We start from the raw sequence: 123629 nt of genomic DNA, 5'->3' as shown, positions 1-123629 counted from the left end.
TAAGGGTATAAAAGGATCAGGGATTTGAGTTTTTAAAAAGCATTTGTAAGGAGAATGTCTTTGGGGGAGAGTTGAGCTGTTTACTCCAGTCTGTTCCTCTCAGGAGAGAGGTGGGGTTGCTTCCTTCTCACCCCGATCTCTTGACAGCTTGGCTTATGTCCCCTGGAATCTGTGGCCTTAGTGGCTGAAATACTGAAAGGCGACAAGGTGGCTCTCAGCAGACACCCGAGGAGGCTGTGGGTAGAGGACATAACTGCCCGCCTGTCAGTGTCTAGGGTGGGATCGGATGTGAGCCACGGGTGGGGTCATCTTGGATCCCGTCCACAGGGCCGCCTGCAGGGGTGGTGGGACTTCCACAGAGAAGGCTGGCGGTGGACTTCCCCATGCTCAGCGTCTGCAGGGGAAAGCAGATGCCTAACAGAACGCCTTCCCTACGTCAAGGGGGCTGAGGGTGAGAGACCATCCGTGACGTCGGGACTCCCCCAAAACCTCAGAGAGCTCCCTGAGAAGGGTCGGCTGAAACGCCTGCCCCGCCCAGAGTGGGAACCATCGTAGTCTGATAAGAATTTCCTTTCTCCCTTCCCACACCCCCGGGGGTTGGAAGGTCAGAAAAGATTTGGCAAGCTGGGGACGAGAAGGTGCGCTCTACTGTCCGCCACCAGGTGGCGCACCTGAGGCCGGCGGGTTCGCGGAGGGAAGGCTTACCTTTCCCTTGTTCCAAGTTTTGATGATCACCTTCCTTTTCACTCTTCATCTTTTGGGTGCTATGCACCCACTTTGGTCCTAAGCTGAAATAACGCATCCACATTCTCAGCTTGTGTGTTTACAAGCTCACCCCTCCATTCGGCTTCCCGAGAGCAGGAGGCCACAGAAACTACAGACGCCGCCCCCACGCCCTTCCTACAACCCGGCCCCCGGGTGGTGGGAGTGGGCCTCTGTGCCTCCCCTTTGTATTGAAACGTGTGGGAGAGCGTGGAGGAGACAAGTGGGCACAGCTGGGACCCTCTAACAGGAAGGCCCCCTTAACAAGGCTCCTCCTTCAGGAGGGAGCGGAGGTTTCCCAGGCCCTCCTTGGGTCTGGTCTCACCTGCTGGCCAAGGTGGGAAGGATCCAGGCTGCTGACGAAGGAGGCTGTCTCCTGAGGGGACCTGAGGCTGGGAGTGGGGAGGGGCAGCTGAGCATCCTGCCCCGGGGTGGAGGGAGTAGAGGGCAGGGGTGAAAAGGGGCAGTGAGCCGCAGGGACAGGAAGGGTCCTGGACTCAGGGCACATGCAGGCATGAGCCCCCTACCCGTACTTTCAGGGGAGGGGGCAACTTTGTATGGTTGGACTGCACCCCCAAGTAGTGTTATGTACTAAGATATGGGGCTGGTTTGATGACTGGAGAAATTTGCATATGGCCCGGGTGTTAGACAGTGATGGGGTCATGGTGGTTACACAGTGTCCTCATCAGAGCAGCAGACTGAAGTATTTCTATGGGAAGCGACTTGGTGGCTTGGACTTGGGCTTACTTTTAAGGTACTCCAGCCTCACTCCCCTTCCCCAAAGTAGGGGAGAGGTTTTCAGCATGTTGATAACTTTTGAAGCTGGGGGAGCTCTCTACTTTCGTGTATGCTTGAAATTTCTATTAAAAAAAATTGAGACTCAGTAGGAACAGTAGCCTGGAATCAGTTTCTACCTTGTACGAAGTACCTGCATGTCGTTTTCATCAAAAAGCTGCCTTCCCAGTTGTGTGTTAGACAGACCCCTTTTGAGGAAGTCAGGGGATCTCAAATATTACTCTGTCTATGCACTCTTCTGCCTCAAAGATCAAATGGTGGTAGCCTGTTCCCAAATCATAGGAAAAAAAGACTAATGAATACAATGAATCAACCTTTGGGCAGGGGAAGTAATCACTTAACTGGGGGGCTTGGGAAGGTGCCCAAGTGGGCTTTGCAGTGAACCATGGCCAGTCCCCCCGCCCCTCACTGCCGGGGCACATCACACATAGTGGGAACCACAGATGCAAATCAATGGATGCCAGAATCCCCCAAACTTCCCCAGATCCAGCTGGCCCTCGAAGCACCCCATCCCCTGCCCTCACCCTGACCTTGTGTCTCTCTTCCATCCCGACTCTCCCCACCATGCCCTGATCCTTCTCCTGCCCAGCATCACTTTGCACACAGGTGCTGGAAAGCCGTTTGCTCACTGAGTGAGGAGCCCAGTGGCTCTACAGCGAGCACATCAAGGCCTCCACAGCCCGCATGTGGGTGTCTCCTGCCCCAGCCCAGCCCTCTGCTGGCCCTTCCCCTTCCTCGCAGACGGCTCGTGGTCCTCCACCTGCCCCTGAAGTCCATCTGATTCCCCCTGGCTGGGTCGGGGCCCCTGGCTGGGCCAGCCACACCCTGGCTTCAGACGTCAGCCTCCTGTGGAGAGCCTCTCAGTGGCACCTCCAGCCCGATTTCTGTTCTGCACCTGCCAGCCCAACACCTGCTTCACGCTTGCACTGGGATGTCTCAGGGTCCCTGCACCTCACTCCAACCTGTCCCAGGCCAGACTTATTATCCTCTTTCAAATGTACAGTGCTCCCCATCTTAGCTGGCAGTGACATTTGCCCAGAGAACAACCAGGGACCAGGGCCTCACCCACCACCCACACCCCATCCAACACCAGGCCCTGCTGACGTCACCCCAGAAACCTCTCGGCCAATCCATTCACCTCTTCCCCATCTACCACTTGCACCTTGGCCCACGCCTCCATCACTTCACCGAGATTAGGGTAATAGCCCCTCACCTGTCACTCTCCACAGCCAGGCTGAGAGCTGATGTGGCCACAGGCCACCGGGAGGAGCAGGTCTGGTCCTGCTCCTGGGGTCTCTTGCTCCAGCAGAATCCTGGGGTTGCAGGCTCTGTGGGCCTCACAGGTGGTGAGCGCTGGTACGTGGCCACTGCTTGTTGTGTGAGTGAGTGAGTGAGCGGATGGTGAGTACCTGCAAGGCTAATACTGGGGGTTTCATTCAGAATGTAGGCAAGTGTGAAGGCAGCAACAGGGATTTATATTCATACCCCTTCTCCCATTATTGAGTGTGGAAAATAGTGCAAGTGTATAGAATAAAAGTAGACCTTACAACTTTTAAGTCAATAATGGGTTCCTTTCCCTTTCCTGGTCTGGTTATTCCCTCAATTATTAATTCTAAAAAGACTATTTTTGCTGGTATTTACATAACCAAGTCAGCTAACAACTGGGTATCATAATTAAGCTGAATTTCTTATAGTTACCTAATCTGATGAAGGCTTACGCACTATATGCAAACTATAGTTTTATTTGCAAATAACCCAGGTGAGAAAAAAAGATCTGTATGTGAAACAGAATATAGTGTGAATCAGATCTAATTTTAAATACTTTAATTTATACACTTTCACGATTATAGGTCAATAAGAAATCCACTTTCCAGATCTTATTTCATTATAGAATATATTTGATAAGGATACATACAAACAATCATCTTTAATACATGTTGTTTACTGGTGTCCGGCACTTCTGCAGCAGGCTGGAGATGTAATAAAAATGCTTCCCAGTGCTCGGCCTCGTTAGCCACTCCAAACAACCAGTGCTGTAGAGTTCAGACAGTTCAACTCATTTACTGGCCTGGAACAAGTGAAAAAAATCTTGATATTCGCCTTTAAGCCTGTTTAGTACTCTTCTGTTTTAAAATCTGAGATACATTCCCCAATGTAAACAATAAATTTCAATCTGTCACACAATTGAAATGGGTAAGGCCTTCTTGACAGTGCAGGCCACCTACGTTTTACTCATCAGAACGCAATCTTATTTCATAGTGTAACAAGCCGTCCGTGCACAAAAGACAGGAAAAGAAGCCGCCCTTCGTCCCTGGTGGAGCCTTCCGGACTTCTCCCCGCTGCAGGTGGATGGTACACTTAAGAGAGATCTTTTTGACTTGGTCTACTTGGTCTTAAAATACAAATATACAATGTCCATAAGCTAAATAGTAAAGCCAGCCTTACGTACTTATCATGAATTGCTAAAACCCTATACAAGGACGATACCATGTCATGCCAATTAATGTACAGAGGGCGGTGGCTCAGCATCTCCACCACGCATCAGGGCCCGGGAACGGGGCACAGAGGGGACTCGATTCCTGTAGGCGTTAAGTGGCTGCGGCACTGGGTCAGGCGGGCAGTCCGGCTGGAGCTCTGAAATGCCCGCGTACCCTGCGGCACTCGTGAACTTGATCTGGAGTAGAATCGGCTTAACACGAGGAGAATCTGACCCCTTTCTCACCAGCCTCCCAGAGGGAGAACTGAATGAAACCTTAGAACATGTAACCAAATAGTCTTCTTTGCACTTCCTGATTCAGTCGTGCAGATCAGTTATCCATTCTCTCCTCCACTGATTTCTCCTCTTAAAACCAATGAAGCAACTGATCAGGATTCAGTACCTCGTTGTCATTAACACCTGACTCGGAGCTCGACGGCGAGCCAGTAAAGCCCACGTACAATGTTTGCAAAGGCGTCCCGCAGCCGCTTCTCGACGGGTTCACGGAAGAGCTACGAAGGACACACCCGCCCCGTCTCGATGTCACCCTGATGTAAACCTTGGCATCCTTTCTTACATTAAGTGTGCTTTATACACTGAACAACAAAGGGGAGACCTGAACGGCTGATCTGCTGTGACGCTCACCGATCCACTAAGCTAAGGTAACCGTACAGGGCGTGGTTTTCCTGAGGTTTGTGAGAACTTGTCAAACGAAGCAGAAATCACGGTGACCGAGTGTGACGTGAGTCTGTGGCTCCGGCCGCTCCGCTCCCCTGGTTCTCGCTGGGACTAAATGACCCGCCACTGCATGATGCTCGTGTCTTTGCCGCCGGTGGAGATGAGGTGGCTGTCATCACAGAGGAAGTCGACGTTGGTGACGTGACTGCTGTGGCCACTGTACACGTGGCTGGGAGCCTGGGGAAGAAGGACGCGGGGGGAAGCTTCACGCAAAGCCAAGTAGGTGGCGTCCACATTCACGCTCCCGCTCCCCCGTTCTTCCCCACTCCTGCTCTCACTCCCGCCCGGACCAAACCACGCAGAGCCCCTGCATATCGACCACCTGGTCTGGTCGGGGGAGGGATGTGGGCAGGGAGAGGTTCAGCCCCAGAGGAGGGTGGACTGGATGCTGGGGTGGAGGGGTCCCCGGGAAGAAGGAGGGGGCATTCCAGGCACTGCCCTGGGCTCAGCTCAGCAGCTGGAGCGCAGGGAGCTGTGGGGGGGGGGAGCGAGTCCCACCAAGTGCAGAGGCAGACAAGGCAGAACCAGGTAAGGGCCGGGTGCCCCCTGGAGGGCAGCTGGGGGCCCCAAAGTGCTCCAGAGCAGCTGATGGTCACGTCCACATCCATGACTGGTGGCATTCACTCACAGCATCTTTCTATTCAAGTACCAACCAGCCAGGCCAGGTGGTGGGTGCACCCCAAGGGGGTAAGACCAGAGAGGAAGACGGTCCCTTACCCTGAACTGGGAGCAAGGGTAGGAGAAGAGGTGCACTTTGCCAAAGTCGTCACCAGTTGACAGCAGTTTTTTCTCATGGGCGCGACAGGCGGCATTGATGTCAGTTCCGTCCGAGCCTTCTGGCCACACTCCTAAATCAAAGACCACAGACAGAGCACTGGAAACACCAGGACACAACAGGGCCATACTGCGTGGGGAATGGACATCGAACTCTCACAAAAATAAAATGTCCTGGGCTTTAGAAACCAGGCCCAGACAAATACGTTGTCTCAGCTCCTGGTCTCCCTGTTTCTGTGATCATCTCTCTGCAAGCTGTTCTGGGAAACCCTCCACATGTAGCCCATTTTGCAGCAAGATTGTACCTCTTTTGGGCTACAGCAGAAAATAGGCCAGAAACCCTGGTTCCAAACACAATACCTCTCCTCTATCCCTGAAGCATCTGACGGGAAGTTGATTAGACCTAAGCCTTCAGGCTCCTAACTTTTCTTTTTTTGGGGTAACTCTTTACATATGAGTCTCTCACAAGGACTTTTTAAACTGTGGGACTGCATGTGGCTTTCAGGCTTGGTGTCAGCTCTTCATGGCAGCTGCCTGCCTGGTGGTGCTGGGCAGGTGTGGCGTCTGCCCGGGTGGACCTGGGGTGTGGTCTTGGGGGTGAGGTCTCCTCACCATTGGTCCAGGAAACCCTTTTGGTCCCAATAATTTTGGATGTGAAAGAGCTGCATGCACATCAGTTTCTCAACAGGCAATTCTGGAGTAAACCCAGGGCATCCTAGCATTTAATATGAGAAGATGGTAAAATGCCAGCTCTAAAGATATTTGTGAAATTCTCACCAACTTATTGACTTACGGTCATATGTAAAGAGATGATAAACACTTCCTTTCCTTTTTTATTCTGTTACATTATGGCAATTTATTTTAGACCATTTATGAATATATTCCTAATCTAAACTTTGAAGGAGGTGAAAAATTTAGTTTAAGGGCCAAAAAGATGTAATAACCCTAACAAGTGAAAATGAACTGATCGAACGCCATTTGGTGCCTTGGTCTAGGAAGTGTGGCACAACCTCCTATGAGAGGATTCTGGAGAATTATCTCAAGACCCATTTGGTACCAGAGAAAAGGATTAAGCCCCATCTCTCTGGTTCTTCTTGCCTGGCTACGGCCCTTCCCCAGGGCTGCAGCCAGAGTGTTCGTTGTCCTGTGGGTGTCACGTAGGCCGAGCAGTTTGAAGCTGACCACGAGATTTCAAAACTATTAGAGAAACATTGTAAAAGTAGACACATCTTATGTTTGAACCAAATGAAAGCTGCAGAAAACTTACCAAAGACATGGAATCCCAAAGTACAGGTGTACGTGGCCCATTCGATGTCTCTCGTAGTTTCCACACTTACGACTTGCTTACAAGCAGAGGGAATCCCTGGGAAAGGCAAACGCAGGTCTAGTGACAAAGAGCCAAAGCCCCCCCTCCTCTCCAGGCAAGGCTGGGCCTCTGGGGCCACGCCTCATAGGCTGCAGAGAGGGACACCGTGGGGACCACGCTCATGGCCAGAACTGAGCCCAAGCCCCGGGGCCTCGGTGCGGACACCTCCTCTTCTGTTTCCTCCCACCTCCTTCTCTGGGTCTGCTCCCCCCAGTCTGGCTTCTTTTCTTTGACCTCCTCTGGTTCCTAGGCCTCCGTCTGCTCTCTGTCCCCCTGGACACAACCTGCCTGCTGCTGTCAGGCTCCCTACACATGCTGGGGCACAGACAGACAGACACACACACACACACACACACACGCACATGCAATCCCTTCAGCTCCGGGTTAGGAATGGAAGCTTATGGAAACCAGTCACACCAAGTACCGGTGGCCTCCCAGGTGATTCGTTTGTTCCCCAACTGGGCTCTCACTAATGGAGTATGAGACCATGTCTGAGAACATTCTAGACGCATGGCCTGTCCCTGGAAACCATCCCCCTGCTTCTGCACCATGTCAGGCAGGGCCTTGGAGAGGGCAGTGAGGGGGACCCTGTGCCACCTGCCCCACCAGAGGGAGCTGATCTTCCTCCTCCTCCACTGCCAGCAGCCCTGCCCGGCACAGCTCTACAGGTCGGGGCCGCCTCCCCACCCACCAGCTCTGGATGCCCGTGGCCTGGTCCCTGAATCAAGATTTTCATGTCTGAAAAATGGGGCAAGCCAGAAGTGCTGTGGATCACCTGAGAGCATGTGGCGAGGCACACGGTACTTTCTAGGACCTTCTGGTAGGGCGGAGACAAGGCCCTCCTCTGCCTGTGACTCCTGTGCCCTGCACGTGGCAGGTGCTTAAAAATGTCAGAGGACCCAGCACCTGGTGGCAGGTAGCAAGTGCCAGCTGTCCCCTTTTTCCCCACCCAGCCTGGGCAAGACCTGGCCGGGAGGGGCTGGGGGAAGGGGAGAAGGGGCCCTAGGGGGCTGCTGTCCGCTTCATGGTCTCTGCCTGCTGGGGTGATGCCATCACGAGGGTCTCTCTCACCAGGACAGCTCTGACCCCACTCTCTTCTGCCTCCCCCTTGGGGCCCCGTTCAGCCTAACCCCAGGTCTCTCAGCGCCAGAAAGACCTTGAGAGGTTGTCCAGCCCAGCTCCTCTACTTTACAGAGGAGGAAGTGAGGCCCAGAGACGCCATCCCGCGCCCGAGTCCTGCGGGAAGTGGGTTTTTGCAGGAGGCCCCATTTGTTCTCAGAGTGAAGGTTCTATGTGACCTGCACCCAGCCCCTCCTGGGGAGCCACTCACAGTACAGGATTTCATAGTCTCCGGAGTTTGACACAAGGAACTGGGAGTTTACAGACCAGTCCAGGTGAGTGATGAAGCTGGAATGACCCTGGAGAGAAAATGCAGGGTGAGTTTCACTCCCTCACAGCTGCCCACCCGCACCGCCCCGAGGTGACAGAGGACCGCGCACAGCCCAGGAGGGGGGACCGCATGCTCACCGAGCACTTGCCCACCCGCGCGTACTTCCTCCCGTTGTCGCTGACTCCGTAAATGTAGATACAGTTGTCATGGGAGCCTATTGCTAAGAAATTTCCATCTGCGAAAACATGAGAGATTCCATTTCAGTCATTAAGAATAAACATTTTATCAGTTCCAAGGGATAATGTTAGTTGACATCACAGACTTAGAAAAAATAGCCATGAAGAGTTTCAAAGAGAAAAGCTTGCTTTTAAATAAATCCTATACCACTTTCAAAGCTATCTTTTGAAAATTCACATCTGCCTAGTTTCCTCTCCTTGTAAAAACCTTCCCTGGCCATCCCCACCAAGGAGGCGTCCTTAGTGCGACCCACAAAGCGCTCTGGGGGCACACACATCGCTCTTCACTGAACAGACCAGGTTCCCTCAGGCCTTTGACACTTTTCCTCCTGCCCCCTCACCCCAGCCTGGAAGGCCCTCCCCCATCACCTCTGCACACACTGTCCCCCCGCCTGGAAGGCCCTTCCTGCTGCTCTTCCCATGGGCCATCCGCGAGCGTCTCTGCCCCTGGGTCTCTGGCCTCAGGAAAGCTTAAGGGATCAGGCCGTGCTGCTTGTGCAGGAGGAGAAGCACAAGGGAAGGAGCTCAATGTGACATATGAGCAGAGCCGCCCGTACAGCTGACAGGTGACCGCGGCAGGTGTGAAGCCAAAAGGGGAAGTCCAGGATATAGTGGGAAGGAAACGGGGCCTCCAGATCTGTCCAGCGACAAAGCGCTAAGATGCCTGGCGCGCGTGTTAGGTGTGAGAACTGCCCCTACGACATTCCTATGTTTGACAAACCTACGGGGGCTGGCAGCCTACCGACAGTCAGAGCTGAGTGTGGCTTCAGTAAAAACTCACATAACTTCAGCTTCTTAGCATATGGCCATCTTACGGACAATAACTCATAAATGAAAAAATTTAATAAAATGTGACTGAAAGGGTTATTAGGTGGTCCACAGAAATACTCTAGGTTTGCAGTTCTCAGGCTGCTGAAGAACCTGCCCCCCCACCCACCCTGGGCGAGTCTAAGGCCCGCCTAGGCTCTGACTCACTGGCCCCGGGTGCGCACCTGTACCTGGGGTTACCTTTCTGAACCTCCCACTTCGACCAAACGCCAGATAGAGATTAGCAGCTGCAACCTGGCCCTCTCACTAGTGTCCACGGAACTGAGCCATTATCTGAGAGATGGGTTCTCAATCCACACAATTTAACTTGAGGAGGAAACTGCTTACCTCCCACACCCCCTGCTCACTTAACATCAGTCTCAAAGAGGATTTATGAAGCAGCCCCACTTCCCTGTGAAGCTCGTTCTGTGTAACCCGTCTGTGGCAGTGGGTGAGTGTCTGCTGACGGAAGAGATGTTCACATGCTGGGGTCTGGGGAAGTCACTCTGGCTTATACATAATTCAACTTGAATTTTACGCAAAAATTTTATGCTAAAATGAAACAGCCTGTTTGTGGCCTATCAAACATACATTGTACATCTGTTTTAATCATTACGGAAAAGGATGCATTGACCAGAAGTAAAGAATGGCCATGTTAAAAATGAGGACTAGACGCCTCCCTCCCTGGGGCCCCAGCGCTGGGCCCTCTTTGACGATTAGACCCCTGCCCGGGGGCCAAGGCCACACTGACTCGCTGTGCACCTGCTGATCCGATTATGATGTTTCTTTTTTTTAAAACCTTGAAGGAATGTACCCCTGGCTTGCTTGACGTTCTTCGTTCCGACAGGACATTAAACTGCTGAGAACCATGCCTCTCGGGGTCGGTTCCTCACAGTTATCTTGAGAAGTGTCTCCTGGGCTATAGTCCCCATTTTGGCTCAAATGAAGCTCTTTTCGACTCCTATCAGAGGCTGGTTTACTGACTGTTTCCATGGATACTGCCTACGTCACTGAGTGTGGAGGCAGCACTGGCCCCAGTCTGGCCTGGCAGCAGGAGTGCACCGGCCCTTCTCAGTATCCGGGGGCGCTGGCTCCACCCGTCAACTCAGGAACCATTTGCTTTTCCTCTGGCAGCTAACAAAACATCTAGAACTTGCATGAGTTGAGGCAATGAGAAAAAAGCCCTCGTGGTGTGATGTCTTCTCCTCTGAGCACACCACAGCTGATGGAGCTACTGGGAGATGGCGGCAAATCCAGGCTGGGATCGGGAGCAGGTTCCTAGAGCTCCGCATCAGTGGTAGCCTGTGCTTGGGCACCTAATTTGTGTGTGTGTGTGTGTGTGTGTGTGTGTGTGTATCTAAAATCTGTAAATACTTTTTTTTTTGGAGGCGAAGTAATTAGGTTTATTTATTTATTTATTTAATGGAGGTACTGGGGATTGAACCCAGCACCTTGTGCATGCTAAGCACTGTGCTCTACCACTGAGCTACACCCTCCTGCCCTGTAAAATCTGTAAATACCTGAATCCACGAAGGAGCCAGTAACCCACAGTGGTCCAGCGCATGTGCCTGAAACATCTTGTGTGCATCCCGGAAACTCACAGTGCTGACCACACTCTGCTTTGTAGCTGGTCAGCTGCACTGTGGTTCGCCTGTGCGCATTCATGCATCAACTAATACTTACCAAGCATTTTCTCTGTATTGCCTATTATTTTTACTCTATTGCATCTGCTCCCAGCTAGGTGCTGGGCATACCGGGATGAACGAAACATGGTCCCTATCATTCTGTGGGACTTGGAGCCCCAACCTAAGAATCTGGGGTCACCACTGCCACTGCTGCTGATGAAATCATAGCACCTGCGACATCTGCAATGACATCACATTACCGATGACATCATGTCACCCATAGCATCTGCTGACAGCGTCACTTTGCCCATGACACCTGCATAATGCTCTGCTCGCCAAAGAGCGCGTTCACAGCTCCTCCTTCAGCTGAGCTCCACATAACCTGCTGTCCGGTCTGACAAGGGACACCCGCTGCTGAAGACAGGGTGCTGGATCCACATGCAGGTTGCCCTGACTTGGCTCCGGGTCATCACCCTTGCCCCACACAGCCTCCAGGTAATGACTCTGGAACCTGAGAGGCAGAGTTACTGGTAGAGAGAGCTCTCTGGTCTCCAGGCAATGGTCATTAGTATAACTGATGAGAAACGGAAACAGACTTCCTGAAGGACCCTGCTATGTTAGCAGGAGCTGACAGACATCTGAGGGCCTTCTAGAAAAGCCCTCAGATGCAGACGAGGCCCTCCTGCATGTAGCAGAGGGTCAGAATAACTAAGAAAATGCCAAGACGCACATAAGAGGATGCAGAATATTGGCCAGGATTAACAGAATGAAATATAATCCTTAGAATGTCAAGAAAGGAGTCAGATCCTTCTCAACAGGGAGAAAAGGTTCCCAAGGTGGCTGTGCAGCTGTGTGTTTAGGGTGAAGAGTTGTAAACTTTTGGGTGCAAGCATCCCAAAGGGGTGTTCTTTCTGTAAGGTTACCTCTAGAGATCAAGAACACAGCCAGGCATGCGGTAGGGACGACTGTCCATTGGCTTATAAAATAGAAGATTCCTACAGAGTGGTAGCAATTCAGCCTTGGCCAAGTATTTCCAAGGAGCAAAACTGCTATGTCTAAGAATGTTCAAGTAGCTGAATGAGCCGATATCGCAGAGAAAGAGTGCTTCCTACATCACAAGCCCAGGAGGATGAGGCTTAGAAAACAGTGACCTGTAGCCATGAGTGTTTGGGGCACAGGTGTTGCCAAAAGGACTCAGGAGCTGACTTGAAGCAGCCAGTAATGGGTAAATGGTTCCACCTCCTACAACCATCACAGATTGAAACATATCAAGTATACTCAAATTTACAATGGCACTCAAACCACCATTACCACCAAGGGAGCAGAGAACAAGCTCTTTGTTTTGGAAACTGGTAGATAAAGTGAACGAAACCAAGCATTTGTCTTGGCTCTCCTGTTTGAACTCTACCATATGATGCGTGACAAAATAGTAGATGAAGGGAAGTTTCTGGGTCACAAAAAAGTAGATGAAGGGAAGTTTCTCTTTCTAGGATAATCTATCTAAGAAATGAAGAAGAAAGGCTAAAATGGGAAAGTCAATCATTTGCATCCCCTAATGGATTTACCTGTCGGACGTCAACAGCTGCTAAGGACAGAGAAAGTGAGACAAGCAGCCATCGGGTGTCTCCTGTAGGAAGAAGAGACCAGCACACACGGAGCCTGAATAGAATCTAGATCCAAAAATTACTTCACAGAAAAAACAGGGGACAGAGAGACATGCTAGATGACACCCCAGAGATGCACTCAGGAAAATCCAGAGTGTGGAGAATGCTCTGGGGGAAATGAGCCAGCTTCTTCAACAAACAACCTGCAAGTGGGTGGGGTGGGGGAGAGAGAGGGAGAGAGGATCTATGGCTTAAAAGAGACTTGTGAGTCCAAAATGGACAAATGATCAATGTTCCAAGCAGCATTATTCATAATAGCTGAAACACAGAAACAATCCAAATGTCCCTTATCTGAAGAATGGATAAACCAAAAGTGGTATGTCCACAAAATGGAATACTATCTAGCAATTAAAAAGAAATACACTATTGATACACACAATAACATGAATGAACTCAAAAATATTATTCTAAGTAAAAGAAGCCCAATGCAACAGGCTACATTTTGTATGATTCCATTGACATGAAATGTCCAGAAAAGGCAACTGATAGAGACAGAACAGCAGATCAGTGGTTGCCTCGAGCTGGAGGTGGGAGTGGAGATTAACTGCTAATGGGGAAGGAGGGAATTCTGGGGGTGATGGAACGGTTTTCTAAAACTGGACTGTGATGACTGTTGTACAACCCTACAAATTAACTCAGAATCACTGAATTGCACATTCGTCAAGGGTCAATTATTGTAGATCAATTATACCTTATTAAAGCTGTTAAAAGAGTCATCTTTTTTAGATCTATAGATAGTAACACCAACAGACGAAAGGGTAGGGTGTCTGGGAAGTGCTTCAGAAACAGCATGGTTGGCGGAGAGGTGGTTGGGATGAGGGTGTACCCCCCACTCCCTGCCAAAAAAACAACATGAGGGGGCACTGGATGAATGAAATGGCTGAGTCAATAACTGGAAGCTGGGTGATGGGTACGTGCGGGTTTATTATGCTGTTCAGTCTGATTTTGTCCATGTTTGAAACCTCCATCGTTAAAACTTAAAAAAAACACATAGGCATAGTGACCCAAAGGAGGGAGGCTGAGAACCCTCAAACGCCACAATTATGTGCAAATACAGTTTAAATTTCGCTCTGAGGGGGCTTGCGAATGTTCTTCTTTAAAGATACCCACACAGAACTTCATCGGTCTGTCCAAGTTATACAGCAAGTGTGTTCTCACCTGGTGAGTAACGCATCACAGAGAGCTGTTCGTTCCCATCCGTGTGAACGGTGACCAAGTCTTTTGTTTCTGTGTCAAACACAAACCACCTGTTGTAAACAAGGGGAAAAGTCCAGTGAGGAAAGGGAGTAAGACTACTGTGATCACGGCAAGGTACAGAAACTGTTACTCTAACAGCTTAATGAAAAGTCTGCATTTGCTTAACAAGAATGCTTGCTCCCAGCTTTTATTTAAAGAAAATTTCCTACATACGAGCATTTCCTAAAGAAAGGAGCAGCATCTGGCGACCATGGGAAATGATTCAGTTACCGATGCTTCACCTAAGCAGCACTGGGCCAGCGTCTGACCTGCCGTGAATGCTGGCAGGCGACCAGCTGGGTGAAAGAAAGGACCCAGAGAAGAGCAGGAGGGTGAGCAGGGGACTGGTCTTGGAATTTAACCTCTTTGGGCTCAGCTTCCTCAACTGTAAAATGGGGATAAAGGCCCAGACTGACTTTGCAGGCCCAGCGACGAATCGGTCAAATTGTAACAGACACAGAAGTGCTCTGCGTCCTCGAACAAGGACACGTGCTCAGTCAGTGTCTGTTTACTGATGGAAAGGCTGTACTCTCCTGCCTGTGTGTTCTCAAGGGGTGGCAGCTAGTGGAACACTGGTGTTTTCAGGGATGAAAAGCAACGTGGGCTCCCTGCTGCTGCCGTTTCAAACCTTGATGACACACATCCCCAGGCACGTCCGCTGAGACAACACCCCTGTGTTCTCAGCTTCTACTTGGGGCCCTAGTCATCACCACTCAGTGGGCTGGCTGACCTTGAAATCTGGGTTTGGCTTCTCAGCTTTACTTTCCTGCATCTTCAGCAACCATTCACCTTTAACGTGCTGTTTAACCCCAACAGAGGTCAGAATATAAGAAGCAGAGAAACTGGGCGGAATGGGCTCTGACTTTGAAATGTCATATTAAACTGCTCCGTTAAGGCACCGGGACCAGAGATTGGGGGGGGGGGCTGCCGACGGAGAGGCAGGATTAGGTTACATGCGGTCTCTCTTCCCCCCACAGGACACTGTCTGTGACTCTGAGCATCTGGCATCGCCCCACAGCCCGTCCTGCCCAGCCTGTAGCTGATGGCACTTGCTGGCTGTCAGCCGTTCATCAGAGCCTGCTGAGTTGGAAGCTTCAGCTGTCTCTAAGAGAGGTAAAAGGAGTGTGTGTGTGTGTGTGTGTGTGTGTGTGTGTGTGTGTGAGTGTGCAAACATTTTCATGAAGAATTCTGCTGGATACAAGGTCCCCAACTCTTCAGACGTTGCCACCTGTGACTTACATATGATTACTCTTCCTTTATACGTACTCTGCACTCCGAACACCACGATCTAAGTGGTCGGCTTTTTTAAAGCTGCAGTATAGTTTAATTGCTGTGCAATATTATATAAGTTACAGGTGTACAATGTAGTGATCCACATTTTTTAAGGTTATGCTCCATTTATAGTTATTATAAAGTACTGGCTGTGTTCCCCGTGTGGTACAATACATCCATGTACCTTACTTTATACCTAATGGTCAGTCCCTCTTACCCCTACCCCTGTATTGTCCCTCCTCCCTGGCCTCTCCATAAGTGGCAAGCTTTTTAGAGGAAGTCACCAAGAGTATATGAATTAAGCTATAAGAAGTGTATAGACTATGACCAACGACATAAAAGTACAACTGAAACTTGTAAAAGAATGATAATGACAACCACGGAAATCACCTGCCAGGCAAGCCCAGCAGGTGCTTCCTATCCCGAGTCCTTCAGTCATCAGTGCAACGGGGCTTCAAGGCAGACACACTGCCACCAGTGTGAGAAACAAACCCAGAGAGGTCACAGAACTGGCTCAAAGACGCACTATGGCTCAGTGGTGAAGCTGTGATTCAAACCCGGCAAATCGGGGGCGCTTGGCACGTAAGTACTGGCTGAGTCCACTAGGAGGCTCAGAATCAGGGCAGTTTCTAAAATTTTGGAAGGGAGGCAAGAAAAAGCACTCAAAAAGCTTCAGTGCTTTGAAAAGCTTTCTCACCCGATCCCAAAGCAGAGGCCCCTCTGCAGCCTCCTGGGGGGTGGGGGGCCCACAGTCCCCTGAATCTCAGGCAAACGTGTGTGTGTGGGGGGGGCCTCTGGTGGGAGAGGGGGCCACAGCTTCCCTCGGCTTTCCCCGAGGTCCACAATGGGAAGGAAGGACCCCAGCCTCAGGGTTTACTTTTGAGTTTTGGCTTCCTTCTTGCTAAGTCATTAGAAGCTGACAGGTGCAGCCGAGAGCGACGCTGGGCCTGTCGCGGGGGAAGCACGGACAACCAGCCTCTTTCCCATGGCCTGAGCGAGCACAAGCCAGGCTGGTGGGCACTTACCTCCCAGTCAGTGTTCCAACTGCAACCACAGACCCTGAAGGATGAAAACCAGAAGACTGAGCTGGATCCTAAAACATTGTAAAGGAAGTGTAAATTGATGGCCAGACACAGCGCTGCTGCACACAACACACACGAGCACAGCCCTAGTCTCGCAGGACCACACGGCCCCATTAAAAAAAACCCTCTCTTCTCTCCAGAGAGGAAAGTGTTTTCCTACTTCGATGAAGGTCATGCCTCAATAATGCTAAATTGTTATCCTTTTATAATTTATCTCTTCCTGCCTTATGTCCTTCCACAGCCACTGTAATCAGATGAATTAGAGGACAGGTCAACAAAGACATGCTGTTCCTCCAAGCCTTGGGAGCCCCGCTGGTGGGCCCCCATTCCGAAAGGCGAGCTTGTGCCCCGTCTGTCTGGAAGTACAACCACCGCACCCAATTCCATCAGGTCGGTACTGGATGAGCGCCCCCCACTGGGTGCAAGACACAATGGCAGCCCCAGGCGGATCTTGGGATGTGTAAGGCACGTTCCACGTTTGGGATGGACGTGCTCGCTACTAACTCCGATACAAGATGGACACGACTGATGGAAGGAGGTAAAACAAGCCGGAGAGGGACGGTTAGGTGCAGTCGGGTGGGGAGGCTGGTGCTGGGAACCTGTGACTCGGGCCTCCTGATGCAGGGAGAATCACCAGCGGTGAAGGTGGAAGTGGACACACCAGTATTTTGGGGGATCAGGTGTTAAGGGGACAATGGTTTGATCACGGAGGTAAATGCAGTCCGGGGCCTATTTGAGGAATGGCAGGTGGAGTCCGTGGGTTTACAAGGCGGAACGTGCCAGGTGGGGAACTGGGGATGGCGCTAGAAAAGGGCGCTGCGTCACCAAGTCCGGGATTGTGATCACTACAAGAAACACAGTGACACTGACTTCTTCCTTGCACTAAGAAGGGCGACATGACTGAGTGTGTTTTAGATACAAGATCACCTGGTAGGGAGCTTAGGATGAACTGAGTGAGAAGATTCATCACAGGAAGACCAAGAAAACAGCAGCATTGGCAACGGAAACAGGAGGGGGCACTGAGATACCACTGGGTGAGCTGACAAAGGAAGAGACGGGAGGGAAAGCCTTCTGAGACGCTGGTTACATCACTGCCATGCTTTTCCAAAGTGCGAGCTGTAATTAAGTGCAGGGACGCCACCGATGCACAGAGAGAAATCACGTGCACTTGAAGCTTTACTGTGTAATTCATCCGAGGCTCGTAACATTTCTGAGATGAAGATACTGAGGTATGAGGAGGGTAAGTGCTTCTGTCCAGTCATGTGGCCAGTGGGTAAAGGAGCTAGGACTTCACTGCAGATCCTTTTGGTGTCCGCTTTGGCGCTCCTGCCCTTGTGTTGGGCTGAGTGGGTTAATGGTCTGGTTATGGAGTAACTGGCTTTGCCTTCAGCCGGGCTGCTGTGTGGACCGAGGCTGCAGGGAAGGCTGCCCTCCTGGGTCAGCTCTGTGCCAACCCCTCACGTGTTCCCCACCCCATCTGTCCCTCTGAGCCCCAGCCAGGGGACAGGTGCAACGTAGGACATCACTTCCCGTAGCCCCGCCCTGCCACCTTGGGCCACTCGGTAATCTTTCCTCGGGCGTCACTGTCATCCCCAGGCCCTGTCATCTTAGCGCCCAGCTCCACCAGTGGCCGGCCAGCTCCAGTCTCTTGCATACCTTCTGCAAAAGCGAAGGGCAGGAGGCCTGAAACGTGGACCCAGCACATCGGGAAATGCTGGCAGCTCTGCGGGGGCTGAAAGGAGGACATGTGGGGTCTGCGGAGGGGCTACCCTCGGCCCAGGACTCTACATTTCAGCAAGGGTGCAGGCAACATGAGATGTGCTTTGGACTCACTACCAAAGACCCTGGGTGATGCACAGAAGACCCTGGGTTTGGGAGTCAGACTGAGCTGGGTGTAAACACTTGCTCCATCACGGACTCAGTGACCTTGGTGAACTATTTGACGTCTCTGAGCTTCAGTGCCCTAACTAATAAAAGCAGGGTAAAAACCTTCGACCTCAGGGGCTGCTGCAGGGATCAAGGATAACACGTGCATAGTGCTTGGAATGCAAACAACGCTCAGTAAATGCGCTGCTGCACGGTATGCAGGGAAAGGGTATTTCAGCACTTGATGTACAAACTGAGTTACTTTTGCAAAGGTCACTGAGTGAGATGCTGACTTTAAACTTCACCTTTACCATCAAACTCAAATTGCAAAGGTAAATTGTGGTATGCTTTAGAATAGCTTGTAAATTCTCACTTAAAAGGTACCCTATGAAGAGGATGAAGGCTTACAACCAGGCTTTAAGCCAGCGAAGAGACTGCACTCAGGAAACCCAGCAACCAGCCCCGAAAGACTAACTTAAAACACAATAGCAAACTTTAGAATTACACAGATGAGACCACTCAAGGCAATGTTTAAAGTGATGCAATTCGAAGGAGATAAATTAAGTGACATTCGCTTTGGGACAATTTTATATCACTATTAATTTCATGCAAAAAAAAATAAATCAATGTATTCCAGATGAATTTTTATAGAAAGAGGGAATATAACGTGATGTCTACCTCTATTATTTTGTCCCAGACGGGCCGGTGACCAACAGCGTCCCAGAGGGTGGCATGCCTGTCATGCCCGCAGGTCAGGAACTGAGGTTTTGAGGCATGGATGGCCAGTCCCCAGAGCTCGTCCGTGTGCCCCTACAAAGAAGCCAGACAAACGGGAGCTCTGAAATACTGCAGGAGGCGTTCGGGAGCCCTGCGGGACTAGAACCCAGGCTCCCTGCACACTCTGTAACTGCCCCCGTCCACCCTCTTCCTCCCCAACTTCACTTGTGATACCAAGTCAGACTCTGAAGCCCAGGAAGGTCAAGAGCCTACGACACAGGAGGGGCCCACTCTCTGTAATGCTTTGTTGTATTCTAACGCCCCACGAAATGAAAGTGCTTGGTGGGCGGGCTGAGTGGGCACGCACCTGAGTGATGGGGGTGAAGTCCCCTGACAGTGTGCCCTGCAGAACAAAGTTTCTGGTGGTGCCTATCAAGATCACATCGCCTTTGCCCTCGGCCACGGTCCGTATGGGACCAAACTGTTCTGGAATCTGCATCGAGAAGAAAATATTTAAAATGTCATCAACTCGGGAAGAGGGAGGGGATAGCTCAGTGGTAGAGCATGTGCTTGGCAAGCACGAGGTCCCAGGTTCAATTCCCAGTTCCTCCACTGAGATAAATAAATAAAAACCCAATCACTCCCCCCAGTAAAATAAAACGTCATTAATTTATTAGCTCCATTATTCAAATACTTGTTTAGATATCACAATGATTGCTCCCATCGTAGTCACACTTAAAAGAATCAGCCAGAGTAAGGTTGTCAAAAAAACAAAGAATAAAGCATTTTTTAAGACAAAATAAGAAAATAAGAAATACTACTGGGTAGTTTATTCTTTACTTGTTTTGATTTCTGATAGCAGAAGCAGGTAAAATTTGGAAAGAACATGTACCATGCTGTAATAAGAGTTTCTAAAAATTCACTGTAACTTAAAAAGATAAATCCTTTGGCAACTTTATTCTATTCAGTTTTGAAATCCATTGCGTATGTTGGTAAATATATGGAATTATCTAAGTGTTCATAAAAATAATTTCAAAATACACCAGCCGAGAACAATTTGCTGTGACAAAATAAACAGAGGTCCTTGCACATTATAAAAAGGACAAAAACTGCAGCGAGACCCTGGGGTTGCCTGCAGGCCCTGCGGCTGCTGGACGGTAAGGAGCATCCTGTTCTCATATAAACGCTCCACCTCCAGTGTGGTCTGTTAGCACAGATTTGAGAAAAGCTGATGACAACTGATGCTAATGAAGAGGAACTATATACATACTTAGAAACAGTGAGTATCTTCTATAAAACTAGATGAGGCTTCAGAGTATTTGTTACAGTTATAATTCAATACAGGTACATGTTCAGTCAAATGCTGGTCAAATCTTGATATAAAAAATGCAACCCCAATTAACATTTCCATGAAAGGAAAGCCATTTCCGAAGCTCTGATGAAGGCCTTCGTTTATTAAGAGCAGTGACAGACATAACCAGATTCTCATTCTGCCAAAACACAGGGCCAAGCTGCTCTCTGATGTAACTGTGTTGTGTGCTTCTGACTAAGAAGCTGGAAAAGTCCTAGAAGGTGTCCATGCTACCCTACAGATGAAGACCCTCAGCCTTCATTGATGCCGACCTTGAGATCTGTCTGCTCACAATTTCCTGGAGCCTGGGGGAGAAAACTCAGTGTGTGTGTAGAAGGAACATTGAATTTCTTGTCTCTGGCTCCCATTGGAGTCCAGGGCTGCTAACCAGGTACTAAGGAGGCGAAAGATATACCAAAAGGAGCCAGAGCTCTAGGGAAGGTGTCAGCCATGTACAAAGTAGACACTTAATAAATACTAGCTCAAAGTGATAATGTCTCCAAAGTAACATGCTGTAAATTAAAGTGAAAAGAGAAAAAATATTTTAAGGATTAATCAAAATGTGGATAACATTCCCTTGGAAAAGTGAGACTGGTTCTATGATAAAGATATTCTAGATGGCAATGTTGCAATGTCACATTTTATAAACCGAATTCCATTTTAGTGGTCATACTTAAACCGCCCCCACGATTTTAATAAAATATGACCCTACTTAGTAAAATTTTATCTAAACAATTTTCAAAACTGTAAGCTAAAGACTTCAAACTAACAAGGAAACTGGTCAGTTTAACAGGTTAAGTCTCAAAACGCATGCCAACAGCACGACCTGCTGTCTTACCTCAGTTTTATGGAGTTTCTGATAGTTTCCATTCCAAGAAATGAGCTTTCGGTCCTTCCCTCCTCCCGACACCAGCGTGCCGTCCCTTAACATACAAAGTGCAAAAATACCACCCTCGTGGGCCCCTTGAACTGCATAGCTTATTCGATTCGTACCTAAACACACCAAGAAAACCATGCTTAGGACATCATCAAAAGGCTCACCTCTGGCCACCCCATGTCACTTTTGTTTTAAGATGTGATGCTGTCAGTTAGAATATCACTGTAGTGCGAATCTAGAAAGGATCCAAATCCTAGAAGTTCCCAGAGCATCAGACAAGCATGGACTGGATTCCTCCAGAGTTAAGGAAAACACGCTCACACAAAGCGCAGTGTACCACCTGTAGCTGAGAATGGGCCCCTCGAGCTGATGTCCTCGCGAGCTGTGTGTCTCTGGACAAGTGACTTAACTGCTCTGTGTCAGCTTCCCCCTCTGCATTACAGGGCTCCTGTTCATCCCACTGGATTGTTGTAAGGGTGAAATGAAAGGATGCGCAGAGCACGAGGCACCCGCAGCAGTAGGGATACTGCAGAGGTCGCCGTGTTAGTCTGAAATTACACTGACGGGTCTGTTTCTGCCTTCACCCCCACCCAACCTCAAGATCCTTGAGGACAGGGACGGTGCATTTCCCCTTTTTTCCTGGCTCGTGGTTAGCACTCATAAATGCTCACTGAACTTGATGGAATGCATGTCTCTGAGTCACGAGTCCTCCTTACCACACTGTCTGCCCACTGACAGCGGGGGATTCAGACCTGCCTCATCTTACGCAGTGTCCAGCAGGCTGCCATTGATACAGTCAGAAATCAACCTCGTCTGCCAAGCGCTACGTGAACCAGAAAAGTGAAATACTCCAGAGCTAACTAAACCGTCACGGACAACTTCAGCATTACAGGCTGTTATCAGATCTCCTAACAAAGCTATTCATTCCTTTATAATGTCTTGGGCTTAAAATGCCTTTTAGAGTGACTGACATCAACAGCCAACTAGTCTTGTTTCCCTCTTGTCCCAGGTCACACACGCACACATGCATGTATGTACCCATGTAACCTGGAATCTAAAGTAGTGAGCCTGAGAATAACATTAACAGACAGTCCTTACGGAAGCCACATTTGGCTTCTTACTTACAGCATCACCAAAAATGTCTTTTTTGGGAGCAATCACTTGTTACCTTTTCCCCATACGAGGATGTTGCCACTTGAATCTCCAGTGATGGTGTCACCATTTTCAGAAAAGGTCACACAGAGGACAAACTTTGGCTTTTCTTGCTTCTGCAGAATGTTTAAATTAAGAATATACAAATGGTATATATATTATTAATACAAATAAAAGGATGTCTTGATTAAATGTGTTTAACATCCAGGATCGCAGTCACCCCAAGCGGGACAGGGTCATCTTCTGCCGCTGCACCGTGTACCTTCCATTCTCATCCACCGTTACATAACTTATGCCCTGAGATTGTATCTAAGACAAAGAGATTTCTGATACTTAAAAGGTTGCAGACAGTTTGAGCAGAGGAGGGTGTTGGAGGGGCTCAGGGGCTGTGTTGTCATGACTACGGTCTGAAGGTCCTGGCGCCAGGATAAAGCAGTCCTGACACTCAGCCTCTGGGCCGTGGCGGCAAAAGGCCCCACAGGGCAGCAGGTGTCACCCGCAGCTCTCACAAGGTCCCCAGATGGTGAGACTAAACAGCACAGAGAGTGTCCATCACTCCCTGCAAAGTCTCACTGTGGTCTCCTGGGCAACCAGCATGCCACCGCCATAGTGGCCCTGGCCAATGGGCATCCTCTCCTGGCACTTCTCCCTGTGTTGGTCCTTCCACCTCAGCATCACTAGTGTTATCTGCGAGACACAAGGGGCTCCCCAATCCCGCCAGGGATCTCCAGGAATAGTCTTTATCACTACACCCCCACGTTTGCAAATTAAAACAAATTCTAAGACTGGGAAGCCTCAAAGCTTCCTTAAAAGCTGGGCGATTACAAGTACCATCGGTGAAAAATAAAACAGCCAGTGCAATTTAACCATACCTCGAATAATCCCTGCTTCTTAATAAGGGAGCTTCCTTCTAGCGTCCAAAAATAGAGGTGCGATTTCCCACAGGTAACGATTATATTGGTGTCCGTGGGGTGGAAATCCGCAGCAAATACAGCTTCATTGGAACACTTTGAGCAAAAATAGGAGAACCAAATGTCTCAACTTTGTTAAGATACTTAAGAAAATAAACAGAATCTGAACCACAAATAAATAACTCATCAAGGTAAGCATGAGGCCTCTTGATATTTCCCCCCATGGATTCATGTTCTGTGAACACGAAGCTTGTGCCCACACTTCTCCCCCTCATCTGCCTCCCCTACCGCTCTGGGTCCTGAGGACAGGACCACGGAGCCTCCCTTTGGTGCGGGGCTCTCCCAGGACCTGGTGCAGGGCAGGCACGTGGGGTGCTCTGGCTTAAAGGAGCGGCTGGGGGCTTCAGAACCTCAGGCCTCACTATACATAAAAATAGGAAAACAACAAATTTCTTCTGTACAGCACAGGGAGTTGTATCCAATATCTTGTAATAACCTTTAATGAAAAAGAATATGAAAATGAACGTATGTATGTGCATGCATGACTGGGACATTATGCTGTACACCAGAAATGGACGAACTGTAGCTGACTGTACTTCAATTTAAAAAAAACAAAAACCTCAGGCCTCATCCCCATCTAGTGACTGACTGGAAGGGCCCTGGAGTCTGGATTTTATACAGCTCCATCACTCGGGCCAGCTTTGGCTGCCCTGCCTGCCCTGGGAGTCCCTCCTGGTTTTAATCCCCAAGACTCTGCCGGTGGTTCAGTGACCAAGACCGCGTCCAGCAGGGGCTGTGGTTCTCTGGGTTCACCACCCTCACCCTGTTCTCTTCACTTCCAGGACTTCACCCTGGGCTGATAAATCTGACTCTGCTTGCTCCTTCTGCTCGATGATTGCACCAGGAATAACTTGCTCTGATTACTTCCAATCTAGTGACACAGCAAGAACTTAGCGCCTGAGCAGAACATTAGAAGGCACAGCTACAGCACGAGTATAGGTGTCTTCGTGCCTGACTACAGCACAGGAACCCCCCCCCCCAGAAGACAGAAAGCTATGTAAGGCAGGTGCTGCAATGGTGGTCCCAATGCTGGGTCAGCAAGGTGATCTGATGGTCATCCCAGTGTTAGGACAATAAGGCGATCCAAGGTAAACAGAGGCCAGGATGAGAAATCTGAAGTCAATCCTACAAACGTAGCTCCGATCCTGGTTTTAGCAGGAGGAAAGCAGAAGGAAACTCAAGGGAGGTTCATCAACGTGTCGGCAAGTCCTTTCGAACTGGCATTTTTTCTGGATATAAGCCCACGAGTGGGGTTGCTGGGTCATAGGGTGAGTCTGTTTTTAGTCTTTTGAGGAATCTCCACACTGTCTTCCATAACGGCTGCACCAAACTGCATTCCCACCAGCCGTGTAGGAGGGTCCCCTTCTCCACACCCTCTCCAGCATTTATCGTTTGTGGACTTTTGAATGGTGGCCATTCTGACTGGTGTGAGGTGGTACCTCATTGTGGTTGATTCGTGTTTCTCTCATGATCAGTGCTATCGAGCATCTTCTCATGTGCCGATTGGCCTTCTGGATGTCCTCACTGGAGAATAGCCTGTTTAGGTCTTCTGCTCAGTTTTGATTGGGTTGTTTGTTTTTTCGTTGAGTTGTGTGAGCTGTTTGTGTATTCTGGAAGTTAAGCCCTTGTCAGTTGCACTGTTTGCAAATATTTTCTCCCATTCCGTAGGGTGTCGTTTTGTTGATGGTTTCCTTTGCTGTGCAAAAGCTCATAAGTTTAATTAGGTCCCATTTGTTTATTTTTGCTTTTACTTCTATTGCGTTGGTAGACTGACCTAAGAAAACATTGCTACGAATATATATATATATATATGTACATACATACACACATATATACACACGACTGAATCACTACGTTATACACCTGAAACTAACACAACGTTGTAAATTAACTACACTTCAATTAAAAAAAAACTGTTGGGAGTTCCTATGGGCACCACTGCAGGAAGAGCCCCACTGGGAGGACCGGGAACTTCCCAAGCCCACTCAGCCCGGGACGGCCCTGCGCTGACCTCTCCTGCCCCTCCCCCTCAGCCTGCTCCCTGCCCGGCCTTCCCACTGGGCAGCGGCCACATTTCACTCGTCTCCACACCTCCACTGCCTCCTCGGCAGTGCGGTGCACAGGGGACACTTGGCATTTGTGGATGACAGAAAGAAAGCAAACAAATGGACGATGGAATGAATTAAAAGGGCCGTGGAGGTGAAATGAGGAAGAAAACCTTAGAGACACTGAGACGAGAAGGAGGAATCCTGTAGGGACTTGGGAAGAGGGGAGGGGGTGGGGGCCTGGGGGCTTCTCCGTGATGGAGTCCTGCCTGAAAGCCAGGGTGGGAACAGAGCCCACCACCCGGGAGCCGGAGAAGGTTCCATGTGGGAAAGCGACAAGGCAGCCTGACATCAGGCTTGGAGAGAGACCTTGACGTCCGCCAGCCTCTCCTCCTTCTGCCAGTCCCACACGGACAGCACGTGGTCGTTGGAGTCATCCACAGCACAGAGGTTGCTGCCTCCATTCTGGAAAAAAAAAAAGTATTCACAGCAACACTGCATTTGAGAATAAAATAGGTGGAGCATGATTAAAAATGAACATCACTTTTAACATCGAGTCTGTGACATTTTCATTAAAGAATATTTACTCACTCCTTTTGAGACCTGCTTGGGCAGACAGACGGGGGAAGCAGGTGCACGTGGGGTGACGAAGGGACAGGGGAGGAGGGAAGGGTCGGGGGCTCTTCACCACTGGTTCCATTAAAACCAGCTTCCCCAGGACTGCAGAGCGCTTGCCCTGGAGGAGACACTGTGCCGCTCGCAGGGCACAGGTCTGCAGTGAGCGTGGACAGGGTTACGGAGAGGTCGTGCAAGGAGAGAAGGCAATGGGGTGAGGAGTGTGGAGTATTGATGTGAACAGGTGCATGTTCCTGAGCTAGCTGAAGAAGTGTTTAAAGGGTGGACCTGTGGAATGGGCACATCCTGGGGAGGCCTGGGAGACCATGGGGCTTAAGGACTGGCAGCGAGCCAGCCTGCCTGGGGGTGGCACAGACAGGCTGGAGCCACCTTGGGGTGGGGAGCAGGGGACACTCAAGGCCAGAGCAGGCAAGACTGCCTCCAGGAGCCTGAAGACAGTGTGGCTGCAGGGCCTCCTCTCATCACCATGGAAATGTCTGATTGAAGTGCGTGACACTGAGGGAATGTGTGTGACCTCTGAATGAGGGGACCTGGGAAGCAGGAAGGTTTCAGAGCCCAAATCTGCACACACCTGGGCAGGCATGGGCGTGCTAACTCTCTCCCTCTTCAGCCTTGAGCTGATTCTCTCCCGGCTACAGACAACCCTGCAACACCCCACACGGCTCCTACTTACACATTTTGAGAAAGCAATGCAGGTGACGGCTCGGTCAAAAAACCCGATTCCGATGACATGCAGTGTGTTCAACGTCACAGAATCCCAGATGCGCACATGTGGGGGCAATTGCTGCTTAGAAAAAAAACGTAGTCACCGATTGTGCCGGGGTACGAACTTACCTTTACCTTGAAGCTACGAGATTACTTCAATTTTGCTGAAAGAAGTTTTTTTCTCCCTTGCATTTGAAGACTCTGCCTTTTAACGTAAAGAAAACATTCCCACTGTCTTCAGGAGGTCATGGCCCCTGTGGCCAATTTAACTTTAGAAGAGGTTTACCAAGCTGTACATTTTGAATCGCCCATTCTTGACAACTGTTCGACAGGAACTGATTCTCTCATTTGTACATCTAATGCGTCTGAATCTTAGAAATGAAAAGTGACAAAGAAAATGGAATCTGATATGATTCTTTTAAAGTCTGCATTGTTATTAAGGTGGAAGCATGCTTAAATTCACCACGATGGTCACCACCAAGTGGTATTAAGAGCTTAACGTTCTTGGGCCCCATAGGAAACTGATTATACACAAATAAAAACTTAGAATTGTTATAAGTAGTTCAAACCCTCTCAGTTGTGTTCCTAGATTATTTATCCAATTTTTCTCTTCCTTAATAAAAGAAAGCACTACAGAACAACCAGCAGATTTATCAAGAAAATCCAGCACTGCACCCAGCGAACGGGTGAACAGGTTCTAGTCTGGACTTGCTTCTAAGGAACTGGGTGTCTGCAGACAGCCACTTGGCCTCTCTGGACTTCTCCACAAGTAACTGGAAAGGAACGGCTCAGAGAGCTGTAACATTTTCTCTGGCTCTGATGTTTGGATTCAGTTTTAAGGCCAGCGACTGAAATACATGATTAATCCACTAGAGGGAGGAACAAATGGTTTACTACTAATAGAATTTTTAAAGGTCATTTAACACTTAAAAATAGCTAAAGACCCAGCTCCACGTGCATTTACAGGATAGTGGTCTGATTTCCATTGTTCCTCGTACCTCTTCCCAAGCGTAGGATTTTAATGGAAAATAGCCTAAAACAGTTAAAATTTGATGTTATTAAAATATTTAAAAAAATTTTTTTAAATTTATTTTAAAATGGGGGGATTAAGTTTAATTATTTATTTATTTCAACGGAGAGACTGGGGACTGAACCCAGGACCTCGTGCGTGCAAAGTGTACACTCTATCACTGAGCTACACCCTCCCCCACATGAAAACATTTCTGAAAAAAAACAGTAGCACTCATGTTTTCTGGAAGAAACACGTGAATAAAAATGGAACTCCTTAATAATGGGTTTCAGGTCACCCACTGTGCAGTGATAAGCTGTATAAAAGCAGGTGTCAGAAGAGCTACAAGACGTCCCAGATAAGACACGACAATGACCGCAGAGTGTGGTGAGTAAGGGACTGGGAGCCAGGTCTGAACTGTGCTATTTGTCCAGTTCTACTAGCTTCTTCTCTGATTCCTTAAAATATAAAGTGAATTCTTGCTGAAGGGCTTCTAAAATGTGCACTTCTGGCAGCCCTGGTAGATTACACACAGACACAAACTCCACGGGCTGAAGTCATGATTACAGGGGAGACACAGCAGAGGGTGCCTGAGATTCACAGAGGATGCAAAATGCCTCATATTCAACTGACTATTTATGATTTTAACTTTACTTATGAAATGTACACTTAAGATTTTCATGTTTATCACGTCTACATAAGTATCTTAAGAATTAATAAGTTCTTAGGCAAGAACAATGCTATTTAAAAATGAGCTGAAATTAAGGTGACCTCAAGGGCTTTTACAGGTCACTGTAATAATTCTAATTTGCAATGAAAATTCAAACAAGAGGTTAAGAAGTGTTTAGACACCATATCGAAGCAGGCTTATTCATCAGCAAAATGTTTTAAGAAAATTATTCGGAGTTACGAGTTTGTTACAAAAATATGAAAAGATAACATAACTCACTTTTCCATCCTTAGATGTGCCTGCGACTTGTCCTGTGGCTATTGTGATCCTATCAGGATGAACTGCAAGGCTAAGAAAAAATATTGATAAAACATCTACTTAAAGGTAAGCTTTACTTTCCTCCTGATCAAATATAATCTGGTCAAAACTTTAAATGTAAGAAATATACAGTGCCTAACTTCTTACAGACTCATGACAAATTCTCTGAGCACCCCAATGACCTTGGGCATTAGCGCCTATTTCATTTTATCTTAATTCCTTTATCTTTGGAGAATTTTCAAATTCAAGGAAAAAGCATCCTCTGCTTGAGAAATGCCACTTCAATCTCAGAACCACTTAATCAGCATACAATCCTTATTAAGAAGTCATTTTGCATGTATCAGACAGCAAAGGCATTCTCTTTTCCCAACAGGAGTTTTGTAACTGACCAGGGACTGAGGACACATGAATCCACCTATTCATCCATCCATCTCTCCAAGATACATAAAATTGCTACCAAAAGTGTAAATGAACCACGAGGATAGCAGACCTGGCCACAAACATGAAAACGGAACACTTTTATTAAGAAATAACGACCCAAATTAGAAGCCATTAGCACAGGACGTACTAAGAACGTCTCCAGATTGGGGCCTGTTAGAGGTATCTGTGTAGGTAACATGGTTGGTTAGGATGATGTGTTATAAACACAGAAAACTTTCCATTGCCTTGGAGAACCAGGTAGCTCGCAGACAACCCAGAACACAGAGAAGAACTCCCAAAGGTCGGACTTTCTTCCATCCCTGTCCTCTTTAGTGGCATCCTGTTACTGAACTCTTTCTGCTAATGCTCTTTCCACACGTGGCACGGGAATCAGTTTTGAGGGCTTACCACTTCACGTCATCATTATGGCCGGCGTAATGCCTCTGCAGCTGTTCCTCCACGTTGTACAGCACGACCACCGACGCGATGAAATAGACCGTCTCGCCCGTCGGAAGCAAGTACAGGTTATTACGGCAGTCTCGACCCCTGTACCCGTAGCTTCGCGTATGTCAAGATAAAACCTTTTTTTTCTTTAAGAGTTAACAAAACATCAACTTTATACAACCGGCACAGGCAATCAAATTCTACAGGACTATTACCATCACGTCCACTAATTTAAAGACTAAACTGTAAAGGCTCAGTGCCAAATATATCCGACCCCCTAAAAGAGGCAGGCAGTGAAGTTGGAAACGGTCACTGATTTAATGTGAATACATATTTTTAACAATACAAAGGTGTGGTTTTATGTTTAGAAAGTATGTGTTATCTTATGAAAGCTGAATTTTTTGGTTAAAAACGGCCATCTGTGGTTTTATTTACTAACAGTAACTGGATCAGACATCTCTGAGCTGACCAGGAGGTGAATGAACTCTTTTCAGTTTACTCAGTCAATCATGGATCTGGGAATCAACAGCTAAGGGCCAAATTTCTCAGCTGAACTGTTGAAAGTTTACGTGGATGCCCGGTTCCCTACCTAGCCTGCCTTTAAGTATCTCCCCAGCCCGGTCTTGTGAAAGGCTGACGACCACAACACTCTGCTAAGCGGGCCTCTAGAATTAAAACCGCCTAAAGTTGTGCTTTGGCACTAGCTGCACAGGAATGCTGGGATATTCTGCTCAGCTTTTTTCTCTTTCCTATTTACTGTCTCTCTTGTGTACCATTTCTTTCTATTTTTTTCTTTTCTTTTTTCAGTGGAGGTACTGGGAATTGAACCCAAGACCTTCTGCGTGCTAAGCATGCGCCCTCCCACTGAGGCCTCCTCCACTCCGTGCCATTTCTTTCTGGCTATCACACTGGCGGCTGAGATCTCCTGAACTGCATACAGGTGGTGGTCGGTCTATCGTGTGTTCACACGCCCTCTTGAATCTCTGACCTTTCACAAGAGAGGGCTTGACTCTGGGGACTGGAATTAGACAGAGCAACAGGGCTTTACTGCCTGTCATCTTTCAGCCCCGAGACACGCCCTCACAATACAGGGCCTGGGGCTGCCATCACTGTACGGCTGCCCTCACAATACAGGGCCTGGGCTGCCATCACTGTACGGCTTAAGGAGAGAGACTCAGTCTGGTTCTAGAATCACGATCGGGAGATTAGCTGAATCCCTATTATAGCTGGTGGCTTTTGTAGCCTGTTTGGAAAACAAAATATATTTGACGACATTACATGACTATATTGTTTCAAATATTAAGCAGCCTAAGGTTATAAATCTCATTCTGAGAAAAAAACTTTGAGTCTTGATGTTCCTTATATTTTGAAGTATTTAAAAAGAAATGTAAAGATATTAATAATTGACTTTCATACATCTCAGTTATAAGTCAATTATGAGCTTGATTTATTGTAACCTTGGAGCTAAATCTTTTACTTAACATATTTTTCTACATTATAAAAATACTCATAAAAGATGCAAACTACATACACATGCACATATATATCAATAAAAGGTAAAAAAAAAATTAGGTTTTCCTTGCCCCAACCATTCCCAGCTCCTTGGGGATAATTACCTGTTAAGATTTTAGCATGTATACTTCCGAACTGTGAAAACTGTTTCAGAGCAAAACATCACTTGAATCTGGGTATGAAAAACAACCATTTATTTGGAGCAAATTCCACTGTTTACATCTTCTAAAATATGAGTAGGGGTAGGCTGAATAAGTGTGTTTTGAATAGTGTGTTCCAGATTTAATTAAACCAATTTAAACAATTATTAAAGAAATGAATCACTTCAATTACTTGTGTCAAAATAGATTCCAAAATGGATGCAGGTAAATGCTTATGACATCAGAATCTGAAAAAAAATTTTAAATGTATAAATTTGGGGGTAGAAATTTAGGTACAGAGATAATTCTAAAAAAACTTCCAAAGAATATGATTTCATAATTTCAAATAGTCATTCTTCAAACTGAAATGACAGCAGCTTCAATTTAAACCAACTTCTTATAATTTGTGCTCAGGACTCTGCATTAAACTGGCACTCAATAAATACTTGAGGGTGAAGAAAGGATTTTTGCTCTTTGTCTTAAAGTCCACATGGACTAGAAGGTGGCCTCTGCGGGCACCTAAAGTAAAATAAAACAGTAAAATAAAGTAAAAGTGAAAAACAAGTACCGTAAAATAAAACAAAAAACCAGCACTTAATTCACCCTCTTTCACAGGCTCTATTTTCTTGCCTTTCAATTTATTCTCCTCGGAAGCTCATTCACTTTCCCAAACCTCATGCCACAAAGGCTCCAGCAACCTTTTGTCAAAACTGCTAAAAAAAAAAAAAAAAAAAAAAAAAGAATGCTAGTCACAAGGTTGACTCCGATTTTTGTGGCCTTGATTTTGGGGGAGCTGCTTCTTTTTTGTTTTTTTAAAGCAGTAGTATGTCTACGCCGTATGTGCATTTAATTTAAGCCATTGTGTTCCTTTCACTCAGCACTGCGTTCATCCTCACGTCCCTCCTTCAGTGAGTGAGTGTTCATCCTGAAGTCAGGCTCCCCGGGTTGGCCAAGTCCCTGTGTGGGGGAGGGGGAAGCCTAGCCCTTCCTGCCAGGGCCTCCCTCTGTCTTCCTTTGGGTTTAAGAACGTTTTGCCAGCACGGCTGAGTTTTACGAACTTCAGCAAAGGCATTCATCGACTGACTGCTCGGTGTAAGACAATCCATGGATAAAGGATACACCCATTCCAGCTTAAGTCTCCTGGTTGGCAGTTCTACTTTTGCTTCCAAGTTGTAAGAGTCCACTTGCTCTTTGGGCATGTACATGGTAACCGGGCGTCCGCGAAGGAACATTTTTACGTATCCTTCTTCTATGAAAAGAACACAGACGTCAGTAAGACACCTCAGCGCCAGGGTACCTGGGAAAAAAGTTAGCCTCTAGCCTTTCAATACGAAAGTGAAAACTTTTGCCCTGTATAGCATTTCTGGTTAAAGTCCCAAGGAAAACTAACTAAAACACAAAGAACAGTTTGAAACAAAAATTCCATCTTGTTTGCTTTTGACATTCTGCTTATGTAAGTGCATGAAAAATGTAAGAAATAGTAAAAAGCAGGAAGAACTAGATTCCATCAATAATTTTCCAGGAGAGACTTTAGTGCTTACATTTTCTTTATCTTCAGGAGGGGGAAAAATGCCACCCCAAGAAATTACAGCTAACACAAAAAATCCACTTACATTTTTTATTGAGTTCACTGTATATACAATTTCAGTATCAAAATTCATAAAATATCTTTCAATATTTAAATTAGTTTGTTATACCACAATGTAAAATGTGTCTTTGTGTATCTTTTAAGTTGGACAATTTTTTTCAAGTGTAAAGAACACAAAATCAGCAGCAGTCCATGCTAGGATGCATGCAAAAGGGAAAATGCTCAAAGAAAAGCTAGAAACGGAAAACAAAAGAACAAAAGACCCATTAGAGAGAGAAACAGGGAAATAAACCTTTCGAGAACAAACATTTTTATAACAGAATAACTTCTGATGTTTTAGTAAATTATAGGGATAAAGGTTGAACCCAATAATATAGTGACCTGGGGCCACTCCTGGACTTTTAAAAATAAACAACTTAGGGCTTTCTGGCTACAGTTTTAGGATATAATAAGACCAAAGAAAATGTCTTCTGAGCTCTGATGAATTCTGCTCTGATTCAGAACTCACTGCATTTTGATGCTTCACTGCAGATCAAAGGACTGGGTCTTAATGGCATTTAAATTGGGCAGTTGGGACCAGGGATATCTGTACATAACTCAACAGAAAAATCATCCGTAGAGAGGAAATTGGTGAGGAAGTCATAAAATAATTACAGTACCATAAGCAGCACATTTTCAAATTAGTTTTCAAGACTCATTCCTAGGGATTTTCAAACAATGCCGCATGCAATGTTGTCTAAAAATTGAGAGGCCATCCCAGTTTTATGCTATTGTGTGCGTGCAAATCAAGTCCGAAATGCATGCACGTGATACACACTTCACTCTGCACGTTAAGTTTGACTTTTAAGTAAAAAGCAACACACACTCACTCCTGCACACAGTGTGACAGGCACTGTATTCTACGATCCCCCGTCAGAATGACTGTCACTGGGACCTGCCCCCAGCACTGAAGGTGTTCTTATTGCCCCACTAGGGCACCTCACACAGTGCTGCCAAACCCATCCTTCCTCCAGGCAGATCTTGCAGGATCCAAAGCTCTCACTGCCCTGCCCCACTTTCCCCCTGAGAGACCTTCACTGACCACTGGGAACATCCACCCACATGGCTCCTCCTCTCTCTCCGCCACCTACACAGCTACCCTGGCTCTGTGCCTCTCCCCATGCTCTTCTCCTCGCCTGACCTCTTCCTTCCTTAATCCTTCACCCAAGTCTCAGCTCATCAAATGCTGTGGCTAACCACAACTGAAACCCCTAAAAGCACCAGCAGACCAACAGAAGAGGGGCAGAGAGGGGCAGGGGTGACAGCTTGAAGTTACATGACAAGTGATTCCATGAATTCTCTTTGACTGAGGAATCACAGACGCAGATCCAGAAGAAAGAGGACATGACGCCATCCCACACCACACACAACAAGCCGAGTGCGGGTGTGTGTAACGAACGCCCGTGATCGCTCTGCTTGAGTACTGCTGTCACGTGCTGGTTAGGACGCCCTTGGGATTGAGGTTCACTGTGCGGTTCTAAAGCACAGGACTCGGCAAAAAACCAAAACCAAAACCCAAAAAACCCCAACAACAACAAAGGAACCCCAAAAGCTGGAATTAGTCTTGGCCCTATCTTGTCATTCTACATCTAAATTCTAAACTCAGCAAGGGAAAGCAACTAAAAAAAATTGTTTTTCCAGGCGTGTTAGGATAGCAGCACACAACCACCAAACCCCAAGGTGCTAGGGGGGGAGGCCAGCAGCAGTGCAGGGCGCACACAGTGGGGCATCCCGGGGCTGCCCTATAGCTCTCTTGAGGTTTATACAGATTTTAACAAGAGTTCCTGTAATCAGCCAATAAGCAATCAAGATCCAATTTACAGCTCCTTATTAAAACCCATCCAAGTAAATGCTAAGGGATGATTTTAACTTCAAATAAATCAAAGTGGGTTGCATCACATTTTCATACAAGGAGGGGATCCGCTAGCCTGTATGAAGAGTTTCTGCAGCCTGGGTCACCGCTTGGCTCAGAGAGCTATGAGGTTTCAGAAATGCCGCCTACCTTTGCAGTGTGTCACCCGGCGCTTCCCTTGAGATTTCGGAGACAGAGACAGAAGTGCTATAAAGAGATGGGGGGGTAGGCACTGCAAGAGTGACCGGCCTGCTTGCCCGGGAGCACTCATGAGCCTCCATCGGGGATGCTCCCCTGCCCCCTGGCAGAAAAACCTGGACACATTTCAGGGATTCTGATAAATGCACTCGAGACCTAGCTCTGCCGGCTAATGATGATCACATTTTCAGTAGGTACATTTCATGCTTCCTGAAAATGAAATGAATCCTCAAGTACACGCTGATCAATATGCAAGTCTGACTTTCATGTTTCAAGTCTGAATTTAAGGGGAAAAGCTTGCAAAATTAAATGGATTTATTTAGCCAATTACACACCTGTCACTGATTCTGCCTTCTACGTACGCTCTCAAATAAGGTTGCTACGCTAAAAATAGCATCCACCTGATTATAAAATGTGTTAGAAAAGATATATGGAAAGGTACCTATGAACTATTAGTGTGCAGTTTAGGAAACCAAAGGCAGAAAAAGAGAAAAAGCTACTTTTTAGACAAAGTTCTACTCTGATGCATCAGAAACTTCCCCTTTCAGAGAAAAGCAAATGTTCATAACCAGAGTCCCACCAGTAAGGAAGGAGGAACAAAGGCAAGGAGTCTTTCACCCTAGAAATTTCACTTCAGTGTAACGGCATTGCACTCTTCCTCTTTACTGATGTCGCTTAAATGGGTTCTAAAGGGGTAAGTAAAGGCTTTAGTCTCCATGACCACTTCATGGGCGGTCTCTGACGTGAGCCTCCAGACCCCCAGGCGCAGGCTGGCGGGGAGCTCTCAGCCCGCCGGCCCTGCACTGACACCCGTTCTCCCAGCCCAAGTGGCCCCTGAACAACTACTTCTTATTGTCTCTCAAGGTCGGAGGTGAGTGAAGGGCAGCAACACTCCATCAGCCTTACCTGCGCTGAAGACTGGCTCCTTGGGTTTGCTGTGGGGGCAAAACAAAAACAGTTTTTAAAAGGAGGCTGGGGGTGGGGGTTCATCTCTTTCCCAGAAGACCCCACGCCCACCAGCTGCAGTAGTTGGTCACACAGATGCCGCAGGAATGATATGTGCTAAAGAGAAAAACAAAACCACAGAACCACAAAAAGGAACAGCGTAAACAAAATATGTCCAAAACCAGGTGCCAGAGACTGCAGTCCCAGCTTTATCACCAAAGCTGGGCTTTTTTTTTTTTTTTTTAATGAGAGCAAATAAAGATTTGGAGAAAGAAAATATTTGGTTAATCAAGACGGGAGCAGCCCCGTCTAAATGTGTAAAAAAGATTTGTTTTTCTTTCCCAAGCTTTTTTGGCAGATTTTTTTTGAAGAACTTATTTGAAACTGGCAAACTCCTGTCACAGGGGCTTCTGGGTGAGAACTTCCAGAGCCCAGCTCCCAGCAGGAACGGCTACCTTGGGGATGTCGAGGGGGCGGGAGGAAGGAGGAAGGAATAAGGGCTATTGGGGTGTGGTCATATCCTGGGACGTGGTGGGGACCCCACTGTGGGCCTCAGCCAGGCTGAGTCCCTGCCTGACTGCCCCTGGGAAACCAGACCCCCACAGCACTCAAGGTCACACCACGGAGGGATGGAGGTCACCCCGGGGGCAAGCTCCCCATGTGCCTGAACGGGGTGTCCCACGTGGAGGCAAGCACAGCCCTCCCTGTGACAACCTGACAACCAACTGCCAGTGGGAAGGTTGTCACCTCTGTGCCAGGCAAGGGGAGGGACGCTCAGGCAGGGCAGGAAGTGTGTTCAAACACAGAGCCCGTGATTGAACCCTTAGACGTCCACACCATCTTCCACTGTACCCCCACTGTCCAGAACACCTCCAGCTCAAAGATACAGAACACGACACACTGAGTAAATGAAACCCACCCCAAAGAGGGCTGGGAGGGCGTCAGCCCGCAGAGGCGCCTACATTTTCGTGCGTGCATATTTAAAAATACATACCTGCAGATATCACCCTAATGTTACTTTTCGCCTTCATTTTTTTAACTTGAAATACATTAAGAAACTCTACCAGTAAAAGCTACCCTTAATCCCACGATGTAATAAATGATATTACTTATTAACGTCCTTGATTTTTGGATGATCTTATGCAGTCCGTGGCTGGAAGCTCTTTCCTGATGCTTGAAAAGTGTTTTCCCATGTTTCACAAAGGTGGGTCTGCTACGGGCTTAGACGGCTGACTGCTCACCACTGGTCACGGAAAGCAGTGCTCTAGGGGCGGGTGCAGCTCCGTGTGGAGCACATGCCCGGCAGGCATGAGGTCCTGGGCTCAGTCCCCAGTGCGCCCATCAAAATAACTAACCAAATAAATACACCTGATTACCCCCGCCAAACACAACCCCAAAAAACCAACCCAAACAAAATAAATACAATATTTTTTAAAAAGAAAAGGAAAGCAGTGCTCTCTAATCCCAGCACGCCTTCTAGCATAAACACCTGTCTTACATGGGCCCCAACGGCCCTAACCCACGTCCACGGACCTGGCTGTTTCTCTGACTTCATCTCCCTCTCTCTACCCTCAAGTTGCGGAGTTCCGGCCAGTCTGTCCCTGCGGTCCCTTGACCAGGCCGGTGGCCCGAGTCAGGCATGGGCCTTGAGGATGGCACACAGCTGGGTCTGGGCTCAGAGCCGCCCTGGGAGGCCTTCTCCGACGCTCCACTCTGCCGGCTCCCCGGGCCCTGGTCCCCATGCCCCACCTGGCTTACCTTCCTCTTTCGTTCTCTCTCTCCCCATTAGGAGGGCAGATCTTTGTTCATGGCCTGGAAGCTGGTAAGGTCTGGCACCCTTCCTGCCTCTGGCTTGGGCAGGCCCTGTGGATCTGCCTGGGCAGGTGGGCTGAGGGCCGTCTCTGCAGCCCTGCCTCCCTCTGCGGTTGATGCGGCTGCCAAGTGCTTGGGGTCTCCTCCTGTTCTCCTGGCCAGTCCTCAGCTTTTGCTGAGCATCCCAGGGCCTCTCTCAGCTTCCCAGTCCCTCCTTGGTACCCAAGCAAGGCCCGGTGTGGAGAACTCCTCCCAGTCCTTCTGCTGGGCCCTCAGCAAGTGCTGTGCTTGGGCTGCAGAGAGGTGGCTTCAGGACTCCCATCTTGCTCCCAGTCTTCGCGGAAAAAAAGGTGTGCGTGTGAAGGTTCCTGTGTGCCTGGGGCTCCCAAGAGCTCTAGACCACTGTGCCAGCCCACACGCGGCCTCTCAGGATTCCATGAGCTTCCAGCTACTTTCTTCTTCTTATTCCCACTCCTCCTCTCCCTGCAGCTCTGCCAAAGATGACAGCAGCCTCTCCTGAGGGGCTTGTCACGTTGGGGGTCTTGGTTCATCATGTTACTTGGTGACCTTGGCTTCACGGTGGGCATACCTGACTTGTTCTCACTGTTGGGGGAGTGACACTTGTGGGTTTTTTTTTTTTTTGAGAGCGGAGGCACAAGTCTTAACTCCAAATTTTGTCTCCTTATTAGATTCACAGGCAGGTCAAGGACACAAGAGGAAAGAGCTGAAATAGAAGACTACGGAGCAAATCCACCAGTTAGGGAAGCCAGGCAGGAAATTAACTAGAGGACAGGAAAGCTACTTTTTCCATCACGACTTTGATCACAAAAAGCAGAAAGATGCCAAATCCATGAGCACAGAAATAAGCAATCCAGAACCTTCCCTGGAGACAGAAAAGGCCAATTATGGATCGTGTTCCTCTTAGAAAGAGGACACCCGCACGGGAATGTGAACTCCAAATACAGGGAGGCCAGTGGAATTTCGGTGCTAAAGTACCACCGGAGGACAGACGACGATTTCTGTTAAAAGATCAGAGAGCGGCAGTCTGAGTGTCAGCAGCCGAAGGTCACTGAGCGGTACCCGGTACTGAAGCACTCATCGTTCCTTAAACCTTGCTCTGAACTATGCGTTACTTTTTGAGTATATTGTAATTAGAAAACATACTCCCCCTATGTTTCATTATTTTAGACAGTTACATTTTTATAGAAAAATATACTGTGTTTACTTTAGAATCCATGATCCCAGCCAAAGCACCGCCATCCTGAAAGGTGAGAGGCGTGCCTGGAAAGGATATTATTCCAGGCACACGAGCATGTGTCATAAATACAAACCTATAAAATGGTAATGAACCTTCCCAACTACTGATAGGAGGAGAAACCCACAGAACATGTGATGACAATGATCCGACGGTAAAGACGCTGCAGCCCCAGGTCAGAACCAGTTAACGGGAGCAACACGCCAGTCACCTGTCTGTTCTTGAACTCACCTGTCAACAGGGCTACGAGTGGGTCCTTCAGACCCAGCACATGGGAACCATGCTCTGGCTGTGGAGTCACTTGGAATGAGACATGATAGCCTCTCAAGGTATTGTGTAATTTGTCTGTGATCATCCATTCCTTCATGTGAGCTAAATGGAAAACTTAAGCGGGTGACTTCACACTGTCTCCACCGCCAGGGTGTGGAGGAAGGGAGGTGGGGGTGGATAAACACTGGAACTAGAACGGGGCTTCATTCACCCCTATCCGAGGATGGAGTCAGTGCAAATGTCCCCCACCATCCCCTAAAGCCCAGGACGGAAGTCAGGCCAGAGGACAGAAAGGATTTCCCTTCTGGCAAGCAAACCCTCACCTCTTGGCTATTCCGACACCAGGCTGCTGTGGCCAACATCTCCGAAAGGAACAGTGCTGCAATCCGGTGTGGTTTTTTACTGCTCTGTTTTGGCAGAAAGGAGATTTGCTGAAAGAGCTTGGTTGCACATGCCCTTGAGCTGGGTGGTTCGGGAGACTATGCGAAGGGCTCTGACTATGAGCAGTGCCTGGGGGCTCACGGAGGAGGCAAGGCAGCCTGGAGCCTTCACCAGACTGGCAGCTGGATCTGGAGGCCGTGGGAGAAAACCCGGCAGTTGGCCCAGGGAAGATCCCCCACCCGGCGCTGTGAGCTCACACCCACAAAGCAGCTATAATCGCCCAAGTCGCGTGCTAGCAAATCCTCGAAAATGTTCACTGTGCACTTTGGGTGTGGGGGCTGTCACAAGTGGCTGTTTCCATTCCTCTGATATAACTCGTGGTGGCTGCACTGCAAACGGTGTTTATAAGCAGGAGAGTCCAGCCAAGACCTCATTCAGACTTGGATGCAACGAGTAATCACTGCCCGCCTCTGTGGTGGGGTCCTCGCCTAGAACAATCGTATCTGTTACTAAATGACCCCGAGGTCCTGAAAGCAGGTCTCTGACACGTGGGTGACCCATGTAACAGGGAGCTGGGAGAGACAAGGATGAAGGCAGACTGATGGGGCCAAAGGCTTCTGAGCAGAGATGCTTGCTTTGGAAAATGATGAATAAAACTGGAGCAAGGAGGAGGCTGTTTCAAACACATATTTTCCCCCTGCAACTTACTCATCTATAAAATCCACGCCCCTCGGCACACATACCATGACTCTTCCGAAAATGACATCACTTCATGAAATATAATCCCTGCTGGAAGCCAAAATACTCTGCTATGTAAATAATGATTCTTTTTATAAATTGTCCTTAAGTAAGCAGCTTTTAACTAGAAGTAGGGTCATTTAAAATCCATCCATTTAAAATGTTTAGAAGTCACTGGAGACTACTGGGGACAAAAACTACTGTTTCATAGACATTTCCAGCTGACACTTGCAGCTTAACACAGCAGAAGGAGCACAGGTTTTGAAGTCAGCCGGATCTGCATTCCTGTGGAGCAAATCACTTCACCTCCATGAACCTCAGTTTTCTTCATCTACAAAATGGGAATAACACTGCTGAGGCACAGGGTACCGGCAGGATTAAATATAATGTGTAACAAAGTGCCCAAGACATGGTTATTAATTAAAGTGATTTCCCTCTTGCTCCTAATTTCACTGACAAAAACCTACATACATTTCTAGGCTCCTCACCTAACAGCCTCAAAACTAAAACAACACAAAGACTATCAGCACTTATTATTTTAACATTTGTTAAAAACTAAATGACCCCTTGGCTTAAAGAGTGAAACAATCTTTTAGTTAAAAAAAAAAAAAACTTAATTTAAGTCACTTAATTTCCACTGCAAATGTTTCAGAATCTAAAATGCAGTGTTAAAACCATCTACCAATAGGTGGTGCTATTTGCACAGTTCTTCAATGACTATGGTTTTTTTTTTTTTAATTAAGTATATACGTAATATCATTGTCATCCACTCAACGGATATTTATTGAGCAGTTACTGTGTGCCAGGCCAGTGCAAAGTTCTAGGAATGCAAAGAAGGAAAACTGACACAGCTCCGTCCTCCCAAAGCTTAAGTGGGGTGGGGTGGGGGGTGCGATGAGTGGGCCCCCAGAGGGTGGGGAGGGAGTTGCAGTTCCAGATAAAGTTAATGGGTGTGTACAAAGCAATCTGAAAAGCAGCTAACTCAGACCAGGGGGCTAGGGCAGGCTTCCCAGAGAAAGGGGCATCCCAGGCTGAGTCTTGAAGGATGAGCTGGAGCTCTCCTCCTGCTGCCAAGTTTCCAGACACATACACATGTCACTTAGGACCAGGGAAAACCCTCCACTTCCTAGGTGCTAGAAGGCGTAATTCATCAGCTGTATGTTTGTTTGTTTGTTTGGGGTATCTGTTTCATGTTGTAATATAATAAAAAGATTTTTCTACATATGCTGTCTTCTTTCTTAGATTTGTGTTTCTTTAATGGAGACTGAGTTTGCACATCTTTTTCTTAGTTGTGTTTCTCTCCCCGTGAACTGCCTCTGCTCAAGCCGTTCACGAACTTTCTGATTGAGCTGGCTCTTTTCCCTCACAGGTGGGTTGTGTTCTTAGGAAATGAAAGACACTGGCCCTTTTCAGTTGTATGTGTCACTCGTGTTTGTTGAGAGAATGAGTCTTTGTGGGCTGCTCCTTTCCACGTCCCACCATGCCTTATGCCGTGTCCTGCACAGAGTAGGTGCTCAGTGAGTCACACCGTGCTGGGAAAGTGAATGAGTAAGGAGACAGAAATGTCTAGAATTTCTGATTCCTCCCTATTCAAGTTGGGGTGAGGTCAGAAACAGGGGTTGGGGAGCTCTGAAATGTCCCGAAGAAGAAGGGCACTCAAGATTGGGGGGTGGGGTGAGCAAAGGTGCGCAAACACCCCCACGTCAGCTCCAGCGCCAGGACAGCGTAGGCATGACTGTAGGAGCTACCATTTACAGAGCCTGATACAGGCGAGCTCAATGAGAAGGGGTCTCTGGATACGATCTCATTTAATCCTCACAAGGACCCTGGGCGGTGGGTACTAATTTTTACTGGTGTTGAGGAAAACCCCAAAGAGATTAAGTAATTGCTTCAGAGTCATACAAAAAAAGTGGCAGAGCTGGGATTAGAACTTGGCTACGGCTATAATGCCCCATCGGTCCAACCTCTTTTTGTTATATTGACTGGGGTAAAAAGATTCATTCAATAAATGTTTATTTATTTTTATTTTTTTGCAGGGGGCAGTAATTAGGTTTACTTATTTATTTAATTTTTAAATGGAGGCACTGGGGATTGAACCTGGGACCTCGTGCATGCTGAGCATGCACTCTAGTACTGAGCTATACTCTCCCTCTGATAACAAATGTTCATTGAGTCTACTGCATGCTGGGCATTGTTCTAGATGTTGGACTGGTCTAATTGGACTAGAAAAGTCTTGCTGGTACCTGAACAGCCAACTAAAGCACATTTGCCTAGATAAATGATAACTCACATCTGAGGTAACGTTGTAAGAGTTTATTTCCTGACACAAAGACATGCTCAAATAGCAAGTGAAAAAGAAGGTTACAAAACACACAGAGAAAATATGATTTATGTGAAAATTATACACTACACACACAACACTCTAGAAATAAAGTCTGGATGGAAATACAATAAAATGTTAGCTGTGAGTTCTCTGAGTGCTGAGATTATAGGGGATTTTCATTTCCTCCTTTTTTGTACATTTGGAGATCCTAAAACATATATTACTTGTGTAATAAATAAATTACTTCAGAAAAGAGAAGAAATCGTGCTGGGGGAAAGCGAGAGCCAGTGTTGGAAGGTGTGGGTATCAGGGTACAGGAGAGTGTGAGGAGGAACCCACAGATGACGAAGGACCTGGCGCCCCAGGCTGACTGGATTCTGCCATCAGTGACGCTAAAGGAAAAGCAAAGCAAAGCTGAGGCTTGAGGACCTGGAGGTATTATTCCCAAGACCATCCCACTGAAAGCTAGAGCTTTAAGGAGGATGGAGTGAGGGTCCTGCTCGGGGCTCTGGACCTTACAGCCTCAATGAAACAGTCAGCTGCACAACACAAAAGGCACCTAAGGGGCCACCTGCACATGGCGGACAGCGTCATTATCTGCACCCTTGTTCCTGTCGTTAACTCCAAAGACAGGGAGCGCATCTGTGTGTTACATACAGCAAGGTTTCAGGCAGAGGGCTAACACATTCCTAGTTCTAACAAAATTAGCCCGTATTGCAACAACTTTTTGAAGGAAACAAAGTGTCCTGCTTACAAAGCTGATAACTCTTATTCCAGTCAGAATTACACACGGGAAGCAGTTCGATAATTGAAACATTTTATCAGTCTAGCAACGTCTAACAGAAACTGTCCATTCTAAATAGTGGCTGTTTTTCTGCCTGACATAAAACACTTTTATTTTTAAACTTAAAAAAAAAGTTCCTATTGGGTTTTTCTGCTGGCTACATTAGACACTACGGGTCATTTATCAGAATGTTACTGTTGGTTCCCACTTTAAATTTAATAAGTACTTTATTATGACACAAATCACTATATAATTGATAATATTCATTTACCATCAATAATACATAAAGTAAATATTATATTGCCATATTCTGCTTTTGTTCTTATGAAAGTTTTGTCAGTGCCAAGATTAATAAGTGCTGTTAAAAATTGGTGGCTCATTACAAGCAAAGTGTTTTAAAATGTTAAATATTCTAGAAGTCAAGAATGTCACAAGAAAGACTATTGAATCTGGTGATCATTTCCAAAGGAAATGAGATACAGGAGCAAGAAGATTGAAACTATCATGAAGAACAGTTTCTAAGAACACAACACGCGGAATTATTACTATACAAATTAATGAATCTTGGAAAATGTGAACGTTTAGGACCTCAAAAACACTATTATTTCACGTTCAACAGTGAGATCTGTGCAGCTATAGGTAAGCCGTCTTCTATCTGCTGTAATGATTATTATTGAGAAATATAAACTCTGATACGAAATGGTTTTCCTTGAGTAGGAGGTGCCTCTTCCTAATTTTTGTAAATGTATCACATGCACCAAAGACAGCATTGTGTATGGTGTGTGGTGACTGGGGACTTTATAGCAAATAATCTGTGATTGACACAAGTTAAAGTGCTGCCCTGTGGGAATGACTTGCTGCTTCTGCAAACCAGGACAGACCCAAAGTTACCCCTTCAGTACCACCTTCACTCCCTCACATTCTGACAAGCTTTCCTGGGCATCTCCGGGCCTGCAGACCTGCTCGTTCTGATGTGACATTAACCACCGTGAGGCTATACGGTTGGTCCTCTGTACCCACGGGGTCCCCATACATGGAATCAACCACCGCAATGCAGTTGGTTGACTCTGAGGATACAGAACCCACTGACCAAAGGACTAGATCATCCATGGATTTGGGGATCCAAGGGGGTGGGGGTGAGGTCCTGGAACCAATCCCCCTCGGACACGCTGGGATGCCCGTACAATACTTTATTTCTCCCCAGCCAATTCTAGATTTTGCCAAAATCCAGGTTGCACTCACAGGACTGCATCCTGTGAGTGTAAGTTAACATGTATCAGACAAAAAAAGACTAATAACTTCATCTTACGAAGGAGGAAAATGAAGCTCAGAATTTTGGAATGCCTCATGACGCATTTTCTTTGGCTCTGCACAGGTCTCACTTGACAACAGTCACCAGGACAACAATGCCCATAACGAGTGCCAAGTGCCATGCTGGGTGTTTTCCAACCAGTTAGCTTTGGTAAGATTCAAGGGAATTAGGTATAAAAGCCCTAATTCACAGACAGGGGGAAACTGCGGCTCGGGGGAGTGAAGAGGTGGAGCTGGCTTACACACCCAGATCTGTCCTTTACTCCAGAGCCCGTGCTTCTTCCATTATGTCTTGCTGCTTCCAGTAACCAAACAAGGATAATCTCCTTAAATGTAAGTCAGCATTCTGGACCCATGGGCAAATGTGTGCGATGCGGAAGGGGTCATGATATTTGAGACCACCGAGGACCATAATGTTTAAAAAAGGAATTGCATTGGGGCCACCTCTCCATCCCTCTCTTTGCGGGCTTTAAAAGCCCTGGAGCCTGGGCACTGGTCCGTTAGACTCTAGCTCTAACTGGGGGCAGGGTCAAGGCAGCGCGAGAGTGGGGCTCTTCACACAGGCACGGAGAGGGAGAATGAAAGGAAGAGGACAGGCAGCAACGAGAACACCAGCTCAGCTCGACCTTCACCTCCGCAGCGTCTTAGCTGCTTCCTCCTCTGTCTGACTTACTGCTGCCATTCCTCCTACCGGCCCCAAAAGGTGTCCTGGTACCAGCACTGACCTAAGGGAAGGCAGGAACTTTCTCTCTGAAACTCCTCCAGTGCAATTCAACCAGTTTGGCACTTTGTGGGCTTCCACTATTCCTGGGTTCTAATGTGACAAAGAATTTGTGTTTAAATGGACGTATGTAGTTGCCTGAATTATTTCTGGAAAATGATTAGTAAATTTTCCCAGTCCCTCATTTCCAAATCAAAATTTCCTACAGTGGCATTACAAAAAAAATCTTTGTAATTATCTTTCATGGAAATATTTACCCAGTATGTTTAGCAAAGCCATAGGATTTAAAAGATAAAATAGTTCTGGGGTTTGCACAATGCAGATTCTTCTGGAAATTCTTAATACAAATCAGATGTGCTGAGAAGGAGCCAAGTTTTTAAAAACTGCCAAGAGCCAGACCTTTCAGGTCAACGTCCAAGCATCCCCTGAATTCACAGAAGCCTAAATGCATGCTGCATTTCCCGCTTACTTACGCTCTGCTGCCGTTGTAACCACTTGGCCTTATTTCCAAGGTCTTACCACCCAATTAGCATAATCTTCTGATAAGATGTACTAATGGTCTACATCAGAGGACAGAACCCCTTGTCAGTGGTTTTGAGATTGTTAATTGACTGTGGACTTGACCTGCTAGAGATGTGACAGGCGCCTGCATCTTTTTTTTTTTTTTAACAAAACACATCTTTTAGGAATAAAACTGGAAAAGAGTTTAAGCTTCCTTTATAGGACTGAATCAGAATGGACTTACGAACTTGGAATTTTTACAGCCTGTGGCTTGGAGTCGACTGCTTTATGACTAAGCCTTCTCCTTACATGAACATTTGGAAAAAACCAAAAAACAAAACATACTCAGCCTGTGAAGCTGAAGTTCCTTCCTAAGCCTTGCTCAATAGAAAATAAAATTGAAGCACAGTATTTAAAAAGAGAGAATAACTTATGGTGAGTAGACATATATACAGAGAAACTGATCTCACATGCACAATACATTCTTACCCATAAAACAAGCTATTAAAATGAGCTTTCACTCATAAAACATTACTATTTAATTGTAATAGTTTAATAGGGAGTTACCATAATCCATTATAAACTAACCTCAAAGAAATATTCAAAGCATGTTTCATGAAACCAGAAAGAAAATGGTTCCTATTTCTGATGTTAGCTCAATATTAAGAAGAGTTTCTGACAAATCACAGAATTACAGCTTTTCATCCGGTCTGTGGCAGACAACACTCTTGACAAACTTAAATAATCCACCATCATTAATTCTGAAATGGCAGCTGGAGTCCTAGAAATAGCGAACGCTCTGTGGATATTCAGAACGACTCCCCAAGTCCCCTAGAGCTGGTACTAAGCAAATTCTCAGGAATTACTTCTGTCTTCATTAGAGCTGGGAGTTCAAGGCGTCATGGTCCACCTGGACAATGACTGGTGAGAGCAGCGACCAGAGGCTGCCTGGCCAGGGCCGAGGCTCACCTCAGGGGGTCTGTGCGCCACGGAGGGCGCCCAGCTTGCGTGCTTACTGGGGTCTTCTGACTCACCTCTGGGGAGAGGACAGCCCACAGCACCTGATCAGCAGCAAGCAGCGGGCAAGACGCCCCTTACCTTTCACTGTTCTTTTTGCCGCTGGAAGAACTGCTGGTGGATCCTGTGCGGTTCCGGTTTCCTTTGGAATCCCCGTAGCTTTCCCTTCGGCCGCCAGGAGAGACCCGCTCGGAAGAGCTGGTCCTCTTGATGGTACTAGAAGTGCAATGAAAAGGACCATGAAGTCCTTCACCGAGCGAGCTTATTCTGTTGCTGAGTGTAGAAATATACACAGAGGACATCAGATTTCCATGTGGATATTTAAAAGGTAGGCTGGTTCTAAATTCCTAACTACAGAGATAAAAAAAAAAAAAACTTTTCAGAATTGTCACCCGACATCCATGCCTCTACTCACTGCCTTCGTGCCTGCGGCAATGAATGCAGATCAGCCACAGAGGAAGCTGAAAGGTAAGATCCCCAACAGCACCGTGCGCGCTCTCCAGGGCTTGGCGGGAGGTGACCCCACCCTCGTGCAGGCTTCAGTCTAGACAAAGGGTGCTCAACCCACGGTGACCCCGCCCCCCAGGACACCTGGCACCGTCTGGGACCATTTTTGCTTGTCACAGCGGGGTCGGGGGAGAGGATGGCTACTGGCGTCTAATGGGTAGAGGCCAGAGTGCTGCTAAATGCCCAGTAGTGCACAGGACAGCCCCACGCTGAAGCCTGATCCAGCCCCAAACGTCAACAGTGCTGATACCGAAGAACTCTGGTCTAAAGGCACACATGGGACAGACACAGTAAGATGCCACAGGTAGTGACAGACTCATTCCACCCTCTGCAGGATGCCTTTGTTTGGAGCTGCCGCCCCTACAAGTGCTGACTTCCTTCTGTATAACCCAAGGGACTAGACTGGTGGGAAGCCTAGTGAGGGACATCTGGGGAAGGCTTCCTGAAGGTTGTGAATTTCTGGGAGGGAGAGAACAAACGGCTTGAATGTGTTGTAATTACACAGCAGGGAAGAGCCTGTCCTAGGACAAGGGATACCACGCACAGGTAATCCACAGGCATGAGGGGACAAGGAGCCAGGGCAGGGGCTGCAGGTTGGTGGCTTGCTCTCAGAGCACGCAACTGTATTATGGGTATCCCTGTGCAGTGTTTTTGTTTTGTTTTGTTTTAAATCTTCATCATTAAGGCCATAAGTTTCTTGAGGTTCTAATCATTCTTGTATACTTTGCAGAGCCTAGTATAGACGATGGATAAATATTTACTAAATGAAAGGATGAAATAAATGAAACAAGAAATAGGAGGGTCACACTGACCCTGGTGGCAGGAAGAGGCATGAGATGCTATCGTTTGGCATCTGCTCTGTGAGAAAGAAAGGAGGGGGTGAGTGGGGGGTGCCTCTCCAGGGCAGGGGCTGCGGGGGGAGGTCTGGTCCAGGTGCACAGAGTCAAGGTGCGGGTGGGAGGTGATGCAATTCTGCAACCTGGGAGGTGGCTGGGGACCAGTACAGTCAGCTGGGGATGGGGGGGTGGGTCACTGAACCTCAGACATGGAGGAAATCTCCACCTGAGGAAGGAGTAGATGAGAGTAAAGAGAACCCTCAGGGAGAGAGTCACTTGGTAAGATGTGAGTTGAGGAACTGCAGCCAGAATCTGAGGGGACAGAGAAACCTGGGGAGGCTGGGGAGAGATGAACCCGGGGAGGACTGCAGGCTGTTAGGGCTGCAGGGACGGGGGGCTGGCGTGGGCGATGGTGTAGCCTCAGGGGCTCCAGTGAGCACAGCACCAGGGGACAGTGGAGACAGAACCGAATTTCAATCAGGGGGACACAGGAGCTGAGGACTCCGGACAGCAAGACTACTGCCCCTGGGCTGAATTCCAAAGCCCTCCTTTCTCACAATTAAGTAACTGAACTTGCGAGAGCCTCGCCCCTGGGAGCCTCTGCTGTCTTCCCTCCCGTCTCTTTCTTCTCCTCATCTCTGCCTTCCTTTGGGCCAACTTTCAGTCCTTTTTCCTCCATAACTGCCAACCTTCAGTAAATAATATCTTAGCATGTTTTTAAAAACTGTACAGTGTATCAATTTTTGAAAACCACCTCGCTCCCTGAGCGAGCAAACCTAAATAAAATGACCACGCTCATCACGGTGTGAAGACACTGTCCGCAGAGCCTTTCTGGTAACCGAGGAAGCTCTGAATTGACAGCACCCGCATCTCACAGCTGGGATCTGCACGGGCGTGCCGTCAGGTCAAAATGTGAATTTTTAGAACTCTTAATTTGAGGACAAGGAAATTATAGATCTTTGGAGAGCAATACATTTCTGAAATTTAGGAGTAAAGTCTAAACATTACAGAATCCTTTGTGCTTGAAGTTCGAGATCTTCCAGTGATGAGAAACACCAAGCTAATTTCATGTAGCGGGATCTCCCTCTGCCAAGCATCTGGTACAAAGCTCTGAGGAGCACTGTCCCAGCAGCTGGCAGCCCAGAGCGTCACCTCCACGGTGTCCCTGTGGGAGTTCAGGGCAAGTTCACAGCTGTTTAAAGCTTGTATAAAACACCCTTAAAGAACTGAAAAGCCATGACTATTAATCAATGATGGCAAACGTTCACCAATTTCCTAATAAAACACTCACCCTGGCGGCTGGAAGGGTGAAGAGGGGACATTCACGACGGAAGCGTGGGCAGCGACAGGTCACATGTGTTCAGAGCTCTGCATGTTACACGGATCATTTCATTTGAACCTCAAATCCCCTGCAAAAGCATCACCATCCCCCCATTTTACAGATGAGGTAACAACTACAGGGGTAGAAAGCAACGTGCCTGAACTTACTGCACCCCTTGTACTTTCTACTGGACCTCCCAGTTAAGATCACCAGCAATTTGTGAAACACCGAAGTGTATGCATTTTGGGGACCGATTGAACAGAGATGCTGAACATCTAAAAATCCAATGAAGGTCAATAATTAATACGGTTATCAGATTTAAGACTTGATCAATGGCAGGCATCAGATAAGACCCGTCCCCACCTCAGCTGCTGTACTAAAAGGGAGGTAAAACTACTGAAGCAGCAGCGAGGGTGGCATAGCAAATCCAAGTACCCTCACCGGGGCGTTGACTTGATCGGTCTGCATGCACTGAGAAGACTCACAGACCTGTTTAATATACACATAGCAGCACAGAAACAAAGCAGAATAGACGTGAGGGTGATAATAAAGGCGTGGGAAATACCTGGGTATGCGTCAGCACACTGCAGAACCCCCGACACATTAACACTGGGAAACATCTTGGTTTGCATATACAGACCTGGATATAATCCATCACAGCTCTTTCAAGAAATTTACCATTCGCATACTTGCATTAAAACAGTAGGCTGTTTTTAAAAAAATAATCTACTATTGTCTACGCAGAAAAAACAAGACATGTCCTTTGGAGAGCCGAGAGCACGCGTGAATTAAAGAGGATTTACCAGGACTCAGAGGAAAGGACAGAAAAGAGAGCTTGGAGACAAGACATTGGAAGGAACGAGAGCAGCCGGAAGGAGCGATACTGCACACTCACTGCGAGACGCCTCCTTACACAGCCAGTGGGGAATAGTATCAAAGAAGTTACATTCCCTCTGGACAGCAAGTAAAAAATCATGCTCTTTATTTTGAAACTGGTAGGAGCACTAGCTTGTGAGAGACTGCATAATAACACAGCACATTTTTTAGTGCTTAAGGCAAGCCAAGTATTTTTGGTGTAGAAATGCATCAATGCCATCATTTCCTCTCTCTTCTGTTCCCCAACTCCTAAACCAAAAACCTTCTAAGTTCTGAAAACAATGGTCCTTGACATTACACAACATTTGCATTCAATGGTTTTTGCCACTTTGAACTAAATTTTAGACATAACAACATCTCTCAGCAGAGAAAAACAAAGGTGGCCACCTCTTTTCTGATGGCTAGGTAACTCTAAGCGTACGAGCTACAAGGACTCTTTCTTTCATCGTGTGATTTGGAGTCAAGAATTGGTTTTCCAAAAATTTGCAAAAAAGATCCCAAACTTTCACAATTAAAAGAAAATACTAATCTGGCAGGCAGCTCGTGCATGTGGCCAGAGATTTTTTTGGATGATGTCATCTGTCATGATGGCAGGAGTGATTAATGCTAGATTAAAACAATAATCTACTCTACAAGTTTTTCTTCGGAATCAGCCTACACTGGGCGGTATGCTGAGCGCTGGCAAATCAACACGGACCAGGACTAACTTGGCTTTTGTCCTGCAAGGTGTGAGCTGATTGTGATGGACTGAGATCATGCACTTCAGTAATTTAGAAATGCTCTTATCTTTTACTGTCTGACGACATCTTTGTGGCAAAAACCACGGCACGTCCTAAGAAGGCTGGTGGTCTAAGAGAACTTGACAAATAAAAGTAAGATGTTTCTATCATACGAAGCCAACTACCTGAGCCCAGAGTGGGGGGACTGCATCTCTCTGACCAAGGCACAGGTGCCAGCTCCTCTTCCTTTGTTCAACAGCAGAATACTCCCATGGCTACCTTGCTACAGAGAACAGACTCAAAACATGAATTCAACACAGACATTTCAATGGATCTCAGTGAGAGAAATACATTAGAAATAATTCAAAAAACAACAGCCCAAAGCAGATTTAAATCACATAAGCACCCGGCACTGACTTCGGTGCTTTAACAAATGCTGGATTTCTAATGAGTGCAACTATTTTTCCAAAGGACTGTCAGCTGTTTGTCAGCCACAGATATTTACTGTCCCATCTTGCAATTGGAACAGGGCATTTTTAAATTAATGCTCTTTTGGTACCAGTTTTGTTCTTTTGATCTCTCTTCTCACAGCTCTACCCTGTTGTAAAGCTCTACTTAGGGGTGGAAAGAATGAGTGATTGTCTCTGTTCTGAGCCAGTGGAAATGTTATTCTATTGTCAGCTTTAGCCTCCCCATTGAGCAAGGTATGACCTACAATGTCTTCCCCGGATTTTCTGCCTCTTCTCCTTTGACTAATGGAAACAAAGCTTTTCCCAAGGATTCCAAATCAAGCCTCCAATCGAAAATCTTAATTGGCAACACAAAACACAACCCCTGGGTGCTGGACAGTTTCCAAAGGGGATTTTGTTCTTAAGCACTAGGCTGAAAAAACCCTGGAAAAAAGAAAACAAACATATACCCATCTACACAGCACAGATGCCCCAGCTCAGTTAATTTGGGGCTCTGATTACAGAAAAATCCCTACATGATTGTAAGCATATTTGAAATGGCCTGGAGGTTGTTTTAATCCCAATATTCAGAATGCCCAGCTGGCTTCTCCTTTCAAAATTCTCTCCTCACGAGAGACCCGTAGGAACTTCCTCACAGAGTAAGTCTTCCATGCTACTGTCTGGGTTTCCAACTTCCAGATGGATGAGAATTCACATCCAAGTAAGCCCACAAAAGGCAGAGAAATAAAATAAATGCATCACTAAGCTCTATGCCAAAAATCAAGAGCCTTGGACACTCAATCTAGGAAATCTAGTTAGTTGCAAGACAATAGCTTATCAGCAGAATAAAACTGATTATTTTTTAAATCAAAAAGAAAAGTCTACAGAGGCCTGAGAATATTTCTGGAAAGAAGGTTACTCTTTCAGTGCTAACACACACACACACACACACACACACACACACACACACACACACAAAATATGATGGCTACTAGTGAACCTCTCTCCCTCCTTCCCCCTTTCCTTCCAAGATGATACAGCTGAGAGCAATCACTGTCCACGGGCTCTTTCATACGTGGCTGAAATGGGAGGCAGGAGGCCCAGGCCTCTGTTCACAGCTCAGGGCCTGATGCTGTGCTGGGAGTTCAGCCCCCACAGCCCCTGTTTCATGGGCAGTTCTGTCTCTCAGAGCTGCGACCTGCCAGAGATCTCTGCTCAGAGTCACCTTGGCTCCTGCCTGCTGCTCCTGTCCCTCTCAGTGGCATCTCGGAGAGTCACTGTTTCTAACAAGCGGCAAACAGACAGGATGGGACACACAAGAGGGATGGTTTCCAAGGAGTAATTATATCAAGCGTTTTTTATGAGGAGATGTAAGCCCTGACCTGGAAATCTTTGCAAGCAGCAGCCTGTCATTGTGAAAAGAGTGTGAGCTCCGGACCCAAACAAATCTGGGTTTGAGCCCAGGCTCTCCACTTACTTGACCCGGGGCAAGCTACTTTAGCCCTTTGAGCCTCAGTTTTCCAATGGGCAAAAACAGGGATAATAATATCTACCTTGAAAGGTTGTTTTGAGGATGAGTGATCATGGTATTAAAAATCTGGCATGGAGTAGGCTTTTATTATCATCAAACAAGGATTTCTACCACCATCACTGATTTAAAGAGGGGCTGAAGCACCACTGTGTCTCTTTGTCTGTTTCACACCCTGTGGGAAAGCATCAGCTGGACTCCCAGCACAGCCGCATCCCTGCAGTCGTCCTCATGAATCTCACCCCCAGCCTGATCCTATCCTGAATACATGTTCCCAATACTAGAACTCAAAACTCAGTTTGCCAAGGATTCTAACAATTGTGTCAATTAATCCTGCAAGGTTGAAGAAAACCATAAACAGTCTATGAAGTGAAGGGCATTACTGTACTACATCAAAGTTACTTTGGATCAAACACAGAGCCTTCTACAAAATCAAAGTGCTAGAATGCTTGACATAAGCTCTCATGAAATGAAATGAAAGTCAGAAATTGTATCTACCTTTCAAAATTTACTTTTGTTATTTATGCTCTGAAAAATTTTTTCTTTTACTTGAATTCCAAGTATATAAAGATATGAATTCTAAAGTTCTATTTTTTTCAAGAATAAAGTAAAAGAAGCTCATTTTTTCATTACCTATTTACTACTTTAAAAAGTCAGCCTTGAAATTAACTCACTCTTAAACAGCAAATGAGCTAAAGAGGAAATCACAAGAGAATTTAGAAAATATCTGGAGGCAAGAGAAAACAAAAACAAAATGTGCTAAAACTTATGGGATGCAGAGAAAGCATTACTAAGAGAGAGGTTTATAGCTGTAAACACATTAAAAAAAGAAGAAAGATCTCAGATCAACAACTTAACTTTATGCCTCAAGGAAGTAGAAAAACAAGAACAAATGAAGCCAAAAGTTAGCAGAAGGAAGGAAATAATAAAGATTACAGCAGAAATAAACAAAATAGAAAAAGAACAATAGAAAATAAATTCAATGAAACCAAGAGTTGATTTTTGAAAAGATCAACAAAATTGACAAATTCTCCATTAAACTAAGAGAAAGAGACAAGGCTCAAATAACTAAAATCAGAAACAAAAGAGGGTTTATTACAACTGATATCACAGAAATAAAAAGGGTTATAAGACACTACTATGAAATTAAATAAAAAATTGGATAACCTAGAAGAAATGTATAAATTTCTAGAAACATGCAACCTACCAAGCTTGAATCATGAAGTATTAAAAACTCTGAACAGACCTGTAACTAGTAAGGACATCGAAGCAGTAATCAACAATCTCCCAACGAAGAAAGGCCCAGGACCACATGGCATGACTCTGGAATGCTACCAAACATTTAAAGAACTAATAGCAACCCTCCTCAAACTCTTCTAAAGAAATAAAAGGAGGGGGCATCCAACTTCATTCTTTGAGACCATTATTCTGATACCAAACATAGACAAAGATACAACAAGAAAAACTACAGGCCAATATCCCTGATAAATACTGATGTGAAAATTAACAAAATACTACCAGACTGAATTTAATAGCACATTAAAAGGATTATACACCATAACTAAATTGGATTCACACCTGGAATGCAAGGATGGTTCAACTTAGGAAAATCAATAAAATACACCTCATTAACAGAATGAAAGACAGAAACCACATGACGATCTTAATTGATGCAGAAAAAGCACTTGATAAAATTCAACACCCATCATGATAAAAACACTCTACAAACTAGGAATGGAAGAAAATTACCTCAACAGAGTAGAAACCATACAAGAAAAGCCCACAGTAAACATCAGACTCAGTGGTGAAAGACTGAAAGCCTCTGCTCTCAGGTCAGGAACAGGACAAGGAGACCTACTCTCACCACTGCTACTGAACGTAGTACTGCAAGTCCCAGCCAGAGCAATTAGACAAGAAAAAAATAAAAGGCACCCAAGCTGGAAAGGAGGAAGTAAAATCACCTCTGTTTGCAGATGACATAATCTTATATGTAGAAAATCCTACAGATTCCCTCCTAAAAGCCGTCAGAACTAATACATGATTTCATCCAAGTTACAGGATACAAAACTAAAACACGAAAGTCAGTTGCATTTCTATCCACTACCAATGACCAATCTGAAAAGGAAATTAATAACAAATCCCATTTATAATAGCATCAAAGAGGACAAAATACTTAGGAATAAACTTAACCAAGGAGGTGAAGCACTTGTAGACAGAAAACCACAAAACACTGCTGAAAGGAATCAAAAAGACACAAAGAAGGGAAAGACATCCTATGTTTGTGAGATTGGGAGACTTCACACGTTAAAATGTCCATGTTACCCAAGGTGATTCACAGATTCAACACAATCCCTATCAAAATACCAATGGCATTTTTTTGTAAAAATAGAAAAAAATCCTAGGATTCATATGGAATCTCAAGGGACCCCAAATAGCCAGAACAGTTCTTGAAAAAGAAGAACAAAGCTGGAGGAATCACACTTCCTGATTACAGAACATACTACAAAGCAAAGTCATCAAGAGTGTGTGGTACTAGAATAAAGACAGGTAACACAGACCAATGGAACGGAATAGAGAGCCCAGAAATAATCCCTTGTCTATAGGGGCAAATGATTTTCAACAAGGGCACCAATACTACACATGGGGACAAGTCAGTTTCTTCAACAAATGGTGCAGGGAAAACTGGACATTCATGTGCAAAAGAATGAAACTGGACCCTTATTCTGTATGAAAAATTAACTCAAAATGGATTGAAGACCTAGAACTATGAATCTCCTAGAAGAAGACATAGGGGGAAAGCTTCAAGACATTGGATTTGGGAATGATTTCTTGGATATGACGCCAAAAGCAAAAATAGACAAATCGGACTACACCAAATTTAAAAAGCTTCTGTGCAAAGGAAACTATCAATGTGGTGAAAAAGCAACCTACAGAATTGGAGAAAATATTGTAAATCATGTATCTGGTAAGAGATTAATATTTAGGATGTAAAAGGAACTACCACAATTCAACAACAAAAAGATGAATAACAACTAAAATGGGCAAAGGACTTGAATAGAAAATTTTCCAAAAAAATATATAGAAATGGCTTACAAGCATGTGAAAAGATGCTCACCACAATAATAACAGATACACAAATGAAAACACTAGTATCACATCATACCCATTAGAAGGGCCACTATCAAGAATAGAAAATAACAAATGTTGGCAAAGATGAGGAGACATTGGAAACTTTGTGTACAGTTAGTGGGAACGTAAAATGGTGCAGCCATTATGGAAAACATTACGGCAGTTCCTCAAAAAGTTACAAACAGAATTACCATATGACTCGGCAATCCCACTTCTGGGTAGATACCCCAAAGAATTCAAAGCAGGGACTCAAGGAGACATCCGCACACCTATGTTTATGGTAGCACTATGCACAATAGCCAAGAGGCGGAAGCAACCCAAATGCCCACTGACAGATGGATGGGCAAACACAATGTGGTACACGTGTACAGTGGAATGTGACACAGCCTTAAAACAGAAGGAAGTCCTGTCACACGCTACAGGATGAATGAACCTTGAGGAAATTTTGCGAAGTGAAATAAGTCCAAAAGGGCAAGCACGGTGCGATTCCACTCATAGGAAGTATCGATGTGGTCAGCTCACAGAAACAGAAGGGAACAGCCGGTCAGCAGGGCTCTGGGAGGAATTACTGTGTATTAATAGGTGCAGTTTCAGTTCTGCCAGATGAAACAGCTCTGGAGATCTGCTGCACAAAAATGAGAATATATTTAATGTTACTGAACTGTGCACTTAACATGGTGAAGACGGTAAATTTAATGCCATGTGTTTTCTGCCACAATTTTAAAAGACAAGGAAAGAAATGGTAACAGATGGCAACCTAAAACTTAAAAAAAAAGTCAGTCTTGTCAATCTTACAACATCTAGATGAATAAAAGACAGCCCGTATCAACTGCTGCCAAGTAGACTCCAGAAGGTCATTTTGTGTTGATCATAAGTAAATAACTCAAACATGTATTAAGTAGGTAAGAAATGAAGCTAAGAATCTCATTTTAGAGTTCTAAAAAGCCCTGCAAAGCCAATTTTCTTAAAATTCACAAACAATAAGTACCTGAAACTCTATCTGATGAAGCACAATGAAAATCTGCTTGGTGAAGGAATGGCCTTTACCTACAAACACTATGTATTTAAAAGATAAGATGGTGGGGGAGGGTAGAGCTCAGTGGTAGAGCGCGTGCTTCACGTGCACAAGGTCCAATCCCCAGCCCCTGCATTAAAAATAAATAAAAATAAATAAATAAATAAATAAATAAATAAATCCAACTACCTCCCTCCCCCCAGAATAAAAAATAAAAATATAAGATGGGATTGCTACATTTTCACTCCGAGTCAAGACGCGGCGTCCAGCCTACCCTCACCAGCCGGGTGGGCACCCCGGTGCGCTGCAGAGCACACCCACGCCCCGAGCCCCCAGCGCACATGAGGCTAGCTAGCACTGCAGTGAACTCTGCGAGCTCTTACACCAAGTCCACGAGGGAGACTGCCCAAGAATTTATATTATATTATTTATATATTATCATCAGATGTTTCATTTTTCAGAGCGTAAAAATTTAGAATGGTGACCTGGCATATAAAATATACAATTTTAATATGACAGTTATGAAACGACAGGAAAGCTAAGAGCAACCTATGCTCTGCCTGACGGGCGAAAGCAACACCTGCATCTCCGCTGTTACGCGTCACTTTAAAGTATGAGTTTACCCAAATTTTACTGATAAAAATCCACACTCGGTACGGCAACCTGAATTTTCCTAACTTCCAAGACTTGGAAGCAGCATATTCATTTTTTATATAGGTTATACTTCCGTTAGTTTTTTCAAGAGAGAAGTTTTAAGTAACAATACAAAATGGCCCGCCATGGCTTTAGCGAATGAGATTTCAAAGACAAAACGATTAAATCTAAAAGAAGAAGCAATTGATATGGTTCTTGTTTTGGCAACATACCAAGTATCGCACTTTTGCAAGCTTTAACTCAAATGAGAAATTCTGAAGTGCCATATAAAAGAGTAATACTTATTTTAACATGGAGCTGGACCTGCTCCCAGAACTTACCACTTAAGGTGCTTCTCGCCTACCTTTTGTTTGCGGCAGGTACAGCGGCTTCTTTCCTGGCCCCCGAGGGGGACGGCAGGGAGCCACTGGGCTTCTTTGGTAACACAGTGCCGTTGTTGACGGTGGTTCTTAAAGGCAAGGTCTGCACCAGCGGTCTTGCTGTAAGACAAGCAGAAAAGGAAATCAGAACTTCCCCTTTTTCAAGAGAACTTTTTACAGGACTGAAGCTATGTAGAGTGGAAAGGGACGTCCATTTAAAATCTTTAGCAGAATCATCGAAAGTGCAAAGATAACTCAATGGAGACTTTCAACAATAGCTTGGAGCAATGAACTCAGGCACCATCCTCAGATCTGATACAAAAAAATAACTCCAAAGGGACCACAGAATGAAGTGTGAAATGTAAAAGTATAAACCTTCCAGAGGAAAACACAGGAGAAAAATCTGTGTGACCTGGGGTTTGGTGATGAATTTTTAGGTACAACACCAAAAGCACATCCATGGAAGAAAAAATTGCTAGCTTGGACCTCATTACAATGAACAAAACAAAACAAAACACAACAAAAAAACCTTTGCTTTGCTCTGTGAAAGACACTGTTAGGAGGATGAAAAGATAATTCGTATACCCGGGGAAAATGTTTGCAAGTCCCATATCTGGTAAAGGACTTGAACACAGAACATAAAAGGAACTCTAAGAATTCAACAGTAAGAAAACGAACAGCCCAATTAAAAAAACGGGCAAAAGATGTGAACAGATACCTCACCAAAGAGTGTATACAGATGGCAGCTGAGCACAGGAAAAGATGCTCAACATCTTCCATCATTAGGGAAATGCAACTTAAAAGAATAATGAGGTAACTCTGTACACCTATTGGGATAACTAAAAGCCAAGAAACAGACAACACGCCAGTTGCTGGCCGGGACACTGAGCAACAGGGACCCCCTTCATTGCCGGTGGGAATGCAAAAATGCTACAGCCACTCTGGCAGTTTCCTACAAAGCTAAAGCTTCTAAGTTTTACATAGGAGGCAGTAATTGTGCTGCCACTAAGTATTTACCCAACTGATTTGAAAATTTATGTCTACACAAAACCTGAGTTTAATATTTACAGCAGCTTTATTTATAACTGTCAAAAAACTGGAAGCAACCAAGATGTCCTTCAGTTGGTGATGGATAAACAAACTGTGGTTCATCCATACAGTGGAACAGGATTCAGTGGTAACAGGAATGGACCGATCCACGCAACCACGGGTGAGTCTTAAATCCACACTGCCAAGTGAAAGGAGCCAGTCGGAGAGGCTCCATTCTGTCTGAGTCCATTCGAAATGGCATTCTATAAAAGGTTAAACCACAGAGGCAGAAAGCAGATCAGCGGGTGCCAGAGGCTGGGGGCGGCGTGGCTAGGTGGAGCACGAGAGCTTTTTTAGGATGCTAACGTTACTGTGCGATACTGTAAGCGGTGGATGTGTGACTCTATGCATTTCTCAAAGCCTACCGACCCTTACAGCACAAAAAGTGAATCTTAATACATGCAAATAAAAATCCATCAGGAGATGGGGGAACCCCACAGTGGGCTGCAGACTGTGACAAAAGAACGTAACTGTATTACAAATATACAACATAACATCAAGGAACAGGGTGGAGGAATTTTGGAAATGAGTAGAGACTATCAGACTAGGAAAGGAACAGCATACAAGCTCTGTATTCTAGTTGGTAAAGTTGTTTCCCGCGGGACCGTGGGTGAACAATTCTGAAACCACGATGTGTGAACACTAGTGTTGAACAATTAGTAAATGTGTAGAGGCTGGTAGAAGCTGGGCTTCTGTTGGAGACGGAGGTTACAGACGAGCGGCGGGGTTTGGGGGGTTTGAGTGAACGAGGTGGTGATGGAGTAGAGGGGAGACACTGGTGTGAACTCACGTCTGGCTTAATAGAAACACAGATACATGGACGTGCCGGTGAAGACCAGTATGTATACATGGATTGTATAAATGCTTCTATTTCCTAGCTCTGTCTGCTGAGAGACCCGAAACCCATGATACCCAGGGCCCAAACCCTGGTTTCTAATGCCATTCTACAACAAAAGGGACCAGGACTCCCTGGGGAAATGCCTGAATCTAGGGCTGGGACAGGGAATAGACAAGGTGAGCCTGGAGTCTCTGATCATGCCAGAAAGTAAGGAAGTGCTCACAAAACCCACACTGACGGGGGCACAGCAAAGGGACGCCGAGGCCAGAGGAAAGAGCCAAAGCTGGAACAATCTAGGCAACAAAACAGTATGACACTGGGTATTAACCTAGAGCATAAAATAAACACCCACAGGTTCATACTGACACAAACACACGAGGGAAGCCGTCAGCGAGGAGGACGAGCCCCCAGGCAGAAGCACGCCAGGCAGTTCATGCAGGCATTGGGTCCCTGAGAGGCAGAGCACAGTTCTCCACTCCTCGCGTGGGCTGTGCAGGGCGACTTCCCCTAAACAGAGCCGTGCAGAGGGGAGGGAGAAGTAACCTGACCTGCTGGACCTCAGCCAGGAGGTCAAGGTCAACATCCACAGTGGCAGGTCATGTTGACAGCGCACACCCTTGTAGCATGCGATGAGACTGGCACTTCAGCTCTTCAGTCTTTCTCCCTGAACCCAATCCAAGTCTGATCATGAGAAAAACATCAGACAAACAGAAGCTGAAGGACAGTCAATAAACTACCTAACCAGTACCCTTCAAAAGGGTCAAGGTTACCAAGAACAAGGAAAATTTGAGAAACTGTTAGTATTAGGGGGGCCAAAGGAGACATGATGATGAAGTATAATCCTGGATGAGATCCTAGGACAGAAAAAGGACATAGGGAGAAACCAAGGACTTCTGAATAAAGCATACCTTTAATGGATAATAGTGTATCAGTATTGCTCCACTGGCTGTGACAAACATGCCACATGAACATACAATGTTAATAATCGGGCATATGGGAACTGTCTGGGCTCCCCTTGCAACCTTCCTGTAAATCTAAAACAACCCTAAAATGAAAACTTTACTAACAAATGCTAGCAGAATTTTTTTTTCATTCCAGAATTAAATCTGCCTCAGTGTAGGCTCTTAATAATATTATTGATGACAAAACTGCCTAGAATGCCAGCATTTTAATACACTGAACCTTTTCAGTCCCTAAAGCTGAGGACCAGGCTACCTCCTCTCTCTCTCTTTTTTATTGTGAAAGAAAGTTTAAATAAGCCACAGTCAGGACCCTCCAAATTCATGTCCACCCAGAACTTCAGAATGTGACCTTATTGGGAAATGGGGTCTTTGAAGACGTAATTGGTTGAGATGAGGTCATACTGGATTTGGGCGGGCCCTAAAGCCAATGGCTGGGGTCCGTATAAAAAGCCCACGTGAAGCCGCACGGGAGGAGCTCGCCGGAGGCAGAGCCTAGAGTGATGCGGCCTCTAGCCCAGGACGGCCAGCAGCCGTGGAGGCTGGGCGACATGCGACACGCATGGGACGATTTCTCCCTCGGAGTCTCCAGGAGGAACCAGCCCCGTCAGCACCCTGATTTCAGCCCCAGGAGACTGATTCCAGACTTCCAGGTTTTCAGGAGTGCGAGGGATTCAGGTTCTGTGGTTTGTGCTACTCTGTCGAGGTGGCCCCAGGCAGTAGACACAGTGCACAGTGCACACATCAGCTTGCCGGGCGTCTGTCTTTCATTCCACTGTTACTCTTGTCAGCATCTCCAGCAGAAGGTTTTTGGTTCTATTCATTCATTCTCTGACCTGTTCATTAATGGAAACCTCTGGTCCTGACGTCCTTCACTGATGGTCTCCAATGGTCCCACCGAGTACAGGCCACCAGAACCAACCGGAGTGCCTGGCGGAGCGCAGAGTGCTAACGACTTGAAATGCACCATCTCGTCCAGTTGGGACAACACGTCTGGTCTGGCTCCCACTTCACACTCGGCCTAGAGGCGCGGGGAGAGGACCACGTCCCGACTCCCAGGCCACCGCGCCTCCAGGCCACTCGCTGTCATCTTGCTCTTTTACAACCTCAGTGATGGGAGCTCATTCTCTCCCAGTTGTCTTTCTCCCACCACCCACCCAGGCTCTTCAACATCCAGGCCCCCCACCCCAGACACAAACCACAAACAAACAGATCCTGCCTCATTCCACCTCCTTGGCTTGTTTCCGTGCAGCAGAATCCCCTGGAAGATGGGTTAAAACACAGATTGCTGGGCCTCACCCTGATTCAGGAGGTCTGGGGCGGAACCTGGGACCTTTGTAAGCAGTCCCCAGGTTGGAGCTGCTGCTGCTCCGGGGACCTTGAGAACCACTGGTCTGTGCCGTCCTCCGGCTTCAAAGGGCCTCGCGCCATGAGTCCCGCCCCGCCGACTGGCGGTCTCTGAGCCTCCAACACGTGCAGCCTGTGCCGCGCCATTTAGTGCCTGTTCACTTGCTGTTGTTTCAGGCGGGCCAGTCTTGTCTTCCCAGTCAGAGCCGCGGCAGACACTGCTGAGGGGGGCGTCACCACTGTCACTCTCACGGTGCCTGGAGTGGACTGGACTCCACACGTAGCCCCAGGCTTACTGCTCCATCTCTTGGGCTGATGGCAGCACAGCGTGGAAGGAGTCAGGCAGTGGGTATTCTGGCCTCACTCTCGCCTCCTTCCAGACCCCGGCTGGGGCTCCCCCCATCACTGGAGCAGAGGGCGATGTGTGGTGGGTACCATCCATACAGGTCAGCCTCCGGGCCAGAGAGCTGGCTGGAGGAGGGTAAAGAATTACATGGAGGGGCCAATGGAAGACACCTGGCCTCCACTCCTGTCCTGCTCCTGGGCCAGGACCTGCCTCCCCAACCCCCCCCTACATACGTGCCCAACAAACCAGGCTGGGTAAGCCTCCTGTGCCCACAGAGTCCTCAGTCTGCCGCTGTCACCACACTATCTATTCCCGTCCACTCCATCACCTGGAGGCCCCGTGAAGGCAGCACCTGCTCCGATGCCAACACAGAAGGCATTCGAGACGCATGTGGTGATCAGACAGCACTAAATTTTGAGAACAAAATCCCCGCTTCCAAAAAAGGCACTGTGTCGTCACTTCCGAGACACTTAAGTTCATTCTTCCTTGGGTCATAATTTCAAAATTCTGTCTCATAATAATCTAGTATCATCCTTCTCCCTCAAAAGGAAACGGGATGTTTAGAGCCCATGAAAGGAACATCACTGTTTGCTGCATGGCTTCTTAGAGGGCCTCGTAAACCTTACACACTCAACTCTAATAGACTAGCAGCAAAAACCAATGGAATCATTAAAGTTGTGATGAGAAATCATGAAAAAAAAAATAGAGGACATGGAGAGGAGGACGGGGAGGAGGCAAGGGGACATGGCAGCCACTCGGGTGACAAGGAAGTTGGAAAGCTTCCCTACCTGCAAGATCCAGTCCCTGCTACATCTGTTTTGACAATAGTCTTAGCTTTTTGTCACCACTGGCTTCTTAAATTGCATCACAACCACGCCAATGTGCTTGCTAAATCCCTATTTTGACAGGACATCATATCAAGTTTCTTCCATGTTTCCATACCTAAACATAGTAAGCCATTCCAGGAAAAATGCTGTCACCATGAAGAAAAGTTTTGCAAGAAAAAAAAAAAACCTCCTAATGTCCAGTCTCAACAGGTACCAGCCTAGGTCAGGAGGACAGCAGGACACAAGAGCAGCTCTGATGAGTCACTGCAGACAAGTGATCTTGAAAACTGCAGAGGAGAAATTGCACCAGAGAAGGTTCAGACACCATTTCCTGCTCATTGGTTGCTAAGATAAATGAATCCCTGGCTTCAAGATACGACACTGAGATATGAGACGTTCTCTGGTTCATAAAAGCTTTTTTTTTAAAAAACAACATTTTAATTGTTCCTAGGGGCAACACACAGAGACATAGCACTAAAAGAATTTCTCAACTAAAAGGGGAATGAGTGATAGATGGTGTGTGTTTAGGACGCATTCATTGGAAGGGGTATCAGGATGGCTGGGACCCCAAATCTCAGGGGAGACCAAGAAGCACAGAGGGATAATAGGGCAAAGAGTCTGCAGTCTGACAGGACTGGCTCCCTCCCAACCTGGCCTTCCTACGTAGCATCGGAGAAGTCACCTTTCTAAGCCACGGCTTCTTTGTAAAACAGGATAACGGTGCCCACCTTGCAGGGCTGCTGTGAGGGTCAGGAAGGAGGAGAGGCACGTTGCTGGCACAAGCCCGCACACAGCAGCCCAGCGGAGGTGGCAGCTGTTAGCCCACGGCTACAGCCAGATGATGAAATGTCTTGTTTTGGATACCTGGGTGCAGTCCAGTATCCTAACTGCAACATGAGAAGAATTCAGTGCAGGATTTCAGTTACAGTCAAAGGTGCCTGCGGCAGACTCGGGTCTAGTGAGCGCCCACGCTGCATCCTGCGTGACAGGGAGGGGTGGAGGGAGGCCCCAGACAGTTCTCACCCGAAACACAGTGGCTTTGGTACTAGAGCCCAGGCACAGTGAGGGGGCAGGAGAGTGTGGAAGGGGCTCAGGTCCGGGAGTGGGGACCAGGCACTAGGGCCAGGGTAGCTCCAACAGGCAGTGTGACCGCAGGCAAGACCCTCTGGGCCCCACTTTCCTAACCCTAAGGAAAAGGCTTTGGTCCACAAATGCCCGAAGGATGGCTCTTCCTGCTCTGAAATCAAGGATCCTGATTCATGGCGAAGGGTGGTGGGAAAAGCACCGTCCAAGATTCTCTGCGCCTTCTCCACTTTCCTCTGAAAGTCTCTAACAAAGCTATTCCGACTCTCGGGTCTAAAACATTTGTAACTACGCCTGAAATGAAAAAGTTTTAATCTTTCTAAACAGGAGAAGGGAACGCCCAGGTTGCCATGAAGTACCATCCACGATAATATATTTTCAGAGCTGTGTTGACGTAAATGTAGACCTTTAACTGCAGGTAGTCACATCTACCAACGCTTATTACTCCGATGGTTCCAATCTAAAGACCAAGATACCCTTTCAACCCACACCACATTCATAACTCAATGTACAATATCTGAGCAGCAAAACGTTCCATTAGGTTTCAAAATAAATTTAACTCTGCAAAGCATGACTAAGTATGCGACTGTGTGTAGGAATCCCAAGTTTAATTTCAGCGTATCTGACCATCACAAACTTAAAACTCCTAGCAACCTACTTCAGAATTAAAAAGATGCCCGTATTGGGAATTGGAGAAGGCAACCTGCTTTTGCTAAATTGTAAGACAAAGTAGGTAACTACCTAAGTGCTGGGGAAGACTCCTGCCACTAACAGCCAGCAACATTCCAGATGCATTTATCCTTTGATCCAGCAATTCCACTTCCAAGAATCTACCCTAAAAATATATGGGCAAAAATTGAAAATGCCATATGCACAGGGCCAATTATTTGTAAAAGAAAAGGCCACCAGCAGGGCGCGGCATATGCCCACACCGGGGCGCCGTGCCACTGTGGAAGGAACCAGAAAGATCTCTGGACGCTGCAGCGAGAAGAGCAAAGTGCGAACGGCGTGTAGATAGGCTTGTATCTCCTGGGCCAGAAATCTGAAGACCCACGGCAGATTTAAAACCCTAACTCATTATACAATTTTTAAAAGATTTTGAAATTATCTGAATACACAGGAATCAAGTTTTAATATACTGTTTGACAGGTACATAAGGCTGTCCATGGTACCATTTTTTTTTTAAATTCTCAGCCATGGGTGTAGTGGTGCAAGAATCCTGTATCACTTAAAATTCAATGTATTGGAAATACATACGAGCAGAAAAGATATTAATGAACTGATCGCAAAAAGTCATTTATTAACAACCCAAATGTCTTTAACTGATGAACAGATAAACAAGATGCTGCATTTCCATACAACAGAATATTATTCAGCCACAAAAAGGAATGAAGTACTGACACCTGCTACGATTTGGATGAACCCTGAAGACGTTATGCTGAGTGGAAGAAGACAGTGGCAAACGGCCACAGACGGCGTGGTTCCGTGTACGAAATGTGCACACCAGTCAAACCCACAGACACATGTAGACCGACGGTCACCAGAGTGGGGGAGGGGCAAGGCGGAACCAAGGCTAATGGGAACGCAGTATCTTCCTGGGTGGTAAAAATGTTCTAAAATTAGACTGCGGGACTGGCTGTACCACTTTGTGAACATGCTAAAAACCAATGAACTTAACGTTATATGAATTATATTTCAACAAGGCTGCTGTACAAAAAGGCATTTATGAGCCAACTGGGAAAATCTGAATGCTGACTTGATATTACTGTACTGTTCATTTTTAAGCATAATGGTATTTATCAGGATTTTAAAAAGAGAATCATTGTATCTCAAAAAGACATATTAACATAGTTATAGGTAAAATGATACGATGTCTTAGATTAGCTTAAAAATAATCCTAATGGGGTGAGGAGAAGTCTCGGGGCAGGCAAGTGGAATAAATAAAACAAAATTGACCACATGTTGATAAATAGTAAAGCTACGTTAAAAAGGAGGTATTTTTCTTTCTACTTTCATATACATTACATTTTCATACTATGAAGTTTAAAAACAATCTTTCCTAGCCTCTGAAAAACTGAACGTATCTACTAAACCTTTTCTACAAATCACTAACAAATATCTATCTAAACTGGGGAAGGCAATTAAAAAGGAAAATGGAGAAACTGTAGCACCATTCTGTCTAAAAGCACAAGTTACTTTCTGAAATTAACCAACTTGTAAGTAGAAAGATAAGGAGAAAGCACAGTAGATGAGACAGAGAGGAAAATTGCTAATTTTGGCTAACCAGGATAAAGAACCAAGTTAAATATCCATGCATTTCACTCACTGCAAAGAGCTTAAAAATTTTTAATTTGTTAGTTGCACCTACCTAATAAAATTTGTGAAGGGCTGTATAACACAATCTTTCACACAATTAGATGCTGAATATGACTTATTGTATTTGGGACATTTTGCAAATCAAATTAAACCTTGAAAAAAGAATTCTCATTTCAAGTCATACAGTTATTCATTTCTTAAATAATTTGAATAATGGTAATTTAAATAATACTGCCAAGAGGCATGCCCAGCAAAGCAATACAGAACAGCAGAAAGGACATGCTCAGCCAGGACTTGGGGTCCAGTCCCAGATTTTCTCTAACTAGCTGTGTAAGCTGGGACAAATTATTCAATCTCCCAGAGGCTACCTTCTTATCTGTAAAATGGGCAAAATAATACCTACCTCAGAGGAAGATGGAGAGCTGAAATGAACTAATAAAGCCAAAATATCTATTGCAAAAGCCAGCACCTACCCAATAAAACAATGGTGGCTACAAGTATTATTTTGACCATCAGGGGTAAGTGTTGATGCAGCAGAGCCTACGAAAGACCATCTGCAGTCTGCTTTCTTTTTTTTTTAATTGAAGTACCGTTAGTTACAATGTATCAATTTCTGCTGTACAGCACAATGTGCCAGTCATGCATATACATACATATATTTATTTTCATATTTTTTCCATTAAAGGTTATTACAAGATACTGAACATAGTTCCCTATGCTATACAAAAGAAGCTTTTGAAAAGTCCATTTTTATATATAGAGGCTAAATTTGCAAATTTCAAATTCCCAAATTTAGCCCTTCCCACCCTCTTTCCCTGGTAACCATAAGATTGTTTACTAAGTCTGTGAGTCTGTTTCTGCTTTGTAGATGAGTTCATAGTGTCCCTTTTTGGTTTTTTAGATTCCACATGTAAGTGATATCATATGGTATTTTTCCTTCTCTTTCTGACTTACTTCCCTTAGAACGACAATCTCTAGGTCCATCCATGTTGCTGCAAATGGCATTATTTTATTCTTTTTAATGGCTGAGTAGTATTCCATTGTATAAATACCACAAATATGCACCCCAACGTTCACAGCAGCACTATATACAATAGCCAAGACATGGAAGCAACCTGAATGTCTATCAACAGATGACTGGATAAAGAATCTGTGGTGTATTTATACAATGGAATACTACTCTGCAGTCTGCTTTCAACAGCACGTGTCAAGACTAGATTCAGAGACCAGGTTTTGATGTTCTGAAACAAAAGGACTGTCTCGCTTGTCAGAATCTCCAGCAGAAGGTTTTGGTTCTATTTATTTGCTCTCTGATCTGTTCATTAATGAGGCTGTTAATACAAACACTAGAAAAGTCTGCAAAAGGTGTATTAAAGTTTTTAAAAACACAAACTGCCACGTTACCATAAGAACTCCCAAGTCAAATTTAAAACGAGAAGTAGGAACTGCTGCTGGTTAATGTATAACAAAGCAGACAATCCCCACATACTTGGGAGGATGACTATATTTTTACCTACATTTACATTAAAATCCCATAACAGGCCCCTAGCACTGAAATGGAAATCAGCAGTGCACATGTACAATGGCTCTACTGTGACTTCAACTCCAAACCGTAATTCCTTGTCTCGTTGAGAACACACGTGAGGCAGCTCCAGACTCCGGACGTTCGCTCTGAGCCCTGCTGGTGACCTCAGTGCAGCAAAGATCAGCTTCGGTGGTTAAAAAAAAAAAAAAGTCATCTTTAAAACATAAATTTCTTCTGCTTATTAAGGAGTACACACCAAAGAACATTTAGAAACCAAGTAAAAGTATAAAAAAGAAAAAAAATCATCATCCTACCACTCAGAAAAAAAAACCAAACTTTGGTGTCCTTTCCATTCCTCTTTGCATAGGTTTTTGTCTATTTAGTTGAAACTAGACAACATATCCAGTTTTATATCCGCTTCTGCCTTTTAACATCATACATCAGCATTCTCCCCATTGTTACCAATAACACAAACATTTAAAAAGATGACCTGGCATTCAGTGATACAAGGTGCCACTGTTTCTGACCATGTCCCTATTGCCTGCTCTTCCTCTACTGTTTCCTACACAATTTGTCTCCAATGTGCGTAATTCTGCAATGAACTCCTTTATCTATCAAGCATTTTTCTGTATTTACACTCACAACAGCAACACACAAGGGGGTCTGTTCACTGCATTCTGTGCCCCCACTCTAACCACGACATTGAAAAAACTTTAACATTAGCAAGAATTTTAAGAATGTATGCCTCCATAAACTATTTTAAACTCTTCTCTGCTATATGGTAGCCCAAGCCCAGCGTAATTAAAACATTCTAAATTTTCCTATTTAAAAGTGAACCCCACATGAAAAAAGCAAACTCTGCAGGCTGAGGTTCTCCGGGTAAGATGCCTGACCCGGTGACCAGCTTTTACTGTTTTTAAGAAACGACAGGAGCAAAAGGAAAGGAGGACAGCAAAGTTTGGGGAGCTTGGGTGGAGACTGAGTGAATCCTAAGACCCAGGGCTGTGCCACTGGGTTAACAAGAGTTCGGTAATTAGTACAAAAGGCCAACCCTGGGGACAGGAGAATGTTGCCAAGGAAAACTGGAACCTGAGATGTCACTCCCTCTATATAAACCGTTATGTTCACAGGCCCAGCATTTTCTGGGGTTGGCCACAATCTTTCCTCTGTCTTGGGAAGCCTTGAACTTGGTCTCTTAGTGAATTTTCACAAGACTGCAGTTCTCATTGGTGTCACATGAAGAACGAGAAAGTCAAAGCTTACAGGTAACGATACTTCTCTTCAAATAAGTGAAGTACCGTCATGGAAAGGAATGAGAATTATTATCCACGGTCTCACAGGCAACACTGAGGCTAATGAGCAGAAGCTGAGCTCTAACAGGTCAGGACAGCTACGGCGCAGGTGTGCCACACGCCACATACTTAGTTCGAGCTGCACACCAAACACTCGCTCCTTCCAAGTCGGCCTGTTTCTTTGCAGCACAGCCATGCCTGTCACTGGGCAAACAGCACAAAGATGTGCACTGGAATCTCAAAACACTGAGCCCTAGGCTTCTGACAACATTTGGGGAAAAAAAATCACTTAAAATATTTAAAAATTAGAATGCCATGTGTCCAGGTTACTTCAAGTCTGTATTAGGATAGCAAGCCAAAAGAATGTAAAATGACCATAATAATGTGGCCTTCAAAAAACCAAAATAAAGAAGATGTGGTGTGTATATACATATACAATGGAATACTACTCAGCCATAAAAAAGAATGAAATACTTCCATTTGCAGCAACACAGATGGACCAGAGATTATCATACTGTGTGAAGTCAGTCAGAAGGAGGAAGTCAAATATTGTATGATATCACTTATATGTGGAATCTAAAGAATAAAATGACACAAATGAGCTTATTTACAAAACAGAAAGAGACTCACTGACATAGAACACAAACTTATGGTGACCAAAAGGGAAAGGGGGTGGGAGGGATAAATTCAAACTTCTATATACAGAATGGATAAACAACAAGGTCCTACAGTCTAGCACAGGGAACTACATTCAACAGCTTGTAATGGCCTACAATGACAAAGAGTAAGAAAAAGAATATATATATATGTACAACTGAATCACGATGCTGTACACCAGAAATCAATACAACATGTAAACCAACTAGACTTCAATTTAAAATAAAACAAAGGAGGTTTGTTTAAAATCCGCTTTGTCTAAATATCCCCCAACTGAACTCTGGCTGCGGAGTGCCGGCTGTCCAGGTAGAGGTGTGAACACCAGTGCCAACACAGCTCCGTCTGAAAGGGAAGCAGCCCCTCCGGAGCTGCTGATGGCACCCCCCCCCCCGCTGCTCCTCTCTGCCCCCTCATCCTCTAAGGCCCTGCACACGGAATGGGGAAAACCGGAGCCCCCCTCCAGGGCTGGCCACTCACCAGCCTTCTCATGAGCTTTTTCTACTTCTTGGTGTGACTCTGGCTGTCACGCTTTGGTTTGTTTTCACTTTGGAAAAGAACGTTACAAAGAAACATCAGACTTACCTATGAAAGACATCAGAAGTTCTGAAAAAGCAAACTTCACTCTTCATCAAGAAAATAAAACTCCCGGGCAGGCTCCTTGTATTACTTTTTGCCCTGATTTTCTAAAAATAGAAGTTTTCAAAGTCTGAAGTTTCACATAAAGCAACGACTTCAAACGTACCCTTTAGGATACAGCAGTCATCGGGTTTATTTTTGGAAAGCTGAGTAGCTCAAGAATACCTAGAATAACCTGGTTTCTATTTAAACTACCCTCATTGCTTTGTAACTTAGGAGAAAAAAGATTATTTAAAAGGATTATTCCAAATGCAGACATGACCCAGCATATACATCTCGCAGGAGCTGGTGGTAATTACCCTGAAGGACAAAGAAACAGATTTCTTTCCAAAGACATGTGAAAATGGGTCCAAGTATTGGAGAAAAAACTGACACATGCAACATCATTCAGGACCTTCTCCTGACTCCAAGGGAACTACAATAACTGTGAAATAACTTGTTAAATCCAAACAAAACAAGAAAGTTAACTTTAAAGGGACATTTGCATGCTGCAGACTCAAAATGTTTTAACCAAAGGGACATTACAGCCAAGAGAAACTGCGTTTTCTAGAGAGAGCCAGGAGGAGAAGTGATTCTGGCAAAAGCTGAACAATGCATGTCGGTGGAGAGTAGACGGCGGGGTTCTAACCAGCAGGACAGAAGCTTTTACGAGGTGTTTTATTTCCAAAACTGTGAGAAGAAGGTCACTACAAAGTTACTGAAAACACAAATACTGCTTTTTGTTTTGTTCCCAGGCACCACTGGGAAATGAAATGGTGACTTAAATTTGCTAGAAATCCACTATTTACAGGTATAGAATTCTGTCACAGGCTAGGTGCTCCTGTTCAGAAGAGAAAGGGTTTTTTTTTAGAGGAGGCTTTGCCCTGGAGGAGCTTACTAGCTAGAAGTGGGTGGGGGAGGGGAGGAGAAATAGGAATAAGCTTCAGGGTCCTGAGCAAATCAGGGAAGGGCTTGCCCCCTCAGTGCCTCAGTCCTTGGCTCAGAGCTTCATTCGTGGCACGTGATCAAGTACGTGTCTGCTGTGCGGAAATGGATGACAGTGTAAACTGAGGACAGAGAGAGAGATGAGCTGTCAAAGTTTCAAGGCAGAACAGCCTCCAAAGGGGCCCAAAGAATTGTGTTTATTTTTGGAGTTTCGTTTTGCAAGCTCTCTCTATCCCAGAGAGTCTGGATAGACACGTGTCCTCGGTCCATTGTGGACGTTCCTTCCTTGGCTCACCTACCGCTGAGCAACCCCTGGGCCACACAATTCACCAGCGTCCCACAGAAAAATACTGTCTCACTATGTGCAATGATTTTGACACTCCTAAGACCGCTTCCCTGTTTTTCTAAACTTGAGTTCTCCGCAAATATTAAGCGTGCAACGTGTCCGCTAGAGCAAGAATCCACAACAAGCCCCGCTCCACTGCTGTTCCTGCCCTTCTCGAGCGCTCACCTTTGGTAGGTCCTTTCCTGTTGAGCACGGCCTGCTGCTCCTCGGTGATGTTCAGCCGCCGGACCACGTCGGCCAGGGCCGACTTGAGCAGCTGGATGTCATCTTCCTGCATCTGGACTCGCTGCTCCAGGGAGGCAATGCGGTCTGTGACCTCCATGCTACTGGCAGCAGAAGCGCTGTCATCTAGACCGGGGGAGAGGAACAGGTGAGTCTCAAACACTCCCCGGAGAAATCAGAGTAAGAAACATAGGGCACTGCTATAACATGATAACAATGCTCGTAGGCAGAAATCACATGCGATCTTTTATTAGGCACAACTGCAGTGCTTCATTCTGCTATTGTCTTTTCATTCTCTATGTTTGTGCTTTTTTTTTTTTAAACTGTGGTTTTAATTGCCGTATTTTGCTAGATGCAGGCCAACTCCTTTTCTATGACACCAGAGAACCTCAGAAGTAGAGAGGATATTAGCATACATCTATTCAACTTCCCACACGTTGCAGAAATCCACTGCATGGTCTTCTAACGTTTGTTTCAACAAAGCTAACTGGCAGGTCGGTCAGATAAGTGCAAGGCCATACTACTCACCAGTCAGGACTTTTAAGGATTGGCTACTAGGCAATAGTAGAGGTCAAACCTGTTTGGCAAGCACACCCTTAGAGCTAGAATCATCCTAGGTCCTTGCACAGAATCACTAACTCCAGGTCCGTATCAAGGTCCACTGGGGCCCTCCATGAGCTTCCTGGCTTCTCCAACCTCATTCTACCTCCTTCTTCCTTTCCCTTCCTTCCCTTCCCGTGCCCCAGCCACACTGTCCTTTCTCTCCTACCGTAGGGATTTGCCATCTGCTGTTGCCTTTGCTTGAAGAATTTCTCAACCAACTTTTTGCATAACCAAGTCCTTCTTTTGGTCTCAACTCAGGCAGAAGTTTTTTTCAGAAAACCTTGCTATAACCTTCCCTAAAGTTGTTCCTTTCAATCACATCCACCTTATTTCTTTCTTTCATAGCTTTACCCTGAACTGTAACCATCTTGCTTGTTTGCTTTTGTCTGTGTCTCTCAACTAAAATGTAAGCATCACGCACATGCAGCCCAGTGTTCACAGCAGCGCTATTTACAACAGCCAACGTGGACGCAGCCTATGTGTCCACTGACAGATGACTGCACAGGGAAGTTGTGTTTTTCATACACACACACACACACATACACATATACACCATGGAACACCACTCAGCCATAAAAAAAGAATAAAATAATGTCATTTACAGCAATATGGATGGACCTGGAGATTGTCATGCTAAGTGACGTAAGTCAGACAGAGAAAGAAAAATACCATATATCACTTATATGTGAAATCTAAAAAAATGAGACAAATGAACTTATTTACAAAATAGAAACTGACTCACAGACATAGAAAATAAACTTATGGTGACTGGAGGGAAAGAAGGGGTGGAGGGATAAACTGGAGTTTGGGATTTGCAGATACTATATATAAAACAAAGAACAAGGTCCTACTGTAGAGCACAGGGAAGTACGTTCAATACCTTATAATAGCCTATAATGAAAAAGAATATGAAAAGGAATATATATGTCTATGTATAATTGAATCACTGTGCTGTACACTAGAAATTAACACATTATAAACCCACCACACTTTAATTAAGAAAAAATGCAAGCGTCATGGAATCACTTCTGCTTCTGGGTATGACGGACCCCTACTGGACAACACTCCTCTGCAGAAAGTAACTGTTAGACCTGGAAATTACACAGACAACAGCAGAAGGTACTAGAGAGTGGACACAGGCATATACACCCTGGCAGGGGCTTACACCCCCTTGGGGGGGCACAGATGGGGAACTGTACAAGGAAACTCCCCTTTTCATGGCTTTCAGCCCAGGGCTAAGCAGTGCACATGATGGGGGTAAGGACATGTGGAAACCCTGCAGTCTTCTCATCCTTGAAAAAACACAAAGTGAAGTCTGAAAACTGTGAACACTGAAGACAGTGGGGAAATCACAGAAGGAGAAAAGCTAGAGAGGGGGTCCCCTAACTCTGTCTCTTTATATCTCTGGCTGACCAGTAAATCACACATACACAGAACAGGCTCAGAACAGAGTTTGCAGTTTAAGCCTAACCAAGAAAAGTACCCACTGAGACAAAGAAACAAGATTCATCAGAGAAAAATAACAGACTACAAAATCTCCACAACTTAACATTCATAATGTCCAGGATACAATTCAAAATTACTAACATACTAAGGATCAAGAAATGGAAGACAGTCCCAAGAGAAAAGACAGTCTGTCCAACTCCAAAATGAACGAAGCGCTGGAACCAATGGAGAAGGAATTTAAAATGGATATCATGACTATCTTTTATATGTAAAAGAGGGGTTTTTTTTCAGTGAATGAAAATTCCAGAGAGGAATGGGAAGTACTGGCAAAAAAATAGAAATAAAAAATGAACTGAATGGAAATTGTACAACTGAAAATTCTGACATAAAAAAATTCACTAAATGGAATTAACAGACATGACGAAGGGAAAACTAAGTAAATCTGAAGACAGATCAATAGGAACACAGAGGAAAAAATGAGCAGAGTCTTGGGGACTTGTTAAGACAGTCTTAAACAGTCCAACATACATTTAAGTAGAATATAAAAAGAGAGAGAGAATAGGACAGAAGAGATATCTGAAAAATAATGGCCTCAAATATCACAAGTTCAGTAAAGGACAGAAATGTAAAAATGCTAAACAAAAACCAATCAAAATAAACACAAAGAAGACCACTCCAAGTATATCATAATCAAACTGTTAAAAACCAAAGATAAAGTACACATATTGAAAACAGCAAGAGAAAAATGACATATTATATACAAGAAACAATAATCTGATTAATAGCTGGTCATCATAAACCATGGAGACCACAAGAAAATGAAGTGACATCTTTAAAGTACTGAATGAAAAAAAAATCAATCCAGAATTCTATATCCTGCAAAAGTATCCTCCAAGAATGAAGGCAAAGTAAAGCATTTTTCAGATAAATAAAAACTGACTTTATCACCAGCAGATCTGCATTACAAGAACCTAAAAGAAGTTCTTCAGAGTAAAGGGACATTACATAAGATGAAAACTCAGACCCTCAGAAAAGAATGAAGACCACTGGAATTGATTAATATCTGAATGAGCAAGACTTTCTTCTTTCTGCATTTTCCTTTTAGTGTTCTTTTAAACCTATAAACTTTTAAGACAAAAATTATAACACGGTCTTATAGTACTTAAGGTACATGTTTGGAACACATATAACAACCATAACATGGAGGATGGGGAGGATATGGATCTATAAGGTTGCAAGACTTTAATATTGTACATGAAGGATACACTGTTAACTGGAAGTGTTCTATGAAAAGGTAAAGACATACATCGTACCCCTTCAGGAACTACTAGGGAATAATGCAGAGAAGTAGAGCCAAAACAACCAGGAGAAAAATTAAACTGAAATTCTGTATTCAAATAATCCAAAAGAGGAAAGGAAAAGATGAACAGAAGAGCAACAACAAAAAAGAGAAAAGTAGAAAACAAAAATTAAATAGTAAATCCAAACCTAACATAGACATAATTATATTAAACGTTACATGAAAGCAATAATTGCATTAGCCACATCAATTAAAAGGCAGAAAATGTCAGGAAAAAAAGTAAGGTTCAACTATATGCTGACTGTAGGACACACACTTTAAATACAAAGACACAGTTTGAGAGTAAATGAATGGAAAAAAAGATACCGCATGCAAACAGTAAGCATAAGGAGGCTGCAGTGGCAATATTAATGTCAGATAAAATAGATGTCAAGTAAAATGTATTACCAGCTATAAAGAAGGACATTTCATAATGAAAAATGTGTTAACTTATCAGAAAGACAATCATAAATAGAGCTTTAAAATGTATGAAACAAAAATTGATAGAATTAAAGTGAGAAATAGACAATTCTACAATTATTCTTGAATATTTTAACACCCCTCTCTCAGCAACTGATGGGACAATTAATAAAAAGAAATCTGTAAAGATGGAAGATCTGAACAACATTATAAACCACTTTGACTTAACTGGTACATATAGGAAACTACAGCCAACAATAGCAGTGTACACGGAATATTTACCAAGACATATCATATTCTGGGCCATAAAAAAGACCTGAATAAACCTAAAGATTGAAAGAATATGTTCTCTGACCAGAGTAGTAATAAATTAGAAGTCAAAAACAACAAAGTGAACAAGAAAACCCCCCAAATATTTAGAAATTAGGCAACATACTTCTAAATAATTATGAGATCAAAGAAGACATCACAGGAGACACTAGAAGACATTTTTACTTGAATGACAATGAAAATATAAGTATCAAAATGTATGGGCTGCAGATAATGCAGGTCTTTGAGGAAAATTAATAGCTTTTAAATCTCTTTATTAGAGAGAGGATTCTCAAATCAATGATTCTCAACTGTCATACTAAGTAACTAGAAAAAGAGTATATTAAACCCAAATCAACAAAAGGAAGAGAAAGAACAAAGAGCAGAAAGCAACGGAATAAAACATGAACAAACAATGAAGAAAATCAATGAAATCAGAAGTTACTTCTTTAAACCATCAATAAAGTGTATGCTCCATGAAAGCCAGGATTTTTTTTCTGCTGGTTCACTTGTCTGTTTCCAATATGTAATACACAGTAAGAACTCCATAAATATTTGGTAAGTGAATGAATAAATCAGTAAATGGGAGCATCATCAAATTAGTTGCTGAGAATATAAAAATGCTTGATTCACACAGTTATCCTTAAGAACTTCTCTTTGTAGTGGAAGAGACACATGTCCACAAATTTCTAAAACAATTTGATAAGTTATATATTTAAGAAATAAAGTGATAAATGAACATAGAGAGAAATATTAACTGTATTTGGAAAAACAGAAGAAAGTAGGGGTTGACCTTGAAGGTTAAAAAATTTACAAGGTGAAAAAGCAAGAAGGATGGTATTCCAGGAAAAGGAAACAATTTAAACAAAACATGAGAACATGAAAGCATAAGGAATATGCAGATAATTGTGGTCTTTGAAACTAAAATCTATCATCTTGTAACTTCTTACTGGATGGAATTCTGTCTTTCCCTTAAATTCAAACTCTGCCAACTTTCTATGTAACATAATTGTGTCATACATAAACATGTTTCTCAAATGTGTCAATGGAACTTCTGAGGAAGAGTAACAGGTATTAAATATCTGATAACTCAGAGCTTACGAAGTACTCACATACATTTAAAATTGTTAAGCTCTTATGAAGGTATTATTATGTATGTATTATATATATATATGCACACACACACACATACACAGAGAGAGAGACAGAGACAGACAGACAGACAGACAGAGAGATTAAGCCTTTAAAAAATGTATCATAGACATATCTCCTTAAAAAATCTAACTGTGAGGCAAGAACTTGCCAATACCCTTGTCTCACACTCCTCCCCTTCCTAGACAGGACACTCTACTCTTCACACTACTAACGTAGGATTTTTACCGTTTCAGCTAGGAATACTGGTGGGTATGTGGGTGTGTCCTTTTTCTCTGTCTCTCCCTTATATGACTGAGACATAAAAAGAACTTAACAAACCCAGCAAAGAGAAAATAAATAACCTGATTAAAAAGTAGGGAAACGTGGCGGGGAGCGTATAGCTTAGCATGCATGCTTAGCAGGCACAAGGTCCTGGGGTCAATCCCCAGTGCCTTCATTAGATAAATAAATAAACTGAATTACTGCCCCCCCTTTTGGGGGTGGGGAGGCAAAAGACTCAAATAGACACTTCACTAAAGAGGATATACAGACGACAAACAGGCATATTCTCGAAAAGATGTCAACATCATTAGCCATGAGGGAAATGCAAACTAAACTCACAATGAGATACTGCTAGACACCGATGAGAGTGGTTTAAATACAAAATAATGACAAAACTCTCCCGCACTGCTGATGGGCACGGAAAACAGTACAGTCACTCTGGAAAACAAATGCAGTTACCAAGTGCTCTAGCAATCCCTAGGCACATACGCTGGAGAGATGCACTCACATTTGTACAAAGCCTGTACGCCAGCGTTTATAGTGGCTCAACTCACACTTGCTGAAAACTGGAAACAGCTCAAACGTGCTTCAATGGTGAGTAGACGACCTGGTCCACCCAGAGAGTGGAATCCTTCTCAGTAATAAAAGGGAACAAACTATTGAGACACGCAACAGTTTGATGGATCTCAAGGGCATCACACTGAGTGAAGAGAGCCAGTCTCAGAAGGTTACACACTGCGCAATCCCATTTACATAATATTCTCTAAAGACAAAACCAGAGTAAAGGAGAACAGATCGGTGGTCGCCAAGGGCTGGGGAAGGGGCCCAGCACAGGGGAGTTCTGGAGGGTGATGGAAATGTCCTGTCCTGATGGTGGTGGTAGTTACGTGAATCTATCTGTGTTAAAATACATAGAATTGTCTCCAAAAAAGCAGTTTTGCTGAACGTTAACATAAATAAAACGACTTTCAGAGAGTTCAAGAGAGATACAGTCTTCCCACTGGCTTTGTCAGTTAGAGGTTATTATTTTTGCCTGTTGAAGTTGGTTGCTTTTATACCATGAGATCTCAGCAAAGAAATATTTCAATGCAAACTGCATACTTGCTGCTCATTGGAAAGAGACCATCCTTAAGTTCTATGTAATTTCTTGTGGATTCTGTGGGGTTTCTCCATTTGTCATTTGACCTGGAAGGGAAAGTGTGAAGGTCCCAGTTCACGATGTCAAGCCAACTGGAAGGGAGAAGTGGGGAGGATAAAAAGGCGTTTTATAACTGTCTTCCCTTCGAGGAGCAATTAAAGAGCTGACTAGAAACTTCAGTCTGTGTAACAACGGTCGAGGGGAGCCCGGGTCACTGCAGACCTAACTGGGAAGGTCTCCCAGCCCAGGCAGAAGGCAAGAGGTTGGCAGGGGTTCACCTGAGCTGGGAGAAGGAACAGCAGAGCTAAGTCAGCGTGGCAGGGAGCTCACAGAACCAGCATATACTCCAGTCATTAAAAGCATGAACTGTGAAGTCAAGCTTCCCGGGTTCAAACCGCAGCCCTACTGCTTGCTACCCGTGTGACGCAGGACACTATTCAACCGCTTCATGTCTGTCTCCCCGTCTGTAAAATATGGACAACAGTGGTTACGGACCTCGCAGGGCTGCTGTCATATCGGAGTTATCCTAGACAGCACTTGGGATATATTTCTGCATGTAGTAAATGTTCTATAAATGTAGCTATAAGTAAACTGTTGTCATCATTATTATTACTGATAAAAATTACCAAAGTAAATTTAACTTCAGTATTTCCCTCAAAATTCCTATGTGTTGTTCAAACACTGTTACACAAAATGGCACTGAAAAGGTAATTAGAAATTAGTGCTTTATTAATAATATGTTTTCTAAGTCATAAAATAATCTGGCATAGAGAATCTTGCATTCCTTTGTACCTCAGACAGCAGCTTTGAGAGCAGGCGCACGCCCTCGTCGTGAGGACCGGAGCGCACTGACTGTGGCGGCCGGCGCAGCACTGAAACAGAGGAGGTGGGCCCCTATTGTCCAGCCTTGCACGTTCAGATCAAGATTATCTAACCTACCAAGTAAGACAAGGCAGGCCTGCTCTTCGTTATAAAAACTTATGATGCAAAACAGCATCCCTGTGGCCTCGGTTTGCTCTATAGATAGCTTTAATAAAACTGCATAAATCAGATTCTGTTTTAATTCCGTTGCCAAGTTTGTATAGGAAAAAGTCTGATTTTAGTATTTTACCAAAAAAGCCCTTTCAAAACCCAAAAAACAAAACTTCAACCACCTCAATTATCTGCCTTCAAATACAAGTGATTAAAAACTGGACTGTCTGAATAACGCCATTTGCAGCAACATGGATGGACCCGGAGATTCTCATACTCAGTGAAGCCAGAAAGAGAAGGAAAAATGCCATATGATATCACTTATATATGGAATCTTAAAAAAAAAAAAAAGACACAAATGAACATATTTACAAAACAGAAACAGACTCACAGACACAGAAAACAAACTTATGGTTACCGGGGCGGGGGGGAAGCGAGGGGAGGGATACGTTGAGAGTTTGGGATTTGCAGATACTAACTAATATATACAAAACAGATAAACAACAAGGTCCTGTTGTACAGCACAGGGAACTATATTCAATATTTTGTAATAACCTATAATGAAAAGGAATATGCAAAGGAATATGTGTATGTATAACTGAAACACCATGCTGTACACCAGAAATTAACACATTGTAATACTATAATGTGTAATTGCTCTACTTCAATTAAAAAAAATTTTTTTTAAACCCTGAAATGTCTGACCTGCTTAGGACAACCTCCATTTTGAGATTAGCTGAAGTTTTCCCTGTGACATAATCCTACTGCTTATCAAATCCTGCCAGAACCACTCCTTTAACCTGTAACGGGTTGTCTTACTTCTGTTCCTGCAGGTAATTACTCCCGAGCATAGACCGGAGGCTTCTTGGCAGCAGTGTGAGCTGTCTGACATTCTTCACCTTCTTATGCACAGAAAAGGCCAGGGTTGTTCAAATGACTTTACATTCCAATTCAGCTGGGAAAGAAACCTGATTAGCATAATGAAAAACACAACCCGAAGCGTGGTTTAACCGACACAAACCATTCCCAGCCTCCAAGCGCTGCACAGGATTCCACGGCCCAGGATGGGAGAGTTTATCCGAATTCTACCAGAGGAAACCTCACTAGTCCGGGAACCCAGCCCAAGTAGAACCTTCACAAGTTATTTATTTCAAAGTAGTTTTCATTCCAGCACCTCTAAAACTTATCTGTGGAGGTCATTTAACACAGCGTTAACAAGAGAGCTGCTTGATCTTTTTTTCAAAGTTTTCACAGTGTTTGAAGCATCACTGCACTTTGTAGTGTTATGAGAGGTTTGAACAAGATATTCTCTATATTTTTACCTCTTGAGTTTTTTAAACTCCTGTAAGAGCTAGAACTCCTGGCCAGGGCTGCGGCACCTGCTCATTTCCTCGGGAAGACATGGGGCTCTGTTGACACATGGCAGGTTGGGTGTCTCTTTATCTCAGTGTCAGGTAACTGTCTCTCAGATGAGATCGCAGTATGGGCAGGGGGGCAGACAAGAGTTAAGCTGAGGCAGAACCAGACCCACAGTGCACAGGTGCGAGGTCTCAGCTGGCCACCTGCTCTAGAAGACAGTCTGCACCCTCTGCCAGCAGCAGATCTCCCTGGGGCTACAATTTCCAGCCTCATGGCATTTTGTCAAGATCCAAACAGGGCTGAGAAAACCAGTTTTCGGAAAGGCTAATCATTCATGTTACCTGCACTGGACCATCTGGGTCCTGGGGCTTTACAGAGAACAATGTCCTGGGATTCAAATTGGTCTGACCCTTATGAGCTGTGTGACCTTGGCAAATGACTTGACCACTCCAGGGACAGTGCCATAGCCTGTCTCCGAAGGATAAATGTTGATGTATGTGAATACCCAATACGATGTTGGCAAACAGGTGCTCAACACAAAAGGTAGTTTAGTATCTCTATAGTTCATTGTTGTTAATATCATGTATAATAGCAAAGAGCAAACACGGACGTCAGTGAAATCAACGTTAACATCGAGTTATAGGACAAATTCTGCAAGGACTGTGCACTGCTTGCCCCATGAGAGAGGCCCAGACTGGAGTATAAGGTACCATTTCTGCCTCTGGAGCACCTCTGGTCAAGTTGAAGATATGTGACATTAAACTTAAGATGAAGAACAGTTCCCCAAAAGCCCTCTCATGTGACAGCACGTGATCAGTGGCCAAAGGGTGGACCGCAAGTTACCTCCAAGGCTCCATCCTGACTTGACTCTCATGAGGACCTGGCCAAATGCAGGTTTCTTTCTGAGCGATGACATGGGTCCAGGTAGGTACTACATCACCTCTGGTTCCACAGGTAAAAAGATGACCTTGTAGCTCTGCCCCTTCCCTAGATCTTTGTGTAGTTCTTTGTGGCTACAACTTTTAAGTTTAAGTACTGCTTTACAGTAAAAAGTGGCACAAAAAGATCTTCAGATAACTTGTCTGTTTTAGCCTATTTAGAAAGGCAAGGAAAGTAAGCTTTTTCTTCCATTCATATGATTATCTCATTATCTAGAGATAAAAACAGGTTTTTTTTGGGAGGGGGTGGTAATTAGGCTTGTTTATTTATTTATTTTTAGAGGAGGTGCTGGGACCCAGGACCTCGTGCATGCTAACCATGCGCTCTACCACTGAGCTACCTCCTCCCCCAAAACACAGGCTTTAAAAATTTTTGTCTTTTCTTTTTTAAATGGAGGTATAGTCAGTTTACAATGTCATGTCAATTTCTGGTGTGCAGCACAATGTTTCAATCATACATGTACACACACATATTCCTTTTCATGTTCTTTTTCATTACAGATCACTACAAGATACTGAATATAGGTCCCTGTGCTCTACAGTAGAACCTTGTTTATCTATTTTATATATAGTAGTTAGTATCTGCGAATCTCCCAATTTATCCCTTCCCACCCCCTTCCCCTCTGGTAGCCATCAGTTTGAAAAACAGGCTCTGGACTCTAAATCTTCTGGTGATATAAAGATACTGCTATTATCTGAGTAATGTTCCTGGAGATCAAAGGGGGTCTGTTCATTTTAAAAGGTTAACTTAGAATCTGTCCCCTTTATCTTGAGGTGTTCTCACTTCTTAACTTAATTAGCACCAAAACAGTGACAGCCACACTTAATTCCCACCCACCGTGCGTCAGGCCCCGGGTCTTGCAGTGCGTTCTCTCCAAGCCACACGACAGCCTCTATTTAGATGTCGTCCCCATTTCTGAGACGAGGTTGAAGAAGTTGGGTTTCTCATCCAACTCATCTAAAGTTGTGCTGTAGAAATTGGCAAGCCAAGGGCCAGCCTCCCCCCGTATCCTGTGGTCCATCCAAACAAGAAGTATTAATTCCACTGGGACTTGTGTGGTACTACATAGAATTTTTGCGTCGTTTTACTGTTTCCAAAATATTAGACAACTGCTATATTTTTAAAAATCCTATGATAAGGTTCTGGTATTTTAGGAACCAATCACATAAGCAATGAGCACCGACAACCTTTCACTCAATCATTTGTAGACAGACACCCCATGGACAAGCCGGCTTTCTGAATTATGCATTGTTTGCAGAAGTGTTACATCACGTTGTCATGGTCTGAGCCACTGCGTCCACTAACAAAAGACACCTGGAAACAGGTAGCGTGGGGAAGCAACAGCTCCCCTGCCCTTTTCGGTCTGGAGCCCTGCCCTCCTGTCATTCTGCAGGCCTGAACACCACTCCTAGCTGAAGGGCTCCAGCTTTATTTTGCTTCTAAGACTCCTGCTTCTCCTTTGATCATCTGGGTCAAGCAGGAACTTCACATCTTGCTTATCCAGGCTGGACCTGCCACTTGAGCTCTGGCTCTGAAATTGTTGACTTCATAGAAAATTACAAGAACTGACTCTCTCCATCAGTAAACCTGTCTCAGCTGACCCTCATGAGCTAACGTTCGCATACTTGACTGTGAAAGACAACAGCCCTTCACTGACACAGAAATGCCACCACTGTCTCCTGAGTAAAGAAGCTTCAGCAGAGCCTCCTGAATCTGGAAGGAAATTGTATCAAGATCCTTTATGAGTCTTGGGCTGTGAAACAGTGGTGCTGGAGACCAGGGAAAACACGTAAGATCACCCAAGAGGTGACACATGACTCGGTTGAACTTAGATGACACAGAGTTTAAAGCTAACAAACTTTCCTTTCAATTCAGTGAAACATTACTAAGCATCCTTCTGGGCCAGACCTGCAGCTAACACAACAACCTTCCTAATCACAGGACGCTCCATCTAGCAGAGGAGAGACCAACAAACAACCATCCCAGAAATGCAGGGACACAGATGTGAGAGCAATCAGCTCGCACTGCCTCCACCCCGCCCCCGTTACATGCTGGGAAACAAGCCGCAGGTGATGTGTTATGAGGACCAGACAAACCTAGAACAACACAGTGAAGGAGGGAGACCAGGATTTGGGGTGAGCTACTGGGTTTCAATTAGCGCAGAAGAGGAAGAATAAAAACAATCAGTTACAGAAAGAACAGCCTTGAAATCCTCTAGCTGCATATTAGGAAATGTGTTGATTACTTTACTTTGAAATATGTTCTAATTTCATTTTGCCTAACTGTGGTTACCAAGCCGACAAAGACTTCCCATGGAGCCTTGAGATTTCTTGAGATCCTCAGAATGTTTACTTAATACTTTAATTATTTTTAATATTATACATGCTTACTCCCACACATACACACAAAGCCACGTGTGATGCATGCACACACACACACACACACGTGCAAGCACACACCCTCCTACTTTTGCAGAAGTAATTCTGTTTCTTGTTTCTGTCGGAAACTAAAAGACCTAGGTACTGTAACATTGTTCATACCTTCTCCCCTCACTTCAGTAACTCAAACAAGAGATGCTACAGCTGAGCAGAGGAGAAACTCCCCAAACTGTGTCAAGTGATCTGCTCTAAAACTTGACCTTTGCTCTGAAGTTCAGAAGCACCAGGGGCCCTGAGGCAGGAGAGGCACATCCAGTCTCTGGGATAGCTGGGATGAGGGAGAGGGGAGGGGAAGAGGAGGGAAAGAGGACAGGGGAGGGAGAGGGAAGAGGGAGGGGAGGGGAGAGGAGAGGAGAGGAGAAGAAAAAAAGACTGAAGCTTTGTAATAACACTCCCAGCCAGTCATGCAGGATCACCAAATCCTCACCATAAAAGGAGAGATTAAAATTACGGAGGTGGGGAAGGGGAGAGCACACAGAATAATGAGCATAAGGGTGCAACTTGATAAAGATCTAAAACCGTAGTCTAAATTTCTATTCCACGTGGAGAGGACTGCAATAGACACACGTCACACTGCCTGCACACTTCTCAACAAGACGTCCTCAGTCCATAAGCGACTTAACCAAAAGTATCTACAAAGGTAGCGTTAATACATTTTTATTTGCTACAATGGTTTTAAACCCTTTCAGCAAAAAGAATAAAGTATAAGCTATTCTTATCTTATTTTTTCTATTAATTTCCATTAATGTAAAAATACTTCTGTTTAAAGCACTGTACGATGGTGACATTACCCATAACACCGATTGTCTTCTAGAGTGAATACCTTTGCTTAGTTTTAGACAATATTCGCTTGCATGAGAGCCTGTGCTTTAATAGTTGAGATTAAAATCAGAAAAACACAGTTTAAATGGTTTGAAATCCACCACTGAGGCTAAAGCTAGGCCACTGGTTCTCCAAGATAAAACTTTCTAAAGCATACGGAAACTAGTGGTCCGTCTTCAGGGTAGTACAGCAGATATGACTGGTTCATGGAAGACATTAAAACTGAAAATACCTAGGTTCTCATTGGAGAACTTACCTTTTAGGTTTCTACCCAAAAAGTGGAGCTACGACATTCTAAGGTTAGAATCTAAAGGGAGGTCTGAATCCTGACCTCCCCAACCCACATTTCTTCTTTGTGATTAACTGCTGTTACTGTAAAACCTTTTCTTTGCTCTTTCTCATTGACATCGTGGAGCTACTTTTTTTCAACTGCCATCACCTTCTGCTTCCAGCCAAGATGGAGTAACAGCGACTGGACTTGCCATGCTGGGAGGAACAGACAAAATATATGACGCAATGGTTTTCAAGACACTGGGCACTGGACACAGAGGGACAGTGGCTGCTCAGAGATGACAGCCTGAAGAGCTTCCAGGAAGTGATGCCAGGGGGGGAACCAGGTGGAGCCCAAGGTCTCCCCAGGTTGAGGGGACAGAGCTGGAAGTCCAGAAAAGCCATGATGACTAGAGTTCGGAGGGGAGAGAATTGAAGAGGAGAGAGCGGCCAAGAGAGGAAGCTTCAGAAATTGTGGAGAAGACCCCCTAGGTCTTCAGCTGAGCACCGATCATTTACGTGTGAGGAAATCGCCCGGGTCTGGGGAGGGAGCCATCCCACAAGAAAACAGAGAGCAGCCACCGGAGCTCACACAGGGCTGGGAGTAGCTCCTGTCACCCTTGGCTCGAGTGGCGAGCCACATGATCCACAAGGCACTGGGCAGAGAACTCAAGAGGATTTTACCCTAGACTAAATGCTACTCTGGTTCCCCTAACAAAGCTGAACAGCAGGACTTGAAAGGACCAAACTATTTCCAAGTAATTTAACCACACCCCAGAACAAAGCTCAAAAATTTTTATGGGAATCTAAAAATATCCATCTCCCAACACCATAATGTCTGATGTCCAATAAGAAGCACCAGGCACTCAAAGCAGCAGAAACAAACAAAAAACACGAGCCATGATGAGGAAAAGAATCCGCTGAGTAAAGCGAACACAGAAATGATAGAATTAGTAGACAAGGAAAATTAACGCTGTTATAACTATATCGCCTACGTTCAAGAAGCCAGAAGAAAGACGGAATATGTCAGTAGGGGCATGGAAGTTACATAGCTCAAAAATAAGGCAAATTTCTAGAGATGGAAATGATAATACGCTGGGCGAGAATAACTGAAAAGATTGGTGAACATGAAGAAACAGTAACAGAAACTACCCCAAATGAAATTCAGAGGAAAAAAAGACTCAAGGGAGGGGAGGAGGGAGCAGAAGGCAAGGGGGGAGGGGAAGAGACTGGGGTGGGGAAGGGGAGAGAGACAATGAGAATGAAGCAGCAGGGAGTTTGTAAGACAAAAGACCTCAGAGTCCTCATATTCGTTAGCTCAAGGCCCTAATGGAGAGGAGAGGGGGGGAACAAAAAACAATCCGAGAAGTAGTGGCTGAAATTCTTCCATTTGATGAAAATTATAAACCACAAATCAAGCAGCTCAATGAATCCCAAGCACAAGAAACCTGAAGAGAAGTTCACCAAGGCAGGTCAGAATCACACTGCTTGAGACCAGAGATAAAAGAGAAGATCTGGCAAACTGGGAATCCAGGTGAACTTCCTCAACCTGATAAAGAACAGCTACAAAAAGCCTGCAGCCAACACCAAACTTCACAGTGAGAAACGGCAAGCTTCCCTCTGAGACTGGGAACAAAGCCAGGATATCCCTTACCCCTCCTGCCAGCGCCACACCGGCAGTCCTAGCTAGTGCAAGGGGACAAGGAGAGGAAGCAAACGGTATGCAAACTGGGAAGGAAGAAATAAAACTGTTTTGTCTGCAGATGACATGACTGTTTATGGAGAAGACTCCAAACAACTGACCAACAAAAAAAAAAACCCTCCCAGAATTAATAAGTGATTGTAACAAGGTTGCACGATACAAGATTAATATACAAAAGTCAACAACTTTCCTACTGCCAGCAATGAACAGTTGGCACTTGAAATTAAAAACATACTACTACTTACAATGGCACCCCAAAAAAAGAAAGAAATACTTAGGTATAAATCTAACAAAATATGTACAGGATCTATATGCAGAAAATGATAAAATCATGATGAAAGAAATAATACAAGAACTAAAGAAATGGAGAGATGTTCTGTGTTCATGTATTAGAAATCCTGATATTGTTATAATGTTAGTTCTTCCCAACTTGATTGACAGGTTCCACGTAATTCCAGTCATGATCCCAGCAATTATTTTGTGAAAACGGACAAAAACTGATTTACATGCAAGGCAAGAGACACAGAATAGCCAACAAAATACTGAAGAAGGGCAACAAAGTTAGGGAATTGATACTACCTGGACTTTGAGACTTACTGTAAAGCTGCAATAGTCAAGACATCATGCTATTGGTCAAACAACGGATGGACACAAAGATCAACAGAACAGAACAGAGAGTCCAGAAACAGACCTACTTAGATACAGTCAACACATCTTTGACAACGAAGCAAAGGCAATTCAATGGAGAGAGGACAGTATTTTCACCAAAGGATGCTGCAACGATTGGGTGTTCGTATTGGGGGATAAAGAAAGAATCTAGACAGACATTACAACTTTCAGAAAAATTAACTCAAGTTGGACAGAAAGGAAAATTAGAAAATATTTTGAACTGAATGAACATGAAAACACAGCATATAAAAATTTGTGCAATGCTGCTAAAATAGTTCTTGAAGAGAATTTTATAGCTCGAAACACCTGTTAGGAAAAAACAGAAGGAAGAGGAGGAGCTGAAGGAGAATGACTTCAGCTTCTGCCTTAAGAAACACAAAGTTGGCAGAAGAAAGTAAGTAATACACAGCAGAGCAAAAATCAGCGAAATAAGGGACATCCATGAAACCAAAAGCTAGTTCTTTGAGAAATTAAAATTGACAAATTTGTAGCCAAATTTATCAGGAAAAAGAGAAAGGACACAAAATATCAACATAAGGAACAAGAAATGACATCACTGCAGATCCACAGAAGGATAACAGGAAATATTAAGGGCAACTTTATACCAATAAAGTCAATAGCTTAGATGAAATACACAAATTTTTTGAGAGACAAAACTACCAAAGCTCATGCAAGAATACACGGGTTATCTAAAGAGTACTATTAAAGGAACTGAATTTTTGGTTGAAAATCTTTCAAAAAAAAACAAAAACAAAACAAAACAGACTGAAATAACTTCGCTGTTGTTGGATTCTACCAAACGTCTCAGGAAGAAAGAACACCAGTCCTACACAAACTCTCCCAAATTATTGAAAAGGAGGGAATATTTCTCAACTCATCTATTAGGCCAGCATTAGTTAATGTCAAAATCAAAAAAAAGTGTCGGTTAGCATGTGGAGCAACTGCATCTGACAGGCTGCTGGGGGAGTGGGAAATGGTGCCACCACTCTGGGAATCAGTTAAACCTACGTCCACTGTCTGATCCAATCATTCCACTGCTCAGTGCTCACCCAAGAGAAACGAAAGCATACGTGCCTATAAAGACCGGGAAGAGCCCACGTGTCCATTAACACGCGATGCGTAAACACACTGTGGTACATCCACACAACAAAATACTACTCAGTAATAAAAATATACTAACACTAAGCAAGCAACAACATAGAAGAACCTCAAAATAATTATGCTGAGTGAAAGAAGCCAGACATAGAGTACATGCTGTATGATTCCATTTATATAAAATTACACAAGATGCAAACTAATCTCTGTGACAGAAGATCAGTGGTTGGAGAGGGGGAGAGGCAGAGGGTGGTAAAGGGGCACAGACACTTCAGGGGATGACGAGCATCTTCATTACCTTGATTGTGGGCATGGTTTCATGGATACACGCATATGTCAAAACTTATCAGATTGTTCATTTAAGTATGTTCAGATTATTGTGTGCCAATGATACTTCCAGAAAGCTTTTTCTAAGGAGAGGAAAGAAGCAGCAAAAAAGGAAAAAAATATATTTTACTGATTTCAGAAAAACATACTGAAGTGTACAAGATATCAAAAATCCTTTGTGAAATGAGGCAATATATAAAAAATTAGAAAATATTTGGTTTGGATAAAGAAAGGAAAAAGATAACTTACTTGTTTCTGGACATAAAGGTTTTATAGCAGATTTTTGATCAAGTTTAGTGCTATATATCCCAGCGGTCATAGCAAAACTATATTTCCCCCATCTCCCATCCCCCAATTTTACTCTCTTGGAACAGCTTTTAAATCCCACTAGACATTCCTCATTCTAAATTCCATAAAAGATACAAACTCCCTGGCTCACAGCTGCTGATGGTCCAGCAGGAGCAGTGCCAAGAAGCCAAAGGCTCAGGTCCAAGAGCCTACGAGATGCACGTCCACAGTACCTGTCCCTGAGGGCTGCCGCCCTCCCCACCTGGCTCCCTTTCCACTTAAGAGTTCAGAGAGTGAGACTGAGATTAAACCACCAATGGAACCATTCAGCAGAACTTTCAGATCTATCCACAAAGACTTCTGCCTCTCCATATCCAAAACCCTGCTTCCAACTCCTGGAAACAGGAAAACATTGGAAAACATTGCTCAGAGTATGTTTCTACAACATCACTTTTAAGAGCATTCAAATAATACAAATTGACTGCCTAATTCTCTAATTTCTTGAATGCACTTGAAAAGGATATTTGTACACTTGAGTTGCAGCATTTTCCAAAGTGAAATTCTGCAGTTTGAATCCTCATTTGAGTACCATTTGAAGTTTAATCTGAAAGATCAAGGCTAGAAAAAAAAAAATGGGAGGAGAAAGCCAAGAAAGTGGGAGTAGGGAGAAACAGGAGATGATTCAAATAACCTTGTCAATCTAGGACCCTCAGGACCCTCAGAGAATAAGGTTCCTGGAAAGTCAAGTAGTGGGAGGGGTTATCCTTGCAAGGAGAACATTTTAAGTTTTAAACATTTTGTTCAATAACAGAATGATAAACCAATCAATAAAACAATGGTCAAAGGACGTGGATAGACATTTCTCCAAAGAAAATATATAAGTGTGCACTAAGTGCATTAAAAAATGGTCAACATCATTAGCCACTAGGGAATTGTACACCAAAACCACAATGGGACACCCTCTCACATATACTAGGATGGGTATAATCAACGTAACTGAAAATGACAAGTGTTGGTGAGGACGTGGAGAAATCGAACCTTGTGCACTGCTGGTAGGAATGGAAAATGGTGCAGCCACTGTGGAAAACAGTATGGTGGTTCCTCAAAGAGTTAAAGAGAATTATGACAGAATTACCATTCCCCTCTTAGGGTAAACACCCAAAAGATGTGAAAACAGGGACTGCGAAGGGTATCTGTACATTCGTGTTGATGGCAGCGTTAGTCACGACAGTAAAAGTTAGAAACAACCCGGGTGTTCATTAGCTGATGAATGCCTCAACAAAATGTGGTCTTTCCACAAAATGGAATATTACTTGGGCATAAAAAGAAGTGAAGTTCTGATACACGTTACAACATGGATGGAACTTGAAAACACATGCCAAGTGAAAAAAGCCCAGTTATAAAAAGACAAATACTGTATGAGTCCACTTACATGAAATATCTAGAATAGGCAAATTCACAGAGGCAGAAAGTAGATTACAGGCGATTAAGGGCTGAGGGGTTTAGGAGAGGAAGAATGGCGGTTATTGTCTAATGGGTACAGTTTCTGTTTGGAGTGATGAAAAATCTTGGAAATAGATGGTGATGATGGTTGCATAACACTTCGGATGGAATTAATGTCACTGAATTTGTGCGCTTAAAAATGGTGAAAATCTCAACTTTCATTATATGCATTTTACCACAGTAAAAAAAAAGTACCTGAAAAGACCTCAACCGCTTTGAATGACTGGCTCTCGAGGGAGTGACATGTCCATCCTTTGCTCGTCTGCTCACCCGCGGAGGCTGTGCTGGGAGAGAGAGCCATGGAGGCTGTAGACACAGCACTAATGACAGTGCAGTGGCAGAGAAACAGACCCGGACAGGGGTCCTCAGACAGACTGGAGGGTCTGGGAGGCTTCTAGGTACTGGTGACAGTGGTGGCTGAGTTTTTGAGGACTGACGGAGCAAATGGAGCAGACCCAACTGAAAGAAAGGCATCCCAAGAAGGGCTGGTCTGTGTAAGAACAGCTAACAGGGCGTGCCAAAGAAGAGCTAACAGATACGCACCTGGTTTTTGAAAGTCAAGAACATGAAGGATGTGGAGAAAAGGGAACCCTCAGACAGTGCTGGGAGGAATGTAACTGGTGCAGGCACTGTGCGAAACAGCACGGAGGTTTCTCAAAACACCAGTTACCATGTGGCCCAGCAATCCTACTCCTGGCTGTATATCTGAAAAAACACACAAACACTAATTTGAAAAGACACATGCACCCTGATATTCACAGCAGCATTCTTTACAATTACCAAGAAACAGAAGTAACCCAAGTGTCCATCAACAGTGAATGGATGAAGATGTGATGTGCATATACAATGGAATACTACTCAGCCATAAAAACGAATGCAGTTTTGCCATTTGCAGCAACATGGATGGACCTGGAGGGCATTAGTCTAAGTGAAATAAGCCAGACAGAATAAGACAAATACTGCATGATATCACGTATATGTGGAATCTAAAAAATACAACAAACTAGTGAACATAATAAAAAAGATGCAGACTCACAAAGGACAGACCAGTGGTGACCAGCGGAGAGAGGGAAGAGGGAGGGGACACAAACTATTAAGTACAAGCTACAGAGCCGTATTGTGCCACACGGGGAATGCAGCCAACATTCCATAACAACTATACACGGAGTATAACCTTTAAAAAGTGTGAACGACTATATGTTCCCCCATAGCATATAATACTGTACATCAATTACACTTGAATTAAAAAATTTTAATTAAAAAAAAGAAAATGAAATACTGGTGGACAATGAACATCAGTGATTTGGAGCCATAAAGGAAAAGAATCGTAACTACCAGACATCTACGAAATAAACCTAGAGACAGACGCCCAGGCGGCAAGCACACCAACAACTTTGATTCCTTCCTTTTTCTTCACAGGTGAAGGCTCTGCAGAGGGCGGGAGGCTGTCGTTTGTGTTCCTCCCCGGCACACGCGCTGTGGGCCTACTGGGTGCAGATGCTCTGCCGGGCATTCGGAAACTACGGGGGTGGATGTGTGCGCTGGGGCTGCCATAACCCAGCACCGCAGCCCGGGGGCTTAGACAGCAAAACGCATTTCCCCGCAGGCCTGGAGGCTGGAAGTCCGAGGTCAAGGTGTGAGCAGGGCTGGGGTCTCCTGAGGCCTCTCTCTAGCTTGGAGACGGCCGTCTTCTCCGCGTGTCCTCATGTGGTCCTCCCTCCGGACGTGTCAGTGTCCTCATCTCCTCTTCTTACAAGGACACAGGGTAGACTGGATTAGGGCCCACCCTGATGACTTCATTTTAACCTAATTACCTCTTCCAGGACCCTATCTCTAAATAAGGTCACCTTCTGAGGTTCTGAGAGTTAGGACGTCACCGTATGAATCTGGGAGAGGACACCAAAACAGACGGTGTTTACGGTGCCCGTGCCCCCCAGGTCTGCACGCTCTGCGGGGACACTCACACAGGGCTAGTACCTGCTCGGTCCAGCTGCCCTGCCAGGGTGTTCACTGGCTGCTAAACGGCTCTCTGGGAGCAGGACTGTGGCCGCCTTCATCACTGTGGTATTTATTTTGCACCTACTGTGTGTACAATGCCTGGCTTTGAATGAATAACAAAAATAAATGGATGAATTTCTGGCCACTCTAACTCGTTGAAATCGGTATCTGGAGCTCCCTAGAAGAGTCTTCTCCAGTGCCCCGAGCCACAGTCATGTTCTGTCCCCAGTCAGTACAAAAGGCTTTGTTTTGTAGAGCATTCCTGGTCACAAGAAAGTTCTAAACGCATTCTGTTCCGGGCGCATTTCCTCCCTTTGGCATCCACGTGGCCTTCAGCTTTCCTCCCTCTAAAATGGAACCACATTCATAACACTACTCTTGTATAGTCCTGAATAGTCATGTTTTGCCCTAAGATGTTTTTCAAGAAGCAGGCGATGCTAAACTTGGACACTGCTACTGTCTGACCTGGTGGCGCTCTCAGTGAACAAAGCAGACCGTCCATTAGTGATGGGATCCGAGGGATGGCTCCTTTTCACAAGCCTGATGGGAGCTGCGGGGGCTGAGGTATGTTGCTTAAAGTCACGGTGCTCTGAGGAGGGAGGGTATAGCTCAGTGGTAAAGTGCGTGATCAGCATGCACAAGGTCCTGGGTTCAACCCCCAGTACCTCCAATAAAATAAATAAACAAACAATTACCTCCCCCCAGCCAACAAAAGAAAAGAAAGAAAGAAAGAACACTATGATACAAAAAAAAAAGTCACTTTGCTCTGAGCGGTTGGACTGCAGTCCTGTGGTGGAGGGAGTGGTCAAGATTGGAACTCTGGCCCTCCTTGACGGTTGCCCAAGGCATCCACATAACCTAGCTGTATCCCTTTCCTGCTCAGAATCATTGCATGGAGGCATACTTTAAACACTACAGACTGTCCAGATGTCACATGTCACCCCTCACAAGAGCGAACACTCACAGTAAGCCAGCACATTGCCCATTATGTCCAACTGTGCGCCAGGGTCAGTGCTGTGGGTACAGGTCTCTGATTGCTCACGGTAAAGTCGAGAGACTTCCAAAAAAGTCACCGTTCCTGTGAACAGAGATGCCTAATGTCTAAAGCAATTTTTTTTAACATGAAAGAAACTTCATGTTCCCTTATTTTCTCTCCAAACACATCCAACTTGACCTTTCACTGCAGTCTAGAGAGCAGAATCTGGGGAACCTGTTCATAGAAATCCATGGTATCTGTACCCACGGCAGGGGCTGTTGTGACTGGACCTAGTTATGGAGTCAGTGAACTTGGGAGAAGCTCCCAGGAAGCGCCAGAAACTGCTCCAGGTGCCAAGAACAACAGTTTCCATCTCAGAGGCTAACAGGGAAAAACACAGGAAAACATAAATGTCCACTGGCCACAGTGAGTGCAGGAACAGAGGTGAACACACGGTCCTGAGGGAACAGAGGGGATGGGAGATGTGGCAGGTCAGGTAGAGATGACAGTCAAGACACTCAGTTCGGCCACTTTCCAGCTCTGAGATAACAGGCACCTGCTCGATCTCTCTGAGCCTGGGTCTCCTTATTACAAAGTGTTCTACACACTGCAAGTGTTACAGAGGACAGTGAAGATTAGAAATCATGCATAGTAAAGTCTTTGGCTCCTAACGGTTGCTCAGAAAAAAAAAAAAAAACCCATAGCAATTCTTGTTTTAATGGGGCAATCAGGGAAGGCTTCCTGTAGGAAATGGTATCGAACCCCGAATGACACTAAGCAGTACCTGGACAACTCAATCCATGTCATTTCAGTCATGAGTTCATCTTCTTCAAAGTACTTAACACACCAGGAAATCACCGTGTTCACTTATCTGCTTACTTGTTCACTGTCCTCTCCCACTCGGATACAAGGACACTTTCTGGTTTGTTGTCTTCACTGCTCTTTCCCCAGAGCCTTTTAGAAGTGGGCTTGGCGTGCTGGAGAACTCAATAAACACGCATTGGAAGGTTAAGCAAACTAACACTCCTCCAGTGCTTGTGGGGTCCACAGGCTTTCCACACATGCTGCTTTGTTTATCTCTGCAAGGAACGAGGCATTGGAATAGATACTATTCGGTCACTTAATCCAATTATAGATGACAGAAATTCAGCCTCAGAGAGGAGACATCACGTGTGGTCCCAGGGTCTCCTGTGATGCCAGGCCCTGAGACCCTCTGCCCCACCCCCCACCAGGAAGGGTCCCAGCTCTGACGCCTACTCAGGGACACGGCTCTGCGAGGCCAGGGCAAGATCATCACTCACTGCAGCCTACGAGGCCCGCATACGGGGAAGATGCTCTGGAAGCTCTTCTGCTGGCAGCGGGGTCTCCTAAAGGGCAATTTTATAAAAAGAAATGGAGGGAGGGAGGGAGGGAGGGAGGGAGGAAGGAAGGAAGGAAGGAAGGAAGGAAGGAAGGAAGGAAAAGAAAAGGAGCTGGTTACACATCCTAAGCCAGCCTCCCCACCACGCCCTGGAACTGATGGGCCTGGCAGGATTGGGGGTCTCAGAGATGGGGGGAATGTGTGGAGGAGGGGTTGGTCCTCTTCCCGGAGGAGGTGGCTTCTGGAAGGCCTGGGCCTTCGGTGTGCGGGGACCCAGCTTGTCAGGGCTTCGGCACTTGTGTGAATCCAGAAATCACAGATGGATTGGACGGGTGACAACCAGCATGTCTGGTGGGGCAAAGCAGGCCAAAAAGAGAGACTGCTAAAATACGAAAAGGCTCGAGAGAGGTTCCAGCAGCCTGGAATGGGGACCAAAGGAATGGAAATAAACAATTGGAGAAAAGAAGAGAGTAAGGTGCTGGCCAGCGGATCCACTCCAAGGGGCGTCCCTGACCGCTCACCTGTGCGAGCAAATTCAAGTCCAGAGGCCTCTCACGTGGGACTCGTGATCACAGAAGGAAAATTCAGGGCATTTTAAAACAAAGCGAACAAAGGTGCTCGCCACAATCACTGGTTCTGGGAGACCCAGGGCAAGAGGCGTTCCTAGAGGACAGGCTGAGAAAGGAACCGGGGCAGCAGGGGTGGGGGGTTGTGGAGAAATGATATGAATGTGAATAAAAGAAATCAAAGCAAGAAAGGGAAGGGGTTGCGGGGGACAGATCTCTGGAGCTGGGGCTCCACTTCCTCAGGGCACCGGTGGGAACAGTAATGATCTATAACCGTAACAGAATGATCGAATTACCATTCAAACGATACGTGCACTTTGGAGATGTTAATGTAAATAAATAAAAATACAAGGGATTTACTAGTGTTATTCAAACAACTGAATGTTGTGAAATCAGGGTCCCCGACACACACACTCTCCTATTTAGTTCCTGCACCTGATATTCAAACACCATTCAGGACAGCGCTATGGTCTATAAAGGTAGAATTTTTTTTTTAAGAACCTGAGTTCTTTTAGACAAGTAGTCCTAACTGTGCTGAAAATACACGTAGTCTGCTCTCCAGCTAGATGCCAGAGCTTCTATTTGCAACCATTTGTAACCACCTCACAGGCTGCAAAATGCCTTTGTTCAACAAAAAGAGCAACCCAGCCTTTCATTTCTGCACACCAGGCTGTCTGTCTGCTCCTGGTACTCAGTGTTCCACAGCGACGTGCATGGTTGAAGCTGTGCTCCAACCTGCCTTCCTGATTTACTGCCCCCGACCGGGAGCAAATATCCAACCACAGACCCACCGACTGGGAACAGTCTGCAGTTAGTCACAGAAGTACATTACAGAATCGACACATGAGCAAAGAGAAACGCAACTGTAGATCCTAATCTACACGCTTTTTAAGATCTGCTCCTGTTTCATTTCATCATTGGCTGCCACGTGGTACAGAACCTCTCAAATGAGAAGAGATGAGGGTCCCCTTCCTCCTGGTGCAATAAATAAAGCCCTTAAAAGACTCAGGTGAGGGGTATGTTACCACAGGCAAGTCCTTTAATCCTAGATTCAATGTCCTCATCCGTATAATAAGGATAATGACCCCGATTTCCCGAGGTCACATTGCTGAGTCTCAAATTTAAAGAGCTTTATACAAAAGCAGGACAAATTTTGAAGTTAGTGCAAGCATCCCTTCTGCAGTCATCGTGTCAGTTATCAGCCTCTGCTTCCACCTGCACATAACGTCAGAGGAGGGTACTTTCTCAGGCAGTGACTCCACGGTTAGGAAGTGTGTAGGCTTTCTAAAACTCTCAGCCTAAATCTGCTCCTGGGCCTCTGTGAACCTCCCCTCACCCCCAGCGGCTGCCTCCTCTCATGCTTTTCCCCATCTCCTTGCAATCAATGCACTTCAGCTCACTTTACAGCAACTGCTGAGATTTTATAATTTAACACAATTGTTAATGGGGTTGAACTAAAGCAAACACAGCTTCAGTTCTGAACCTACTCCTGGATCCTTATCTGACGCCAGGACACAGTTGGAATGAGTTTGCTCACAGACAGTGGGATAGGTTAAAGGAAAACAATGGCTCTGCATCTTGGTCTGATAAGTGTTGCCTATTAAATTTTGAATTATACATAGGACTTTTCTCTGTACAGAATTTGCTTCAAACCAAACAGTAAAACACTGATGTAGAAACCAGACTGGGAAGGTGCTGGGATGCCAAAGTTCTCCCTCTTCATCCTCGATAATCCTCTCCCTGCAAGCTGCTGTGTGCTGAGCCCCCAGAGCTGATAGCAAGGACTGAGGTGGGAAGCTCCCCCCCGCAGGTCTGCTCCATGCCAGGCAACGTGGTTGAGCCTGGATTTCTCAGGACACATCGACACTGTCTATGAGCAAGAGCAAGACACCATAGGGTTCTTTTTCAGTAACATAAGAATATATCAAAAAATATATATCAAAAATATCAAAATATATCAAAAAATATGCTCCCTCCACAAAAGACAGTCTATTAAGTAGGGCTAAAAAGATTTAAATACACATATTTAAAGACAGATCAACTTTCACTGCCACCTAGCAGGCTGATAAAACCTCTAAAACCCCTGCTGTCAAGCTGCCTGATGATCAGATGGGAACAGCCTCACATGTAAGCCCAGCCCTCTCGACACAGCCACCCCCCAGGACCCTGAGTTATGGGGGAGTCCCCTTAGTAGGCAGTCTGGGTTATAAGCAAATGGTCTGCATGTTCCAAGTTTAAAATTAAGAGACATTTTTAACTGGTTACTCTTCTTTTATTTAAACCTTGATTTTTAAAGTCCAGAAACATATTAGAAAAGATTTGAAAATATAAAGAGAAATAGAAAATAACAGCACCCTAGCGTTCACAGCAGCGCCGTTTACAGCAGCCATGGAAGCAACCCAGGTGTCCACCCACAGGCGACTGGATAAAGAAGATGTGGTGTATTTATACAATGGAATACTACTCAGCCATAAAAAAGAATGAAATAATGCCATTTGCAGCAACACGGAAGGTCCTGGAGACGGTCAAACTAAGTGAGGTAAGCCAGAAAGAGAAAGAAAAATGCCATATGACATCACTCATGTGGAATCTAAAAAAATGACACAAATGAACTTATTTACAAAACAGAAAGAGACCCACAAACATAGAAAACAAACTTGTGGTTACTAGGAGTGAAAGGGGGGCATGGAAGGATAAATTGGGAATTTAGGACTTGCAGATACACACTACTATATATAAAATAGATAAATAACAATGTCCTACTGTACAGCACAGGGAACTATATTCAGTATCGTGTAATAGCCTATAATGAAAAACAATATGAAAAGGAATACATGTATGTGTGTAACTAAATCACTATGCTGTGCACCAGAAATTAACACAACATTGTAGACCAACTATACTTCAATTTAAAAGAAGTGAAAATAAAAGGAAACAAAATAAAATAGAACAAGCCCTCAAGAACACGCTTCTTCCCTCTGTATGAGGAGCAGAAAGCACTCTTGGCTGCCTGAGGCGCACTGACCCGCTCGGGACTAAGTACCACGCAGCTGCCTTGAGCGCTGATTCAGGGAGCATCATTTTCATCTGAAAGAATGACTGAGCGACAAACTGTGGTTATTTGGACAGGAGTGTCTATAATCATTTTCTCAGAAATGAATGAAAGTGAGCCTGTCCCATCAAGAAAAGCAATTGACAATGTTTGCTGCCAATGATAAAATTTGAGCTTTCAAGGAAAAAGAAAAAACCCAATGGAAAACTTGTATCAGCCTCCGTGGCTTGACAGCTTCCCACACTTACAGGCTTTTCCGATGACACTGGTGGTAAAATCACTGCATCTGTATTGTATAATGAACTGTGTCAACATTTGGAAGATATGCATAATCAGCAAATCAATACTTTTCAAGTAACTGAAGCGGGACGTCAGAAAATCAAAGACGGTTTGAAGAGCTGTTCAAATGCAGGATGGACCGAAAGGTTTGAGGCCCTCTGACTACCAGGGGCAAACCGAAGGACTCAGAGGAGAAAGACACGCATGCAAATCTCCATCAAGACGGACCCCGTCCTCCTCTCGGGAGCCGGCTGTGCGCCCTAGCGGTTGCATCCGGCCTGCACTTGCACCTGACCGTTGCACACTTCACCTTGGGCTTTCTTCATTTCAAAGGAAACGCTCCTCTCAGAGCTGGGGCAAACTGAGAGGTGATGTGGATCAGGAGGAAGCCCCTGGACCAGAATCACAGGAACTGTGCTCCAGTTGTCACCAGGGGCAGCAGGTGCCGCTGAGCGAGCTGAGCAGAGCGTCCAGCCTCCGGGTCAGTGGTGCTTTCTCTGCAGCAGGGGGAGCCCCGTGTGCTTACAGGCAGGGGGTGGGGGAAGCCCCTGCACCAAGCTCCTTGACCACAGGTGTCCCCAGCCCACACGACAGGTTTCACCCCAAAGCACTGGGTATCAGTACTAATCCTCAAAAGGAAGGGGTATCGAGGTATCAAAAGTCAATGGGATGAACGTGCTACTGAGAAATAAAGTGGAAAAGGCTAGAACGAGGGAAAAGTAAAACAGTGTTGAAACAGCTGCACTCTGAAGGACCAGCAGGCATCACTGGAAGTTCTTGCTTTGCAGGAACCCCCACATTCTTAATCCTGCCAGATTCTTATCTTGTGGGAGCCTCTACAACAGAAGCAATGCCAGTGTCACCAACGTGGTTCACCCTTTAAATCACAAAGGTAAAGAAGAGACTTCGCAAACACCCTGAAGGTCCTCCCAGGTTACAAAAACCCAGCCAGAGCAACTCGGAAACGCTCCTCCGCGGACCACCTCCGAGCTGCTCCACCAGCTCCAGCTCTGCTACCCAAAGCCGCTCTTCTCAAGTACAGGAAGTATTACAAAGGGATGCTGCAGTTTGGCTAAGATAAATACCTATTCATCCCCATTTCAACACAGACAAACAAAAAGAAACCACTGTAGGGGGTGAAAACAGATCATTTTAGATTTTGCACAAATAAATCAACGTTCATTGGGACACAATAAGGGGGCATTTCATTACCTTAGTAGAAGGTGTACAGTTTGTTTTTAAAACAGAGCTTCACAGATCTCCATTTAAGCACCAGAGATGCACGCTCACCAATACGAACACGACAGACAACGCTCAAACCATGAAATGTGGGGCATTCAGGAATCAAACGAACCAGAGGCTGAATACGGGCTCTGCCCCTCCCTAGCTGTGTGACTCTGCCTCTCTAAGGCTCAGCGATGCCATCTCTAAACTGGGGGTAACCCAACCTGCCCCCATAGGATGGCTGTGAAGAGTAAAGAGCACGGAGACCTAGCGTGGTGTATGGCGCAAACTCACTCACTCAGAGGCTGACTTTGCTAGAACGAAGACCACCGAGACACACCTGCATGACAGCTGCCCTCACTAGAGGTGCAGTCCTGGCCTGGGGGAGCAGGAAAGGGCAGGTGTCTACTTGGCTCTGAGCTAACCATCCACTGGGGTGGGATTCACCACAGGGGAGGGGGCGGGGAGCCTCTGCCTTCTGTGAAAGAGCTTTAACTCTGTTACCACAATCCTTTATATAATCCATTCTTTCTTTCATAGTTTTATGACCTACTAATTTTTTAAAATGCTTTATAATAAAATTGGTTCATCTGACCTTCTTTTGGGATTCTTTTTTAAAAAGATGAACTTCCACCCTGAATCCCTTTTAGGTCCTTCCCATCTCCAGGTCTTCATGAAAACAACAGCTCTGCATCATCAGTGTCAACTCCTAAGGGTGACAGTAACACAAAACACAGCTGAAGGCTATGAGTGTGTCAAGCACAGGGAACTTCCCCATCTGGCGTAGATCCTGGCTCACAGCTTGCAGGCCCTTGAAGCCCTGGGCTCCTGAGAAGGGTCTCGGCAGCAGCTTCAGTGCCGGGGCAGCTGATCGGGCATCAGCAACCTCCCAGGAGGTTAGAAAGGGATTCTGGGTTGCATCTTCCAGCGCCTGAACAGAACTATTCAATTTGCCTAGATTTTCACTAATTTTAGTTGGTGATTAGTTTTTAGTTTGGGTTGTATATGCATAATTTACTGTGTTTACATCTCTGTATTTTGTAACAGATAAAGGTAGTTATTTTTGTTGGCCCTGATAATCTACCAGGTTATCTTTTCTATAACCAACCAACCAACCAAACAAACAAACCCATATAAATGTGTAAGCTAGGGCATTTGAATTTTTGCCTTGAAGATTGGAAAAAAAAACAGGTAATCGCCTGTTTTATTTGTTTCCCCTCAAATCGGAAGCCAGTATTTCTCTTGTAAGAGACTGACATTTGTTGTCACCCATCGAGAAACACGACATTGACAGGGTTGGTATTTCAAAGCACACAGAACTGGTTCAGCCACACCCACAATTGGTTTGCTCAGCATAACCAGGTTAATCATCTTCCCCCAGAAAGGTAACTAATGAAGATTCCTGAGCCAAACGGGGCCCTTCTTTTCCAACAGTGGCAACTAATTCATTCAGCCTTCAGGGGTAAGATGTGGAGCTGCCAGGGTGTGCAACCAACATTTTGGCGGAGTAAATTAGAGCTCCTCTGGCTCATGGCCCTTCTGCCTACTCCCCACTCCTGGGAGCAGGAGAGAGAATTATTACACTTAGAAACACTTCATCCTTCATCCCTTCACTTGCTTTAAAAAAAACCACGTAAGAATGTTTCACCCAAGAAAAGCAAATTGTAACAAAGCAGTTGGTAACTGAGACGCCAGTCACTGGGAACTCCACACAAACTATTCAGGAGAAAGGTTTTTATTTCCATGACCCTTGAAACAGCAACCCTGCAGGGATGTCTGTGTCCCCTTCCCACCTCCTCCCACTTCAAACCAGCCCTAAATCTTGACACTTAGAGTCTCTTCCATATGGAGGAAACCCCTGAACTAGACAAATGGCAGCGCCCATTGTACAGGGAGGGAAGAGCACGCAGACCCTGGAAGCGCAGAATGCAAGGAAAAAGGCTCCCTGAGAAGGTCCCTGCAGGAAAGACAGCCCCACAGCCACCTGCATGCCGTGTGGTCCCTCCAAAGGGCCGCATGGTTTGTAGACCAGCCCAGCTTCACAGTTCCTGTTTCTAGTTACTCTGTGTCAAAGGAGAACCTACAGCTGGATGGTGCCTGAAATCTACACTGTTAGATTTCAGTTAGAAGGGACTCAGTGACTGACTGCTTTCTCAGCCTCTACCCAGCTGTTTTGGTGTCATGAGGACAGAGCTCTGTCCATGCCCCCAGGCACAGGTGACTGAGGGGCCGGGCTGCCACACCTGCCAAGGAGCACTGACAATGCCAGTCAGCCCAAACTGCCCCCATGACCAACCATACGGCCCTCCGTTGTACAAACTCCAACAGCCATTTACTGTCCACCGAGTGAGCGGGGCAACACTTGTTCTCAAAGACAACAGAGGCTGTGGTCTTGAGCATGTCAGGAAGGAGCATGTGGAAAGAAGGTTAGGAGGTGATCCCCAAGACATGGGAAGAAGCTCTGTGGGGGGACCCCTGACAGGCGTCTGGAGGTGGGAATGGAGAAGAATGAGAAATACTTCACCATGTGGTCAGGAGTCCTGCTGTGCACAAGGCACAAACACATGGATCATGTTTTTAATATACATACAATTTAAAGCTTTATCTTCGTAAAATCTGAGTATATGTGAGAAATCAGCATTGGCATAATTTATCCTCAGCTGATATTCAAGGCTTTAGAAGTCATTATTTCTGGGTTTAGTAAATGAATTCATGAGCTCCCCTGCTCTAGAGTGAAAGTGGCCAAAGGGCCATTTAGTCTCGTTTCCTGGCTCCTAGTCTAGTGCTGCTGTGCATGCTAAAAGACTCCATTCTTTCTGTTACAAACTATTTTAACGGTAGATCAAGTAATTTAAAAAAGATGAAATAATTTTTAAAAATTAGTTTACTAGTTTTTTTAACCATAAGTTTGTTTTCTCTATGAGTCTGTTTCTGTTTTGTAAACAAGTTCATTTGTGTAATTTTTTTAGATTCCACAAATAAGTGATATTATATGATACATATAAATTTTGCTTGCAAGGATCAGGAGGCCCTATCAGGGCATAGAAACCAGAGGTGCGTGAAGATTGAATGATTCATCCCAGGAACGTGGAAAAGAGCCACCACGTCACTTGATTGGGTTTTGGAGAGGTGAGACCTAGAAGGTAGAAACTGGGTTTGAGCCAACACATAACATTGAGGCCGCTGAAGGCGGCAGAGAAGGAAAAGCACGAGGCCGGGCTCTGCCAGTTGACAGCTGTGCGGCCCCGGGAAGCTGCTACGGTCCCAGTCGCCTGGCTGTGACAGAGGCCAGTCCTCCTGGTGCCAGAGCTGCTGGGGGCGCGGGATGAGAAACCACAGCAAACGAGCCTGTGGATACTACGCAGATGTGAGGCATCACCGTTCCTCTTCACAAGCCAAGAGCCAGGCCTGTTAACAGTCGACACAGATTCCTGTGGAAGGAAGAGGGGGAGGGACGGAGGGGCGATGAATTTAGTCAAGTCAGTGGACTGTCCCTGAACTTTGCTTTCCCGGGACAAACCTCGGCACATCTGGCCACCTGGCTTTGCAGGCAGCTGGCTGGCCCGAGTGGCGCTCTGACAGATGACTGCCATACAAGGGTCGTATGGCTCCCCCAGGGGCACCATCCACTACAAGCCAGGCTTTCCACTGAAAAAGTCAGTCAAGCATCGGACCAGTGTGCACGGACACAGTCCCAACAGGAACCGCCCTGGGCACGGGCCACCTTGGCCATCAGGTCCCACTGGCCCACAAACCGTTCCCCCAAACCCCTGGGGCCTGGCAGGCTTCTGAATTCAGGTTCTGATCTTAGAACCAAAGCAGGGGGCATGTGCCATATATTACCCAACACCCCCAGAAGGGGCTGGGGCAGGGCCCTAATCACACTCAAAAATAGCCCTATGGAAAAGTGAAAGAACTTTCATCTGAAAATACATATAAACCATTAAAAGCCACATGTTTCAATTTAGGGGAGGTCTTTTCCTCCCCTTCAAACGATGTCAGATCAGGCCAAGCCTAAGAATGGAGTTACCAAAAAACATTTGGTTTGCAGAGCCTTCTGGATTTTAAAATCACAGATAAGGGATTAGGGGCTGAGCTGGAAGCTAGCTCTCCCTCAGGCCATGGGATCCGAAGGCATCTGAGACAAACACGATGCTTGAGACAAACAGGCAGAGCCCAGCCTAGGGCTGGCCAGGGCACCTGTCAGACCACTGGACACAACTTCTGGGCACGTTTCAGCCCACCCTTCAGCCAGAATGGAAAGCCACACAAGCAAGAGGTTCCGCTGCAAAGTCAGCAGCTTCCCCACCTCTTTAAGATAACTTGAGGGAGAAAAGGAATTTAAAAAAGAAAAAGAAAAAAAGCAAGGCACTTTAGCCAGGGTATGACCCTGGAGAACAAGGACAACATTTGGTAAATAGGATATTTAAGTTGATAAGGAAGTTCACAGCTTTAAGAAAACGCCACAGAATCCTGTAAACAATCTGCAGCGGCTAATTTTTTTTTTTTTTGGTAGTGGCTTACTTTTTAACCACCTAGATTTTTGAATGCTCTAAAAGCAAGGCATATGTATAAAGAATTTTTTCAATGGCCAGGAAAACAACAGCAATGACTGCAAAATTTGCAGAATAAAAGACGCAATTATCTATATTGCATTTTCTTGTTAAAGAGGGTTAAGTGCTCTTATGAAAGTAAGCTACCAGGTCAATGCAGATACTACATACAAAAGGTGACGTGGGACCACTCAAAGGAACATGAAAGCAAGTATATGTATGTGTGTGCATGGCTGGGACACTGTGCTGTACACCAGAAACTGACACACTTTAACTGACTGTACTGCAATTTAAAAAAAAAATTTATTTAAGTTAAAAAAAAGATAAGAAAAGAAAAACAGAGAACCCTGGGTTTTGTCAGGAGACCCGGGTTTGGGATCTGTCACTCCCTGAACCATGTGGCCCTGGTGAGGGAACTTAACACCCGTGAGGCATCTAATGGCTCTCATCCCTCTAGCATGAACGTGATAAAATAAACAGTATTTATCCAACCTATGTTAGAGTTTGGGTGTAAGAATTAAGTGAGAAACAGATCTGAAGGCGCTTTTAAAACTATGAAAAAAACTAGAGCAGAGATCGTTTTACATTGGGTTATGTTTTAAGGCCAGTAAATGAGATGAAAACAGTGTGTAAAAGTCACTCCTGAAGAACCCCTTAGCCTACAGCGTCCCGCACATGTGGTTTTGTGTAAACTATAGTGTCTCTCAGTAAATCCCTCCAACGTGAGAACAAACTACAGTGCTTGGCCTGTGCTGAGAGGCCATTTCAAACAAACAAACAAAAAGAATAGGTACATAAACAAGACAAAAGTGTGTGTGTGTATACATTGTTTTTCGCCAAGTATGGACACAAAGATGCATAATCCATGAATGCTGGAAGCTCCTACGCTGATTCCACTCTACAGTAACTCAGGGACTTTGCTACATGTGACTGAGTTATTTCACTGCTGTCAACAATGAAGAAGTGTTTCTGGTAATACTGAAACGCTTTTCAGAATCAGGAGTCCTCCCTTTGACTTTCATGATACTTTAAAGATAGCACGGCCCTCTGTCTAATTTTAGTATTTGATTTTTCATTCGACAAGCATCTATTAGACACACGCTATAACCGAGGCGCTGTGCAGAGCAACGGAAGGAAGCAAAACAAAAACACAATACGGGGTCCCCACCCTCAAGGAGTGTGCTAGCTGGGGGTGGAAACAAAGGCTTCAACAGATAACCATAACGCAAGATGGAATGGCCAAGCACCAGCTAGCAGTGGAAGTATCAACATTTGGAAACGGAAAAAAAAGAAAGAAAGAAAAAGAAAAAAAAAATTGGAAATGAAGAGGAAAGACCAAGGACCCTGGACAGACCAGGGAACATCTCACCCAGGAGACAGGCCCCCAGGATGAACTGTACTTCAATGTGGAAACAGGAGGCGATAAGGATTGATAAGGGCTGACCACAGAGCCGCAGGGATTCCTGGCATACTGGAAAAGCGACGCACCCAGCAGACAGAGGGGTGTGGTGAGACCCCAAATCCAGCACGTACTGGATGCCTACGTGGCATCAGGACCTAGGTGACACCTTAATAAATACTGACATCTTGAGTCTAGACAACACCACTGGACCTCTCGTGCTTGTCTTCCAGACCCTCCCCTGTCCTCCCTGGGAGGGGAGAGGGGTGTAACGTGGTCCCCTGCTCCCTGGCTCCTTTGGGTTTGCCCAGTGGGACACAGGGCAGCAGGTGGCAGGGAGGCAGGGAGGAAAGTGGGGTCAGGGTGTTTATTCTTCATAACTGGCAGACTCAAGATTTGAACCCAGATACCAACTACTACATATAAAACAGATAAACAACAAGGTCCTGCTGTACAGCACAGGGAACTATACTGAATACCTTGTAATAGCCCATAATGAAGAATATGAAAAGGAATATATGTACGTACAACTGAGTCACCATGTTCTAACCAGAAACTAACACAACATTGTAAATCGACTACACTGCAATAAAAAATTTTAAAAAATCCAAACCCAGAGCTATCTGTCTCAAAAGCCCATGCTTTGAACCTGGGGGGGTGTAATCTGGTGGTAGACTACAGAGGATCTTGAGAGAAATGCACAGAATCTCTTGTGCTAATTCTCAGGAGTTAGTGATTCACTGTGGACATGTGTAGCCTACGCCAGCTCATCTTTTTAAACAGTTCTGCAAACGCGATGCTCCAATCAGACGTTCATGTCAGCAGATTGTGCCAAATGCGCAACAGCTTATCTTTAAAAAAAAAAAAAAAACAACAAAAACTCAGAGATATTCCAAGACTCCAGCCCAGATCCTTCCTAGATCGTGGGTCTCACATCTGCTGTTTCCTTTCTTGGATTCTTAGCTAGCTGAGAGAGAATGCACGCTATTGGTGATCAGAAGGCACATGTCATGGAATTTCGTGAGCAAACATATGCCCCTCATCATCTTTCTAAACTGCTCTAAAATTTTTTCCACCCCGACTCCACCCCCCCATTCCTAAGAGAGCTTAGACACTTGTCACCATTCTCTTGTTTGTCAGTGACCTTTGTTGCTGGTTGATGGTGTATGAGGCAGTTTGGCGTCTGAGCCGTTTCCAGGATTCTGCACCACCCTTCTTGAGCCTGGACTTGGACTGATGCTAACTTGGGGAAAAGAACACACTTCTTATTACAGGGATTCCAGAGATAAAGTGCTTAGACTTTACACAGGCTGAGCGGAGCTGCTGGTACCACACATGGGTGTGACCCGGTGACGCCCCAGCAGGGACTCTGACAGCCTTGAACTTCGAGGTAATGACCACCCTCTTCTTGCACCTGGCTTTGAACCCTTAGTCAGACACTGCTCGGTCTGGGATTCTGTGACTCATAAAACAATAGTTTTAAAAAAGGTTCTGTGCAGTGGGGGGTATAGCTCAGTGGTAGAGTGAATGTTTAGCATGCACGAGGTCCTGGGTTCAGTCCCCAGTACCTCCATTAAATAAATAAATACATAAGTAAACCTAATTTCTCCCCCCTCCCAAAAAATAAATAAAAAATAAAAAAGGTTCTGCAAGGGGGAAAAAAGCCAGTTACAAAAGGACAAATACTGTGTGATTCCACTCATACGAGGTTCCTAGAGGAGTCAAATTCATAGAGACAGAAAGTGGATGGAGGGGGCCAGAGGCTGGGGGAGGGAAGAAAGGGATTTATTGTTTAGTGGGAACAGAGTTGCATTTTTGCAAGATGAAAAGAGTTCTGTGGACGGATGGTGGTGATGGTTGCACAACCATGTGAATGTGCTTAATGCCACGGAACTGAATACTGGAAAACGGTTAAGATGGTAAATTACATGCTATGTGTATCTTCCCACAATTAAAAACCAAAAACGGGTTCTGGAAAAGCAGGAGAATAATGAATGGAGTGAGGCTGCTGGAGAAACACGGAAAGCACTGGACCTGTTGACGGAAAGAGCGGACTGCTTCATCACTAGCCGGTTACCGCAGTGCAGCGGGCTGCTCACAGAGCACGGCAAACTTCCTAAGTGGACAGTTACCAGACCCAAATGACCGCTTAACATTTCCACTCTGAAATGACTCACTATTTCATTCAGTACACAGGTGCTGAGGGCCCACGGTGCGTTCCAGGGGTAGGTGGGGGGGATCAAGGTTTGCGGTGCGCTGAGACTCGGGGCACCCGCGTGGGGCCCCCAGTGAACTGCACCTAAATTAAAGCTGAGCCCGGGAGGCCCCCAGGCACGGAGCTGGGCTCTAAAGGTGGGGTCTGGAGAAGGGTCACTGCAGGGAGGCAGGGGCACAGCATGTGGGAACACACATAAGCCGATCCGGCAAGTTCAGATGTCACCTGAAGTCCAAGTGACAGCATCAAAGGGCATCTAGGAGGAGGGGCTGCCCAGGTCAGGAAGCGGGTGGGGGGCCATTCACAGACTCGGCCCTGCATCTTCGGAGCAGTGGGAACTTCCTCAGGACTTCGGGCAACTCAGAGATAAATGAGATTCCCGCTATAGAAAGTGCAGAAGTGCTGTGATTTGAAGGAAACATGGGTGAAGACAGGGAAAGTCGTTCCGAGACACACACAGCAATCCAGTGGAGGGAACACAGATCTGAGCTAGTAACTAGGGTGTGGCCTTGCCCGCAAGCAAGGGGCCGACTAAAACCACCTCCCACACCCCTTCAAGTCTGTGATCAGTCCCACTTTTTGATCCATCAGTCATTCATCAAACACAAATCAGTTGGGGAGGGTATAGCTCAGTGGCAGAATGCATGCACAAGGTTCTGGGTTCAATCCTCAGTACCTGCACTAAAGATAAATAAATAAACCTAATTACCTCCCCAAACAAACAAACAAAAACAAAAGCAAAAAAAAAAAAAGCCCACCATCAAACACACACATACAAAAAACCACACAAATGAGCACCTAGTAGGCTGTGGACCGTGGAGGCAGACTCTGGGGTTCAAACCCCAGTTCTTGAAAAGGACTAGCCAGGGGACCTTGGCAAGTTATGTAAATGCTGGGGGCTCACAGGTCACAATGCTGATGACCATAACAGCCACCCCAAAGGGGCGTAGTGAGGATTAAACAGGGGAACACCTGTCAGTGCCTGGACCACTGACACTGGAGGTTGCCTGGTGAGCCCTCCAGCACTGGCTACATCTCCCTCTCCTCCCCTGCTGCTACATACACACACACACTAGCTGCCCCGCACTGGGGAGAGAAAGACGAATGGGATGCAGCCCCTACCTTGGAGAAGCACAAGCTCTTGTTGGGAAATAACAACTGTGTGGTGTTAGAGCTGTAATTAAGTACAAGATGCAGTCTGAACACATATTTTGATATAATTAAATTATATCAACTCAATACAAGGCCATTTTCAAGGAAGGCAAAGAGATGACACATGGAGCCAGATTTCAGTCTTTGAGAGCAGTGGAGTGTGGGCAATCCTGCTTAATTACTTTCTAAAGGACTAATTCGACGGAGCCAGGCTAACAGCTCGGTATCTTTATTACAGCTCCGTATGGTCCCCGGGGAGTGGTCACCACGTTTTACACATGGGATGGTTAAGCACTGCAAGTAACTTGATGCTACACAAAGTATCATCTAAGGATTTTCAACTGTTTAAGACGATAATTGGGGCTAAAATGTGTAGCAATGCTACAGCATAGGACAGTCCCAACTCTGCCCAACTGCTTCTCCACTGGAGCATATTTTTCTAAGAATGGCAAAATTCTTGTTACACCAAATAACTGTCGGGGGCTGATTTAACAGTCAGATCTTTTTTTGCTGCTAAGAATGCTAGTTTTGCCAATAACTACTTCACTGTGTCAATTACTTTGGCTGAAAATAATTTGCTTTAAGCCCGTTAAACCACCAAATGCTTTTTGCAAATGTTTCTACTTTTTGATTCAAGTGGACCAGTGTCCAGCTCGAGACTTCCTTGTTCGTGCAGATAAGTTTGGGTCCCCTCGGCCAGTCTCCTCACCGTCCCACGTTCAATTGTTCCTGGGTTCTCCCTGTAATGGTTCCTCACCCGCAAAGCCTTCTCTTCTGATATCCAAGTCTACTGGTTCTTTGATCAGGGAGAGAGTTAAATGTCACGTGTATGTGCATGTGTATACACATACCTATGACAGGTGTCCAAATACATATGCATGTGTAGATTTATATGTGAGATGTAATACAATATATATATACACACACACATTATTTCAAGCAGACAGAAAGTGGTAGGAGTGCCTTCCCTGTTTAACCCAATTTAGCACACACCTGCGACAGGTGAGGCACTTTGGTGTAAGACACAGCAGATGGGCTCTGATTTCACTCAAACGATATTCACCAGGAACCCACCAGGTGCAGGCTTTGCCTGGAAAGTGATGATGGTCTAACAGGAGCTCTGAAAATAAACCACCACACCAGGCCTCTGGGGTAATGTGATGACAGAGGTTTGGGGGCCACCAAGGACACCTCACCACACTCAGGAGCCAGGGGTGGCGGCAGGTGAAGGAGCTGGGGGTAGGCTGAGACAGGCAGCCTGAGGGCCTTGGGTGCCAAAGGGGAGGGAGGGACCCTACAGACTTTCAAACAGGAGGCTGTTTCCCAGATCAGATCTAGCTTCCCAGAGGAGCATCCAAGCATCTAATTTCACCTTAGGTGAGCTCACTTGCACCATGGGATTCCGCTACCATCTACACATTGAGGGCTCTCAAACTTCTTTTTATCTCTAGTCCAGACGTCTCCTGACTCCAGTCCCTGCAGCCTGCAGCCTACTCAGCCCCTTGGCTTCTATGTCCCATCTGTCCCTCACGCCCCACAAGCCGCAACTGAACCACTGTCCGCCTCCCCAACCTTCTAGCTCCTTCTGTCTTGGCCCACGCCGCTCACTTGGATGGATAAGTCAGGAGCCTGGGCGGCATCCTGGATTCCTCCTCCTCTCCACACCTAATGACTTAAGTCCAGGTGAGGTTAGCCCCTAATCAGCACCACCTCTCCCTGGATTCACACGCCAGCCTCCCTGGCCCCACTCCACACTGCAGGGAGAGCCAGCCTTCAAAATCCCTGCGAATCTGACCACGGCACTCTCTTGCCTCAAAATCCTCCACCTCATTCTCTCTGCTCATTAGAAATGAGACCAAACTCCTCAATGTGGTCAAAAGGCCCCACAGGACGCCCCCCTTCCAGCCTCATTTCAAGCTTTGCTCCTTTTTCTTTCTTTTTTTGCTTTGCTCCTTTTTCCTGCACCACATGAGGCTTTATTTCAATTTCCAAAAGGTCCTTCGCCCCTCAGAGCTTCCTACCCTGAATGGAATGTTCTTCTGCCCACCCTCTCCGCACCCTCTTTCAGTGAGTGACTTCCACACATCCAGGAAAGAGCTCACGCGGGCCTCCCTTAGTCTGATGCCCAGTAACACTCCTTACCCTTTTTCTTGGTACCATCTATTCCTGGGGTCATTAAACAACTAACTGTGGATGTGATGCTGAGTGCCAGGTTCCCAAAGAGCAATGCAGTCTGCTGAATGCAAGGAAATGTGGCGCCGGGGTGTTGCTGGGACCCTCAGATCAGTGTAATAACCAGTGCGGTGGGTACTCAACTCAATAAAAAGGGAACTGAGCCTGGAGGCAGAAAGGCTAGTTGGGGCTGCTGGTTTTACAACCACCCCAGATGAGAACTGACGAGGGTCTGAGCTAAGGCAGAGGAAGGAATTATTAGATACTTGGGGAGCAGAACCTATAGGCCATGGAGATGGGAGGGCAGGGGAGAGAGGGCTGGTGGACGATGACCAGGGAAATCTAATGTTTCTGGGGAAGACCATGTTTTAAACATGCTTCACTGTCCCATGTGCAATGTATTCACTCAAAATCGACTCCATCGGCCAAGTGAACTTGAAGTCCCCACTCTCTGCGAATACTCGCCTCACCATCTCTATCCTCATTATCTTTAACTGTGAGCTGCTCGTTGTCCTTGAAAGGTTATTGGTGGGAATAATGGCCCTATCAGGACAACGATGCCTTCCCCTCCAGAGGGCACAGAACCAAGGACATGGCCGGTCCCGGACCACACGGCAAAAACACACGGCGTTCTGGCCGCCACCCCTGGGAGGGCTGGCACCTCTGGTCCTCTCTCCTTTACAAAGAGCCAAGGTCTCCTACGGAACTCCCCACCTTGGCAGGCTCTGGGCTTGGCGTTTTTGCCCTCTTGCATCATCTAAGCCTAAAGGTCAATCTGCCCCTTCACAGTGGGGGTAGTTTATTCAAGACAGAGTGTTTAAATCTTTCCCAGCAATCTGGCAGAATAAATATGCTATTGCCTTTAAAGACACAACTAAGTACTCTGTAAAAATGTGGTTTTCCACACATAGTTTTTTCCAGTAAAGATACAGTGTTAGAGGAAACAAAATTGGAAGTATGTCTACCTAACTCTTGATTGAAAAATAAATACTTTTAAGAGAGATAAACTTCTAAAGAGCTCTTTCTTTAAAGTAAACCAAAAGGATGTGTACTTTCTCCTGCTGGCACATAAGGACACCCCCCGTCCCACATGACATTAAAACAAATGTGCTGCTTTCAGCAGAATATTAAATTTATGTGTCAAATATCCAGTGAGACAAACATGGAACGTTGAGGGGGGAGGTGTACTGATAATTGTATAGCATTTAGAGTTTACAGCAAACTTTTTATTTTCACTGTTTCTGGTGGCATTTAAAACATTTTGCTAATCCTAGAAATCCTCTATTAATAAGCTAGGATTTTAAAGGTGAATAATCACATTTTTCCTGAAAGAGATTTTTTCTAAGTAGTCCAAAATACCATTGATTTTTAAGTCCTTGGAGAAACCGCTTCACTAATAGAAGCAGTGCTTTTATGTACAATTTTCAGTGCTGTCCGTGATTAAGGTTTCACGCTTCCGGTTTTACAGGATGACCAGACTAACAGCAGAAAGAAAGCTGTTATTTCTTGATCCACCCTCCACTCAACTGAAATGTTTATTTTTTAAGAGACTCTCTGGCTTACTCTACCTTAGAAATTAACAATAACCAACCGAAGGTTACTTTTGAAGCACGGTGTGTGAATTTTCCACCAAAATGCTTGGGTTTGTTTATCATGTCATAAATGCTCGTGGTTTGGCTATAAAATAAATTCTGTGCCGGGTGGAGCACCAAGTGTACCAATTAGAAATTCTCGCTTGGCACGGGTGCTGGCTCTGCAGTTTTCCGTAAAAGCATTTTCTTTTGCTTTTGCTATCAGAGAAAGCTTAAATCAGTAGTCTGCCACCACGTAAGAATACATAATAGGTTTGAAAAGACTTCATGTTGTTGAGTTCAAATGATTTCCTCACATGCGTTCCTTGATCCTGTTTCAAACCCAGCTATTTGCCAACCTGAAAATCCTATGATAACCAGAGTTGAGAAAGTGATCAGAATTACAGATGCCAAAATATTGCTAAGATTTTAAATAAAGTATTATCAATTCCCCAAATATAAATGCTTAGGAATTAAAACAAGTTTTCATTTCAAAACTAGGAAAAAAAATGGCAGTAGCTTCAAAGATTATTATTGTGACTTCAAAATGTCACTGGGAGCAGCAGGTAGTGTGGACTTGACCTGCCACGGTTATTAAGAAGTAGCACCTGCAGGTGAAGAAGCCCAGCTACACTGGGGAGCTGCAGACACACCATGCGTAGGCTTTACAAGGTATCCGATAAGGTCTCTCACGACGCCTTTCCAGGAAAGATGGAAAAAGGACATTAGTCAGCATCATAACCTTTTAGGCAATGACCAACTTCCATGCTATTATAACACTGAAATATTCTACAGCGTTGGGGTTATTTGCAGGATGGTAATACATATTATAATTGTGTTGTAATCTGATAGGGCTCTGCCTACTGGAAGAAAGCCCCTTCAAAAAGAAAAGAAAAAGTAAGAAAAAAAGTTGGGGGGGGGGGCTTAGCCACTGTACATGTAAAACAGACAAGATTTTAGGTGAAGACTAACAGTAGAGGTAACGTGAAGTGACAAGCAAAAGGCTAATATGATCTTGGGCTGCATTAGTAGAAGTATAGACTTTAGAATAAGGGAGGTGAAGAATCCTGCTCTACTCTGCTCTGTTTAAAAATCGTACTTGGAATACCGCATTCAGTTCTGTCAAATTGTAAAAGGCATTTAGACAAAAGAAAACAAGTGATCAGGCAAGCCAGGATGAGTAAGGGTCTAAAATTGTGTTTTTTGAGGATTTTTTTTTACTGGTAACGTTTAGCTGAAAGAAGACCGGAAAAAGAGCTATCACAATTGTCTTCAAACATGACCTAGTGCATAGAAAAGAGATAAAACCTATTCTCTATGGGCCCAAGGGGCAGAACTTGGGCTACATGTTGACTGCATTTAGGAAATGACTGTCTGAACTGTACAAAGAAGGAATGGATTGCATGAAGAGATAGTGAGTTTCCAGTCCCTTGGAAGTCCTCAAACATGAGGTGAATAACCTTTGGAGCATCCCTCTCCTCTCCAGCTGTGGAACAGAGATTTCGAGCCAGGGAGGGATGGGTGGACTGAATCAGTGGAGGACGGGGCGGGCGAGGAGGGCCACTTCAGCTAGAGCCGCTCCATGCTTATCTGCTTTATATTTGGGTTCCTGGGTGAGCTGTAGTTTGAAGAAACATTCAGAGGCTTAAGAAAGTAAACCATGAGATGAGATCACCACTTTGGTCCCCTCAAATGCTGAAATTCTATCAACTATGGTAACTAAGCAAGAATGTGGGTTAACTTGTTTTTGTTTTTGTTTTTTGTTTTTGCACTGACTTGGTCTGATGAGCTGTGATTGCTGAAAGTATCAGAAGTGACTCACAGAAATGAAACAGCAATAATATCATGTTCCTCCCACCCACTTCCTTCCCTCTTTCATCCAGTTCCTTGATTCCCCAGTCTTGTATCTGGAAGGTGTAAGAAAAAGAACTTGCTGTCTAGATTTCAAAAAATTCAGACTGGTTCCTCAAAAATGGTAAACCCAGAGTTACCACACGCCCCCAGCAATGCCACACCTAGGTATCTACCAAAGAGAAATGAAAACATACGTTCACACAAAAACTTGGACGTGAATGTTCACAGTAGTATTACTCATGATAATCAAAAGGCAGAACCATCTCACATGCCTAGCATCTGGTGGATGGATAAAATGTGGTCTATCCCTACAACAGAATAGTATTTGGTCGTAAAAAGGAATGAAATACAGACACGTGCTACAATGCGGATGAACCTTAAAACATGGTGCTAAGCGAAAGAAGCCAGACACGGAAGGCCAAATACTGTAAGATTCCATTTACATTAAACATGCAGAGTCTATGGTGATGGGAAGCAGATTAGTGCCTGCCAGGGGCCAGGGCAGTGGGGAATGGGGAACAGGACCTAGTAGGTCCTGGGATTTCGTCTGGGAGGTAATGAAGATGTTCTAAAATTAGATAATGTTGATGCTTGCACAATAATGTGAATATACTAAAAGCCACTTAACTGTACACTTTAAAAGGGTGTATATTTTTAGAATGTAAATTGTATCTCTATACGGCTATTATTAAAACAAAACAAAAAATTCGCATTGGTATCCAAGCCTTAAACTGGTTGTATGACCTTCTGAAGTCAGTAAGTCTCTTTGAGCCTCAGTCTCCTACAAAAAGGAGGACGGTGATGCTTCCTTCGACCAAGGAAACCTCTGGAAGAAATATGGAGTACAGGATGGCACTTCCCAAATGAGAAGCTGGCTTGTCAACGATAGCTTTCATCCACTTTCCAACTATTGTAGTTTTACTTAGGGCAATAAACGAAGCTTGTGATTTCTAGCTCACTTTACAGAGTTCGAAATAGTTTGAAGAAGAAACATGGCACACACTTTCTACTTAAATGAGAGGGCCAGGATCTAAAAGATGAGAAGGCATAGTCTCTCTTTAGGAGGCTAATACTGCCTATGTTGACATTTAATATCCGTTACAAATTAATTAGGAGCGATAGTGAGGAAAAACACCATAATGGAAGATGAAGGTTTCATTCATTAGAACAACATCCTCTCTCGCTCCAGTCTCATTCATATCACTGACGTCTGTCTGTATCTCACCGAGAGGACGTTGCCTGTAACAGGCATCCACGTAGGAAGTATGGGTAGTATTTTCTGAAGCTAATACATAACTCTGCCTTTTTAGTTCCTGTCACCATCAAAAGCATGAAGTGCTGCTCTACATCGAAAACTTTGAGTTCACAGATTATACTGTTGTAGTCTTGTCATTGTGATGTAAATCTCTAATTTAAAAAGAAAAAACTTTTTTTTCCAATGTAGCTAATAAAATATCCAAATGTTTAGCGCTGGGTGAAAGGGTGTCTCTGTGATTTGCTGCTTTAATTGAATCATCATAGTAATTAACTGAATTGCATTCATTTGTATTGAAGCCTCTTAAAAATAATTTTACATCAAAATTTTACAGCCTAAGACATCATCAGTTAACATGCCTTTCTGCCTCATAGGCTACTCTTCCTTTAAACTTTAACAATAAAATAACCAAAAAATAAATACAGCACTAAGAGCATTTTAGGAAAAGCCATTCAACAGTTATGACTCAATTGTACTTTGAAGTGATCCTATTGCTTGATTCTAGTTATTTTAAAGTCATTTTTCTTTAAACTGTTAGCCATATGATATAAGAGTTGGTTTTCACTTTCTTCTAGACACCATTACCAGTAAAATTCCTTACCAATATCTCTAAACTAGCAATTAACAAGAAAAGGCAGAAAACCAAAACATACACGAATAGATGTGCAGGTCAACTTCATGACTGAACTGCTATTTAGACAAAATGACTGGCCCCAAACAACTGCTCAAATACCTCCTTAGTGTTTTGGAGTGCAAGACTGTTCCCATGGCTCTAAACTATATATAAGAGATTCCAGGGGCCAGCAGACACATTCTATCTGCCTTCAACTCTGAAACTGCTGTCAAATTTGGAGAGAGCAAAAACTTTCTTTCATTCCACTGAAGAGGGCATTATCAAGTTAATGAAGGCTCACACGTGATTAATATGAAAATTGTAAGTTACCAAAACTATCAGAATGTATACTCTCCCTAGAAAAAGATGATAAGCTTTGCAGAAATTAACGTATCATCACAGAAGGTGACTCAACACAGTAATCTTATTGCTACAGAGAATAGCTCCTATTTGCAGACAGGTGTTGTATAACTAGAAAGTTCCCCTAAAGCTCAATTACAACTACAAAATAAATTGGTCGAGTTGTCAAAGCATCTAGAGTTCCAAATTATTCCACTGCATCGGGGCAAATTCTATCAAATATACATTAAAAAAAAAAACAAACCAAACTTCCAGGATCCTCTAATAAAGCAATAAATCCAACATATAAAACAGTGTATGGTGAACTTTTGTGCATAAATTGTCACACATCATGGTCTACCAAAATATTCAGTCTGCTGTGAACATCTTTTTCAACCCTGTTAGTTGAGACCAAAATCTTTCATGTAGGATTTTATATATATATTTTTAAGATGCCATATTAATGTTTCCTTCCTGTGGAAAAAAAAAAATCTATCACCCTGTAAACAAAATAGCCGAAAGACTTTCAAGCCAGGTTCCCTTTGCCTGTGCGTTAAAAAAGCTCTAGATTGCATGAAACTGGAATGATTCCATCAAAGTAGAACTGAATGGATCCCGGGGGTCTATCCGCAACAAACACTGCGCACATCCTCGAAGGAGTGTTTTGTTATTAAGTGATTTGTTTTCCGAGTTCCTCATCTAGACATCTCCAAACAGATGTGAGTTTGGAAGCAGAAAGCAACACGTCCCCGGAGCCCCGGGGCGGCCGGGCCTCCCCACGCGCTGCCCAGCCGGTGCGCTCGCTCGGGTCTCCCCGGGACCCGCCGCCCCGCGCGCACTGGCCGGCGCGGGAGCCGGGCGGGGCGGGGCGGGGGCGCAGCGAGGCGCAGCCCGGGGCCCGCGCGGCCCAGCACAATGCGCCCGCGGCGGCGGGAACCGCGCGCCCCTCCGCCGCAACTTTGCGCGGCCTCCCCGGCCGCCCGGCCTCGCCCCTCGGCCCGCTCCCCGCCGCGGCCCCCGCCCGGCCGGCCGCCGCCCCTCACCGTTGCAGAACTGGAGCAGCGAGGACGTGTCGTACAGGCTGCTGTAGCTCGAGAAGCCGTCCTCCATGCTGAGGCCGCCGGGCAGCGCTCGCTTCCCCGGCCCGGCCGCGCCGCCGCCGCTCACCCCCACACTGAGCCGCGCCGAGCCGCGGCCGGCGCTGGCGCTGGGGCCGGCCCTGCTGTGGCGGCGGCCGCTGCCGGTTACCATGGCAACCCCGGGCCCGCCGCCGCCGCCGCGCGAGCCCGGCGCCCGTTCTGCCCGCCAGGGGGCGGCCTCGGCGGGGGACGTGGCCGGGCGGGGACGGGGCGGGGCCGCGGGCGGGCCGGCCGGGTCCCGGGAGCAGAGGGCGGGCCTGGGGCCGGGATGCCCCAGTGGCGCCGCGGCCTGGGCCCGCCTCCCCGCGCGGCCGCCGGCGCCCCCCAGGAGGGCGGGACGCGGCGGGGGCGCGGGGACAAAGGAGAGGCGGCTACGCGGGAGGGGAAGCGCGGGGAGCGGGGGCGCCGGCCGGGCCCGGGCAACTCCTCCTGCGGACGCCGGAGCCCGCGCTCCCCGGGGGCGCTGTCCCCGCGCCCGCGCCCGCGGGCGGCTCCAGGACCAAACATGGACAACTTGTGAGCCCATTTCGGCCGCGTTTCCACCTCGGAGCAACTCCACTTTTGGCCACGTCCTGCCAGGCGCGCCCCTCTCTGCGCACGTTCTTCCGCCGCAGCCAGGCCCTGGCTCGAGTGAGAATTAGCGCAGGGCTTGTAACTCCGCTTGAACCTTTGCTCGCGGGCGGAAAAAGATGCGGCTTCCCACTTCAGAAAGAGGCCCTCGTAATGTCAGGCTGGAAAGGCTGCTGCGCTTAAAGGAGCTAAAACATCTGCTCTCTTCCCTCCCACTCTGATCAGGCCCTGGGGTGCAGACTTGTCACATTACACACTTGTTAACTTGTTACGGGACCCAAGGAACTCTGTCTTTACTCTCTCAGAAAAACGACGAGTTGGGGCAAAATTCGGTAATAACACACGAATTAATAATAATGGTTAATGATTTGTGTTTCACTGCCCACGGCCTACAAAAAAGATGCCGACAAATGACAAGTGAGGACGCAAGAGAGAGGAATCTGTGAGTCTGATGATCCTCTGGGTTGGTCCAGAACAGACTGCATAACATTTATGCTCCTGGTCACACAATAGTTGCAATTCACCCACATGTAAAATTTTGAATGTTTTCAAGTTATAGCTATTAACTCCTGTAGGTTGGACATAAGTAGGTGAGATGAGAACTAAGTAAAAAATTAGCATTAGGAAAAACTGGAGGCCTCACGGGTTCAGACGCAAACAGAGGCCTGTCTTTGCAAAAGCAGAACGCTGGGTCAGGGACGGGGCTCTGTTGCCGCCTGTGGGGTATGTTTGGCATAGAGGTCAGCAGGACTGGCATTAGATGCTGCGGCAGAAGGGAGAGGCTGAAGCCCTCATCCAGCTCCTGGTCCAGGAGACCAAGTGCCGAAGACAAGAGACTGTCAACAGGAAAAGTACACGGGGGAAGGGGGTAGTTCTTCAAGGGCTACAAGTGCCATGGGTTTGACGGTGACCTGGTGTTTGAAGGACAGTGTTACTGATTGCAGAGGAAAGAAGGAACAGGGCCTGCTGACAGCTGAAGGGCTGGCCTGACTTGAACGGACAGCCTGTACTGCAGACAGTGAAAAATAAGAGTGGGTTGAGAGAAGGGGGCCAGGTAAGAGAGGTCCTGAGACCTGGCAGAGGAGCCTGAGCCAGACCTGCCAGGAGATGGAGGCAGGAGGTTGGTACCCAGGTGGACGGTTGACAGGAGCGGAATTAGAGATGAGTCTGAGTGTGAGGTGGCCTGCAGGAGTCCAGGATGTCTGCAGTGCTCCAAAAATGAGGGACTCAGGGCCCCCAATGGTCAGAGGGAAGAGAGAGGCTGAGGGACAGGCCAGAGGGAAACTGCTACGGGACGATGCAGCTGGAGAGATGGAGAGGCCAAGCAAGAGAAGACAGCAGGCCTCCCGTTAGAAATGTCCCATAGCAACTGCAGATGCAGGCCAGCCAGCCAGGGGAAGAACGGGGGATTGGTGATTGTCAGCAAAGAGGCTATAAATGAGCTCTCTAAAGGAGAGAATGCAAGTTCAGAAGGGAGCTGGGCAGAGCCTTGGAAAGGGAAGAGAGGAGGAAATTGTGCAGGAGCTGTAAGAGAGGCAGGACCATCAGCCTATCGTGTCCTTTCATCAAGCTAAGAGCACAGAAAGTCGCAAAGAAGTGGGCCTTTTCACGGGGTTCTCTGCAGGATGGGCCAAGGAGGATGAATTAGGGGAAAGGGCTTCGGTCTGGTGACAGAGGGTTCCCAGGTGACTTGGAGCATCTTGAGGAGACAGTGGGGATGACAGCCGGGCTGCTGGATGTCAAAAGGAGAGCACATGTAGATGGTCTTTTCAGGACTTTGGCAGAAAAAGGAAATGGAGGCCGAATATGAGGGTCACATGAAGCCCCTACTGCCCCGCAGGACAGGTGGGCCCTCTGCATCCCAAAGGCCAGAGGCAGGTGCTAGAAGGGGGTGCTTTTGAAGGACAAGACTTAACATAAGTTGTGCATTTGGATTTAGCCCCTCTCTGTTTTCTCATTTCCCGTCTTTCTCCCCTTCTAGGTCAGTCTTTATGTGATCTCTTCTCCTTTTGGCGGTTTTACACTTTAGGATGCTTTGGATAATTGGTATAAAGAGCTGATGTGTGGCATCCTCAGACTTGGAAAGGAAGTGATAATCGTGAATAAATGACTAAAAGATTCTTCGCTTCAGGAATGTTTGTATTCCTGATTTATAATGTTATGTTAAAGGTATGATCATTGGTGGCCCCAACGAAGAAAGGTTAGGGAATTCAGATGTGGGACAGGAGAAAAATGGAGCTGGAGATTTTCTTAGAAGATTTTACTTCCACTAGAGCAAAATTACAAATAACAATTAACGCAGTCCAAAAAAAAAAAAAAAAAAGCTCGGTCCACTGCTTTTGAGATGATAAAGATTGTTATTACGCTCTTAACCTAGAGTATTAAACAGCTATGTTTTCCCCACAATGATACTCTAAAAAAAAGCAAAATTTAGCATAATTACAAAGATACACATGTTAAGTCAATTAGGTATAATCTACACAGCTTCTTAAAAAGATCTATGGAGAAAGTTCAGGAAAAATCTCTGAAAACTTAATTAATAATGTGCGATTTTGCGCCCAAACATTTTAACAGACTATCATTCCACGTCATTTTGAGATAATTTATGGCCTGAGTTCAAAACATGTTGTTGTAATAAATGATGTACGCTGTCTAGGACAATATAACCGTAGCGTTCAGTGGCATTAACAGCAGCGTTTACACAACATGTGCAAAAGAGAAGGGAAAATGGGAGCTCTGTAGCCTTTATTCATAGAGAAGTAATAAAAAAAACTTACCCAGAAATGTAAAGCCTTGCGCATCTATTGTTTAATTCAACGTTCTTCCAAAACACAGCTCTGCAACACCAGGCACCGTGCTTGGAGCTGGGGACACAGCACACAAAGCACAGTGCTGTCCCAACGGCAGGTGTCTTGAAGTCAATTTAGAGAGTCACATCAGCACTTCAAAAAATGAAACAGAATCAACTGTACTTTAATTTTAAAAAAGAAAAGAAAAAAGAAACAGAAAATTCCACTCTGGATATGTACCCAAAGAAATCGAAAGCAGGGTCTTGAAGAGACATTTGTGCACCTGTGTTTATAGAAGCATTAGTCACAATAGCCAAAATGTGGAAACAACCCACTGTCCACTGACAGATGAACGGATGCACAAAATGTGGTCTATCCAGACAATGGAATACTATTCAGCCTTCAAAGAAAGGAAGTTCTGACATGTGCTATCACATGGGTGAACCTTGGGGACATTCTGCCACATGAAATAAGCCAGTTGCGAAAAGACAATGCTACGTGATTCTGATTGTATGAGGCGCCTAGAGGAGTCAGAGTCGCCTAGGCAGAGAGTGGGGTGGTGGCTGCTGAGGGGAGGCGGCGCTAGTGTTCAACCGGGACAGAGTTTCCTTTGAGGGTGATGAACAAGTTCAGGAGACGGATGGGGGTGATGGTCATGCAACAACGTGAATGTCCTTAGTGCCACTGAACTCCACACTTAAGAACAGTTAAAATGGTGAATTCTCTGTTGTGTATATTTTACCACAAGAAAAAAGTAATGAAATAGGACATATCAGGGTGCACTGAACATAGCCAGAACCTGCGTCTTGCCCTGAAGCATCAGTCCTTACTGAAAGGTCTGTACATGTGAGTGAGCTGTGGGTGATGTAAGATATATTTCCCCCTGTAGGCTACACAGAATAATCAT

The 123629-nt window shown here is 45.4% G+C and overlaps 1 protein-coding gene across 2 annotated transcripts; it reads right to left on the bottom strand.

Moving 5' to 3' along the window:
• Positions 1 to 3366: 3366 nt before the first annotated feature.
• Positions 3367 to 119517, bottom strand: EML1 (EMAP like 1). 2 transcript variants are annotated; one of them, XM_072963699.1, is made up of 22 exons: positions 119268 to 119517; positions 72535 to 72717; positions 58169 to 58304; positions 46873 to 47007; positions 35640 to 35668; positions 32176 to 32305; positions 29369 to 29518; positions 28502 to 28571; positions 26512 to 26622; positions 25572 to 25667; positions 23059 to 23193; positions 22203 to 22302; positions 20996 to 21150; positions 19174 to 19299; positions 18768 to 18899; positions 16167 to 16234; positions 13792 to 13880; positions 8439 to 8536; positions 8242 to 8329; positions 6813 to 6908; positions 5489 to 5619; positions 3367 to 4948 (listed from the first exon to the last, which is right to left on the bottom strand). In XM_072963699.1, exons 1-22 carry the CDS (start codon positions 119473 to 119475, stop codon positions 4823 to 4825), a joined length of 2592 nt encoding a protein of 863 aa, XP_072819800.1. In that variant the 5' UTR covers positions 119476 to 119517; the 3' UTR covers positions 3367 to 4822. The 2 variants fall into 2 exon arrangements, with proteins under 2 accessions (XP_072819800.1, XP_072819801.1); XM_072963700.1 differs by lacking the exons at positions 46873 to 47007; positions 58169 to 58304; positions 72535 to 72717; positions 119268 to 119517 and adding an exon at positions 37437 to 37461.
• Positions 119518 to 123629: the final 4112 nt, after the last annotated feature.

Source organism: Vicugna pacos, chromosome 6, assembly GCF_048564905.1.
Source record: "Vicugna pacos chromosome 6, VicPac4, whole genome shotgun sequence".
NCBI lineage: Eukaryota > Metazoa > Chordata > Mammalia > Artiodactyla > Camelidae > Vicugna > Vicugna pacos.
Note: the sequence above shows the minus strand (reverse complement) of the source record. Positions and strands in the feature narration are given on the sequence as shown.

Coding starts and splice junctions, on each gene's coding strand:
- EML1 (XM_072963699.1), bottom strand. CDS start 119,475: ATGGTAACCGGCAGCGGCCGCCGCCACAGCAGGGCCGGCCCCAGCGCC. Junction 32,306..35,639: donor GGAGCCAGTCTTCAGCGCAG/GTAAGGCTGATG, acceptor TTCTTTTCATAG/AAGAAGGATACGTAAAAATG. Junction 29,519..32,175: donor AGACTTAAGCTGGAATGGGT/GTATCCTTTATC, acceptor ACATACGCGAAG/CTACGGGTACAGGGGTCGAG.